Source organism: Alligator mississippiensis, chromosome 4 (assembly GCF_030867095.1).
Source record: "Alligator mississippiensis isolate rAllMis1 chromosome 4, rAllMis1, whole genome shotgun sequence".
Taxonomy (NCBI): Eukaryota; Metazoa; Chordata; order Crocodylia; family Alligatoridae; genus Alligator; species Alligator mississippiensis.
The window spans coordinates 9,733,523-9,877,701 of NC_081827.1; the positions used below are offsets into that span (position 1 = coordinate 9,733,523).

The following is a 144,179-nucleotide window of genomic DNA, read 5'->3' on the forward strand; positions in this document are numbered from 1 at the left end:
GGAATTTGATTTGCCAACTCAACAAACTCTAGGTGAAACTCAGGAACCCCTGAAGGGACCATAATGAAAAGACAACAATGAAAAAAAAATTTGGGAAGGATATTAAATACTAAGTTTTGCACAACTCTAATGGAGTGTTACTTTAATGCTGGTGGCTTGCAAGTGAGGAGCTGGGAATCAGACTTAGTCTCTGCAATTCTTTTAGTGCATACTAGGATTACTGGGAATCATATTCATGAAGTTCCCCTGGACACAAACTAGCTGAAGATTCATTCACTCGCTTGAAGTCTCTTAAGGTCTTTTTGGCAGACAAGTCACAGCAAAACTTCCAATCTTTTGATCATGCTGTTTCCAGGAGATCGATGTTCAACAACCCTTCTACAACCGAGCGGTGTATTTCAGTTCTGTCGGTTGCCAGAGACATGTAAATTACTTGCGTCTTTCGTTGAACCTGCATTCATCTTCACCGAGGGCCGATAATGCAGCGTTAGATTGCTTTTATGTAAGTGATTGATAACACGCACAAAATGAGAGCTGTTGTGTCTGGTGCAGTTTAGGACGTGAGTCAGCCTTCTGCTGTCCCAGTGACTCGCTTTCAAGGAGCAACTGTTTTAGCAATGGACAAAGAAGCAAAAAAAAAAATAACTAACCAAGATAAAATAAGAGTCAGCTGGTTGGTTTATGAGATGGCGTCCTCAAAAAAAAAAAAATAAAAAAAAATCACAGCTCCTTTTTAGCACAGCAAAAAAATGAAAGGGGTGATTTTAATTGTTTGCATGCCTGCCAACTCCTTAGAGAGAGAAAGGAGGTTACTGAAGACATCCCACATGGACTGCGAGGAGGGCCAGATGACATCAATTCTGCCTTCCAAAAATGCTTTTGGAGGAGCGTTTTTAGATAGCTCATTGCCGTGGTAGTGCCCGTGGTCTCAACCAAGTTCTGAATCATGTTGTGCCAGGCATTGATGGAAGAACATTAAAATGCCTCCCAGCTTAAGTACATAGGATGGGAATTAGCTTGTCTTATCACCCCTCTTTTAGAAGGGCAGAAGGTTGGAGATAAAAGGAGAGGCTAAAGACCCAAGTCTTCAGGAGTGCATAAGTGCCACTGATTTTCTCAAAACCCACACTAATCTACCACCCCATAACCACATCGGGGGCTAAGAGATTGTAGGCTCCATGTTTCTGCTGATGGGCATGTGCAAGTTAGCCCAGCCCAATCTTCAGCGTCCTAGCTCACGTGGAAGCCCTGAAGTGGGACCTCCCCCCCTCCCTGAAGTCATTCTTCAGGCTTATTTTGCCAAGACCCAATCCTTTGAAGATGCTCAGAGCAGGCACTTGAGCCTCATTTCTCCCAAACAGCAGGAGCCTAGCTCACCTACTGGACTACAGAGCTCATCTCTCCCTCAGTGAATATTAGTTATCTCTAGTGGAGCAGCTCTGGCAGAAGGGATGGAGCTAGGCAATCACTGAAAATGGGCTGAGGTCCTTAGGGTCTTGAAGGCAGATGGATTCCCAGGTATCCAGATTGTAGCTGTATTGGTTGGGAGAGGCAGAAGGAATCACAACTCATGGAAGAGGTGATGTCTTTTATTAGACCAACTAGATTTTTGCAAAAAAGTTTAAATTGCAAGCTTTTGGGCACAAACACCCTTCATCAGGCGTAGGAGAAGAGGTTGTCAAAATTTCTCCTAGGTAGAAATGAAAGTTCATATTTCATAGGGGAGTTCAAGATGTGGTAAAGCACACAGGGAGCTCCCTGAAGCCAGTCAGTGGCATGGGCTATTAAACATGGCCCCTTTCCTTCTTCTTTCACTCCTGGCTAGCCAGGCTGCTCCCTTCACAGCTGGTTTCTAGGAACCCCTTTCTGAGGTATCCCTCTTTCCTCAGGCATTTAATAAAGACAAGTGCTGCTCATAGGGCTGCCAATTCCACGGGGTGGGCAGAAGTCCAGACTGCGGTGCGTAATTCCTAAATACCTTGCAGGCTCTGGGCCTAAGGGATTTGCTTACGGTCACCCAGGGAGATTAGATCTTCTGCCACTTCTGGAGCCCACAGTATAGGAAAAAGAAGGTAGCAATCCTGCAGACAAGTCACAGCATAGCCACAGAAGTGGCCTGGGGGCTAGAAAGCAAACCTTACTCTAAGCACTTTAAAGAGCAAGCTATTTGGTTTCCCATGAAGTTTGGAGACACAGCTATCGTTGTGCACAAGCATTCAACACATAGGGAAGGGATGCTGGGGCTGGGTGAGAGTGGAGCTGAGATTAGACAAAAAAAAAAACAACTCATCTCCTATAAGATGCTACTTTGCTGATGACTTGTTGGTGGCAGTTTAAACAGGGTGGAGGTGGTAAATTTGCCAGCACTTTGGACTCTTTAAGAAGCATTTACCCAATCAATTGATCTACAGGACATGTTTTAGCCCACCTGCTGGGAGAGCTATGTGGGCAAGAGGTTGGGGTAATGGGCTGGTAGGGTCTCTTCTTGCCTTAGACTGCAAATCCCCCAATTGTTGCCCTTTGCTCATGGGTTTTGCAAGTGTTACTCACTTGACCAACAACATGCTCTTATTATTTGCAGCTCTGGATGAAGACAGCTATTGTCCACCAGCTCTTGTATACGGCAGGGCTCATCTGTTCAGGTCAAAGTGGCAGCTCTCAATTAATTTGATCTCTTTGGAGAAACCTCTGCCCATGCCAAACAGCAGTTTGGTAACTTGAGAAGTGAAGTGCTCTGGTTTTATGGAAGCACCTGGGCTCAATATAGGAGAGTCTCAGTGACCATTGGTGACCTCTGTTACACAGGGGACAAAAGTAAATGATCTAATAACTTTTTCTGACTCACCTCTTAAATGCTAGGAGGTACCCCGAGTGCTAGCCCAATGCCTTAATATTAAGACTGGTTTTCCTCTCAAGATGCTGGTGGCATTTAGGAACTACACCTTGTCTTAGATTCATAATAAAAAAAAAAGTGTTGTAAAAAGAAACTTCTCTGCATAATCATAACCACATATACATCCCTTCTTTCTCCCCCTCTTCCCCCCCCCCCCCTCTTCTATTTTGTACCCTGTAGGTTGGTGCTGTTTTTCTTTAGCTTAATTTCTTTTGAGGTTTGCTGTATTCTCTATAAGTGTTTCATCACATTTTCTCCATGTATTCTGCCTTTTATCTCCATCCTTATTTTGGCATCAGCATGTCCCCTAGCTCCTCCTTTCTTTGCTGTAGGCTAATGGGTAGAAACTTGGGTATATTCTCCTATATTTTCTACCCTAGCCTCAGTCCTGCTTCCTACCTTAGCCCAAAAGGGTAGGAGATTGGGGTGTGAGCAACATGCAGGTGAGAAGAGAGCATTTGAGGTGGGTGAACTAGGAGGTATGAATGTATTAACCCAGCCTAGGTTTCAGGACCCCTTTGCTTGATGGGTTTGGGTTTTTTTTCCCCCCTGGCTTTATACTGAAAAGTGTTTCCTTAAGTGGAGATCACTGAAATCATCCACTCTCAATTTAATTAGCACCTCACTTATAGGTAGGTAAAGAAAGCAAAGCAGTTTATCTAGTTAGCACCTGGCCAGGGTTAATAGGTAAAACCCCAGAGAGTGGCTAGGTAATGAGCAACAGCTGAGAGACAAAGAATGCTTTTGAGTCTGCTCTAAGTACAGGAAGCAAAGAGCAATGCTGCTCTCCATCCTGCTCGAGGGTATGTGTTTCAGGTCTTCTGCTGTGTGCAAATGCATGAGAGAGAACAAGTCTTTTTCTCTTTTGTTTTATCCCTGATTTTCTTGCTTAGCAGTAAGCAGCCACCATCTGGTGCCAGGCAGGAGAAAAACGTGCTCTGCTAGGTGCTGTAAAGGCAGGTTGTGCTCAGTGAGGAGAAGGGAAATTCTAGGAGAAAATAAAAAGTTTCATGGAAACATCAGGTCAGGCTGGAAGCCCCAGTGTTAGCTCCTTACACTATAGCCATTTGCTGCAAAGCAATCAGAAATACTGAATTCTTACAGGCCACACAGTTATGGTAAGTGTACACATATACTCATTATCTCTGAAAACCCTATTCCTGCATGGAAAGGAAATTTCCAGCATGCTATCACATTCAGGACAATTTTTAAAGAAGCAAATAGGCTTGGAAAACCTAAAAAGACAAATGCTCTCCTGCATCAAACTGCCTTATTAGAGCCTCCCCCCAAGAACCACTATAGTCTTGAAAGGAGGGCCAGCTGGATGTCCTTTAAAGAGCCTGTGATCCCACCTCTCACCACCTCCACCAATCACAGCCCATAGTCTGCTTTCCTTGGGCTCTGGGGAAGGTGGTCTGGGCTTTCTCCAGGTGTCCCACATAAGACTCTCAGAGGAGGAGCATAAAAGGAGCAAGCAAACACTTGTCTGGTTGCTTTGAAGGGATGATGCTGATATGATTTAAGAGAGGATGGGGAGACTTCTCCTTAACTCTGTTTCAGGGGTTTCTAAAGTGCCCAGCAGCTTGGGATGTGTGCACTGGCTTTCACATTGACTTATTTCAGGGATTATCCAATGCATTCCTGGGTAATTGGCTGAAATTAGGCAGCAGATTTAAAGCTATTCCTTCCTCCCCATGTTGTTTGAAGAGGCTAAAGGGCCATCTTTCCCAAATGGTTTTGCCACCTCTGGGTGCATTTCATCTCCAATACCATTGTAATAGTGTAAAAAAGGACAGAGGCTTGGCAATGTATCCTTGAGCCTGCTATGATGTGGTGGTTAGTATAAATGCAAGAGGATGTGGGTCCTATCTTTACCAGCCTCTCCCTTGCTGTGAAACACCTTAATCTTATGGAAGCACTTGCATCTGGCCAGACTGCAAACCTCCTTCCCCTTTTTCACACTGTGAGAAAATACTCCCACAAGCAGTCCCATTGACATAAATGGGGTACTTCCACAAGGAACTGCTTTCTCTTTTGTGAATAGAAGCCACATTATACTGTGAGCAAGGGGGACAGGATTTGATCCTGGGGGGGCATTGTTCTTGCTTGGAGTTCTTGCTTTTCTAATTTCCTGCTCAGAGGCCAGCTGTAGAGGTTATGAAATGTAACCTGATAATGCAGTAGGTGAATGGGATGTTTTATTATATTGAGTACCAACAGGACAATGCTAGAACTCCATTATTTGAGATGCGTTAACAGACACACATGCACGTAGGCACAAAATGCTCATGTTGCCAGAATGAAGGTGATGAGCCATGAAATGATGATGTAGGAGGAAAGGTAGGGGAGGAGATAGCAAAGAGACTGGTAGGGGGGTGTGTGTATTGGGGTTGGGGGAGGTAGGTTTAGGAGGAATCTCACCAGAAGTTGAGAGGGGAGGTTTTGCATATTGGGAATGACAAAATAGGTCTGTGTGGAAGTCCAGGCTAGTTCTGACCCATTTCTAGAACTCGTATTCCTAGAATCGTCGAAAATGAGGGTTGGAAGGGACTTGAGGTCATCTAGTCCAATCCCCTGCTCTAACCAGGACCAGCCCCAACTACATCATCCCAACCATGGGTTTGTCTAGCCGGGTCTTGAAAAACTCCAAGGATGGAGAGCCCACAACTTCTTTGGGTAACCTGTTGCAATGCTTTACTACCCTCCTAGTGAGAGAATTTTTCCTAATATCCAACCTCAACTTCCCCTGCTGCAACTTGAGACCGCTGCTTCTTATGCTGTCATCTGCCACCACTGAGAACAGTCCAGCTCCATCCTCTTTCGAACCCCCCTTCAGATAGTTGAAGGCTGCTATTAAATCCCCTTTCAATCTTCTCTTCCCTAGACTAAATAAGCCCAGTCCCCTCAGCCGCTCCTCATCAGTCATATGCCCCCACCCCAACCATTTTCATGGTCCTCTGCTGGACTCTCTCCAATTTATCCACATCCATTTTGCCGTGGGGGGCCCAAAACTGGACACAGGACTCCAAATGTAGCTCACCAAAGGATCATGTCATGAGAAATGGAGCAAGAGGAAGGGGCTCTTTGCTCATGTGAGCTGATCTGCCGGAGTCAGCCAACATGGTGACAGCTAGACTCTCTCCCTAGCCCAGCTTTAGGTTTTCTGATCAAATGCATGGAGCTGTCATTACTGTGTCAGGGTGGCCATTAATAAGTATTGTAATGCTGCTACCTAATGTATAGTTAGTGTCATGTTAGTGTTTCAGAGCATTCATTTAAAGCAACTAACTGCTATTGGCCTTCGGATTTAATAAGGGTATTTGGGCTGAATTGCTGGTCATTCAAATTCCAACATTGTGATCCAATGGAGGATGTAAAAACAGGACTTGCATTGACCCCTGAACCCTAGGCAGTCATTTTTTGGCCTATGCACCCTATGCATAGGGTATGCACCCTATGCACAGGGTATGTATAGGAATCCAGAGCACTATTTGACCCTGAATGAATCGCCAAACTTTGCAGGAGCTGGATGAAACCGCTTGCAGTAAAGCACGTCCCTCTCTAGAGGACATTTTGACAATGGTTTGGAGAGTTTTACTTTAGTGAAACCAAAGGGAAATGTCTGTGAGTGCCTGAGTTTGTCAGCTGCAGCACGGCTGTTTAACATTCAGCCCTCAGCAGTTCCTATCGCTTTATAGATGTTACCACAGGAAAGAGCTCGTCGCCTACCACGTCACTCACGGCACACCACAGCCCCATCCTAGCAGGGAAGATACCAGAATTTCAGGCCATCACGCTGGTGAGACACGTGGCGTTTGACACTCTTGCAAGATTCGTTTTCACGCTGTTGGAGCCTTTTCACGTTTGAAAATGATGACTTCTCTTCGAATGAGGCAGACACCTCTTCTTGTGGTTTCAGCCGAAAGCATTACAGCAAGCTGAACGACTTGGCACTGGTTCAGACGTGTTCCCCGTACACTCGCTCTGACAGTCTGCAGCTCGGCTCCTCAGGGTTGTTTGAGGGGGCATTTCGGAGCACCATTTCCCAGGCCACAGAGGGGTCAACACCTTCCGCTCGTTGTCTGCCAAACCACAGAAGCTACTCATTTAGGTTCTGCCTTAATGAGAAACATAGGCCCCATGCCCTGGTATACCCGGCTGGAGAAGGTTAATAGATACTTAAAGCTTAGCCTGCACTTGGGGGATGCATCCCGAGCGAATGTCTCATTGGAGTAGTTGGGTTGGATATTAAGCATCCCTATGGGGATCTTGTAGCCTTCGCTCTACAGACATGAGCTGAAGTTCCTTGTGCCCAGATGGCTGGGCTTGGGCTGCATTGTCAGAAAAATGGACTAGGTCGGCTATGAGACCTTTCTATTTCTTAACTGCTGTTGGCTTGATGCTGACCTCGCTTGGACCACTGTAGCACAACCGGGAATCAAGGCCATCAGGGCTAGATTCACAAGAGGTCTTAGGTGGGTTAGATGCTTCTCTAGGTGCTTAGGGGCAACACTTGGTGGTATTCATACAGCTCCCACTTACACTGACATGCCCCAAAAGTCCCTTGGCCACCTGGGCACTGGGCACACAAAACAGCTTAAGTGCTGATGGCACTGAACAGTGCAGCGTGCAGCTCGTGTTTAAACACTGGCAGGTTTGGGGAAAAAAAAAAAATCGGCCTTTCCTCATCTCTCACCTTTGGGGCCTGATTTGGTGGCCATGTCACAAAAAAGGCAGCAAAGCAAGAGGACAAGATGGTTGTAGTGCCCTTTCTGTCCAAAAGCCCCGTGGTTTTGGCACTCCTCTGAGAGAGGGAAGACCTGGGTTTGAATCTGTACCCCAATGCATGTTGAAATATTTCATATCCTACGGGAGGTCAAGCAGAACAGCTTCAAGAAGAAAGGATGATGGGAGCCTCTTGTTCTGGAATACCTTGCAGCCTGGTGGTTAGAGCAGTCATGTGGGGGACATGCCCTGAAGGTTAGCAAAGACTGGAAGCCCACAGCATCCATATGCAGGATGTGGGTTTAAGCTTTTCCACAGGGGTAGGTGGCGGGGGAGCTAGGAGGGGCTTGATCCTTGTTGTGGCAGCGCAGCCCAGGCCCCTTCCCCACCATCTGCCCTAAGGTATGCATCCACCTGCCACCGGCAATGGCAGGGGCCTGGGGTCACCCGCCATAGAGCCTGGGCTGCCAGCAGCTGCACCAAGGTCCATAGAGGCTCAACCTGGCTCATTGCCGGTGGCAGGTGAATCCCAGGCCGGCTATGGCAGGTGTGCATCCACCAGGCCGGCAATGGCAGGCAACCAGGAAGCTGCAAACAGCTGCACTGGGGCTCCCGGAGCCCTGGCCTGGTTTAATGCTGGCGGCGTGCCTTGGGGCAGATGATGGGAAAAGGGCTGGGGCTGCACTGCCACAACAAGGATCAGCTTTTTCAGGCTCTGGGCAGGCTCCTGCTGCCCACCATGGAGCGGGCACCTGCAAGTCACTGTACTGAGATCTGCAGAGCCCCAGCATTGCTCGTAGCTGGTGGCAGGTGCATGCACATCTCTGGGCAGACTGTGGCAATGGGTCTGATCCTTGTTGTGGTAGCACAGCCCCAGCCCCTTCCTCGCCGTCCACCCCAATGCACGCATGCTTTGCGTGCCATGCTCTAGCATGTGTACCGGGATTGTTGACCCCTTCCCTAACCCATACGTGGAAGGGAGAAGGGCACTGTCTTTACCTCTCCAAGCCGTCCTTCATCAGAAAGGACAGACTTCTTGGTTTTTTAAAGAATGGGCCTGGATATTTAAGTCCAAGAGCGTGTTCATGGCTGTGAATCCTAGGCAAAGAGCTAGGTACTTAAGTGTAGCTATCTCCTGCTGCAGAAGTGCGCTTTAGTCCTTACAATAGTTTTTAACATCTTGAATGCTTCCTTGTTGAAATTCCATGAGGGAGCACACAGCAGAGTGCACATAATGTTTGAATGGGTTTGAATGAGTCCTCTTTCTTTGTCTCCTTTTAATCACATTAACATACATTCTCCAGTCATACACAACATTTTATTAAACTGTACAAACACCACTGACATTTTAAAAATTCATGTTAACGCTCCTAATTAAACATGACGACCAGCTGCAAAATGGTACGCACAAATTTCTCCTACATTTCATACAGCACAGACGACGACTTCTCAAGAGCCATTACACTAACATTACTGGCATATTTTTTTTTAACAACAGGATGCTTTTCTTTTCTATCTCAGACTTGTATGCTGCTGTTCATTCCTGTGCTATCTGAGTACCTATTTTACACATTGCAAGGACCATAATCACTACTAATGATACCCAGAAAGTAGTTCCACGTATAGAAAGTCTAAATTTCAAATGGAATGAGTCACTAAGATTACCCTGTACTTCAAAACGCTAAATACGGAACAAGAGCTTCAGTTGGCATAAACGAATGTAGCTCCATCGAAGTCAACAGAACTACATGTAGCAGAGTATGTGGCTCCTTGTTTCTGCTTGGACATGATAACCAGACTAAATATTTCCATTAGACTGTCAGTGAAAAGCAGTAACTTAATGGCATTAGATCTTCTTCCTAACTTTCCATTTCTATCTCTTGAACAGCAAGTGATTAAATAGGACAAATGGTTTTGCAAATCTTAGAAGACAGAATAAATGTGTTTTGTTTTGTTTTTTCTAAAGGGTTCCCACTAAAATCTCATTACTGTGAAGATGTGTTTTTTTTTTTGCCCAGCTACATTTTGACAAACACTAAAATAGAATAAAATAGGTCAGCAACTTGTTGTTGCCACTGGGGAAGACAATAATGTGCTGTATTGTACAAGGTAGAGGCTCATCTTGAGATGTGGTGTGCAGTTTTGTACCTGGATTGAGAGCTGTGCTGAATATCAAAGAGCAGGGACATAATTTACAGCTGTATAAATTTGGTGCAGGTTTTGAAAGTACTGAACACTTTCCTTCAAGTAAATAACTACTGTGCAGTGAGCAGAGGCTCAATCTTGTAATCCGTAAATCACCGTTCAGGAAGATTATTATAGAAAATGAGGGAGGGAAGGGATCTCAGGAGGTCACATCTAGCCCAACCCCCAGCTCACAGCAAGGGCCATCCCCAACTAGATCATCCCAGTCAAGGCTTTGTGTAGTTGGGTCTTAAAAACCTCCAAGGAAAAGATTTCCTTGCTATCCCTGACTGTATTGTAAAATGAAAAGTCTCACCCCAGAGGAAACAGGCCACATTTTACACTGAACACGGCACATGCTACAACAGAAATTTAAGATTTAGATTTGAAGTCTAAGATGTATTTCGATACAAGTGTTGGAGTCTGCCCCTGCAAAGCTTTCCTATCCCAAAGGGTTGTTTTTGTATATACAAATATTAATGTTTGCACTCGGGCACATTTTCTGGTTCAAAGTGAGTGGGCAGGTATTTTCTCATCACAAAAGTGCGTGGATGTGTGCGTACATCTTTGCACGTGCGCACGCGGAAGCTGCAAAGGAGCCCAGTTGAAACGGTAGTTTGCCGAGATATCTCAGTCCTGCCACTCTCAACCCTCTTGCTGAGAGTTTTGCCTGAATATGAACTGCAGGACTGGGCACCAAAGTGGCAAATTTGAACAGTACAGCAAGGGCTGAAATGTGCTCGCCTTGCATGGGGAATTTTGCTGGCTACATGCATCAGTAATGGGAGCAGGATTGGCTACCTACTCTTTTTCTAATGCCCTCAAATTCATGAATATTGAGAAAAGAGAGATAGAGAGAGAGAGAGAGAGAGAGAGAGAGACCAAGATAGCTCACAAGAGACATGGTCATTAGTGAAATTTGGCTGGCATGTACTACAGTTGTAGAAGCAAGTGAACACCGACAAATGCTGTCTAAGCTGTCTCCGGTGGGCTTTTCTCTCCTGGTTCTTGATCAAATCAGTCATGTTCTCAGCTGGCAAAAGTGTTGCTCGAACCAGCTCACAGAATTCCTTTAACGAGGAAAGTGCTGGGTGAGGCAAACCTCAGGAAAGTATCCTCTCCATTTTAGGGTTCACAAATGAGAAGTTGCTGAACATATTTTGGTCCATGCTGTTAATCAGCGCTCTGTCGGCACACGACAGTCTAGGCTTTTCGTTCAGAAATTCCTTGTCGAAGTTGCTACAGTCACTGGGTGATTTCTTCAAGAAAGAATAAAGGAGTAAAAATAAAGTCATCTGTTGCGTTTTGGAGCATTTACTGTGAATCTAATCAAATCTAATGATATATGGGGTAAATGATATAACCTTGGTAATCCATGTATCTATTGCTATGGTATCAGTCGCCTCTATATCGCCATCCTAACTTATTCTCCCACACTGTGGTGCTAATCACCTGAATATCATTGTGATACCCAGGCGTGCAGGCATACCAATTATACGGGAGACTTTGCAGCTCTGACCCCATAAATTCTATGACAGGGGAATATTAGAACCAGGGTTACCTCTTCCATAAAACAAGGCTGATTACATAAATGTGCCAATCAAATGTGCCAATTTAAAGAGTGTTTGCAAAAGACTCTGAAGTTTAAAAGCTCTTTATAGCTGCGGTTGTTATTATCAACAGCACGCGGTTCTCCCGAGTTCACAGCAGAGCTGGCAGATTGTCAGTGGTGCTGAGACGCAGAATCCCATGGAGCAGCAGAAGTTAGGGGTGACTTTTGAACACGGACACCTAATGCAAGGCCTTCACAGGGCTTTCATTTTCCTAACTGAGCTTTCAAATCGAAGGACCTCTGTCCAAGGTTTGGCTTGGTTTGCAGAACAGCTCAATGGGAAATGCATGCAAGAAATCGGCACAATGAACACCCATATTCTTAAAGGGCTTAGAAGCCAAACTCCTACTGATCTGAATGTGGGGAAGGCACCTAAAATATCATGCCTAGGTATGGATCAAAGACCATTAGACATCAGATTAAAGTCCACAGGTCTAGACACCCAGCTGTTAACATTTTTGCCAGAGTGCCTGGCTAGTATTCTTGGAAATACTACTCTAAATGCCACAGGTGGTTTGCATACAGGCTCTTCTTGTCTGCTCCTGGCACTTGCTTTTGTGTCTGTGCTTTGGGAATAATGGAGCAAAAGGAAGGATCTGGCTTGGGGAATCAAAGGAGATTTGTCCTTACCACTCTGGGTTTGAAAGGTGGCTCCATCGCTCTGTCTTCTAGAGCTTCCCAGTTTATCTCCTGGAAGAAAGCATGCTGACGGATGTTCCCCTTCGTCCCCAATCTCCTCTCAGGTTCTCTCACAAAAAGCTGGAGATCGACAGGGAGAATACGTCACTCTTCTGATAATAACACTGTACCCTGGCACATTTCTGTGTGGGTGACCTAGTGCTGTCTAACACACGTAGGGTTAGGCAGAAATCTGAGTCCAGACTTGAATCTTGTTGCTAGTGGCGCTGATTCCATCATGTCAGGTTGGAACAACTTTGCTCCCTCTTTCTTTCAGGGTGAGACCAAACTCTGCGTCAGCACCTAAGTGGTGCCTTCAAAATGGGCACAGGCAAAAGTAAATGGACAATGATGTACTTAAAGCGCACAATCATTTTGTATTGATTTTCAGAGATGCCTGTTTTGCAAATGTGTGCTTACTTGTGTGCTGGGGTGCAGTGACGGAGTGGTTAAGTGTCTTGCTGTAGCACCAGGCATGTCTTGCTGTGGACTTATTCTGTGGACTGATCCTAGCTGACCCAGCTATAAATGGGTACTTGTGGTCTGCAAACTCACAGGTGGTCAATTGTAGTGCCTACTAAGTCACTTCCTTGTGTGCTACTAGCTGTGGAAACTCATGCCCCTAACCACACTAACCTGATGGGCCCGTTGGCTTGGGTGGCCATTTGATTTTTTGGATTCTCTATGTTAGGACAGATAAAGCGTAAGGCATACTGTTGGACAATGTAGCACTGAAGAACTGGCCTGCTCAGAAGGCAGGTAGCTTAGAGCATTCTTACACATGTTTTTGGCATGGTGCCAGGTGCTTTAATTAGTGAGCCGCCGTGCTAATTAAAAGCACCTGTGCATCATGTGCACATGTGTAGGAGCCCTTAGTTTTGTATTTTGCAGAGTTCCTTGGCTAATAAAAAAATGCAGAGCCTTAAATAAGTCTGATAAAGACACAGCAACGCTCCTTAGAGATCAGTCATTGCACATTGCATGCTGTCTTCCTTCCTCTCTTCTGTTGGCCTTCTTATTGTGATGCCCTGGGCCTGGCTTCCTTCCTTTCTCAAACTCATCTGTAAACACACCAGGCTCTTTTAGCTCAGATAAAGAGGTATTTCTGCACTGACCATGGCAGTGGTTCCCAAGTGTTTTTTTTGGAAACCATGATACAACTTTATCATTACGCTTCTGGCTGTAGGGTGGCAAGACGCTTAAAAGCACACGGCACCCGCCCTCTCCCATTGGCCTCCACAAAAGGCAGAGTAGGAGACCTGGCCCCACGTGTGGATGCTGAAAATCTGGCCTTAAACCTGACATAGGCTTTCTGCACATTGGGCAGGACAGTGCCTTGTACATGCATGCTCTGTAACACGTAAGTACACGGCTGCTGCTCAACAAATAATATATATCAGTAAGTAGCAGCTGGGTGAAATGATGGGATGACGCAGCCCGATGACTTCTTTTTGAAAAGAAATGAGAGCTAGGTTATGATTGGTGTTCTGAGCAAGCCAGCCTAGCCCCTTCCCGGTGTTGAAAGGGAGACGGATGATATCCCTGTAATTCAGCAAGTCGACTCCCCTTTCCTAAATGATGGGTTTTCTACTAATGGTGCTAAAGAGCACAGAGTATTTAATGAAACATAGTCAGTGGTACTGAGAATGGCCAACAACTGGGTCGACTGTCTCTTCCCCCTAAACAGAAGTTCAGTGTTTGGCAATAATGAAGGTTGCCTTTCTGACATGACTGAATATAAGTCTTGCAAAGGCTCCAGCTGTTTGTGCAGAAAGATGGTGTTTCATGCACAGAGAGAAACTTATTCAGGCCTTTGTAATCTCTACTGAGGTGCTATGCACTACTTGGGTAAGCATGTTCATTCTTCATTATTGATGTTCACTGTTTTCCAGGGACATGGGGAGAGCGGAGAAGTTGGGTGGCAGTGTTGAGGGTGTGGGGCTATTGCTCCACATGGATGAGTTCAGGTTCACACTAAAGACCATTTCCTGTTATCTCAACCACATCGGGTCATTCAGGTTAAGGAGACCAGCTATAAGCATTAAAGAGCCACAGCTCAGCTGGTGTCTACTTATGTCACATCACTGACCGCAGAGGATTATGCTCATTTATACCGCTGGGATATCCAGACCAAGGCTCTTGACACTTCCTGTGTTGTAGTTTTGGGCAAAGTAGCAAATAACTCGTGACTCAACAGTCAATCAAGGCACTTTTGATAATGAATCCTGTCTGTCATCTCACTGTGTGTGTGATATGACAGGCACTTTGCAGCAGAAAAACTGCCTTCAGATACGTTTTCAAGAAAATCACCCTGCCTTTCAACTTAAAGGCTGGCAGAGCAGTGGTTTCCATTTGCAGGAAGTGGTTTATGGTTTGAGTTGCCTGCTAAAGTGGGGGTAAACTGGCCCAAGAATGACAGGTGTGTATCCAAGAGTTTCTCCCCTCTGGCAACATCTCTGCAACAGGAGGGTACCTCCTATTATTTCAGAGCACTGTGGCCCAAGGCCTTGGATGTGAGAAGCACTAAGCACTACTCAGGAGAGGGTGGATAGAAACATCAGCAATCAGGACTCGTGGTAGAAGAGAGATCTTTTATTAGACCAACTAGATTTTTGCAAAAAAAAATTATTTTTGCAAATATCTAGTTGGTCTAATAAAAGATATCTCCTGTACCACACGTCCTGATTGCTTTTGCCTCTAGACCAACATGGCTACAACCCGGATACCACAACAGGAACATGGCTTTGGAGCAGGCCATTGCATTTTGAGTTCCTCAGACAAAACTCTCTCTCTCCGCAGTACGAAAGATGTTTTTCTTCATATCGTTTAGAAGACACAGAAGTCAAGGGAGACATTAAGGGTGTGGTGTCATGATACCCATCCTGTAAGACCAGAAGTTCAGTTCCTTCTTACCTTCACTAAAATCTCTTTTGCATTCTTGTCGAGCCAGCGAGGGTAGTATGGATTATCCATGCGGATGGACTGGAAAAGCTCCTCTTCATCTTGGCCGTGAAAAGGAGACTGACCAATCAACATCTCGTAAAGAAGGACGCCGAAGGACCACCAGTCAGCGGAATTGTTGTATTTCTGCCCGAGCAAAATCTGTTTTGGATGGAGATTGGGAAGAAGTGAGAAAGGCAGTGACTTGAATATTCAAACCTCAACGTAAGGAACAGTCCCACTGCTCTGTTTTGCACTGCTTCAGGACAGCTGTAATGCTGGTTTTCCCACTAATGGATGGCTTTTCCGAAGCTATCTGTGGATGACACACAATCACCATAATGGTTCTTGCACTACCCTTCTTCACAGCTACCGATGCCGGGAATGTGGTCAGGACAACTCTTAGTTGCAGCCATCCCAGGTTGCCCGAATAATCCTTTTGGGCTATACACAACTAATTGTAAATCAGAGCCCTCTCAAGACAACCTTAACTAGTTATTGGCCAATAATGGGATCAAGAGCATAAAGGATACATAAAGCAACTTGGCCTTGCCCCTTATGCTCAACCCGCACCAAGTCCAGCCTGGACATAGCTCAAGATTTGGGTTCAGAAGCAGCTGTGTCATTGTGGGTAAATCTCTCTGCTCCTCAATTTCCGCACCTACAAAAAAAGATCCCTACTAACCTTTGAAATCTAGGCACAAAAACAGCTCAGTGAAAGTGCTGAGTCTTATTTTACTCTGAAGTTTACTTTCCTGAAACAGCAGAATACCACTACAGTGAAATTTATTGCAGAAGAGGTGTTCACATGGATAGCAGTTAAAGACGTGCCAAAGTTACCTTATAAACCCTGCTGTTTACTGTGTTAGAAGTAATAAAAATGGCTTTGAACTGCTGAGCTGAAACCATATCAGCCCTTAATTCCTTTGCAAAATTCACAGGAAGAAAGAAAAATCAACCCAGGCTTGTGAAGTCTGCACTGCTTAAAGAAAACCCTAGTTTACTGCTTAGCATTTGGGGACATATTTAAGTCATCAGGGTCGCATGAATTTGGTAACCAGAACAGTGGTCCTCCAGCTGTACTCTGTGGACTTCCTGCGGGGAGTTCACAGACAGCATGTCAGATAATGCTGCTATCTCCATCCCTTCACCTGCTAATGCTGTAGGTTTGTTTTTCGTCATAAATAAAAGTTGGAAGGCCAGTAGGAACCACAGGAGGGAAGAAGGAAGGAACAAGTGTCACCGCCTGTGATGTGACTCTCGCAATTCCCATAGCGATTTTGTGCAATTGCAAGTGGGATCTTTACCGGGATCTTTAATCACACGAAAGCAGGAGAGGAAACCATTAGATTATGGGCCTGATGCTCCACGCTGGTTGTGGATTCCTCTCTGCTAGAATATATGCCCAGTAGAGGGGAGTTTTCTGCAACATGATCAATATAAAGGTGTCGGTAGTGGACAGACTGGTCTCAAGTGAGACATGCTGGAAATTGTGAAAAAAAATGAGATTCCAGATCTTCAACGCCAGCTGCTAGCATCTGACATCCCGAGAGATCAAAATCAAATCGGCTAAAAGGTTCAAGCTTAAAAATGAAAGGATGTGAACAGTGTCCATAAGCCTCTATTATTGTCTGCTGGGTTTTAGCATGTTCATTTGTTGTTTTGATGTTGCTCTGATTACATTGATATACAACTGATGGGAAAGCTGCCTGTCCACTGAAAGTACAAGTCAGCCTGTAGCCTCTATCTGTCACAACCCCATCACCGAGTCACTCCATTTCAACCTGCTCCTTACTGCTTCCAAAGGTATTCTTGCTTCACAGCTGACAGTGTATCTAATAGCCTGTTTGCAATGATGATTCAGAGGCTTTCTGGTCCAAACAGTACTTATGCAAACAGGACTCCATTTCCAAAGGAGGAGGAGGTAAAAAAAATACCACGTGCTAAGTCATTTTAATGGTTTAGCTGTGTTTGAAGCAGCAGGATGGAAGTGAAACTTTTTCTAAGCTCCACATATACTTGTACAAGTTGTTCTCTGGTGTAGTGGAAGCCCTCTCAGTCAGTGTTTCCCAACCCGTGGGTTGCAAGAATATATGAAAGGGTGGCGAACAAACTTAAAAAATGGATTTTCCTTTTAAACATGGGAAACTGTGAATTCCCCTTGCAGGCTGGCAGAGCTCCAGTCTGCAAGGGCCCGCTTGGGGCTCCCCCTGCCCCACACACTGGGGGGGTTGAGGCCTGGGGGGCAGTGGATCGCGAGTGAGGGGCACTGGGTCGGGACTGGCCATCGATGTTTACAAATGGGTCCTGGAATGAAAAAAGGTTGAGAATTGCTGCTCTAAGTTGCACGGTACAACAGGGATTTCACTCGACTATAAATAGTGCATTCATTGAGCTTTTCATTGCTGGAAACTGCATGGAGTCGGGGATGTAGCTGAGAATGAAATGATCCTTTCCTTGAGATCAGTCTGAGCATTAAAAAGAAAGCCCCATCCCCACCAACTCTGGCTAGAACAACGATTGTTGTAAGTCGATCAGAAGGTTAAATAGGGCTGAAGTTAAATGTTGCATGGAGACCACATTCGATCTGTGGAACATTAAGTGGTGGTAAAGTTAGAGCATGCTGTGAGCAGTCGCATGTTAAGGGTTAATACTGCTTCTAGGCTATACTGCTCTGACTGGCGCTAGGGCTAGAGACAGGAATTACACACAAACTGATATAAAGTGATCTGAAACTGGTTCAAATCTGTAACATGATAGAAGTTCAGTGCACATAAACCACTTTCAGAATGGCCAACACTGGTTTAAAATAAACCTGGATGGGTGTAGTATCAGACTTAACTGATTTACATTAAATTGCTCTATTGAACTTCTGTCCCAGATCTAGAGGGCGGGGGAACAGGGGAATTGGGTAGGAGCCAGGATATTTGGGCTCTATCCCTGATCTAGGTGGTGGGGGTAGTGGTGGAGGGGTCTGGCAGCAATGTATCTTGGGATGTGGGAGGACTGTAAATTGCTCATTTTATCTCCATGGAGCAGGCTGAAGTTACTCTAACACAAGCTAGGGAGCAAAGCCCAGAGTTAACCCTTGCTCAAAGTGGCATAACTTTTAGATGTGCACAGGTCTCTTAGGATGAATTAATGAGCTTTAACATGCAGATGCTCATGTTTTAAGTGCTATTAGTACGGTCTAAATCAGGGATGGGCAAAATATGGCCCATGAGTCAGATCTGGCTTGCAGGGCCTCTCCGTGAGCCCTCTGTAAGCCCTGGCCCTCACTACTCCTCTGCAAACCAATACCTCCATGCAGAAAGTGCAGCTCCGGTTGCTACCACCCCCACCCGCCAGGCCTGGCCTGACCCACCCCAGCCCCAAGCTAGAGGTGCCGGAGATAAGAAGCTTCTACCTGGCAGAGTTTGTGCCTGGTCCCCTGAGGCTGTTCCCAGCCTCCAAGCCTGTGAGAGTGGGAAATCGGGTATGGCCTCACCAGGTTGGGAGCCAGGGACTCCCGCTGGGGGAATGGGGCCAGGAACATGGGAAGTCCCATGCTGAGGGGTTGAGAAGGGCTGGCCCCACACGCTGCAGGAGCTGTATGCTATGGGGTCCAGTAGGGCTGGCTCTGCATGCTGCTACCACATGTGGCTGGGGATTGGGGCGGGAGCATGGCAGCTGGAGCTACGGAGTTGGATGGGGCTGGCCCCACTCGCTGCTGCCACATGTGGCCAGGGACTTGGCGGGGAGCGCTATTGGGACAGGTGGGGCTGGCCCTACATGCTACTGCTATGTGCAGCCAAGGACTGGGGCAGGAGCTGTGTGTTATGGCGCTGGGTGGGGCTGGCCCTGCATGCTGCCACCACCTGTGGCCAGGGACTGTGGTGGGAATACAGGGAGCTGTGCGCTATGGGGCCACATACAGGTCCAGGGACTCATATACTTTGGGGACTCCAAGGGCCCCCCTGCCACACACCCCTCATACACCCCACTCACCACCATACCCCCAAACACACCCACAGCCCCCACACATACTCCACCTCCCCATCCCCCACCATACCAACACATACCCCTACACTCTCCCACACACCCTCAGCCCACCACATTCCCCACACCCATACCCCTCCATACTCACCCTTCCTCACATGACCCACCCACCATACCAGTACCCTACACCCCACCATGCTCATTCCCCAAACACCTCCCCCACATACACCCTTTCACCCTCCCCCCCAATATACAAGAGTAAGGCTGTATTTTGAGCAATTATGCAATCGCTTCTAGATACACTACGCAAACACACAAATCAAAACAAAAACCTTTTTTTTACAAAAAATTAAAATATGTTATAGCAGATTTTTTTTTTTTTTTTAAAGTATATGATTTGTTTTTTTTCTGGTTTCAAGATGACAATCCCTGACTCCTTCCAAAAGGAGCACTTCCAGAGCAAGGAGAGGAACATTTAGTGGCAAATATCAGGGGTTAATGGGAGGGACTTCTGGTCCCAAGATGGTGACCAGGGGGACGGGGCACCTGTCTAGGGGTGGGGCTACCCTTGTGGCCCTCGATAGCTGAAGAAAACTCATTAAGCAGCCCTTCAGCTTCAATAATTGCTCACCCATGGTCTAAGTGTTATGTGTAACTTCACCCTTAGAATGGCCATGAATGGGAACACTCATTAAGGTGGCAAAGTCGAGCCTGAGGGCTCACTGGCATTTCTCAGATGGATTGTAATGGCTCCATCCTGCAGACCTTAAGGCATATTTATTATTGTGGTCAATGAAATGAGAGAACATAAGACTCAAAGACCAACTTTGATATCTGGATCTGACACATCTCTGGGAATTTTGCCTGAGTCAGACTGCTGAGCTGGGCTAGGTTCAACATGTACTGGCCAAGCCGGTAGGCGAAATCCCTAAGAGGAACATTGGGGGTGATCCAGAACTCCTCTGGGGCTTCTGTGCCAACTGTATCATTGCTGTCATGGGCCAACATGCTTTTCTAGAGGAGCCTGGCCAGGTCAGCTGTCTGCCATGTTAATACTGGCTTCTGTTGCCAGCTTTGGCCATTGTCAAGGGGCCAAAGCCAAGCTGCAGAAGTGTGGCTAACCAGAAGGCCCCCAAGCCTGTTTCTGAGTGACCACAGCATGAACTTTTGCAGACGTGATCACTAGCTTGGTCAGCAAAGTAAAGGGAGCCATTCACATGTCTAAGTAATTCAGTAATGAGATACAATTAAACAAATTAAATAATGAAAGGAGACTTTCTAAGGGAAGCACCTTCATTAAGTCATCCAAATACACTATAGTATAGTTTTATCTTAAAATATTAGTGGCAATGATTGAGGTAACCAAATGTATTGGATGCTATTTTGCTATAATGGATATGTTTTTGATAAGATGCTTAATTTGTAAAAAATAAAACTGCCTTGCAGAGAAGACCATGAACTAAGATAAAGAAGGAACAGGACAGTGTTGAACAGCATTCTACAATGGGGAAGGAAAGGACATAAGAAACCCTCCTTTTTACTTTCCTATGGATATAAATCCCAATGAACTGACACCTTCCAAGTCCACAAGAGATCTGGTTCAGTCCAGTTCTGAAAGTTTCAGTGAAACAAAAATTTAAATAAAACTAATCAGAAATAATTTATTAGACTATTAGATCCAGCCATCTATAAATATGGGATATATAGACTGGAGGGAAATGTAGACAATTCCACAAATTCAAGACCTGCTGCCAATTTGTGCTGCCCTCCACCCACCTCTTGAGTCTCCTCAGCCAGTACAGGGGAGAATCTAGGTTGTGCAGTCATGGGTAGCTACACAGACTTTGAGATAAATGTTTGGTTTTGTATTTTGAAGTGCGAGCAAATAAAAGGTCAGGCTGTAGGCCTGTTTCTGCCTCTTTTAGACTGGACATAAGGAAAAACTTCTTTACTGTCCAAGCCCCCAAGGCCTGGAAGGGACTTCCCACAGAGGTGATGCAAGCCCCTACTCTGGACACTTTTAAGAAACATTTGGACACTTATCTGGCTGGGACCCTTTGACCCCAGCTGACTTCCTGCCATTTGGGCAGGGGGCTGGACCCGATGATCTCCCGAGGTCCCTTCCACCCCTAATGTCTATGAAATCTATGACATCTTTTATCAGCAGCCCCTGCTTATAAGGGTAACTATATAAGGGTAACTTATATAGTTAAGGGTAACTATAATCTATATACCCTTACATAGTTAAGGGTACCTTATATAGTAAAAGGTAACCTATATAAGTATACCCTTGTATAGTTAAGGGTAACTATAATCAGGATAATACTTCCCACCTTTGCTTTTCAGAGCAGAGGCTGGTTATTATCTGACCCTTTCCACTAGTTACTTCCTTTGCAGTCATAGACATTAATGGCTGACACAGAAGGCAGCTACACAAACTGCTGCAAACGTAGTTGCTGGCGGCTGAAGCAATGTGATCTAAAATTGCAGTCTGCTGGATGGGCGGTCAGGAGATGTGGCTTCTAGTCCCGACTCTACCATGTGATCTGGGGTGAGCCACCTCCTCTCTGTATGCCTGTATAGCTCTTCTTTCTCTGAATTTGACTTGACTGCTTTGACTGTAAGGCCTTTGGGACGTAGAGTATAATGCATGCAAAACAGCAACATTGGGCCTGGCGTTTAGCTAGGCTAGAGCAGGGTCAATTATTTTAGCAAATTATAAATGAAACGGAAAAATGTGGTTTTGATGGGAATGAAGCCATTTGTGAAGTGGGGTCAAATTCAGCCATTAATTTCAACCCCCCAAATTTAAAAAAATTAATAAAAAAAGCAGGATGGTCAGGAAGTTTAACACTAAGGTCTTTGAAACGACATGCTCAGGCTTTTCGTTTTGAAATAACGTTTCAGTTTCGTTCCATTTTAAATGAGGGTAAAAAGGATCATTATCACCTTAAATTGAAAAAAGAATGTTTTGTGCCACCCTAGTATGAATTTTTCTGCTTTTTTGCTTCACTGAAACAAACAAACAGAAGACATTTATTTCAGGTTGGTCAAAAATGAAACTGTTTTGGGGGGTTTTGGGGGGTTTTTTTTGGTTTGGCCACAGAACCAAAACCATCCATTATTTGAACAGTTGTCCCCTAGATGCTATTACAATACATATAATAACAGCAGGAAGAAGCAGCTGCACTGAAAGGCAGGAAGAAAGTCGCCTGCTACTGCACATGGTTTGAGAAATGATCCATAAATTGTAACCGTACTTTCAATTTGTAAGTAAAATGTTTTTATATGCATGGGTTGAATTTCTAGAATAAATGATGGGGCAGAGATAAAACCTCAATGCTATTTTAAACTCTCCCTCTTGCATTAAGTAAAGTCACAGATAATGGATTATCTCTTGGAAGCTGTAGCTCAGTTTTAGTTATCAGAAAAAAAAGATATTTTATTTTTTTTAGGAAGAAAAGAAAATTGAAGCTGAATAAAAGACACTTGGGGCACGATTGTGATCTCTCTTACACCAGCTTTCATACTGAGTATTTCCAATGACTTCAAAAGGCCTCTTCCTCCATTATACAGGTGTAAATGAGATGGGGATTTGGCCAGTGGAGTGCAGTGAGAGATCAATGAAATACAGTCTGGGGGAGAAACAAAGGCTTTGAAGCCATCGGTAAGGACCGATATCCATCACAAAAACACCCAGATCAGGAAATTGAATCTTGAAATGCAAACAAATGGATTTCAGAGCGGTGTCAGACATGATGCATCGAGGTTCTCTTGTGTTCTCTTCCAAGCTGAGAAATGCTTTTTCTGGCCCTGGTTTGCTGCCAAATTAGTCAAACTCCCTCCACAGTAAGAACTGTCTTTTTTTGGGTGTCTTGGTGTGTTAAAGCAGTTTGCTCCTTTCTCGAGAAAACCCTTGTCAGAAATAGCTATACTTAATTGAAAATGAAAATGTGAACGCTATACATTACAGCGCAAGTGAATGGAACGGATGTCAGCTCTTCGGTGGGGGGGCTTGGAGACTGCCCACGCTGGCTGCTTGGGGAGCTCCTGTACGCCCAACCCGAACCCACCCCAGCCAAGCATAGGGTTGGAAGAGACCTCGGGTCACATCTAGTCCAACCCCCTGCTCAAAGCAGGACCAGCCCCAGCTACATCCTCCCAGCCAAGGTTTTGTCGAGCCAGGTCTTAAAAACCTCCAAGGATGGAGAGTCCACAACTTCTCTGGGTGGCCTGTTGCAGTGCTTTACTGCCCTCCTAGTTGGAAAATTGTTCCTAATATCCCCCTTCTCCAGGTAAGTCTGTGGGGGAAGCACAGTGGCGGAAGCCCCCCTACGTCCCTGGATGAGCCGCCCAGGCTCAGTTTGTCCCACCACCCAGCCCGGCTGGGGCCTCATTTACCATTGCCCCTGCTCCCACCCTCACCGCGGGGGCCTCGATCTGCCCCTGCCTCCCCCCCAGCTCCTTCCCTTTCACAGAATGGATTGGTACTTGCCTGCCGTGCTGGGCACCCAGGGATGTACACTCTGGGCTGGGATCCTGCCTGCATGCACGCCTCTCCCCACCTTTGCTGCAGCCACCTGGAGCCCACGGCCGGGCTCCCTTGCAGCCCTATCCTCTGCCCTGCATTTGGGGGGGCTGAGCCCCATTAGGCCCTGCCTTCCACCCCTTATGCTAATACCTAACCTAAACTTCCCTTGCTGCAAATTAAGACCATTGCTTCTTGTTCTGTCATCTGCCACCACTGAGAACAGTCTTATTCTATTTTCTTTTGAACCCCCCTTCAGGTACTTGAAGGTTGCTATTAAATCCCCCTCAGTCTTCTCTTCTCCAGACTAAATCAGCCCAGTTCCCTCAGCCTCTCCTCGCAAGTCATGTCCCCCAGCTCCTGAACCATGTTCATTGTCCTCCGCTGGATTCTCTCCAATTTGCCCACATCCTTTCTGTAGTGGGGGACCCAAAACTAGACACTACTCCAGATGTGACCTCACCAGTGCAGAATAGAAGGGAATAATCGCTTCCCTTTATCTGCTGGCAACACTCTTCCCAATGCAGCCCAGTATGCCATTAGCCTTCATGGCAACAAGGGCACACTGTTGGCTCATATTCAGCTTATAGTCCACTGTCACCCCCAGGTCCTTCTCTGCAGAGCTGCTGCCCAGCCAGTCAGCCCCCAGCCCATATCAGTGCATGGCATTGTTTTCTCCTATGTGCAGGACTTTGCACTTGTCCTTGTTGACCCTCATGAGATTTGTTTTGGCTCAATTCTCCAATTTGTTGAGGTCACTCTGATTCCTAGCCCTACCCTCCAGTGTATCTACTACTCCCCCCCCCAGCTTAGTGTCACCTGCAAACTTGCTGAAGGTGTACTCAGTGCCATCTTCCAGGTTGCTGATGAAGACATTGAACAAAACCAGCCCCAGGACCAAGCCCTGGGGCACTCCGCATGATACCGGCTACCACCTAGACATCAAGCCATTGATTACTACCCTCTGAGCCCAACACTCCAGCCAGTTTTCTATCCACCTTACAGTCTATTCATCCAGCCCGTACTTCCTTAGCTAGCCTGCAAGAATGTTGTGTGAGCCTGTATCAAAAGCCTTGCTAACTAAAAGCAGTGCATTGCTGCATGGCCCAGGCTGCTGCAGGTGGATAGACCCCAGAGTCTTTCCACCACAGCTCCCCTGGCTGGGCTGATGCGCAATGCAGGGCCGCCTGCAGGGACCGAAACCCCTTCTCTTCCTTCCCCACCTCCCTGGCAAGGCTGCGCACCAGGCTGGAATCACAGGCTGACTAGGGTCAGTGACAGTCGAGGGGGCGGCTCTGGCCTGGCACATGGGCAGACCAAACAAGCTCTGCTTGAGGCTAGAGCATGTGCAATGTCACCTGGGATGGCAGCGATCACCCTCAAAGTTACTCTTTGATGGGATCTGGCACACAAGTTTGATACAGCGCTCTACAGAAAGCGCTTTAGGTTAGTAGCCATCCATCGAGGGCTAATCCAGAGCATGATCCACCATTTTTTAAAAGCTGTGAATGTCTTTGCAGTTATAGCTTTAGAGCCCTTACTGCCAGCTTAATGTGCAATATGTGTAATGTCTGTACCTGGCTAGGCTCTCCATCTTGGGTAGGCTTATGGGCCCCTACCTGGCACTCCTCTAATGGTATCCGTTTTACGTTTTTGGGGAGCCTCTGGTGCATTCAGAGCAGAAGTAAATGCACAGTGCTTGTTTTCACGGTCTTGGTATGGCCCGAGTGGGTAGAGACATGCCCACATGGGCCAGATTTTGCTCTGTCTTGAGCTGATGCAAACCGAAGAACCGGCAGGAATAAAAGAAAGCATACTTGACTGAACTGAGGTTGTGGCCACCTTGGTGTCTCTGGGCAGAAATGAGAGCAGCTTTAGGCTAATGAATCTTCAGCTCTGTGGGCAACAAGGAACAGGCGAAGTGCAGCGAGCTCTAGCTACTCCCATCTCTGCCCTGTTGTGTTCCCTGCATGGCCCAAGGTGGCTCTGCATTTGGGGGACCTGGGGGGCTGGCTCTACTCTCTCAATGGGAGCTGAAGACTAGTTTGGGCCCACTGATGCCAGTTATTTATACTAAAGTACGTGAAAGTACAGCTGCTATTCACGTACGTTTGGACTGACTGGCCGGAGATGTATTTAGCACCCAGGTATCTAATGACTGGATGTAAGCCCCACTTCACTAAGCACTTACAAAAGTTGTAGCCCATTCTGAGTCTAAAAATACTTTCCAGCACACTTTTAATGATAAGTGCATGCTTCTCTTATTGAAGACAGCGTTGTGCTGGATGGATTCTGCCAAGTATCTCAGGTTCTCTGAGTTTTGTGATGCTCCCAGACATGGTGTCATTTCAGTCCCCTGATTGGGTGGCCTTTATAAACTGCTCTTGCTTCTGCTTGAAACGAGTTTCATCTAATCACAGCATAAATTGCATTTGTCGCTTAACCCCCTGCTGAGCGCAAGCGGTGCCTTCTACAAACATGATTAACACTGCAGCTATACTAATGACCAAATACAGACAACCACAGGGCATGAACAAACCAAACCAAGATCTAATTTCTAACCCGAGCAGCTGTTTGTAAACAGGAGTTTGTATTTTTCACACCGCTCATCAATCGATCAATAATGGTTTTATTTCCTTAAAAAGGATGCAAACATTGGATCAAATGACACTTGCAGCAACCTCGGGGAGGTCAGGAGGCTGAAGTCACACTTACCTCGGGCGCAATATAATCAGGGGTTCCACAAAAAGTGCTCGTCTTGGAGTCTCCAAACATGTTCTCTTTACACATCCCGAAGTCAGCAATTTTGATGTGTCCTTCCTTGTCCAAGAGAACATTATCCAGCTTCAGGTCTCTGCAAAATCAGAACCAAGTCAAGCTCTCCTTTGTAAGTGTTCTCCAGCTGCATAAACTAACACATAACAGTGTACTTCTCTGTGCGTCTGCCTTCATAATGTTTCCAGGGAAAGAGTGGTCAGGCTTGGTGGTCTGAGAAGCCGATGGAGAGAGCCAGGACCTCTTGAATATTAATCTGTACTCTGATTGCAGCAATGACTGTGGCCAGCTCAGTCAATTATATTGTCTACTCCCATTTCCTTGTGTACCATATGGGGTAATCAGAATTATGACACCTACCATATGCTATGACGTTAACTGGGATTAACTGCTTTGCTGCTCACAGGAAGCTCCAGGAAGCGAACTACTTCAAAGAAGCACGATCCCTCCCCCGGTTCTTTGCTACACCAAAGACGCATTCTCCTGCTATATCTATTTAAGGTGTGTAGGATACTGCCTTACACATACCCAGGTCTCATCCCTTCCCTGGCTCTCTCCCCGTTCCCCTGGGCTATCCTGGACATCAGGGGAGTGTAGGAAGACATGTCTTTTGCTCTTAGAGAAGCACAGTAGCTGCAATATTCTGGCTGCCCTGGAGCACTCGGTGCTGGTAGGATGAAGACTGACATCCACGCTACATAGTAATACGGGCATCTCTGCCCCAACGCTGGCATCGGGATACAGTTGTGATTGGGACAAAAAGTGCCAGATACACTTGCATACAACCAGTTCTCTCCCAACTCCTTTCCAATATTTAATTCCCGAGTTAGCCTCAATGTAGAACTCCAGATGCCAAAAGTGCCATCGCCCTAGACCAGGAGCAGGCAATTATTTTGGGCAGAGGGCCGCTTCCTGAGTTTTGGCAAGCCATCAAGAGCCACATGACAGGCAGCCCAGGGCAGATTAATATTAATTTTCTAATTTTTTAGGGGCCCTGCGGGCTGGATAGAATGGCTTGGCAGGCCACATCTGGCCCGCGGGTGCATTTTGCCCACCCCTGCCCTAGACACTGTAAATCTATAAGAAGGAAACACAGGCCCATTTTGCAAAGGCTGGGAGCATTCCTGATTACGAACATCCCTTCAGGCTGCATTAGCTTTACATATTTACATACTACTGCAAAGATCTTGTCAGGGGTTTCGGGCTCTAAAGGCTGCTGTGGGAAGAAGCCACCCCGGAGAGAGAGACGTATATACAGGGAAATAAAAAAGCAAGCAAACCAAGGAATCATGCACATCAGCACAGAACAGAGGTCCCCCCCCTCCGTGGGAATAATTGCTGAATGGGGAGAGAAAGAGGGAGGATGATGGCCTGTTTGAAAGGTGACCAGGACCATAAGCATGGCTCACCCACCCGCGTCTGCATGCATGCTTCGGTCCTGGAAATACACTGGAAATACATTGGGGAAGCTGCTCCAGGCTTGTCCCCAGGGGTTTGTCTCAAGCACTTTGGAGATTGAGATCTCAAGAATGACCACAGAGGGCCACTCTTTGCTGGCATATTTTCAGGTCTTGGGTGTTCGTGTGGGCAGCATGTGAAAAGGGCATGCTCCAGTTTGCATACGTGTGTTAGCTTCTACCTCTGATCGAAAGCACAGCTACCTCCTGTAAAAAAGCACCGGGTTTTGCACCTCCATGCTCAAACCAGCCCTTGAGCAGGTCTGCTGGACACACCCAATGGGGCTATATTTTCAAAACTGACCACTGATTTTTGCCTAGGGTTATGAGGCATCTTAACGGGAGTCTGATTTTCAAAGGAGAGCTCTCAAGGTTTCTTGCATTGAACGCCTAAAATTTAGGAGAACCCACCTCAAATCATTTTAGGTAATTTTTACAATTCTTGGCAACTTTGTCTACTCGAGTAGCCAAATGTGAGCCTCTCTGCACCTGCTGGTAAAGGATGGGAACTTTTCAAGAAGACATAATGGAAGCAAGTGTTCACATCCCACTGAATTTAGGTGTTTAACTCCCTTAAACTACACAGAAAATCCCAGTCAAAGCACCTGAGCTGGACCCATGCTATTCCAAAGAATAAAGTGTTGCCACAGGATAGTGGTCTCTTGATGCTAGATTATTGCTGTGATAAAAGACTGATCAAAAAAAAATATATAGTGGCAACAGAGCCATTTACTCTCCAAGTGGCAGACAGTCATGGTATCACAACCCCTGAACTCCTGTGACTTACTTCTGCTACATAAAAAAGATTCATCTCATAGTTCTGGCACTGGGGGATTTTGTATCTGACAGATCAAGGAGAAGAAGAATATAATTTGCCCTCAACTCCATTGTTGAAGAGCCAATCAGTCTTTTCCCTGGAAAGACTTTATACATGGTTTAGCCAATCAGAATCAAGTTATGTATTAAAAATGAGGTTTTCAAAAGTAGGTGTGTAGTTGTATGATTCATACTTTAGGCCTTAAATATGTAGCATGATTTTCACAGATATTTTATTTTCCACTGGCTTCAGCAAACCCTTTCTTGAGTTGCTGATCACTTATTAACTCCTGAAGTCGTTACGAGTTGTCCGTTCTCACCAGCTCGCTGAGCAGGACGATAAGACTTGTGAGTAGTGCATAAAAATGTTGCATATTTAGTGCATAAAAATTATGAGATGACAGAAAAAAACTGTCCACTGGAGCTATCTGCCCAATCACCAAAATATTTTGATTTCTCATGGCATTGTCATTTGGCTGCTTCTTGTTATCATTCCTTGCTTCGGTATCTCAAAATGCACCATGGCCGTGGGCTCTCAAGGTGCACTGCTTCCCTTCTCTATGAAAGGAGGGCATCTTGGGAAAGCAATTGTGAACGGGGAGCTGAAGTGATTGAGGAACACGGCTGCAAAAAGCATCTGAACTACACCCCACATGAGACCCCGAGTTACCACCCAGATCAAAATATTTTGGTTATGGTCATAATTTTAGGGGGTTCAGATTTTTACCCAACATTTTAAATTCCCCCAGGGAAAAAAAAAAATAAAATCAAATGCCCTCTCATCCACTGTTAATGTCTTTAGATAATACCCAATTGCTTTGTGCACTTTTCACAATTTTACCCATCAGGAACAATCATTAGAGCCAAAAATTCGGATACCAGAGAGCACCAGACACCAGAGAGCACCTGCCTTCTTTAATGCTATTGAGATTGATTTTGTGTTTATATAATCACCTTCATTAGTCGGTAAAGATTAAAACCTGCTCTCCCGGGAGTACTAATAGCAAATAACAAGAGTTATGAGTCAAAGCTTGGGTTTTAATGGGAGACTTGATTATAAACAAGCCATTCACTCCTAGTTTTCTTTCCAATGTACACGCTGCATGAGTAATACTAAAATAATCTCATTTTGGTTGCAGGCAATACAGTTACGTGTTGTTCCAGAGAACTCCCTAATTTGCTTTCGACGAGCTGCCTGCTTCCCGATTGTACAAAAGGCAATAAAGTACTAGCTAGGCTGCATTGTGATGCCGAGGGAGAGGTGGTTTTGTAAAGATCCAGGGATTCACATCAGTTCACTCTGCAAGCCAGCTGCCAGCAGCAATCAGAACATGAGACATAGGTCTGGGGTGTCAGGAGCCCCTCTCATCCCTAATCTTGTCTGAGCCCTTTTATTTAGGAGTGACATGTGAAGAGTGATTGTGTTCAGACCCAGCACTGTCATAAAGTGTCACTGCTATGCTCTGTACCTGTGTAAAGTGTGCACAGCGTGGAGAAAAATCAGAATGGCAACACTTAAGGTCCACCTGGATAAATGCACGCAACTTCACAAGATATCAGGTAATAAGAAATCAAGTGCCGCGTATTTACTGATTGCTACCTGTAGAATAATAGAGATTAACAAAACCCATGTTGGGTCTCATTCTCTAGCACTGTATTATACTGCTTTAGCCATATAAAGAAGCCTTAAAACTAGTGAAAATTGGGACCCATTAAGGCTATGGGTAAACAGGTTGGGCCTAAAGTTTGTTTCACAGCGCAGGCTTTTGCGTTAGTCTCAAAAAGTAAAGTGGCTCAAAGTAGCCCATTGGTCTGAAATCAAGGGTTCACTGCATAACAGGCTCAGAGTCTTAAGAGTAAAGCTGAATGAAACCTCCAGAGGCCATCTAGGCCAACCCAAAGCAGAATCATCCCCATCCAGACTATCTCATACAACAGCTTGCCTCATTCAGTTTTAGGTTGTATCACATACCCCACCAACATAGATCCCAGGCTGTGACCTCCCTCAGTGTTTACATCCCAGTATTCCCTTACAACATGCCATATTTTGGAAATTAAGAGCAATGGGATCAAAGCAAAGTTCAGAGTAACATCACAAAAAATTCAGACTAATGATGAAATTGCTTGCTCATTATTGGCTTTTGGAAAGTCATGGGGAAAATCCCCAGCTATAACCTCAAAATACTTACACACATCATGAACTCTTTTGGTTTGGCATCCTAGGCTATTCTCATGGTGGTGTTTCCACCAATAACATTGGAGACTATAAGGTTAGTACCACGGTGTGCATTTACATGTTATGTTTACTGGAGAGCTGCCTGATTAGCTCTGCAGTATAGTCTCAGTGTCTACATGTGTGACCCTATTAGGCTGCAGGAAAATAATCAACTCCACTGTAGGTTAGTACTTGTAAATACCCAGCTCAACATGCTTTGGTCCTGAGTGCATGTGAAACCGCAAAGCCTAGGAGCAATAAATGTGCCGGAGTTTATTAACTTGCATTGCTTTCAAGTTTAGATGTACCCATTGGGGAGGAGATACTTATCCTACAGATACAGAAGACATAACAGTTAGCTGGGCTTCAAAATCTTTGCCTAAGGACGGTTGAATAGCTGATGCTGGACTAAATGACCCTTGAGACCTCTTCCAACCCTAAGACTTGGATGATACTTTTTGGTATCTCTGGTTTACTGCACACTATAAATATCATAACATCCAAGGCTTGAAATAAACTCTGGTGTGTCTACACATGCATATTTAATGCACATTAGCCTGATTTAAGGCACATTAAGGATGTGGGTCTACACGTGTGCGCCCTTAATGCGCCTTAAAAATGGCGATTTAAGATTATTCAAGCCTAAATTTGATACCTACATAAAGCAGGTATCAAATTTACGCGCGACTAGCTAGATCGCTTTAGTGAATGTATTGTTGCGCTAATGCACATTTAACATGGTATGTGTCCACTGACTTGGGACTAAGTTTAGTTTGGGGATGTGTCCATTGACTTGGGACTAAGTTTAGGCTGGGGGAGCAGGGGTGGGCTGCGGAGGGATGAACCTGGCTGATTCGGAGATTCAGCCGAATTGATTTGGGACAGTGATTCGAATCACCAAATCAAATCACTGCACCACGAATCGGCCAAATCCGAAGCGAATACTAGCCGCTTTGCACAGTCCTAGCAAACGTGCTTGCTGGGTTTTGTCATTAATGTGAGTAAGACTAGGCTGTAAGTCAAAGCTTGGGGAATAGCACAAGTGTGGCAAAGGTGGCCTTGCGGGTTCGAAAGCGGATATCTACAACCACGCTCCTTTTTAGCATGTTCCAGGGGTGCTGTCAGCCGGAGCACAGTATCTGTACAGCAGTACTGGGTGGAGCAACGTGGATGAAGGTTTTGAGTGGGGTTTGGACTAGATGATGTTTGAGGTCCCTTACAATTCTAGGACATCTTCTTTCCCTGTGATCTTGCTAACATAAAATATGTGGACAGGATGAAAAACCAATCTGGATATAAATCTAACTACTGAGTGCAGTCAACACTGTAATGAAAAATATTGATTGCAGTATTTGATTCCAAAGTATAAAACTACCTGTATATTATTCCCTTGGAATGAAGAAACTGTAGGCCACATATGATTTCAGCAGCATAGAACCTGCAAAATAAAAGCACACGGGTCAGAGCGGAGGTATCCAAACAGTAAGTCTTTGTCTTGTGCCAGCTCCACAGGTACTGTAAACTAACTTCAGGCCCATCAAATCAAAGAAGCATAGGCAGTATTTTCAAAGCCAACTATGGGTAAGTCTGCAGAGCACAGTGCATGCCTGCACAGGGATTCCCTGAGCTAGGTGTAAATAGGGTAGCTTATATATCAGCGTACCGGGTGCAAGGTAGTGACATGGAGCGATCCCTGACCTGGGCCTGCATGTGCTAGTTCTGAAACTGGAAGCAGAGCTTATCAACCTGGGTGTAGTGCGGTGCTAATGCTGCTATTCTGCTCCTGGTTTTGGAGCTCACATGCATAGAGCTAGCTTGGGACTCCCTGCATGGCACTGTACTCATAGGTCCTTACCTGGCACCTTAAGAAGACCATTCTCAAAATTTTTTAGACCTTGTTCCAACACATTTTTGTATTTAGATGAAAAAATCCTCCCGGTCCAAAGCACCGACACACAAATGCACCACTGCAAAATGGAGCTTCTTTGCCGAGGGGTGAATTCAACCAGAGGACCCTGTCCCCAGAGGGATACACAGCATCCTTTCACCAGATCGCCAACATGCTGCTCTTGAGTCTCAGTAATCAATGCTCACATTTTTTTTTTTTTTAACTCCAACAAATTAAACATTTGTTTAATTCCTTTTACTTAAATAAAAATGAATTCCTAAGGCCAATTCAATATTGACTTTTAAAATAGCTCTTGTTGGCACAGGGACTTAGAGAAACTTTCCTTTATTCTAATTCCCCCATTGATCCTAATCACGGCTAAATTCATTTCTAATTCTCACTAGGTATATTTACTTTTTATTTAAATTTGCCTTTCTTGCATTTGCTAGGATCAGATTTGCCTTTGTTTTGGGGGCTCAGTGAGGAAAATGAGATGCCTATGGCTTTCTTCAAACAATATTATTGCCCTGTGCGTGTCCTCCCAGGGTCTTAGTGTAAAGGAGCTTGGCTATCATGTACACAAGCATGGTAGAGCTAGAGCACTTTGACTGGAGTATGGCTGAGACCCCTCCGAAGAGACTTCTTTTGCAGCCTGGTATCTAAGGATCTGTCTGCAAGGATATGTCCACATGGCATGATGTAGCACAGGATAGCAATACCAGGGCTACCTCGGGTATCGTCACCTTGCCTTGGCCTATCTACCTCTCTCAGGACAGCAAATTAGCCTTGGTAATAAAACCCTTTGGTTTTATATAGCATTCTACATCTGTAACGCTCACAGAGCTAAATCCTTTTTTAATTTACATATGTAGCTATGTAGCCATGTCACTGCAGGTTACACCATACAATTTCATGGCATTTACTGAGCAGAAAGAATGATTTTCCCATGGCTTTTGTGGTTACGAATATGCAAACCATTAATGTGGTAAGCATGCATGTCATTTAGACTGGCTGCTTGTTTCCTTTTGTTATCCCAGCAAACTCATGATATTCAAGAATCAAGTTTGGGATACCAGTTTTTCCCGTGGTGAAATGGAATTGCTTTGTGCATGTGCCTGTCTGAAATAAAAACCTTCCCACTCTACAGCCTAATGGCAGGAGACCCTCGTTTTAGGTCCTTGGTTTCATATTCACTGGATAAAATGCAAGGAGAGCAGTAGGAACGTTTCCGTCCCATTGGGCTCTTTCCTTCCAGGGCAGCAGCCACATCACTGAGCCACACGACCTTGTATTTTATTCTTTTCCTCTTAGCCCCACATTTCTTGAATGCCCAGTGAGCCAGCTTCTGGAGGAGAGCTGGAGCGACTTCTGGGTAAAGCATAGATTGGGATCTGATGGTTAGAGCGCTTTGTTGGGAAGCCTGTATAGGGGGGCCTAGCACCCAGATCTACTCCACCCTGGAAAAGTGCCCCAGCTACTAAGCTACTGGGCTCAGGACGTGTCAGCACTCTCCTCTTCTGGTGTCCACTGCACACCAGTCATGGAAAAAAGTTGGCCAACCAAAAATCTGGGCTTGGCTTGGCCTGGCCTTACATGTAGGCCATATGCCTATTTCCTCCGGTAGCCCAGCAAGGCAACGCTGAATCTTCAACGGTGTGTCAGAGCCTAGATCTGCAGTTGTACAACTCCCAGTGCACCATGTGGGCAAGTAAAGTGAAACTGGCTTTGGCCCTCAGGGCTTTACAAAGAAAGGCAGTATATCCTCATCCCCATATTAGAGAGAAGGAAGCTGAAACTCAGGGAAGGAAAAGTGGGGTTTTTTTTTTCTCAAAGAGGAGAGACCAGTAGCAAGGAGAGGAATACATCCCACATCCTCTGAGACTCAAAAATTTCTATAGGAAGGTCAAATGACCCCGATCTTCCCATATGCATGTGACCATAAACAGAGGCACTGTCATTCTCTTACGTTGCTCTTGGGAGGTCAAACTTGTGACAGCTTTGGATGTGGAACATGAGGTCTCCTCCGTTCAGGTACTCCATTACAAAGAAGAGGTTTTCCTAGAAAATGATAAAGGACTAGCATTAGGGATGGGGAGGAAAAATGATCCAGAAGGAAAAGTAACAACAGAAAAGAAAAGAAAGCAGGAGATGGCACGAGGTTAGTTGTTTTGAAGAAAATTCTTCCATGTTCTTCACCTTTTGTCTTGACCTCAGCCTTGACTCTAACTGCCTTGATTTACTTGGTTAATAGTAGCTCAACACATAATCAGAGGAAAATCTACTTCTTTATAAAGTCTTTTTCATCATGAGGTCTCAAAGTATTTTAAATGAGATTAGCTTCCTTTTCTTTCTATTGTATATATGTGGAAACTAAAACACGGAGAGGTAAAATGACTTGCAAATGCTTCGCAGCACGCTAGAGCAGGAAATAGAGACCCAAATCTCCCGAGTGCCAGTGCACTGGACCTGGACAGTCTTGTGGGCACTTGTGCATGTTATTTCATCTGTGTCCAACACAAAAGACTGCCTGGTACTGCAAGGAGCTAAATGCAATGATGCCAATCAAGCAGAACACTTAGGCAGGTGCTTTATTTTATGCATATGAGCATTCCCATCGATGCAGCCATATTTAGGCCACTATAGGGAAGACATTATTATTATGATAATTATTATAATGATGATGACAATGATAATTAGTATACACCCAAACTGCTCACACTTCAGGGGGCCCACTGCTCAAATCCTGCCATTGAACCCCACAGGAAGAGAACAAAATCATCTGATACAAAGTTTGACACTTCCCACCACATCATGGCCTGCTAATACGAGGAAGGATCCTGCAGTTACCAGGATGTATCTACAACTAAAAACTAGGAAATTAATATTAGGTCCTAGCAGTAGCAGATCTGGGAATGGGGAAAGGAGAATGCGTCTCCTCCCCTCCCCACTTTGGCTGTATGGTACATGCAGCGAACCCCGAGCTCACTAGTGGATCAGGTCAGGGTCTGGCGGGAGCCCCTGCATTCACGTGGCTCTGGAGCCCAGAGGCGATTTCCTCTCCTTCCCCCTCCCCACTCACCCCTGGGCTCTGGTACTGTGTGAAAGCAGGGGATCCACCCAGACCCCGGGCAGTGAGCTCACATACAGCACAGACAAATGGGGTGCCACAGTCTTTCTGCATCTGCCCAAGGGAAATAATGAAATAATTACCAGGAGGGTAAAGGGGGCACGGATTTACTGGGCATCAGCTGCCCTGAGATATCCCAAGATACATAACAGTTAATCCATGGCAGCTCACCTCTCTTTCCCAAAGGACTAACTATCACGGTTGAACTTGCATGCATTGCAAAGGGAGCGTCTGCACATGAGCAACTACCATGAAGCTCTTGTCATGCACAAAGCCCCACCTCCTCTTACTGCCCATATTTTTTAGCGCTCCTCTTCACCGCTAGCATGTGTCAAGGTCTGACTGCAGCTCATGCAGATGGACCCAAGCCGGCTTTAAACTCGCCAGATCTAGGAGCCACGTCATTACCTAAAAGCTGGGTAAATCACATTGACCCAGGCAGCTACCCACTAAGCTCTGTGCAACCACCACTATGCTTTTATCCCTGTGGATAATAATTTGTGGTTGTGGGACAGGGTTACTTGTGCAGTTCTAGTAATAGGTTCAACAAGGATTTGCTTGGGATGGTTTGGATAAGGACGATCCTGTGTCAGATAGGGTCTCCAGAGGTCCCTGCCAGCCCCGCTTTTCTACGATACCACAGCTGAGCTGGCACATCTAAATCCAGCTCGGCTACATCCAGACTTGAGCTGCAGCATGTCTATCTCTTTAGACATGAGTTTGACTCTCAAACACGCTGTGCTCTCGGCATCTCCCATATATCCCAGAATCCGTGTACAGTAATTTATAGGACAGTGGCACATGAAGCCCTCCATTATGATCAAGGCCCAGTCTGTGCTAGGTTCAGAGATGAGAAACACTGTGACCCGCACAGGTTACTATCTAAAGAGACAAAAGGGAGGAGGGGAAATGCAGGTGCACTGATTTACCCGGCGGCACTATTGGTGGCACAGCCAGGAATATGGCACAGATCTCCGAGTGCGCAGCACTTTTAAAGGTTATGCTTGCTGAAAATCAGGAAGGTACCTAAGGGATAGTTTTCATAGGAACTTGAGTAACACAGAAGCACAAATCCCATTGAAAAATGAGTGGTATTTTGGCTCCTAAATCACCTAGGTGCTTTTTAAAATAACACCCTAACAGCTTGTCTGTGTAGGAAGCTTGAGATTAGACAAAGTGTAAATGCAATGCTGCGTTCCCGAATAATTCTGCGTGCAGATCTGCTTCTTCGGGAGCGCGAGTGTTTTCTGCTTTAGTTTGATCTGCTTCCAAACAAGATTGAGTTAATTTTGAGAGAGATGAATTCTTATTCCAAGATAAGAGTGTCCACGTGTGGAGGAGTATGATATGCTTGGGCTTCTATATTTAAAAATCTCAGCTCCACACATCAAGCTGTGCATAAAGCAAATGGCACGCAGAATTCTTCAGTGGAAACATCCCTCCATTCTTTACCTCCCTCAGATTATTCATCTCCTGGGTACGCAAGAGTTTAGGAATTATCTTCCTTCTGTCTCGGTTACTGCCCATAATAATTTTGTTGGAGAAGATGCTCCTTTAATTTGGGCTTTGTTTTTCATAGTTTTCAACGGTTAAAGCTTTTTTACCCAGACCCTTTAATACAAGCCTCTCTGGCAGCCAGCCAAGAGCTGATGAGAAAAAAAAAATGGTGTTTATTCTTTTCAAATAACAGCTGTTCTGCACTAATTTGTGCAATTTCTATAGCCAGATCCTTTTAATTACAGCGCTCTTATTTAATTGAAAATCTGGCTGGAAACCACACCTGTCATCTTGACAAGCACTGGGCCAGATCCTGCGCTCTGTGAAGTTCATAAAACTTCTGCAGCTGATGCCGAGTGACTGAAGCAGTGAGTCCTAAGTGCCTGAGCCTGGTGGTGCTTACCCTCTGAACGTCTGTACGGTCTGTGCTTCTGAACCGCCTGCCTAAATACATGGCGTTGGCTCCTGCAGTCCTAATTCAGACAAGAATTACTACAGCAACATGGGTGCTGGGAGGTTTGCTTAGGCCAGATCTGTGAGACGATTATACGAGCTATAGCAACCACTTAGATGTACTGTGTTTGGCAAATCTAAGCATCGTATGTAGCACCACCCTGAGGAGTCCATTCTGGGATCCCTATAGCTTCCTATGGGCGAGCAATCGCAGTAGCATCAACAACACAGCATGGCCCACAGAGAGGGGTTACTTAAGATGACCCCCTAAGATGAGCAGCTGGATGACATCAAGCAAAGGAAAATACCACTGATGATCTGAGAGAGCTTCCTAAGCGAGGTCCATCAAGCTGTAGACCAGCCTCAAAAGGGAAGTGGAGTAAACCCGGACAATTGAATCCTTTTAAAATGCAACTGGTTGCCTTGGTCCAAGTGGTGAATATTTAAATGGAGAATTGTGCTTTCAGGGTTCCTGGCTCTGACACAAGCCTCCTCTCGTGGCCTGGGAGGGCTGGTTGACTTCCCCCAAAGTCTCAACCAATGTGAGGGTCTCGGGGATAGCTGGTGGCTCCCATCATACTTGATGGAAGTTAAAGGACCTGTTGGGAGGTGAAGCTGACAGTAGTATATGTACAGCTAGAAGAAGAATAACTACATTATAATGCTCTGGTAAAAAGCAAATAAAGGAGCGGTGCTACCTACGCTGAGCCCTGCCAGGAAGCACCAGGCTTCGTTTCGAGGGCCAGTAATCTGCTGCTGGCCTCTATCAGCAGGGAAATGGCTCCTCCACCTCGACAGCTTCTTTGTCTAAGTAGTATTGGATGTGAGCTGAGATGCATGTGGTCTGGACAGGGAGTAAGCCATCAGACACCCCTGCTTACTCCTACGTCCCCTGACCTGGATTATTCAAGTAGGATTACAAAGCAATTCTTTCTCCTTCCCTTTGGCATGCCCTCAAAATTGAGTCCAATGTTTGCAGTGTCCTAGGAACGTGGAAACTGGGAACCATTCAAGCCTGCACATCCCCCTGTTTACTGCCGTTTATTTTCCAGTAGCTTTTTCCCATTCCCAGCATAGGGAATACCCCAATTACCCCCAATACCCTAATTACCCCAATGCCGTCAGTCATTTTTAACCGGGCCCACTATTACTATCCCAGGACAGAGAACTGTGCCACTCGGTGCTAGACATCATTTGCGACATATTGAGCCTTAAGGACCTCAGCACTGAGAAGACAGATAACATTCATCATAGTATCATAGTAGCCAGGGTCAGGAGGGACCTGAACAGGTCATCTAGCCTGACCCCCTGCCACAGGCAGGAATGGATGCTGGGTTCACAAGACCCCAGACAGGTGATCATCCACCTCCTCTTGAATTTGCCCAAGGTAGGGGCGAGGACCACCTCCCTGAGTAGTTGGTTCCAGATTTTGGCCACCCTAACTGTAAAATATTGCCTTCTGATCTCTAACCTAAACTTATTCTCCATCACACACAGGACATAATGGCAAACATGTATTAATTCGCATGTTGGCTTTCTATTTGGGTTTGATCTTGTGAAGTGCTGCAGGACTGATTTCAGCAGGAGCCAGGGGCACGCGTGATCTGGCACAATCGACCCCAAATGCTTTGAGCAACATGACACCAACTCTGTGGTGCCACATGCTACTCTGCCCACCTTCTCTGGGGACGGCAGACAAGGAGTTAAGCCAACCTGCTCCAGTTTTGCATGCAACTGCAGTGAGAATGAATAGTTGCTATCAGCGAGGCTTCTGCCTTTACAAACAGTAAGTATAAAGCAGGGTAGCATTTAAATGGGCCTCTTGAAGGTGCATCCTAGCTAATAGGCTCTTAAATCCTGTAACCAGCTGGAAACACTCCAAAGTACTTTCCATGGGTTCATTTTTCCTTTCCATTTTATAAGTGTTGCATACGTACAAATGTACAATTTCATGGCATTTACTGAGCAGAAAGAATGCTTTTTCCCCTGGCTTTTGTTGTTGCAAATATCCAAGCCATTAATGTGGTAGGCATGCATGTCATTTAGACTGCCTGCTTGTTTCCTTTGTTATCTCAGCAAACTCATGGTAGTCAAGGGTTAGATATTTAGGGTCAGATCCCAAGTTAATATTAACGAATGCATCTTAACAATTGAACTGGGGAGATTATTAGCAGAAGGCTATCTGGCCTTCCACCTAATCGAATATTTATAGGCCATATATCTGGGATGGTGAGACTGAGCTTATAAATCCTTTACTCGTGTAAGGAGGAGTGCGTGAATCTCATGGACTTCATTAGGCCTGCTCATAGGATTAAAGGTTTGTATAGGAATGTGCCCCCGTGCCCCTTTTACTGGGCCGTTACACAAGGATAAGAGGATACCATTTGCATTTGAAGCATCGTTGCTAAAGATAAAAACGACTGACAGTTTAATTTTGTTCTTCACTCCTAAAGAATGTTTTCCCTTGTGTAATATCTACCTATTCTCTAGAGATGGCAGCATTTCCTACAGCTGCCGGCCAATTCAATTCAGTCCTGATTTCACAATTAGCTTGCTATTCTCATTCTTGCACTTCCAGCATCTTTTACTGCATATTGAACAACCTGATTCTGGATGCTTTGGCTTTTTTGCAAGCCCATCTGCTTGATTTAAAGCCTTGAAAACTGTGTACAAAGGTGCAGATGCAGAGTACTGTATCTCTATGCAGTAACAAACTCCAGAGATACTGAAACTCAGCAAAGGACTGCAAAAAGCTTATTGCATCGCTGAAATCTCACTTAGGACTTCAAAGCAGGGCTCTGTGTGGCGTCGCTGACCCGCCCCATGCTCCAAGGTGAGGGATCTGTTCTGGCTGCTACATATCAAGCTGCAGTTTTTAAGAGACTAAGTGTCTTAGGGTTGGTTGAAAACGTTGTCAACATTTTCTGGATGGAAACTTGCTTTTTTGATCAAACAAAAATGTTCTTTTGCTCAAAAAAATTCCATTTTTTGTTTGGAAATTCTTAAAAAAAAAAAAAAAAAATTAGTTTCTCCGGAGCTGCAGAATATTTTTTGACTGAAAACAAACACTAAATTGGTTTTGGTTCTTTTTTTTTTTTTTATTTTTTGGACCAAAAAACTCAACATTTCCTGCAAGAGAGATGTTTTGATCAGCTCCCATCAGATATGCGGCCCTTTTTAAAAATCCCAGAGCTAGTTTTTCAGCTGTGTAAATACAATTGTTTTTGAATAGAGTTGGACCATGGATAGTCCACAGGGTGAGGCACATTTACACAAAGACTATTTTTCTATGTTGCTCTAATTCAGGGGTTCTCAATCAGGGTGCTGTAGCACCCACGGGTGCCTTGAGATCCTTTCAAGGGTGCTGCAAGAGTACCACATAATGTTAGCACTGTTAGACGTGCAAACGAGATTCACGAGATAAACTCAGACATTTCAGGGAGGAATCCCCAGTGTTAAAAACACTCTGCCCTGCTGTGGTCCTTTGCAACAGAAGAATTGCTCTATTATTTTCTTTAGTCAAAGAAACTGCGGGCACGTTTACATATTCATTAATGTGCTGTAGTTACTACACATTTAGTTTAGTACTTGGATAACCAAATATTAAATCAATGTACAGTAACTTGTGCTATTGTGCAGTAGCACTGGTGCACGGGTTTTTAGTGATGCTTACTGTGCAGTAGCCTAATACTACTGTGCAGTAACATATTAGCACGATTTTTGCCCGGCATGCTACTGCCCAGTGTTATTAGGCTACGGCGCAGTTAGCATCTTCTGCACACGTGCCCTGTTTAAACTAAAAGCTGGCATTTCTCAAGGGGTGCTTCAAATCGAACAAGTGGTGCCTCAAGTCTGAAAAGGTTGAGAACCGCTGCTCTAATAACTCCTGACACAAACGAGCCTGCTCATTTCCTCCCTTGCTTCTCTTACCCCACGGAGGGAGAACTGTGCCTACTGCATGTACTGACATCGTGTGAGTAATGACTTTTTAATAAGGACTATATATTATTGATACTATAATGAGAGGTTGAAGCTTCTCTGAGAGAAGCTTTGTCCATCAAAGAGTCCTTGGGAACACTTTGCAGATGTCTTTATTTCGACAAAGCTAGGCCCTAGGAGCAGTGGCTCCCAACTTCTGGCTCAGCTGGGAAGTTCAGCATCAAAGCTCCACACAGAAAAATGGGGAGCTGGTAATCTGGAGGACCTCCAAGCACCGAATGTCATGCTTACACTGCTCAGAAGCCTGGGCTCCAGGGCATCCAGTCTGTGCCAAAGAGGCATCACTCCCAGGTGAGGCTCGGTAAGGAATAGTCAACAGTTTTGATGGTCATTTCCAACACACATGCAACCGCATTTGGGACTCCTGAAATCCCCTGTGGACCAGAATGACCCTTGTGCACCAAACACAAATTAAGCTAGTCTCCTGAACAAGTTACTGCAGCTACTGATTTGCCCCTAACCTGCACATTTTACAGGCCCATATGCTATTCTATCCCAATTTTAAAGTCCTTTCCAAAACCTCAAAGTCAACATTTTTCAAATTTCTAAATGTAGAAATTAGGAATTAAAATTAAGAAGCCAAAATCAGAACACACTATGAAAAATAACATAAAAGGGGTGTAGGTTGTAGCCGTGTTGGTCTAAGGACGTGGGCAGACAAGGATCTTTGGGTCAATCCGGATTGACCCGAAGAACCTCGTCTGCCCACTCTTTTCAGCCACTTCTGGAGTGGTCAGAGATACTATTTTTTTCAAAGTGTTCAAAATGTTGACTTATTAAAAGGCTAGGTTTTTTTTAAAAACGATTTTTAAATTTGGAAAAAGAGGGAAAATTAATTGTGTGAAGTTGCTCCCTCTCTTTTCCATTAAGTTGATCACTGGAACCGGCCTGTTTCTTAGCTGGAATTGTAGTTTCTCTAACCACTGAACTGACAATAGCTTAGCAAGACCTAGGAAAAACATTCGCAAATCATTGGAAAGACTTTCACTGATTTCAGTGGTTTTCACATACATATTGTTTGTGGCTGATCCTGCACGCCCATACTTGTTTATCTTTCCTCATATGAGCAATCAGAAAGACTACTCATGTGAGTAATATTAAGCATTTGGGGCTTGATTCTGTACTTTTCAAGACAACAGGCATTAGTTTTTCCATTACATATCCCAGCCGAAAGATCAATCCCCTGTTTACAGGACTGGACGAAAGTGTACAGTGCAGTGACAAAAAAATCTAGCCTACTACTGTCAGTAAAACTGGTGGAAAATATGAATCTCCAATACAATTGTTCAATGTGTGTGTCTGGGGGTGGGGTTGTCCTGAATCAGGATGAAAGTAGGTATATCAAAATTGTCTGTGGATCACTATATTCCAAAAAAAGTCTGATTTAGCAGTGGTGAAACATTCCTGTTAGGTATTTTCAATATAAATGAAATATTTCAACATCCTCAAATTACAGTGCTCCATTTCAGAGGACTAAGCTAACCTAAGACATTGCATTTGGAGGCAGTTCGACATTACCGAGCATTTCCTGAAAGTGTCACATTGCCTTCTGGATGCTGTCATTTGGAAGCTTGAATTTTTTGTCCTATATGTACAAAGATTTCTGGGTAGCTTAGGGTTACCATGTCTGTGTTTGCCTGGACGTCCTCTATTTTGGCCCTCTTTCCTCGTGTCCTGTGGGTCAGCAGTGAGGGGCACCGGCAGGATTGGGGGGCAGGGGGCTGTGGGTTGGCAGTGAGGGGCAATGGTAGGGTTGGGGGGGCAGAGGGCTGCGGGTTGGGAGTGAGGGGCAATGGCAGGGTCGAGGGGCAGGGGGCTGTGGGTTGGGAGCAAGGGGCAATTGCAGGGTTGGAGGGACAGGGGGCTGTGGCTTGGGAGTTGAGGGGCAATGGCAGGGTTGTGGGGCATGGGGCTGTGGGTTGGGAGTGAGGAGCAATAGCAGGGTTGAGGGGCAGAGGGCTGTGGGTTGGGAGCAAGGGGCAATGGCAGGGTTGGGGGGCAGGGGCAATGGCAGGGTTTGGGGGGCAGGGGGCTGCAGGTTGGGAGCAAGGGGAAATGGCAGGGTTGGGAGGGCAGAGGGCTGTGGGTTGGCAGCGAGGGGCAATGCCAGGGTTGGGGGGCAGGGGCAATGGCAGGGTTTGGGGGGCAGGGGGCTGCGGGTTGAGAGCAAGGGGCAATGGCAGGGTTGGGAGGGCAGGGGGCTGGGGTTGGGAGTGAGGGGCAATGGCAGGGTTGGGGTAGGAGGCTGCGGGTTGGGAGTGAGGGGCAATGGCAGGGTTGCAGGGCAGGGGCTGTGGGTTGGGAGTGAGGGGCAATGACAGGGTTGTGGGGCAGGGGGCTCTGGGTTGGGAATGAAGCGCAATGGCAGGGTTGGGGGGCATGGGGCTGCGGGTTGGGAGTGAGGGGCAATGGCAGGGTTGTGGGGCAGGGGGCTCTGGGTTGGGAGTGAGGGGCAATGGCAGGGTTGGGGGGGCAGGGGGCTGCAGCTTGGGAGCGAGGGGCAATGGCAGGGTTGGGTGTCGGGGCTGTGGGTTGGGAGTAATGGGCAATGGCAGGGTTGGGGGGCAGGGGGCTGTGGGTTGGGAGTTATGGGGCAATGGCAGGGTTGGGGGACAGGGGGCTGTGGGTTGGGAGTTATGGGGCAATGGCAGGGTTGGGGGACAGGAGGCTGAGGGTTGGGAGTGAGCAGCAATGGCAGGGTTGGGGGGCAGGGGGCTGTGGGTTGGGAGTAAGGGGCAATGGCAGGGTTGCGGGGCAGGGGGCTGCGGGTTGGGAGTGAGGGGCAATGGCAGGGTTGGGGGGCAGGGGCCTGCGGGTTGGGAGTGAGTGGCAATGGCAGGGTTGGGGGGCAGGGGGCTCTGGGTTGGGAGTGAGGGGCAATGGCAGGGTTCCGGGGCAGGGGCTGTGGGTTGGGAGTGAGGGGCAATGGCAGGGTTGGGGGGGCAGGAGGCTGCGGGTTGGGAGTGAGGGGCAATGGCAGGGTTGGGGGGGCAGGAGGCTGCGGGTTGGGAGTGAGGGGCAATGGCAGGGTTGCGGGGCAGGGGGCTGTGGGTTGGGAGTGAGGGGCAATGGCAGGGTTGGGGGCAGGGGGTTGTGGGTTGGCAGTGAGGGGCACTGGCAGGGCTTGAGGGCAGGGGGCTGTGGGTCGGGAGTGAGGGGCACCTGTAGGGCTGGGGGGGAAGGGGGCTACATGTCAGGAGTGAGGGGCACTGGCAGGGCTGGGGGGGGCGGGGGCTGTGGGTTGGGAATGAGGGGCACTGGGAAGACCAGGGGGCAGGAGGCTGTGGGTTGGGAGTGAGGGCACCAGCAGAGGTGGGGACTTAGGAGTGAGGCAGAAGCACGGCACAGGCATATCACTCCCCCCCACCGCCTGTCATATACCCCTCCGCCCCCACCTCCCCCAACAGGTGTCCTCTTTTTTGATACTGGAAGCATGGTAACTTGGTAATTGTCTCATGATGAAGCAGCTGCAGTCACATGACTCACCCGTGATGAATGCAGTCACATGACTCTCCCTTGGTTACAGGAGAACACAGGGCACTGTGTTGTCCACAGGAGGACGTGTTGGCATGAGCCACAGCTCCCATTTAACATTGAGACACAACAGAGAAACACAGTTGAAAGCCAAACTAACTTGAAAGCCTGCAATAGTTCACTACGGCTTTCCAAAAGGAACTGAAAATAAAAAAGTCAATAAAATAGGTATTTTCCCACCAAAAATTCTGATTTTAGCATTTTCTCTCTAAAGCATTTAAGTCAGAATTTCTGACTTGTCATTAGTAAGCTTGTGTGATTACATTAATATAATCATTACGGGAGTGTTTTGACTGCTGAGTGCTTCCCTGTGGGATTAGGGCAGACAAGGATCTTTCGGTAAATCCGGTATATTTTATTAGACGATCTCAAATAGTTGGAAAAATTCTTCGTTGCAAGCTCTCGGGTACAAACACCCTTCGTCAGGATTAGCATTTTAAAAAACCTTCAAACCTGTGCAAGTGACGTGAAGCTTTTCAGCTGGTCACTGCATTGGGCCCTCCTTTTTTTTTAAATGAGCAAAAACAGCTCATTAAAATGCCTGCATCTCTCGGCCGCCCCCTTTTTGACCACGTTAATAATGTAAAACACTCTTCAAGCTGCTATAAAGTATGTTAAAGAGACACAACTCCCGAAACCACGTGCAAGGATGTTCCTAGCAGTCGTTCCTCAGCTCAGCTCAGGAATGGTCTCCCCCGAAGCCTGCCAGACCCCGAACCTGGACATCTTTCCAACATAGTGCAAGACCTTCCTATTTAGGCCGGAGTTTAGCGAAGAAAACTGGGCGGGGATATTGTTTAGGGGGGTGCTGTTTTATGTCGATATTCTGGTTGCCTTTTAAGTTGTTTTGTGCTCTTGCACATTCTCCATTTTTAGATGTTATTTATAAGTTATTCTGCTCTTTTATTGCCAACAATTCTGTGCTTTTGTTAAATCAAATAAATAAATATCATGGCTAATGTGGCTTCATGTGTGGAGTCCTGCACAAAGAAGCTTTTATACAAGAGAAGTCTAACAAGAAGAGAGAGTTTCACATAACAGTGAAAATGCTTTCTATTTTAGGATAAAACAGTGTTCTGGGTTGCGGTATTGTGCTTTCAAAAAAAGCCCAAGGGCTTGATTTGCATTTACATAAAGGCTCCTTACCTCGGAAGGGCCTTATTGTAAATAAGAATGGTAAACAGAAGTGACTTGCTAAATTGGAAAGTCTATTTTTATTGTTCATAATCAGTAAAATGTAACCCCCCTTCCACAAAACCCCCAAACCCAGAAAAAATTGTAAAAAGTTAATTCAGTAATGAACACTATGTTGGATTTAACAGCTCTAGGACTAGCAGCAGGGGAATTATGAAACGGTTTTTCTGAACTAGTTGAACTTGACAGTGTCCCTTTAAAACCCATAAAACAAATGACTTTTCTTTTTTTTTTTTAAACACACAAAATTATGGGTCCCTCGAATTCCCGGCTGCGGGGCATTTGTCTTGCTAATAAAAAGGTACGTTTGAAGAATGCCAGCTCTTAAAAAAAAGACACCTACATTTATTCAAACAAAGTTCCCCATGCTGAGTGGCCCATCAGAAGTGGTGGGTGGCTACAGCTTCCAGAGAAGTCAACAGGAGCTATAGACGGGGGCAGATCCAAGACAGTACAGCAGCAGCAGGAGGGCCCAGAGGTGTAAGCAGAGACTGCTCTGGAGCTCCCCCCACCCTTGGGCAGCCAGGGACAGTGGCAGCGGTGGGTGGGGGACAGGGAGACTGGGAGGGGAGAGATCCTGAGCTGTGCATGGAGGAGTAGGGAGGTGGCAATTCGTACTAGCTTCGAACGCATAAGAAAAGTAGGTAGACCTGCAGCATGGTCTACCCACCCACCCCGGCAGGGGAGTGCAGTCACCCCTGAAGTGCCGGTTCCTGCTCCCACTCTCCCCCTTTGTAAAATCCTGGGTCCACCTCTGGCTGTGGATGCTCAGCATCTTGGAAGAGCAAGGCAAAGGCTTCTCATTCCTTAAACTTCAGAGCATTTGGTGATCACCTAGTTTTCCATGATCATGCCCCCCCCACCCCCCCAAAAAATTCTCTGATTTAAAAAAAAAACACACAAAATTTACATTTTTCTGCAACCAGCCCTACCCCCCATGCTGACTGGCTCAGGGGGTCCCAGCAGCAGCCCCGACGCTTGATGCCGGTTGGCCAAGAGTGATGACATTCATGTAGCAGATCGGTGGAGGAGACCAGGGCTACACAGTGGGCATCTCTCTTGGCTGATTAGTGAAGGAGGGGGGAAGGGGCAGCCACCATCGTGGCTGCTTCCCTTTGTGCCAGCAGCTTCTCCCCCCACCCCGGAGGGCTGCCACAGCAGCCACAACAACTCCTGGCTCTCACTGGGGAGCCACGTTTTATTTTTCAGAAAGTTTTTATTTTTTCCCCAGTGATTCAAATGATTCTCTATAAAAATGCAAATTCTGCATTTTTCCATGGCCAAGGGATTTCTAGGACCCCTGGTGATGACCACTGGCCAGGAGCAGGAAGAAACTTCTCCTATAATACTGCAGCTAGGTGAATAGGGGGACTTTTATGTCTCTGTAGACCTGGGGCACTCGTGCCGCAGATCTAACGCAATGTTTCAGTATAGAGATTGCTATTTTTCTATTGTTCCTTCTGTTCTTTGCAGATGCGTTCGGTACGGTAAGTAGTTCAGAAACCTTGCGTGACCAAAGCATCAATGTTTAGGAAAGGGTTTTGACATGTGCTTTTCCGTTTGAAGCCACCTATCAAAAGCCATTCCAGTGAAGCCTTCAAAAACAACATTTCCAATAATAACTCCCAGGCTTGGATGCTACATGCTGGCGCATCTGCTCTGAAATGCTCACTCGGAGGATATTATGATTAAAACATGCCTGCACCGCGCAGTGAAAAAACGTCTGTGGCTTGTTACAGCTCTCTCATTCTGAATGGCTTTCATGAGCTGAATGATCACCACTCGATTCAGAAAGGTCAGCAGAGAAAAACATATGCCAGAAATCAATCACAGTCGACAGATCATCTGAACTGGAAAGACATGTGTTGACTCTTATAATGTCGAAGTACAGTGTAAAATGAAGCAGCCACACTGTTTTAGCGTGGCAGAGTTGATTTACACAAGGCAGAGGGAGATGCTTAACATATCAAAAGGACAATATTGTAACAGCACACAGTAGGGAGGGGAGCTGGAAAAGAGGGTTTGTCTCATTTGATCACGATCCACCATGCAGTGATAGAAACCCTCCTGCTTCAGGGCATATAAGCCAACCTCTATTTCTGGAGGACTAGGAGGAGCTTCCTTTGTGGACAAGGCACCCCAGAATTACCAACTACAGGATTTTTTGTACTTTCCTCTGGTGTCAACCATTGCTTCAAGACAGGCTACATATGCTGTGCAATGCATATGTTCCTGCATATTCCTAGTGGTGCCCCAACCAATGTACCTTTGAATACCTACTGTCATGGGCAAGTCAGGTCCCATACCCCTGTGGACATTATGTTGCTTCCAGTTGCTATTAGTATTACGAAGCGCATGTTACCTATTATCTAGCCTCTATCTTCCTCCCCTAAATTCAAGTAATTTCTGCCTAACATCTGCTGCAAATGATAATAACTCCATTCTTTTATTTTGCAAGCACTGCTTTGCAGATTTACCCCCTTGCTGATGGGCTTCAGGCCCAGGGCTCAGAATGTCATGATCTACCATCCGAGGTTCTTACACTTTTCCTTAATATAAATTTCGTCCCCTGTCCTTCAATAAGCATATGCTTTGAAGAGCTATCTGTAATATACAGCACAGGTAATATTAGTTTCCTAAAACACCAGCTGGGAATTAGTCTCTTTTGCTAAGTAGGTCCTAGTCAAGCACTATAGCGGCGTGCAGTGTTACTAAATCATACCATATGAATGATTGCAGAGGCTTCTGAGATGGATCCAGCCTTTCCAGGCCTACCTGAAGGGACTAGTAATGGGGTACATGCCCCACAGCCGATAGCTAATTTGAACTGGAAAGACGTGTTATTCTTACAGCGTCAAATGACAGTGTAAAATGAAGAAGCCAAACTGTTTTAATGTAGCAGAATTGACTTGGACAAGACAGGAAGAGATGCTTTATCAAAACAGCAATATCACATTTCACATTCTCCTAGATCAGGGGATGTCAGCTAGGGGTACCCTAGGGGTACTTGAAAAGATGATAGGGGGTATGTATGGACAGGAGGGGACAGAGCAGGGCAGGAGGGGCGAGAGCAGTGGTGCCCCTCTGTGGACAGACATGGGGCGGGGAGGCTCGCACATGGTGGCCGCCACTGAGACCCGCCACCCTGCATTGCCACTTCCCAGGAACAGGGCTGGGGAAGAGGCAAGGGCAGCGGTTGCCCCTCTGTGGGCCACACAGGTACCACCCGGCTGGTGTGTGAGTGGCTAGGTGTGAGGCCCGTCACCAGCCTGCGGAGCTGCACATGCAACTGGCTGCATGAGAGCGGATGCAGCGGTGGTGGCGCGGGGTGATGGGTAGCAGTGGAGGCAGGGTGGTGTGCAAGCCCCCCTCCCCCCTGAAGTGCAAAAGCCCCTCCCCTCCACCACATCTGGCCACTGCCACCAAAAGAGGTACACTTGGTAAAAAAGGTTGAAGACCCCTGTTCTAGATTTTACCTCCACCATTTTCTTTGCCTGCCCTGGTGCTTGAAAGGCTAGCCCTTAAAGTAGAAAAACTTCGAGAAGGTACTCTCCATGCTATTTTTATGGTTTAAGATAAAATATGCCCAATGAAGGACAGAACATAAAGCTTGTGAACTACCATACTTAAATACAAGATGAGGATTATTTCCACAATCAGTGTAGGAGAAAAAGACCCTTGTCTTATATTTGCATACAAGGAAACCTCATTAAATACAGTGCTGTTAAAAGCAGAACACGCTTATTAATGGAAGCCAACAATGAAGCTGAATAAATGCAGATGCACATGACTACAGAACCCATGGTCTATATTGGGCAAACATACTAACAGTAACCTCAGCTCCTCTGAGTAAGACGTATGGTATCACCCACTGTACTCAGTCCCTGACAATGCCAACTGTTTTGCATGCAAGTCATGGTGAGCCACTACACTGAATATATTTCAACTTCCTCTTCACTCTCACGGCTGAACTGTGCCTTTCTTCCCCATTTCCAATGATTTTTGTTTCTTCACCAGCCTTACGTGTCTGGCAAACACCACTGAACAGGGCCCCAAACAATTCACCCAGAATCCCTCTGCTGCCCCTAGTCTCAGCCTATTTTATATGAATATTGTGGTCTTGTCCTCTGTGAGGCGGAGCCAGACTAGATTGCCGTGTGCCTCATCTGCATTTAGAGGATCCCAATATTTGTGACAAGAACATGGAGTCATGAGTAGGGGGCTAATTAGCACGTGGATCCTTTATGGGGGATATCTGGAGTACATACACGTACTGAGCAGTGCTGGGCTATGGGGTCACAGCGGCTTGAAATGCTGTTGCCTCTGCTGGAGCTCAGCTCAAAGAACTATCTCATAAATAATTAGCCTCTTGGATCTGGACTAATATCATGCATAGTTTGTACTATATGTAAAAGGTACAAAAGTGCTGCTTAAAAGTGTGTTTATGGAGAACCTGTGCTGAAACTTGCAGCCGTTTTGAAAAAGGTAAAATGTATCAGTCCTGGGTAAACTAAGTCTACGGGTATGCAAATTATTACAGGCATTTTTAAGTGTTTTCAAATTTACCCCTCACTTCCACGTACTCAGGGAGAACAGGGTTTGACAGTAACGAGTGAGGAATGGGGCTGCAGGGAGAAGAAGTTGGTGGGAAGGGACAGAGGACAAGGGGGGCTACCTGACCCTCCAGATTTATTTTCCCTGCCACAGCAGTGGGAGGGGGATACATTCAAGGCAACTGTCCAATAATTAGATTCTATACCTGGAAAATTATAACAATTATAAATTTTCCATATACAGAATCTAATTATTGGGGGGGTCATCTTATATTCAGGGCCATCTTATATTTGAGTAAATATGGTAATTAACTTCCATCTGAGCTTTGATTACAAGGCTTGAATGGTGGATATGCCTTGTGCTGTCCTTTTTCACAGGGCTAAAAATCAACCTATTACATACGGAGCTTGACTTCATCCTGTAGGAGCATCTATGTCCACCATGTTCCAACTCTAATGTTGGGAGCAAAAAACATGAATGTAGTACCTGTGCAACCCTCCAGGGCAGCATAGGGGAGACCTAACTAACGGTGGCTCTAAGTGGCCATGCTTAATTGAAGGAAGACAAAAGCCCAGGTGTGTTCCCTAGACAGGATCAGTAGGCAATGTATTCCACCCTCCCCATAGTCACTGAATGAAGACTGGGGAGGCAGCTGAAGTTTAAGGAACATAGAGACTGAAGATTTCTTTCCTTAGCTCTATTTTGCTTTCTGAGAACCGAACTCAGAATAAACCATCTGAGACCCTTGCTGGACGAAACAATGAAAGCGAGACCTGTTCGGCGAGGACACTGGGCTCATGGCTTACCTTGGTTTGGAATGTACAAAACACATGGGTTAGGAACGGGTGGTCCCAAGCTAAGGAGAGGACTCTCTTTTCCACCATGGTGCACTCCACGTCATCGTCCATCAAGACCACGTCTTTTTTCAGTGCTTTCACGGCAAAAAACTGATCAGTGTTCTTTAACTCGGCAAGGAAGACCTGGAATGGAAAGGGGACCTCGTCAAAAGATGAGCGTCTTCTCAAACCATCTTCAGAACCACTTTAAGATGCAAGTTGAAAATACCCAGCTCAGCTCCAAAGCTGACCAGAAAACTGAGCAAGGAAAGTTAGCCCAGAGATTCATTTACCAAAAGAGGATCCAGGCCTGATTCTACCTCGAGCCTGTCTGGCCATGGGAGAGTCACTTGCTCTCCCATGCATTTCCATTTCCCATTTGTAAAATGGGAACTATGCTTCCAAACTTGGAAGGATGTGGTGAGCTTCAAAGCTGACGGATGCTCAGCAATGATGCCAATAGGAGCCAGAATAGAAGAGACAACGTTTTGGAAAGCTGAAATTTTTGGCGGTAGAAACCACTTTTATGCTATTTGTTTTCCTGGGCAAGATGTAAAGGTGACAGCTTGGGGTCAGATCCTCAGCTGAGATGAATTCTTGCAGGTCTGTTAACATCAGTGGAGCTAGGCTGGTTCATACTGGTTGAGCCTCTGGCTCTCTATCCAATCTTATAATGTAGCATGAATAGACGGGATGGCTGCACTGCGCTTCTACAGCCTCTTTTATCTGAGAGTATCAAAGCACATGAGAAATGCTAACAAACAAGAGTCCCAAAGCCTGATTGTACCTATTTATACAGCCAGAGAAACTATAGCATTGAGAAGCACTTAGAGGCCACATGGTGAGTCAGTACCAGTGTTGGCTGCAGACCGACTCCAAGGCCCATGCTCAAATTACTGGATGACGTGCTTTCCCTTAGGGTAGCTCAATGGAAGAGACTGAGCTAAGAGGCCTCTAGATACTCTTAACAGGACAGCAGTTTTAAACAAGGCCAAGAGATTTGCAACTCCATTGCAAGTTTTATGTTCCCCTTTGGCTATTTATACATTCAGGTTCATATCAATGGATTGCGCCTTGTCCTCTCCCAGGCCCCACAGCTACATTAATACAGGCTGAAGTTATAATAACCCTTTCACTGCCTCCATGTCTCCGTGCTATTCAATACCCGCTAAGAAAGGGGATAGGAGACAGTGCATCAGCAGAACTGTCCGGCTCCGGGGGGGGTTGCAACTGGGTTGGGGCATATTTGGTGGAGAGACACAAGTGTCCCAGTGCCATCGATATCCATGCAGTGCTTGGGAGATCCAGCGAGTTCCCTGTGTCCATGGGGAGTCAAAGCCCATTCAACCAATGGGCAAATTGGACTCTCCAGAGGAAGCCTGCAAGCAAGATTTTCTGCAGAAAGGCATGACTTATCCCATCTTTACTATGGAAAGCACAGTAAAAAAAGTAAATGTTTCATTAACAGCTTAGAAGCTGGCTACAGCAATTGCTTTGGTCCATTGAGCATATCAGAATAAGCCAAAAACTGGGGGGGAGGGCAGCTTCCATCCTGGATGCATTTGGGATGTGGGCACTGTATTACATACTGAGCTCATGCTTGTTAATTGGTGCTGAATCACAATGAAGAGTTTGTTTCAGGACTGCCTCTCCTGGATGCATTAGCTCCAAATGAGTTCATCAAGGTGAATATCATTACAGGGGGTGCCTGAAAGGATGAATAATGATCAGTCACTGGTTGTAACGTGCGACTGCTGCTCCACAGTAGCTGTGAAGCGGGGGCTAGTGAATGCACTGAAGGTAGAATACACCCAGGGCCCTGATCCCCAGCTGGTGCAAATTAGGGCAACTTTCACTGATTTCCAAGTGGTCAGTTTGATTTAAACATCCGTCAAAGATCTGGCTCCAAAGAGCTCAGGGTTGGACTGGGGCGTTACACCAGGAACAAGGGGAAGTGCCGAGCTCCCATGGCTCAAGAGCAGGGAGACAACTCAGAGCCAGAGTCTCCAGGTCTTCTCTGCCCTAGATGTAGGAGGGAGTCATCAGCATCAGTCTCTGTTGCTGGGGCAGGGCACTTCCTCCAGTGAGCTAGCTTAGCTGTGATGGCTGGACGGTCAGGAGGATGGCCAGATGCAACACTCTGCCCAGGCCTTTCCTTTTTCTGTTCGCACGCCGCCCACCTGCCCAGAAGGGGAAGTGGTAGGTTAGCAGCTGCTTCCCTCTCTTGCAGGAGCAGATGCAGGGGTGTAAAAGGACTCCTTGCAACCTAGCACTCTCCAAGGCAGACATGGGCCCAGCTTCTGACCAAGCCCTCTGAGAATTGGGTTTCTCTGAGATGTCACAGGTGGCTGTCTTCAGTGAAGCTGAAAATGTGTTTACTAGTAAGTATTTTTTTTCTCCAGTCAGAGCTTCTGCTTCAGTTTGGAAGTGCGGAGTAAGGTGTTTTGAAGCTGGCAGTGAAATTTTGACAAGCAAGTTCACAGTCTCAGGCTTCAAAATGCAGAGATCTGTGTCTAGCCTCGTTGAGCCCCCCTATTGCTCACCTTGCCGAAGCTGCCCTTCCCCAGCATTTTGTGCAAGACAAAATCATCGATCGTTAGCTTCAGATGCGCACACGGCTGCTCTTTCTCAGGTTCTGACTCTATGAGAGAGCGGGGTCTGGTTGTTTCCTCCACAGGCGATTCCCAGGAGATCCCTTGTGGCTCTGAAACACAAATTAAACCACTAACATAGACCTCTGACCCAAGGAGAAACATCCCCATCCTAAGCATCCATTCTCACTGAGATTTTGGAAGTCACCCAATTCCCATGATTGTGAATGGAAATGGTGTCCACATCTACTAGGGAAATCGATATTCTCAGGCTCTGGACCTTAATTGCTTTCTACTTCCAGTAGTTTCCTGCTGGTGTCACTTCACAGCCTTCAGTGGAATTACTCCCAATTTACACACATACAAATCCTGTTATTTCAAGGCAGAAGAGTATGGCCTTGCCCTCAGACTCGGCACGGTTTCTGCTCCCCATTCCTCATTGCAAGCTGTCCTACCATGCTGTGACATGTTACGCTTGAGCCTGCTCAAATCCACAGCCGAAGCAACGGCGTGAAACAGATATGACATTGTTCCCACTTCATGCCCCGGTCCCAGCAGTTAAGATCAGGTTGGATGTCTTTGCTGTCACCTGGAGTGAAATTCTCAGGAGGGGCCTTAATATTATATTTCCTTAGGTTTATAAAAAACCTTTCTGGGAATCCAGCCCTTACTGAACCTATCCCACAAACTCAGATACAAAATTCAACACAGTGGACTGATCAGGCATGTTTGATGGATGAAATAAGTGACCTCTAGGGGACAAGATGGTCCCTCAGATCACCAGGCACCAAATCATCTAAGGCTTTATAGATTAGCATCCACCTTTTGAATTTCACTCATTAGAAACCAGGACCGCTGTCATCTACTTGTCAGGGTCTGTTAAGCATCCCCTCCGCACCTCATTCACAAAGACTGCTTGCCTGCCTGGTTCCTAACTCAAGCTAGGAAACCCTGGTGCTAACCAGGATGGGATTCATTGCACAAAGTCCAAAGCATCCCTGTAACGTGCTTCGCTTGTGAAACTCAGCTTTTACGAGTGCCCTGCAGCATTTTGCACTAGCACGGGCACTGGCACAGGGCAGTGTAGCTCCAAAGTGACAAAGGCAAGGATGATTAGAGCAAAGCAAGTGTTGGGAAAGAAAAGTCGTGCTCTTCTTTCCTTGGTTTCCTGCTGAACCTGGCCCTTGTTGGAGTTTGGATCATTTTTGCTCTTGTTTCTTGATAATGCATTTTATAGCTTGCAAGTGAGGTTGGGGTTACTGGGCTGCCCACTACATTTTTACTAGCTGGAGGTCAACTGATTGGTGACCATTAACCAAGTGATACTCTCCCATGCTCGACAACCTGTCTCATCATCAGTTTGATCTATGCCAGTGGTTCTTAGTCTTTAGTCTCAAGGGACCCTCCCTTGGTAGATCCCTCTGAAAATGGCAACTCTTCGTTTTGACTTGTTTCTCGAGTACAGAAAAATAATAGAGCAATTCTTCTGTTACAAAGAACTTAAACTGCAATAGGTCTGAATGCTCTTGACACTATGGATTCCTATCTGAAATCTTTGGGGTTATCTTGTGAGCCATTAGCACCTAACAGTGCTAATATTAAGTGGAGTCTCATGGCACCCTTGAAAGAATCTCAAGGATCCCCAGGGTGTCGTGGCACCCTGGCTGAGAATCACTGATCTATGCTTTGTGTTGCAGCACTCGGAGAGGCACTGTGGACCAGAAGTGGGATTGTCTCATGTGCCTGGGCAAGTCAGGAGCACAGTCCAAATGAAAGTCAATGCAATATTTGACCCTAATTCCTGTTGTGCTCTAGACCCCTTAAGAAACAGATGTGCAAGGGTTTTTCACAAAGGCGATCTGGGGAGGGGAGTCACATCCTCTCTGAAGGCCACTCAACACCTTCCAGCTTGGTCTCAGGTCTGCTGGTCCCTTGTCCTTCCTATTGCCTCACCCTCCTGCTGCTGCCTTTTGAAACACAAGCTGCTTATACATGAGCTGAGGAGTTGGTGGGATACATTTTAATTAGAGTGGTTCCTAGACAGCCACTCTAATTAAAACAGTTCACCATAACATGTGTTAAACCTCCAAAATGTATTAAGCCTTTCAAAATGACCATTGGATGCTTTATCTGAAGCTCATTCCACGAGGATCAAGATCATGGTCCCATTATTTTAAGCACTGTCCATACACACAATATGAGATGGTCAGTACCCTGCAAGGTCCTCAAGCTAAACCAGACAATAGATGAAACACAGAAGCAACTCTGCAACCATTTTGAAACATGCGGGGGCTTAATACAAGTGATGATGAGACAACCCTGGAGCAAAGCCCCTGAAGAGAAGCTCTCTCCAGATCCAGCTCTTCAACCTCAAGGAGCACATTAATAGCCCAAAGATACACCCAAGCTAGGACTCCCTCATCATCACCCAGTTACAGTGATACTTGAATTGGGTGCTCACGGGACATATGGTAGCTATGAAGCCTTTTTGCAGTAACAGTGGGGCAGGCACTGTGCTCTGGCTTCTTTTTGTTAACCATAATTGAATTTTAAATCATCTTTCTTCAGGGTGAAAGTAATATGGGCTCCTGTGCTCTTAGGGAAGGTTGTTTTGAAATGGGGGAGCTGAAACTTTCCTTTTTAGTACCACACTTTGATGCTTAGATCAGCCTCTAGGCAAGTCAAGTGGAGATTTTCCATTTATTTTCTATGGAGATTAGGCACCTTATTGGCTTCTATGCTTTTGAACATCTTCTTCCCTTCCTCTCCTGCAATGGTTATTTCATGTGTATGAGTACCAATGCTGTTCTATGTAAGATTAGGACAGACTATTGAAGTGCCCACAGCAACCAAGCTCACAGTGTCAACAATCATTATCTGCAGAGACTGTCATAAAGCTGCATACAAATAAAATTAAAGAGAGGAAAGGAAAAAAGCAAAGGTTAGCTCCTAGGGAAGCAGAAGTATTAAGCTAATTCTCCGAGCTAGTACCCAGGTGGATATCAGAGTGGAGACTGCCAGCAGTAATATGTGTACATAGGTAAGAGAATGAAAGCACTTAAAGCCTCATGTTGAGGGTAACCTTCTGTAATCAGCATAATCAGTTAAGGATTTAATGACAGGCTTGTGGCTGTCATTAAAAAAAAGCACATTGTTGTAAAGCCACTAATAATGAAGACCTTGCAATTTCATTAGCTGTAAACCACAGCATAGGGAGAACAATAGCATCAGGAAACGGATTGATGGGAGTGGGCAGGGAGCTCAAAGTAAACGCTGGGCGGCATTTCTCCAGCCGATCACCATACATAGGGTTGGTAGAGTGTCACTGAGGGATAGGGACATTTTTGGCAACTGGGGAGAGGTGCATTGAGGTTCTTGGTCGATGGGAAGCTTTAGTACAGAGGATGGTTTGTGACTGAAGTCACTGGTGGAAAGAACAGGAGTGATGAGAGGCCATGCCTATGAAGAGCAATGGGTTGGGCCTAAACAGCTGGATTATCTCTGGGTGAAGTAGCTGGGAATGTCTTGGGGCATGCATATCAGACTGTATGAGAGGGACAGGTTTTGACAAAGGCATGGGACTCCGGAAATGAAAGATGCTGTCTTGTATCGATGAATGAATACATGACCTGGAGTGAGATATTTTGTGAAAACTACATAGTTGGGATCATTCACTGGGATTGCTGGACACGGAGGTGCTCTCTATCCCAGTATAATAATGCCCCCTCCCCAAAATATAGGACAAAGAGCAGCTTTGCTGACATCCCTGCATTGATACCAGTGGCTTCTCACAGCAGTCCCTGATCCCAGTTGTTTTTGCCTCCCTGGCTTGCCTAGCTACATGCTGCAGATCTGGCTTAGATCTAAATGAATCATTTCCTTGCAGCTGTATCTACCAGCACACTACCATGCAAAGTGAGGAAGCAGCAACCTGCTGTGAGTAACAGTGGGAATCCACACCCTGCAACACTGCGGTTGGCTTGATCCCATTATCACCCCCTCGGGCTAACTGTGCAACTAAACTGGCCCCACCCATGCACATCGTTGGAAAGGTACCTTTCTTCCCTGCGGAAGATGCTGGCACAGACTGAAGCACTGTTACTTCTTTCATGGGAACTGGAAGGCCGATTTCAATAGGTCCTTCTCTCCAGATGTGTTCGGAGTCCCGCAGGCAGCGAGCCTAGGTCAAGAGCAACAACAAGTGAGGTGTGGGATGAAAACGTTATTCAGCTCAGGTCTCAGGGGTGTACTTGGTAGCTGTGTTCGTCTGAGACAAAAAGACATACAAAAAACTAGAACTCGTGGTTCCAAAATGATACCTTTTATTAGACTAACTGGAAAATGGCAAGAAAACTGTCCTTTTCTGCAAGCTTTCGGGATCAAAGTCCCTTTGTCAGGCTCTGGGAAAAGTGTAGATGGTACAAGATGGTAAAAAGTCCCCATAGGTAGGAAATAACCTTCAGTTTTCTTGCCGTTTTCCAGTTGGTCTAATAAAAGGTATCATTTTGGAACCACGAATTCTAGTTTTTTGTATATCAGCTCAGGTGTCTTCTGAGGTCTTAATCCTATAGGCATGATTGTCGAGAGAGAAAGAGGTTGATCATCACTCAGGCTCAGACTGACCAAGGGATCTACACGCCATGATAAACAAGGTGGCAATGTCTCGCTAAACATGGCTCAAGAGTTTGATCTTTCATGTAAGCGCACTATTATTTATACTGCAGTAGTGCCCAAGATCAAGATCATGGTCCCATTATTTTAAGCGCTGCCCATACACACAATATGAGAGGGTCAGTACCCCGCAAGATCCCCAAGCTAAACCAGACAATAGATGAAACACAGAAGCGAAGTGACCTGCCCGAGATCACACAGCACATCAGGAGCAGAGCTAAGCTCCCCATAAGCTTCCACTGGTGGTCTACCCATAAGACCCTCTGGTTTCAGCTCTGCATGGAGCGTACCTGTTGGGTGCTCTCTATCATTGCCAGGGCTTCAGCCATTAGTTTCTGGTTAACTCCACAAAGGTTGGCCACTTTTGTCTGGCACTTGTGATGGACATTCATGCCACATGCTGAAAAGAAGCAGTTAATAAAGGATGAGAGATATGGCAGGGGGAAGGGTGGGATTGCATCACAAATTGCCTTTGTCTGACATGAGGCAGGGCAGTGACGTGCACTTCTACTGGCACGACTGACTGTCCTGTTTGCCCCTGCCCAACCCCAAACAGCTCAAGGCCTGTCGGCCCTGGTTGGCGCAGTTGTTGATGGCATACCGTGGATTAGCAATGAACAACAAAGTCTTCCGATGCCCACGTATAAGCACAGTCCCATTTAGCAGCCATCAGCTTTCAGATAACTGACATAGTTATGTAGCTAAAAAACTGCTTCCTACTCATGGGGAACGACCCCCTTGGTTGTGACAGCATAAAGGCAAAATTGTGCCCTGAGTCTGTGCATAATCAACAAAGGCTGCAAAGGAGGAATTCAGCAATGACCCTGGGATCTGGGGAGATGCATCAGGGGAAAAGGTGCAGCCCTGTCACACCTGTGGATCAACTCTATGGGCTACGTATCCTTGTGTGACCCCAAACTTCTCCTGCAGTAGGAGGGGGGTATTCTCCAGTTCTGCCTTTAGAGTGACCCCATCACCCAACTCCCCTGTAGTCGGCATCTAGACTGCAGCTCTTCAGGAGTAGCCCTGCAAAGACCCGATGCACCTACCCTCGGTGCTCTCTAAATATTCATCAGTAACGGGACTCACCGTCGCACTTCAAGCCCTGCCGTGCCAGGCCCCAGAGCAGCGTGCCACAGTGCTCGCAAAACGTTGGGCTCTTGTAGTTGTAGACTTTAAACCGGTGAGGCATATCTATCTTGAACCGCTCCTTGTGGAACTGCAAGAGAGAGACTGCTCTGAAAATCCCTTCCCCGCTGTGCCAGGGCTGCATTAAAACCTACTGCTCATTGTTCATGTTATCCTCTTTGTTTTAGGATTGATGCTGCTACCCGTGGGTGTAGCCTTTGCGTGCACGGTGATCATTTTTTGATAGCTTTCTTATCGTGACTGGGAAAACAATCCTTAGCAATGAAGAATAGGTTGCACATGGAAACCAGGGTAGGAAAGAAAGTGGCACCAGTGCTATCACTGCAACTTTGTTCTTGAGGCTGACAAACAGGAGGACATTCTCTGTAAAGTTAAAGTTTGCAAAGGCAACTGGGGGATTTCAGCTTTGTTTGCTGGATCAAGTTCTGCTGGCATCGCTGTGTCAGCCAGAGGTGTGTAGCCAGTGCAGGTAAAACCCCTGATGTGGACACAGCTGTGCAAGCAGAAGGCTTCTGTCAGCAGAGTTTCTGCTGCTTGGAGGACCTAGTGTAATACTGATGACAGATCTCCTTCTGCACCATGGGGCCCAGCCAACACAGTGCTGCCATGGAGTTACAGGGCGCAAAATCAATAGGAAATAAACAGGGACTTGTCAAAATATAGATCTCCTCCAGCACTGCAAATCTGGGACAAGATATGTACTCTTGCAATGGCAAATCAACAGACAGTAAAACCAAGCAGGGCCATTAAAAAGAAATCTAATCTGACTTCACAGGCCAGAGAGCCTTGCCCAACAACTGCTGCAGCAGGGCTTATCTCCATGGGGAAGTTGGCATGTTGCAAAGCAACGAGTGAATTTCCAGATCACGGGCTACTCTACAATAAATCCCTGTGTGTACACTCTCTGGGTTTGTTGAGGCACCAACAGGAAAGCTAATCTGAATTAAGTAAAGGTAGCAATCTCAAACAGGAGGCAGTTAGATTGCATTGAACCCCTGTGTGGACACTCTCTTTCAGCCTTACTTCTATTTCACTTCACTTCCAAACACGGTGTGTATCCATGCAGGGGTTTAATGCAGTTTAACTGCCCCATATTAAAAGTGAATTCATATTAAGTTTCCCTGCAGACAATGCACAGTGCATAAAAGGATTGTTCTGAGAGAGAATTACGGTGGGAGAGACAATGCACAGCGGTTTCCTGAGCACCTACACCCTTGTACAAGCCAGCTCTATTTGAGCTCGAGCACACACATTAAAAAGAGATTTAATCTTGGCATAAAGACTGCAGATTGAGCTATCAAATTAGAGCACATTGCAAATAGGAGCCTGTGATTGATTAGGAATGTGAGAGCAGGGACACAAATCTGACCTTGCTAGCATGCATTTGACATCAGTGATGCTAGTGGCTTTTGTGGAGCTACTTCTGATTTACACCCACATCGCAGGGATCAGAAAGAGGCCCCCATTCTTTTGAAAAAGTGCTACATACCATCGTTTCTCTGCTATTGATTGCTGACCCTGTGCACTTTGCTATGACTTTATCAATGCACTTCTTATGGATGGCAGCGTTGCACTCTGAAAGAACAAACAAGTCATCGTCTCAGTAAAAACACCATTTAAAAACCTGGCTGAATGAATAATGCTAGTAAGATAATAAAGCTGCTTACGCCTGCATTGATAGCCTTGCTTGTTAAGACCCCTGAAAGAGAAACAAAGTGAGTGAGTTTTGAATTTTCAGAGCCTGCCTACACAGCTGAGGTCAGCAGCACTTATGAACTGAAAATGGGGTGAAACAACTTGGAACATCATTAACTCTGGGAAGGTGTAGCTAAGTTGTTCTAATTTAATTTACCTAGTAGCTAACTACTGTGTGTGGCCCTTACAGCCTGTCCAGCACTTCCGACACCTTTTAATTTTGCAGCAATTAATAGGTTTATTAGAAATGCATGTGTATTGAGTCACCAATGAATAAGTAAAAAATAAGTGCATTTCTGTGCAAATGCAGTTAGAAGCACAACTGTGTGTCGTCGTGTCCCCAACAATGAAACAGCAACTCCTACATGTAACAAATAATTGGGTTGTTCCTGCAACCTCGTGCTCACACAGTATAGCTAAAAGGGAGTGAAAAATAGCAAGGCACCATCACCGCTCAAGGTGCAAACTGTCCCATTACACCTCTGCACACACGTCTTTACTCCAGTGGTCCCTAACCTTTTGTTAGATTCAAGGCATCCCCCAAAGTTTGGTGAATTTACTGGCACCTCATTTAAAAAAACATATTTCTTTATTATAGCGCTTACCTCCTTGCAGAGGAGTGAGGAAGCAGCCCAGCAAGGAGCAGCTTGAGCCTGTACTTATTGCCTCACATCTGCTTATTTCCTCACACCTTGTGGCACCCTTGAAAGGATCTGGTGGCATCCCACAGTGTTAGGGCACCCTCATTGAGGATCACTGCCTTACTCATTCAAATAGCCCCAGCGGTCCATGCCCTATGGGTCTTTTTTTTCCATGTCCAGTCCCATGACCCTCATCAGATCCCAACTCAAACCAATGGAAAGACTGCGATTGGCTTACACTGGCCTGTTTGCATGCCTGATTAGGCAAATTCTCATTGAAAGGTCCCACTGGATCAAATATACAGGGCCAGGCTTTTTAATTGTGACCAAGCTCAGAACCACAATGTTTCTGTATTGATTCTGGCAGTGCAATGAGTATTATTATTGGCAGAAGCTGATCTCAGTGGAGGCACCAGCTTCTGTCTAACAGAAGTGCTTGGGCAAATTTGCTTGCACACAGACATCCAGATTTGCACTGAGGCCTGACTGGCAAATACTTTCCTTGAACCCACTCTCACGAATTAGCAACCACCGAGTGCTTTGTACACCGGAGGGCAGCTGCCGAACCGCACGGACAAAGGCTTTTTGGAATTAGAGCACTGAATTGTTGCATGTACCAGACAAACTCATGGCAGACGGAGCAGAACGTAGGCTGCGGGAAGAAGGTGGCAGTGAACTCGTGACACTTGACGTTGTGAATTTTGGCTTGCTTGATAGCTCCCCTCCGCTGGTGCAGAGAGAAAAACCCTTCTGTCTCGCAGTCAGCTAGCATTTTGGCATCTGGGGAGAAGCAGAGACATACGCTTTCATTAGAACATGCAGAGATCACGTACAGAAATATTAAGATATAAATATAAAGGTGCAGTCTGGGTTTCCATGGTGTTTTCTAAAAAGTGCTTTGCAAAAAAGTCAGACACTGCAACTATGGGGTGAATATGATGCTATCTTGATAGAGGGGGGCACTGAGATATGCAAGTTATGACTTGCACAAGAACACGGGTGGGATAGTTGTGAATTGAACCCAGGAATCCTCTGCTCCAACTTCCTAGAACTGGGTTGAAGGAAGCAAATTATATGGGTCTGAAGTGGCCTAAAAATACTTATTATAAGACTTTTAAGTGTTACATTGGTATCCTCTAGTTAAAAAGGCAGCAGGCAGAGTGGCTTTGCCTGTTCCATGAGGGCTCCCATTGCACCACATCAAAGCAGAAAGGGAAAGTGCTTCTATTAAGCAATTAACCTGATGAAATGCCAGTTGGCTTCTCTGAACCCGCTGGTAGAGAAGCTTTCAGCATTGATGATGTGAATTTATGACAGGGGCCATGATCTAAGGAGAAGAAAAGGGACGGAAATAATAAAAGGAGCCGTGCAGAGAAAGGCAATGAAGTTTCAAAGAGGATTTGCTATTCAGAAATTTGGGGTGCTGCTTTGATTAAGAACCACACCTCCGCATTTACAAAAAATCACAGCCAAAGACATGGAGCCCCAGAATCAGAGAGCAGGCAGCCCCAGCATCAGGGTGGATTTTAATCATGATTTACATCACCGGGCAGGAAGCCTCGATTGAATCCTTGTTTTCTACAAAAAAATGCATTCTTGTTGTTTGATATAACCTGAATACATCTTATTCACAACTCAGCGATTAGATACAGGTTTCATTTTTGGAAGGTATACACTATACGTTTTAAAGCAGTGATTTATTTTGATATTTTAGCAGTGATTTATTTTGATACTTTTTCAGATTAATTTTGCAAGCTACATTGGAAAACAGAATTATGATTCGGTTATTTTATTAACCAAAGCTCATTGAAGCAGATCCTTGTGAAGCCATTGGGAGGTGAATTATCTCCAATTCACTAGATCAATCACGGATACTTGGGGGATATTTTTGCCATGCTGTGTTAGGAGGGCAACAACAACCATCACCAAAAGCAAGAGATACTTAAATTGTTTTATTTCACTAAAACAACAAGATTATGTGTTTTGGGATAGTTTTCTTCAACAAACATGCGTTATTTTAACAAAACAAGCATATGTATTTTTGCATTTTTAACTGGTTTAGTTAAAAATGTGAAATGTGTTTTTAACAAAAAAATAAATTGATTATTTCAGCCAGGTCAACATGAGAAACTTAAAATACTGGATTATGCAGCAAACTCAGTCTTCACAGTCCTCTTTCAGTTTATTCATGGACTGGAAAAGAAAGGCAAGCTCAGTTCACAGAGATACTTAATGGGATCTTCTAGTCTGAGCAATGAGTCCCACTGGGTAGAGCAGGTTCTTTTACTCTTTATTAATCTACAGAGGAGCCTATGGGAACCTCATAAAATTGGGCCCTTAATATAATCCATGGTTTGTTGTGACCTATTTATAACACTTTTCTAAAAAGGTTACATGAGTATACTGTCTCAAATAGTATATAATTAGAAGTTATAATCCTTATTCCATGATATCTTTGAGCTTTAACATATCTTAAATGAAAACTATCTTTACATAGGTTTTTTTAAACAAAAAAAAATAAAAATACAATTAAATCAACAAAATCTGATTTGATTTTAAAAAGTGTTGCTTTTTATTCACCCTTAAAAAAATAAAAACCTGATTTTATTTGATTTTAAAAAATTGTTGCTTTTTATTCACCCTGATAAAAAAAAAAAATCGGATTTGATTTGATTTTTAAAAAGTGTTGCTTTTTATTCACCTTGATAAAAAAAAAAAATTGGATTTGATTTTAAAAAAGTGTTGCTTTTTATTCACCCTGCCTGGGGCATTGGACTCTGAGACAGGGGGCAAATCTACACCAGACATTTACTGTAGAGCTGCCAAATTAGCTCCTCAGTAAATGTCTCGGCGTCTACACATGTGACCCTATTAGGCTGCAGTCAACTAATGAACTCCGTAGCAGGTTAATACTTGTAAATACAAGTACTAGCCTGCTGCAGAGCTTTTTCATGCGCAGAAATGCATGTGTAGATGCTGATGGGGCTGGCTGGGGCACAAGGGCGCTTCAGTGCGGGGGCTGCCTGCCAGCTAGCCCTGCATCGGAGCACCCTCGTGCCCCAGCCAGCCCCTTTGCAACGTGCTGAGCCCTGGGCTGGCAGGTTGATCCCCCGGGCCTCCTGCCAGCTGGGACTGCACCTACTCAGCTCAACATGCTGCAGTCGGGTGCACGTTCAAACGGTGCACCTGGGGGCAATAAACTCCAGCGTGATATGCATTGGAGTTTATTGCTTTGAAGCAATTGCATGTGTAGACGCACACGGTGTATCCGAGTTGCACTCAGTTACAGACTGGGAAATGTATGGGAGTGGGGGTAAGCCACTTACCCTGGAATCAAGTGTTCCCAGCTAGGGAGGCTACTGAGGAGGCCAAGGGGAAAAGCCTGAAGGAAACCACAGAAGCCCCTGATGGAGGCTTGCTTCCCAAGCAGATGTTGTCTGGTAGGCAGGACCCAATTCAGACACTGCCTGAGTTTTGCTGCAGCTCCGGCAAAACCGAAGCAATTTTGCGGGATGTTTCCACTGCTGGATCAGCCAAAATGGTTTGATTCCTGATTTCCACATCCCACCTCTTTTAAAGCAACACCAGCTCTACGTGTTAATGCAGAGAAGACCTTATCATGGTGCTGGCTCTCACAGTGTTGATTCTGGCTGGTATCTGGAAGGGTGATTTTCAAAGAAAACCTTAGTCTTGAAGGAAGTGGTTAGTTTGGTTTAGTAACCAGAATACTTCCTCCTAAAGCAGAACTGAGCTGATGTCCCAGGATGGGGTTCAAGTGTAGCAAAAAGGTGCTCAGCCTAGATTTCCATGTAAAATTTGCGACTGCGGACAGGGGGCCGTGAAGACTCAAAGATCATCTCAACAGCTAAATCCCCTGTGAGCCATGCCTTGGTGGGGCACTGCTGTCCATGTGGGTACCACCTTGATCTTAACAGAGCCCTCAAAAGAAACAAACTGATGAATATTAAGTGCGGGACAGAGCTGTATAAATGGCAGCCACATTTTTAAAGTATGGCGCTTTTGGAAATGCATGTGATGCTGCTTCAGATACTCCTTTGTCTATGGTGCTAACTACAATACTGACGTGAAGTATGGCCCGATCCAACTGTGGAGCGCGTCACCATGAATATTCACAACGTGTTTTTTTGCAAATAAAGACCTTTACATTTTTAACAACGAGGTGTGCAGGTGTAAGGATTGCATTGTCCACAAAGCCACATGAATGCAGTTTACAGTTGGGAGGTCTGTACAGGTGCAGCCCAAACTTGTGAAGTAAGCAGGATCCTTTCCAGCAACTGCAGGAGGACCTGAAGCTGGAATTAGGTCCTTCTTTCTTGTCCAATTGGGCTTAAGGGAATGCATTTATATGGCCAGCAGTTAAAGGATCCGCTTTTTTTTTCCCCTGGCAAACCAAGCAAATTTGATTTGCAAACCAATGAGGGGCAGCGAACGTGGAACGTCATGGTACTATATGCATTGTTTTCACAGTAAAACTGCATTTAACTCATGGCAATAAACACGTCACAAGTCTCGCCATGAACGGTCAGTAAGAAAATGTGCACTGTTTTCAATAGTAGGCACTTCTTTGGAGACAGCACGTCTGCCCCAGGTAACTGAAAATCACCCCGATCAATTAAAAGAAAGAAGTCACTTGCCACTTATTTCCAGGAAGTATCTTGCATTCATTAGCATTCTCCCTTGAGGTTTTAGTTCTAGCTGATTGAGATAAGGAAATAAAAAAAACACACAAAACAGAGCCATTATTACACAATAAAACTACCCAATCGTAATGATTTCAGATGGTTTGAGCTAATGCAAAGCAAAAGTGCAGCAACAATCTCAGGGGGGAAAAATTATGTCCAGGTGGACTTCATAGATTTGAGGGTCGGAAGGGACTTCAGTAGGTCACTGAGTCCGACCCCCTGCCTTGGGCAGGAAACAGCGCTGGGGTCAGATGACCCCAGCCAGGTGTTTGTCCAATAAACTTTTATCTCTGGTTTGCTTGCTATTACATGAAATAACCACCCAAGAGAGAAGGGTGTTGTTGGAGAAATCACACAATTAGCTTCAATTAGGAGATTGTGTGGCTTCTCCCCAAAGCTTAGAAACGGCATGAAAGAAAATAGAGCTCAGCAACGAAATAATGGTTAGGCTTTCCAAAGAAGCTCACCGTACAACAAGCTCAAGGCAAGAACTTGCCATTTGCATACCTGCTCCTGACAGCTGGGCATTTTTTAACCCTATCCACTTCTTTGAGGTGCCTTTTAAATCCCTGAACCCAGATTCCCAACCTCCAAGACTTCAGGGAGAGTTAGGGGCTTAACTTACTCATTTTTCCTGCATCCCGCTTTCTTACCCATCTCCCTCCTTCGAACTTTAACTATCTATAAATCCGGCCCCAAAACAGATGCTCTTCAAAATATTACACTTATACACTTAGAGCAGAGTCTGAAATCTGAAAGGAAAAACGGCACAGGATTCCAGTCAATTAACAGCTCTCCTAATTGCGTGCCGCTCAGCACTTATTAAAAATGTTGCTGTCACAAAAATGCTGTGTGCTACATAGCGTTACCAACCACCTGCTTGCTAGGATTATCGTGATGTGTAATTAATATCTGAGCCCTGATCTGGGACTGCGTTACTGCAGATTTAGACTGCTATGTCTCCGTTGATTTGAGTAACATGGAAATAATACAATAGGGCTGCTTCCCCTTGATAGTAAAACGATTACATCTGAAAGCATTTCCCCCAGGACACATGAAATAATTTACATTTAATCACTGAGATTACTGTGTGTCCCCAAGGATTTTTCTATAAAAAAAAAAAAGGTTAATATGCCTGCATGACTCGCATGAACCGGCATATTTTGCTAATGGAGGGCGCATGTTTTAATACAGCAATGGCACCCAATTGAAATGTGTTGTGCTGTTCCTTTTTTTTTGATGTTCACGGACATCCTTCCACAAGGCAATGCCCAAGTAGACTCAAAATGTGTCCCTGGGCTCGCAGCCAGTTTTTGTTGGCCTATTGGTTATATTCATAGAGTGAACTTTGAACACAGTGCATTCTTCTATTCCAGAGCAGCTATCTGCAGCAAACTGCAAGTGGAGGCAAGTATTCAAAGCACATACCCATATTTCGGTCTTCCCGTTGCTCTTCTTGCACCTGTCTGCCAGCAACTTGAGTTCTACGGTGGTTTCTGAAACCATTTCTGCACTTTTGTCCTTCACAACAATGTGCATGACTCTCCCGTTGTTGATGTGGGCATCGAAAGTGCTGTTCCAAGGTGGGTACATGGTGGGCTTCTTTTGGACGTACACTTGGCCATTCTCTGTTGATAAAGGGATATTTCGACTTAATGAGATTCTTACCTGAGATGATGAAACACAGTCGGTCCAATTCTGTTTTATGGTAAGGCCGCTGTATTCCATGTTGATGGTATAAAAAGGCCTCAACAAAGAAGATATAAATGTGATGTATGACTACTTTAAGGTCCCCTTATACAATCATGACGACACAGAGCAGCTTTTGAGTTGATAAGGAATCAAGCCTTGTATGTGGTTTAGGTCCAAATGCTTTTGGTACCATGAAATCCTGCTTCTCAAATTCTTTGTCTTCCTTGAGGACACCGAAAAGATTCAAGCAAGTGCATGAACCCATGCAAACAAACCAACAGCTAGACCATGTCTATGGAGGAAATAAGAGTGGCATTAGAGAAGATAGGCTTTGGGGAGGATAATGATAACTCTTTCCCCTACCATCAAGGCTTGACGCCCTGAAGAAGGGCAGCACAATACAGTAACAAAGAAATACAGGACTGGGAAGGGGCTCCTGGGTCATCAAGTCCAGTCCACTGCTACTGCAGGTAATTATATCATATCTTACTATTCATAAACCAATCAAGCTTCATCTTAAAAAAAGTCAGGCGGGTTTTTTTTGCCCTGCTACTCCTGATGGGCCCTTTTGAAACCTTCTTCCTCCTACAACTAGTAAAGCTGCTTCTGATTCTCCTTCGCCTGATCATCGTAGCAGCACCTCCCTGCACCTTTGTCTGTACAAATTCACCTTTCTTCAGTATGACATGAGGGACATCTTAATTGACAAGAGATACCTTTAAGGCCTACTACTGGTAAAGAAATGTCTATTTGTCACTACTGGGACATGACAGATGGATTTTTCTTTGTATTGCATAGTTGCTTTATATAACAGGTAAGCACTTTGAATTTGTTGCTCAAGGTGAACTCTGTTTCCCAATCTCCCTTTGGAAATCTTCTACTCGCAGTATGGGAAAACTAATGGAATTAGAAAATAATAATAAATGATACAGAGTCTGTTTAAGTGCACTGTGGGACAATAATAATAGAGCTATCTGTCTGCAAAGTGGTAGCAGGTTTTTACACCCTTCATATTGGTTTCCCATCGGAGGAGAAATCATTGGTGCAGCAGCAGGACATCATTTAAATTAAATTGGTCTATTTATATGAACCAAACCAGTCCATGAACAGAAGCAGTTGCACAAACAGCACGGAAGAAAAAAATCCACTTCCTGAAATCATTGCCTCAAATCCAATGCCTGTTTCCCATGAAACATCTTTACCCCAAAGAAGTGATCCAAATTAGAGATACAAAGCTGAAGAGCAAGCTCTCTGGCTATTTGCAACAGTAACCCGTCCCCCCCCTCCAAAAAAAACCTGCATAAAATTAAAGACAATACAGCTTTACTTCAAAGACTGCATCCCACTTGCCTCCTAAGACAAAGAATTTGTAGGATCATTTCTAAAATCGCGAGCTGGTCACTTCTACCGCAGGAACAGAAATAAAAATTTGCTTTTCCACAGCATTTTCCTTTAGACAGTTGAAAAATAATTTAAAATATCACTGCAATGATTTCAGGCCTTTCTAGATAACACACACACACACAAAAGGAACAGCGATCACAGCTTCTATCTGCCTCCTTCTGTAGGTCACCTTTAAATACTTAGGTCTCCATGCAAATTTCACCTGATTTAACTAAAATCAATTGGGTTAAACCGGGATGAATTTCTGCGGAGCTACTTATTTGGGGTTAAGAGCAGCTCAGTTTGATTTTGCCTTATCTGATGATTAAAAAAAAAAAGTAAGCACTCTTTAAATGAAGTGTGGCCATACACAAACTTGCCTCGGTTTAACCAAGTCACTTTGCAATCCCATTTAAGTGAAACCACTGCGATCTCTATGGGCAGACCAGGCTTAGGAGAGGCAGCATTTGAAAAGAGACTGATCTATGTTGCATCCATGACATACAATCTCTCCCTCCTGCCTTTCCTCTAAGGGTCCGTCCGTGGAGAGGCAAAGCAAAGAGACAGAGACGCACTGCTGGCGGAGGGCTGGGGGACAAGGCACTCGGGATTGCCCCCCGCTGCTGCTGGGAGAGAGAATTAGAAAGGAGAGTGCAGGGACGGGGGAGTGTGGAGATGACTTTTGATCCCCCGAGCGCTGGCAGAAGGCAACGCTATTCCTGGCCTGGCTTGTCCAGTGACAGCAGCAAGCTCTCGTCCCTGCTCCTTTCCACCTCCCTCGCCCAGCAGTAAGTTAGACTCCCGCCCTCACCCGGAGGAGTCGGTCCCCTCCCCTCGCTTCCAGCAGCTGGACCATTAGAGGAAGAAGCAGGGTCGACGTATCTCTTACTGTACCTGGTGCCGTTCTCAGCTAGGTGGCTGCCTCTCAGCGCCCTGGGTCTGTCCTGCTTGCAGATCTCCAGAGCAGTGACCCCATCCCCTGTCTTCAAAAAGGAAGTGGAGACAGGGGCTGGGGAAAGAAAAATATGATCTTAAAGGAAGGATCAGAGATCCGATCCCAGCTCCTTTTTTTTTTTTCCTGTGTCAGTGTTTTATACAGCAATCAAGGCCAGACTGTAAACCCTTCACTCGCCAAGGAGAGTATGCTCATTGTACCTGGTGTATCTATATAGCAAGGGCCAGTCCTTGACCAAATGATAGGCAGGAAATCCCCCCCTTGTTGGAAACTCAACTTAATGCTAGGTTTCGGGGAGTAGCTCTGCACAAGGAGCGGGCTTGCATTACAAAATCAAAGGCAGAGACCAAACTCTCTTACTACGGCTTCCACCAAAAGAGCCCGCATCACAAAATTAACAACGCATCATTGCCTCATCTTCAGTGGGACTTGCCATCCGTGCATTCACTGGCGCGAGATGAGATTGTGCAACTGAGACTGACATTTAGTGGTATACGTAGACTTTCCTAGTTCAGGACCCGGCTGTAAACCCATTACTCACACTGCTGAGTTTACGTTGCATAGCTGGTCTTTCGCAGGTCAAGCCCATCTCTGCTCTATAAGACCCCAAATATTTACATGAGTGAGGGAGGGTACACTTTGCTTGCAGTTCAACGCGGCATTTATGTCAATTTTGGGGATTAATGTGCAATAGGCCTGTGCGAGTAGGCAGCTATTTGATCCAGCTTCGGATCCAGCCACTTTGGATGCCAGGGATGTGATCCGGAGCTCCGGACCAGGTTCCCGCTTTGATCCGGCCGAAGCGGCTCCGAAGCTTCGGAACTGCCTCGGAGATCCGGCCATAGGGTATAATGGGGAATCAATGAAATATCTATAACTTTGTTGTTTTCTGTCTGATTTGGAAGACACGTGCAGGGGCGGTAGCCTCTGCTGAGAGCATGAAGCCTGCCCAAGTTTTAAGATCGATACAGGGATTTTGGGGGAACTGCACCTCAAGCTGCTGACAGGCAAAACTTGTGACATAGGTGACAATGTGTGTGTTAAGGTACAGTGGGCTAAAAACCACAGGGATGGTGGCCCCTGCTCAGGCCACGAAGCCTGCCAGGTTTCAAGGAGATAAGTGCAGGGGTTTGGGGGGAGCTGTACCTCAAACTGCGGACAAGCAAAACTTGTGCCAATCTCCTCGACAAAACCAATCTCCTCGACAGCTGGCAGGCATCGTGGCCTCAGCAGGGGCCACCGTCCCTGCAGCTGTCACCCTGCGGCGCCTTAACACGCAGTGTCACCCGTGTCACGAGTTTTGCCTGTCGGCAGCTTGAGGTGCAGTTCCCCCCAAACCCCTGCACCCATCTTCTTGAAACTTGGCAGGCTTTGTGGCCTCACCAGGGGCTACCACCCCGGCAGTTTTCACCCCCCTGTGGTGTAACACATACATGTGACATGAGTTTCGCTTTCAAGAATTTGGGGTGCAGTTCCCCCCAAAACCCCTGCACTGATTGTCTTGAATATTGGCCAACGTCATGCTCGCAGCAGAGGCGAACCCCTGAAAATTTCATCCAAATCAGACAAAGTAACAAAATTATAGATATTTAATTGTTTCCCCATTATACCCTATGGCCAGATCTCCGAAGCTGCTCTGAAGCTTTTCCGAAGGGCTTCAGGAGCTCTGAACTTCTTCGGAAAGCTGAACAAAGCCAGCGTTTCGATCCAGACGTGCTGCTTCAGATGCCAAAGCATCCGAAGCTTCTCCAGATCCGAAGCACGGCCCGAAGCCTCGCACAGCCCTAATGTGCAAGTCAGGGATTAACGTGCATCGGGGATGAACTAGGCTGGCAAATAACTCATTGCAAAGAACTCAGTTGCTTATCTGCAAACCTAATTCATCCCTGATGCAAATCTGCCACCTTCCCTGGAACTCCTCCGGGGATGGATATAGCGCGCTAAGACAGACAACTGAGGCTGGCACCAAGACACGAGCTCATAAATAGACAGTCAATAGATTTCAACAAAATGCTGTACTACACACAATATAAACTTCCAAGCATTTCACAATATAAACTTCCAAGCATTTCTGTGAAAAACCATCTAAGGAAAAAAGAGCCATGACTTCCTTTCAGCACTGGCCCTGCTTTCTGCAGACATAAAGAAATCAGTTTATCCAAGAGTTAGCATCGCCTGAAAAATTACCCAGTGCTCTGGAAAATATATGGATTAAACAAAATATGGGAATGTATTGACCAATGCACGTAGGCCAAATTCATTCCTGGTGCAACTCCACTGAAGTCCAGCTGTTAATTTACCCCTGAAAGATAAGACAGTGCCTGGTATTTCTGCACAGCGGAGTTTTCTCTGTGGCCGACAGTGCCCCTGGATCTCTTGGACACATACTGAGCGCTAACACAGCACAGTCTCTCTCATGTAGCAAATGTCACGGGGACAGGTGCTAAAAGGGCACTGGTCCAGGTGGCCCATTCGTTCAGAAACAGCTTTTAAAGGGCAGAATTATTTTTTAAACTTCAAACAGGCCCTATGCCGGGTAGCACCCCACCACAGCATTGCCACCCATTTCCAGAATGGCTGCGCACACACCGCCTTTGGTAAAATACTGCGGTGCTTTTGTTAAAGTGCCTTTAAAAAAGAAAAGAACCTCACCAAAATATATAAGGCAGAGAAACAGGGCTCAATAGACATGACTCGGCCGTACATTGCAAAAAACAGAACAAAATATGGTATCACGATGGCTCCAGAAGTGAGCGTCTGATCAATGGGAATTTCAAGAGAATTTGAATCAAACCCAATGTGGAGTTGTATCTCCTTCTACCCTGACATATTCCTGGAGTCATCTAACAAAGCAAACATAGTTAGATACTTCTAGTTTAAAATGAATAAATCAAAATGTATGAAAAAGTTTATAGATCACTCCCTGTTCTACAGCAATCATTTAATTTTGCCCCTGGAGAGAGATTGTTGTCTCATGATCAGAGCAGCAGGCTGGGAGCCAGGATTCCTGGTTTCTATTACCAGCTTCTATTACCAACCGGTTAATCCTGCCTCCTCGGACACGTGACTTAGGCCACGATTTTCACACTTGGATGCTACCTGTTGGACAGAGAAACACAAACTTTCTGGTTTTCAGAGGTACTGAGGTTCCACGACACCTTCAGGAGAGAACTGAGACTAAACTGTATCAGAAGGGATCCAAGACTCGCCAGCATACCAGACGGCGGGAAAAGGGCAAGTTTTCCCACCCCCAAAAGCATATTGGTGAAAGTACCGCACACTTCACTCCTGTATACTTAGGCCTTGCCTTTCCCAGCCTCTTTCACTCTGCCATGGATGTTACTTCTCTTCCTTGTGCTCTTTAATTTCCCTCTGTAATTCCTTGCTTCATCCCTTCCCCCATGCTACTAGATCAGAGTATAGCAAACGCCTGCTGCCTTCCCAGTCTCGTATCTCTGAGTGACCCGTAGCCTCTGCAAAGCTCAGAAACACTAACCAATCCTAATCTAATGTCCTAAAACATTTGAAACAGAGGAGTAAAAAGAATGCACAGCCTAACATTTTCAAATGCACTCAAGGGAGCTGTTATACCTAAATTGCACTGGAATTTAGTGGGAGCTGGGTGTCTTAATTCTTTTAATTACTGTATTCTAAAGTAACCCCTCGCACTGTCTCCCCCAGTGCATTTGCCCTATTGGGGCATGTCCATGGGAGCATGCATGTGCACTCTGCAGTGCCTCAAAATGCACCCCGTGCACGTGACTTCCACGCTGAGTCAAAATTAGATCCTGGGAAATCCTGGTACCAAAAAACAGCATGCTGAAATAAAGCAGGGTGGCGTACATGGCAACAGCGTGCACCACCTGCAACTAGAGCCTGGCTAGCAGCCAGAGCATGAATTGCCACAGCTGTAGCCCTGGGAGGCCCCCCAGGTAAGTCTAAGGTGCTGGTCCCAGCCTCCCCTATGCCACCCGGGGCAATTTGCCCCACACCAGAGTGTGGGTGCAGGGGTGTTCCCCAGGGACAACCAGTAATGGCACAAAGGGACCTGGGGGTAATAAAAGACCACAGTATGAACATGAGCTGGCAGTGCCATGCTGTATGCACTCTGGCATGCATCAATCAGTGCATCTCCCGCAAAACCAAGGAGGTGATTCTTCCGCTCTGCTCAGCACTGCTGAGACCACAGCTGGAGTACTGCGTCCAATTCTGGGCACTGCACTTAACAAGGACGCGGACAAGCTTGAGAGAGTCCAAAGAAGAGCCACCCGTATGATCAGAGTCCTAAAAGGCAAGCCATGCGAGGAAAGGCTGAGGGATCTGGGACTCTTCAGTCTGAAGAAAAAAAGGCTGAGAGGGGACCTGGCAGCAGCTTACTGCTACACTAGAGGAGTACAGCGAGGGCTCGATGAGCAACTGTTCATCAAGGCATCCGAGGGGAAAACCAGAAGTAATGGCCACAAGCCCCTGGAAGACCAATTCAGGCTCAACATTAGGCAAAACTTCACAACCAGGGTGTCCAAACTGGGGAATAAGCTCCTTCCAGAGGTGGTGCAATCGCCTACCCTGGAGATCTTCAAGAGGAGACTGGACGGTCACCTTGCTGGGGTCCCCTGACCCCCACTTATCTTTCCTGCTTGGTGCAGGGGGCTGGACCCAGTGATCTCCCGAGGTCCCTTCTGACCCCTTCCAATGTATGGATCTATGAGTATGTTCTGCTGCTAGTTGGCCCTGGGGAAGCACATGTGCGCGCTCGTCTGGATGTGCCCCTTGTATCTATTCTTGACATTTCTGGGAAGGGCCTCGTTTTAGCTGAATAGGGTTTAGGAGATTTTTAAGGGCTTCCTAAACCAAGGGAATAAATGTTCAAAATGTTTAAAAAAATATTTTACCTACTGGCTTTTTCTTAGCCCCATTAGAGAAGACTCTAAATGGAAGAAAAGTTACGTTCCTTAGTTAATAAATTAACCCCTACCATGTTCTCATCCCTACGCAAGGCGCACACAAACTGATCCTGCCCAAACTGATTTTATTCACTTCTGAATGGACAAGCCCTCACTCTTAAGTTATGGCTCCTTCAAAGATTTCACTGAAAGCAGGAAGCCTGGCTTGAAGTTAAACTGAAATTGAAAGCACCGTTTTCAGTAAACACTGTAAATTTGAGATCCTAAAAATGTCACGTGATCGTGTTTTTTTCTCTACATGGATGGAGTTCACTACAGCTTTCCAAAATCAGTTAAAATGTTCACTCTGTATACTCATCGTTTTATTTTAAATTGGCAGCCAAAGATTGAAGTAGTTAAAACTGTCTTTCTCAAACTGTTACTTTCCACTCCAGGCTTGATTCCCTGAGAGATGTGGATTTCTGAGACAAGTGCACGGATGAGATTAAACTTATTATCTGAGGTTTAAGATAAATCATAATCATACACTACAATAAATACAAGCAGTCTACGATAATTTTATGGACCCAACCCTAAACATACTTATGGAGGGAAATGACTTTGCACATGTAAGTAATCCCAAGGAAAGGTGTCTTTATTCTCATGCATAAATGTATGCGTGGTTTGCATGACATGGGGCTATATTTGTTGTTAAAGCTAATAAAATGATCCACACGTTTAGAGCTAGGAATAGGCTAATCTAGTATTACCATCACGCTGAAGTATCGAATCACCCCAGAAAACACATTGCAGTCGTTGCAAGGAAAAGCTAGCTCTGGTTTGTAATATTCTGCCTCATTCAAAAGCTTTCCTGTGATACTTAGAACAGGGAAATTACTGGACTGGGTAAAATCTCAAAAAATGGAATAAACATTTTAAGGACCATCACCAAACACCAGAAACACCAAACTCTGGTGGTCAGGGGGCCCTGCTGGCAAGCTGCACATCAGCTGAAGACAATGAACCAGGGATACGGCTCTGTTCGGTTTTCTGCAGCCAGGCATGCAAGGACCTGTATTACAGGTGAGGGCTTGTCTGGAGCTGCAACTTGAAAACTCCCTGGTTTTGCAGATCCCGCATTGAACCCAGCCGTTAGGTGCAGTCGTCTGCAGAACGATGTGATTTATGCAATTCCTTCTATTTATAATATTCCACGACATTGCTTTTCCACCCATACTCTATATAGGTTCAACACTACAACTAGACACAGACTAATTAGAAGAGAGACCGAACTTCACCTGTCCTCATATGTAGGTGCTTACCTGACTCCACTGCTTCTTTGACCATCACGGCACAGTAAGGGTTAATCACCTCCCCTTGCGATGGCAGGTAGGGGCCACTGTCATAGTTTGATAAACCAATCCGGAGAAAGGGTGACATATCAGATCCTGTATCAAGGAAAAAACAACGGTATTTGAGAGAGTCCAAAAACGGTCGCTGTTTTAAGCAGTCTCTTATCACCGTCAGCCAGGGGTAAATTGGAAGCTAGTCATCCATCCACAGAAAGGCTCTGGGACTTCCTCTTCTGTCCAGCAAGATGATGGACTACCAAAAGCCTGCAAGCAAGTGAAGTTAGGAAGCTTCACTTATTGGCTTCATTGCCTAGTTTTAACCCACCACGATGTGTTTGCTGGAAATAAACCTAATGGGCACCAGCGCACTGCCGGCTCAGCACCAGCCCACACAGACCCTGCTATCGGTACTACAAGGACCCCGCGCCAAGGAATAACTTTCCTGGGATAACCTCTTCCACAGCTTATGTGAAGTCAAATGCTCAGGAAACAGACCTCTGTGAGACTGCGCTGGGTTTCGGGAATACTGCTCTGTTGCAAGCCTGCAAGCTAAACACGACACTGTGAAATAATTAAGCGCTATTTATACACAGCATGGCAATGATCCCAGGCATTCAGATCGCTGGTTAGCTGACCCGTAATTACTTTAAGGAGAAAATTCAGCTCGTCTGAATGAGCTTATTAGGGTGTGGGTGGGGAATTTTCACAGAGTAATTGGAAACTAAAAAAAAGTACTTAGAAAATGGGCCGTCAAGGAATAATATGAAAGCCGCGAGTAACATTTTTGCCCTCCTGTTGCAGGTACTCTGCAATTTGCAGTGAAAAGATGTAGGGAAATAATCCTTCGTGCCAACAGAACAGGTATTTATTTACAGAGTGATTGGGTGCCTACCGGCATAATATTTGGACATAGTACATAGTGTGAAAAGTTTAGATCTCTGATTTGGGCCCTACAATGGCTTTCATTACACTGCAGCCACTAGTTGTAAACTAGTTTTCTTGTCATCGGAGCCATTAATCCTTCAGGTCCCAGCATCATAAGACAACCCAGCTCCAGTGATCAGCTGCCTAAAACAGTGGTTCCCAATCCACAGTACGTGTACCACCAGTGGTACGCAGAAAACTTGGCAGTGGCACAAGTTAACAGATTTATTATAATTACCTGATATGACAAAATTTTCTGGTGGTACTTAACACTGAACTGAAAAACTTGCTGGTGGTACTTAAGGTTGTATCGTTTTAAATTGGTGGTGCGCCATCTGTCAGAGTTGGGGGATCCCTGTCCTAAAACATTGCACTCTTCTGGATCACAAATGATCACAAAGCCCAGAACCAAGTCTATGAGACATTTACAGTGGTGAGGAATCAGTTGTGCAATCACCCTCCAGAAGAGATGAGATGAACTGAGCGTCTAATTAACTTTAGGCAGGCTGCAAAACCTTTCTTCTGACATGATAAAGCCTTGCCAACCTACTGATATCACCACCCAGTCGCTGGTGACCGCAAGATGACCCAAGTCTACACTTGGGTAGAGAGAGACTTTTTTTCTTACCTGTAAATTGAATTATACCCAAGGACAAGATCAGCCTTGAATGAGATGGGTTTTCCTTTGCATCACACTTGCAGAAAACATGGAACAATTTCTCTCATCTGAAAGAATGGGCGTCACTCCTCCTTTGGCCGGGCTGGTTTTAAAACTCTGGCTCTCTGTTCAAGGAGATGGGAGAGAGGTATGTGAATGGGCCACGGTAACCTGGGGTGCTGGAGCAAAGACATGTAGCAACCACTTGCTGGAATGGCTATGGTCATACTTAGTAACTTGGAGAGATGAGATTCCATCAGCCCTTGCAACAAGGAAATTCAGGGTGACTGCAGTAGCCAGAAGGATTTTCGGTAAGTGAGCAACACTGTCCTTTCTTCTTTAAATACGGCAGGATATTTTTTCTGCCTGGAAAACATTAAAACAAACATCTGGACTTGAAACCAAATTGGATGCAAAAGCCTTCCCAGGGACTCACGGTTCAGCATCTTTGCAAACTGGATCATCTGTTTTGCTCCTGCATCATCACACGGTGGATTTAGTTTCTGACACATCTTTAAATAATTGTTCAAGGGGTTCTCCAAAGAAGTGTCACCAACATCGGGATGAGCTACAAACTTGGCTTTATGGGACAGTCTCCTTCTAGTTTTGGCTGAAGTGACTTGAGGGATATAGCGATGGGATCTGGTAATCAGGGAATCATGCAGGTATTCAGATGCTAGCAGAAAGTTTTTGGTATTTTGGTAGGGATGTTGGGCAAAGACAGAAAGATCCCTGAACCACTGCATATAATCCCCCTCAGCAGTGCACAGATAGCACCAAGTTATAATAGAAAAGCTCCTAAGATTGCTCAAAAGACTTCCCAAAGAGCTCAGTGTGCGCTGCCGTCCCCAACGGGGAGACAGGACTTTCAACAGCATCGCCGCTTTTTAGATGGTACAGGAAAAATTAGGGAGAGTCAATATTAGCGGTTATGATGTGCACAGAAGGACAGTAGGTGTTAGCATAACCCATCTTCTTCTCTGCAGGGTTTGGGTGAGACACCTCTGGATGTATCAGTGCATTCAGTGTATCAGTGATGCTTCCACATTAGACAAATACATCCTTTATGGGAAACAGTGAGAAACTTCCTCTAGGAAATGACATGTATTATATATCCAGGCTTGGATAGGTGTGCAGGGACACACATGAAAGTCCAGCTGAGCAGCAGCAAACAAATCCCTCCAAAGACGCTTATCAGTAGAGAGGTCTGTGCTGCTGAAGAAGGTGGGGTGAAGAGAAGCAGTATGACATTAGCCCAAATGGGCTGAGGCAGAATAACCCAATCCAAATAGCTTATGTGGTTTCACTGCAAGAAATCAAGGTATTGCTTTTGCTTCTTTTTCTTCAACTATTGAGGCATGCCCTTCGTATCGACAAATAAAAGGAAAAAACTAACCTAAAGATTTCTGGCAGCAAGAGTGAAATGCCCATGATAGTAACGTTCGCTCTGTGCAATGTGAGAAGCTCATAAGAGTCTCAAATATATCCCCATTAGTGATCCAGAGACCACTGTGTGAGTAACTCTGGCTTACAAAATCACTGTTTTACTAATAAATATTATTCATCATTTGGAGGATGAAGTTTATTACAGCAAACCAAATACAGCTCTGTATTTCTTTGGCAGAGAAATAGCCCGTGTGTTACATTATTGTCTCAAATATTTAGGAAAACGTGATAACAGCTAAAAATAATGGTTTGTATTTATCGTTTGTATAATGCCATTTAGTTAATGCAGTTATTACAGCAATGAACATGATCCATTGGGTTAGAAATGAAAGCCAGTGTTTCAAAAAAAGACTATTTTGGACTAGTTACAAGATCCCAAGCTATTAACAGATATATGATTCCCTTCTCTCATGACCTATCAGACCCAGGAAATGAAGTCTAATATGATCACTCAGTAACAATAATCCTACCTCACAAATGTGACCTCATATCATAAGAGCATGTACACCAGCAAGTTGGAAACCCTTTTCCCCAGTGGGATACACATCTGGTTCGTTGCACATTAACTGACTTCAAGATGATATATCGTTATAACTTATAAAAAATCTATTTAAGAGATTCATCAATGCATTAATGATGAAAGACTGAACTTCTGGATGAGGAATGTGTAAGGAACTTCTTACAAACCGATCTATCACCATTAGGTCCTATAGAATTTGAAAGGTCCTGACAATCAGTCATCGACAAATGAGGCTATTTTAGGTGGCTGTGCGGGCTCATTACAGACGAAGGAATTGGACTGTATCCAAAGGAGATTTCATTGAATATCCATGCCACCTATTTGGACTGCCGGCATGAGCCTTCAATTGCATTTCTTCACAAAAAACGAAAAATTGAAACTCCTTGTCCCCACCCCCAACCCCAATTAGATGGCTACAAATGCATGAGGTTTCCCCAGAAGACTATCTGTACTAGGGCTGTGCGAAATGGCACCGTTCCGTTTCAACTTGCATTTCGACAGAACAGCGTTTTGTTTCGAATTTTGTTTCGATTCAAAACCGCTAATCCGTTTCTGAGTTTTGCTGTTTCAACGCTGTTTTGACGTTTCGCCCATAGGCTATAATGGGGAAGCTTGAAACAGCCTATAACTTTGTCATTTCTGGCCTCATTTGGATGAGACTTGCAGGAATAGTAGCCCCTTCTGCAGGCATGAAGCCTGCCAAGTTTCAGAGAGCTGCAGGGGTTTTGGAAAAACTGCACCTCAAAGTCTTGAAAGCAAAATAATCATGTCACGTGTATGTGTTAAGCCACAGCGGAGTCAAAACTGCAGGCGTGATAGCCCCTGTGGAGGCCACAAAGCATGCCAAGTTTCAAGAAAATCAGGGCAGGGGTTTGGGGGGAACTGCACCTCAAGCTGCTGACAGGCAAAACTCATGACATAGATGATCCTGTGTGTGTTAAGGTGCAGTAGGCTGAAAACTGCAGGGATGGTAGCCCCTGCTCAGGCCACGAAGCCTGCCAAGTTTCAAGGAGATAAGTGCAGGGGTTTGGGGGGAACTGCACCTCAAGCTGCTGACAGGCAAAACTCGTGACATAGATGATCCTGTGTATGTTAAGGTGCAGTAGGATGAAAACTGCAGGGATGGTAGCCCCTGCTCAGGCCACGAAGCCTGCCAAGCTTCAAGGAGATAAGTGCAGGGGTTTGGGGGGAACTGCACCTCAAGCTGCTGACAGGCAAAACTCGTGACATAGATGATCCTGTGTGTGTTAAGGCGCAGCAGGCTGAAAACTGCAGGGATGGCAGCCCCTGCTCAGGCCACGAAGCCTGCCAAGTTTCAAGGAGATAAGTGCAGGGGTTTGGGGGGAACTGCACCTCAAGCTGCAGACAAGCAAAACTGGTGCCATGGGTGACACTGTGTGTGTTAAAGCGCAGCAGGGTGACAGCTGCAAGGATGGTGGCCCCTGCTGAGGCCATGAAGCCTGCCTGCTGTCGAGGAGATAGGTGCAGGGGGAGCCTGCACCTCTGGCTGCTGACAGGCAACACTCATGACAGGGGGGGGTGACACCGTGTGTGTTAAGGTGCGCCCTCACTCAACTGACCCCAAGGCAGACAGCAGGGCAGTTCAAACAATGCTGCCTTTTATGCAGTTTTTCCATCCCTCCCCCAGAGCACTGGGATTGGAGAGACCTCAGGGAAGGATGACAGTCACTGGCCAGCTACACAGTTCATAATGAGAGCAGTCCTTCCCCACCTTCCCTCTCCCCCTCCTTCCTTTAGTTTCTGTTTCCCTGCAAGCAAGCCCAGCTTGAGCTTCGAAACTCAATGTTTCGAGAGTTTCGAAACGTTTCGACTTGCCTTGTTTCGTTTCGAAGCTGTTTCAAAGCCCCTCTCCGTTCCATGTCGGTTTTGCTGTCTCGAGCTCGAAACGGCGTCGAAACGAAATTTCACGTGGCCCTAATCTGTACACTCAGCGCATCAGAGGCATGCACGCGATTGCTGGATGAAAGCTGCCAGTCTGCACACCAGGCAAAGCCCGGCTGATTTAACAACTCATTCTAATACAATGGTTCTCAACCTTTTTAGACTCAAGACACCTCTCGTCAGACTCAAAGCCCCTCTCAGACAGTGCCGGCTCTTCGTTTTCTTTTCTTTTTTTTAAACTATGAAAATATAAAAAGGCAATTCCTTTGCTGCAAAGAATTCAGAAAGACTGCAATAGGCCTGAATGCTTCTGATGCCTTGGGTTATTTGAAGTTTATCTTGTGAATGATATGTAGGTGTCTGTGCTAATACTGCGTGGCACCCTGCGGCACCCTAGGTGAGGACCTTGCTGCACCCCAGGGCTCTGCAACACCCTGCTTGAGAACCAGGATGCAGCAAGGCACATACCCCATGAGCTCCCAACCAAGATCCTAAGACACAGTCTCTGTCTCTGAAGAGTTAGCAATGTAAATATTACAAGTAAGCTGGACAAGACACAGGCTGGGAATTGCAATCATCTCCAATTCTGGGGACCTAGAGTACAGAGAAATTAAAAGCCTTGCCCATCATTGTACAGACAGTCTGTGGCTGAACTGGGAATTAAACTCAGGCCCCCTAAATTCCAATTCATTTCTTTAAACACATGATGATCCTTCCTTTCCCTACAGACATTTGCTGATTAACCATGTTACCCTTCCTACCTATTTCCAGGTGCTGACCACAAGTAGCGGCCAGTAGCTTGGCAAAGCCCTTAGGAGTTTGCGGTAGAATTAATGTCACTCATAAGAGACGTATGGGATATAAGAACTCTTGTTGGCATGTTCAGTATCTGTCACATCTCATTTTAATATTACCCTATGGAGAAGCAATGGTTTAATGCAAAAAAAGGAAGGAGAATAGTCCTCTCTATCACAGCAACACCTATATTTCAGTGCTGTATGCCACAAAATAGGGCCACATAGGGTTTAGAGTTCAGTAACTGTGTTTAAGTCCTAAATACATTGCCTTGAAAGTTGCACATAGCTGCCATGTATCCTGTACCTACACAAGATATCATGGTCACAAAAGACGAGCAAGCATGGGATGATTTTGAAAGTAAACATGTCCCTAAGGACTGTATCTACATGGCTCATTCAGCCACTTCCCAGTGATTAAGAGGAATGGATGAAAACCCTTGTGTGGGGGGGAAAAGAGGTGCAGGAGTCTTATAAATATTTCCATATGTATTTATGGAAATAAATAATAAGTTTATGTACTCATTCACGGAGCTTAGCAAGAAACAACATGCAATATCCTTGCTCCAGAAAGCTTAAAATAAAAAGCCTCAATATAGCCAATATTTACTATGGGCATCACGGTTACTCGGAGAGCTCTTCTACTGCTAACGGCATCTCCCACGTGGCGTTTGCAGAAAGCACTGTGCCTATTCCTTCCTCTTACATGCTTCCATGGCTCTCATGACTAATTTTTGAGAATCCCATACTTTTAATCCCCTCTGTGCGGTAGGGCAATGTCATCCCCATTTTACAGGTGGGGAACCAAGCTACAAAGAGACTAAGGCCCAGAACTTTAAATTACATAGACACCTAAGTCGCGTCCACGCAAGTGCGGACATTTGTTTCCCCAAAAACAAGAAGCAGCGGCTGTTTCTTGTCCCCGAGGAATGCCCATGCCGCACACCCCAGGTGGGATAGGGGAGACTGAGGCCAGCAACTGTGCTGCCCCAGCAGCCTTACCTGGGGGCCTGGGGGAGCTGCAGCTGCATTGCTCCTGAAGCTGGGAGCCTGGCCGGTCGCTGGAGCATGGCTCTGGTTTTAGACAGTGCACACTGCTGCTACACGCACCACCCCACTTTTTATCTGGGATCTCCTGGGATCAACCCCCCAGCACTGCAAGGTAGGAGCACGGGAACACCTGACGGACAACCGCTTGTCTGAACGTGGCCCTAGGAGCCAAATTCTCTTCCCCCTATTAGGTGCCTAAGTGCAACTTTATTCTCCCCTATTCAAGTCCCTGAAAAACAGCGAATGCAAAAGATGGATAGATCTTTCTTCTACTTGCCACCCTTTTGTGATTCTTCAAGCTTAAAGTTCAGGCGATGGCGTGCTACAGAAGTAGACGTGTTAACAGACTTTCAGGGACTTGAACAGGGTGGAATCACACTTAGGCACCAGAAACGGTATCTTTAAGGCTCAGGGCTAAGGGACTTGCCCAAGGTCAATCAGAAAATGTGTGGCAGAGCAAGCGTTTGAATTTGTATCTCCCAAACGCTAAGCTCGTGCCATAGCACCCAGACCATTCCCCCTCCCTCTCAAGTGCCCTCTTTGTGACAAGATCTCTGAAAGACTATGCCAAAGGCATAGGGTAAGATTGTGGCGGCGTACAGGGACATAAAGGCACGGGCCACAGGGATGAGATCATGCATCTGCTCACAGGATGCACAAATACTGAGAGGTAGTTTCGATCACCTTGATGTGGCTGATCAGGGGGTCACCTGAAAAAGAGGACTGGAAATTATTAGACACAGGGTCTCTCACTGGCACCTTTCGGGGCACCAGCTTCCCGCGGAGGAGCAAGAGCGACTTCAGGATTCAGAAGAAAACCACCTGCGGGATGGGAGCTCCTGGACACCCTTTGGGTGTTTCTTTATTTATTCATGCCCTGCTTTCATTCTGCGTTCCTCCCTTCTGCCTTTCCTCACCTGCATGTGTGTGTGTGCAGACATGCACGGGCATAAGATAATGAGGATTTATAGGTCACATTAAAGTGCCTCTGGAGGAGAAACTTGAGGGAAAACTGGGTTCAGTGGATTTAGCTCAGCTTCAGCTGTTGCACTCAGTAACACCTGACAGTGGCCAAGTCTGCCCCTCAAAAAAGGGTTGAAATGGGACTTTAATGGTGCATAGGTCTTTTGCAGACAATCGCACCCTCGTGAATAATTCATACAGAAAGCAGGCATCTAGCATCTCTTTCTTAATCTTCCCTGCAAATCTATCGGCTCCTGCTCAAACATCTGCTTAGCAGGTCACACTGACTACATTGCAATTACAGGACTGCTGCTTGGCTGGAAGCCCTTAACCATAAAGAATTACAGCACAACCCCAGCCTGCCGCAGCAGTGGTTCGCTTTAATGGGGGAGGTTTCATTTAACATTAGAGACAGCTGCACCGCATTTGGGGAATGGCTTCTTAATTTCCCAATGGAAAGAAGAAATGATATATACGGCATGTGAAACCCGAGGGTCAAGTTCTCCATTCTGTAAAAGGCCAGCTTATAACTTGTGCTCTGCTGTGCCTTCCAAATACAACTTCATTGGGGTTGAAACTAAGCCTGGCCTTTGTTTCCATACACAAAGCTGGATGCAACCTCTTGAGAGTTATGCAATGTATGGAAACCCTTCCTTGAGTGGGAACTCCTTATGGTACTTAATCAACTGAACCTGAACAGAGGAGAACCACCAAACCAAAGCTGCTAGTCAGCAAAATGCAGCTGACTCCAATGACATTTAATTACGTGGATACATTTTCTGCAGAATGGGACTTAAAGTTAAGCCTGTGCTCGAGCGCATTGTTGAACCAGGGCCCCATGAGGGGGAGAAACACTGAGCTTTTGAGAAGCAGCTGCTTGTCTTAGCCTTTAAACTCACATTTTACATAGAGATATTTCCACGGCGTATATCTATTTCTCTTTTGCTGGCAACGCTTCAAACTGCAAAATGAACGGTAGTCGCGAATCTGAATGCTTTTGCCTGTAGCTTTCTGATGCGTACCCACAAGCAAGTAGAGGAGCCCGTGCTTTGCTGCAACGAGGGGCAAAACTTCAGCTCCTCCCTCCCTGCTAACGAGAAGCCACACACATTAAAAAAAAAAAAAGCCTGGATCTTCCAGAGAGGTTTTTGCACACCTCTTGTCTCTTAAGTTGACTTCGGCAGGATCACACCCAGGGAGCTAAGCTGAGCACTCAAGTTTTTTGCAGGATATTGGCCTTATTTTTCTTTCTCTATGTTTTTCAGTTCAGTAGATGTTAGGACTTAGTGGGCATGTCTACATGAGACACTTAATGCACAGAAGACTAATTCTAGTGCGCGTTAGCGTGGTGAGCAAAAGCCATGCTAATGCCCTAATGCACAGTCGATTTAGTCTAGTGCGTATTAACATCACTAAAAAAGCATTCATCTGCGCTAATGCACAGTAGCGCCGATTACGGTGCATTAAATTAGTACCTGTTAGTACAGGTACTAAACATAATAAGCCATAATTACAGCACATTAATGAACGTGTAGATGTGCCCAGTGTTGGACATAGGTAAATAATCCCTCTTCTGATTTTCATTTGGAGCATAAACAGTGGTTATTCCTTCTAAAGAGGGAAAAATGAATTTTGAAAGCCTTTTGGATGGTTCAGTCCCTATGTCACAGTTTCTTACAGAGGCTGCCTGGGGCAGCAAGAAGGAGGACGAGCGGAGGACTTTCAATAGCTATTTAATTTGCCATTTCTCCATAGTCAGCCACAGAACGTGCAGGTAGTGGCTGAGAGAGGGTGGAAGAGGAGGGAGAGGAGTGATAGGAAACCAGCTGTCACTAATGGGATTGTTACAGTGCAAGACTCCAGGATGTTAAAAACCTCCAAGAAGTTCACAAGCAAATTTGATTTCCAAACCTAGGGGATGCCTGCCCAACCCACTGCCCAGCAAGCACCTCCACTAGCCTACCTGGAGCCCAGAGCCAGGAAGCACATTTCTTCCTTCTGCCTCGTGGAAATGCTGGCACCGAATTTCCAGTAGCCAGCTGCAGCGTGCAGAAATCAGGGGGTTTCTTTTTCAAGCATTTGCTGGCCATCTAGTAACACTCTCTGCGTTCTGTGTTTAGAGATGCAGCAATGCATGGAGGAAGCTTGGCTTGCAGGTTATATATACTAGTAAGCGCGGCCATTTGGATCCACTGGCCTCAGGGAGTTCGTTCTTTATTGCACTTCCTGTGTGACCAGTAGCATTTGCATATTGGGCCAAAGCTTCTGGTCATGTAAACTGGTTTCACTGTATTATATTACTTAAACTCTGCAGATGAACAGCAGCAGAGGACTGGACCTTCAGACCACTCAGGTCCTCACTACTAATAAGGAGATATACAGACTTTTGAGGTGAAATAATGGCATCGTGGCATCACTGCAGAAACATGGATACCCAGGAGGATGGGATAGAGCTGTCAGTCAAAACGGATGCTGGGTGCTTGTTCCCCAGTAGAGCAGCTAATCTGTCTGTGCTGACCAGTGATTGCAACAAGCTACCACCCTTGCAAGGGCCAAGAGCTGCAGACCAGAGCCACAGGCTGGACGGCGACATGGACCTTCTGTGAGCAACTCCTGTGGCATCAAGACAGTTGCCATGTCTCATAGATTCATAGATGTTAGGGTCGGAAGGGACCCTGCTACTCAATGAACATCTCCTTCTCCCTCTGACAAGGCAAAACCAAATGAATACACCGCTACCCTACTCAGACAGAAAGAAGTACAAACACGGGGTTTACTTTCCTCTGTTTCTCTTGCTAGTTTGCTCTTTCTCAGTCCCTGATCATTAAAACTGACCGCTCAATTCCATTTTTGGTTCCAATCAGTAACTCGTTCGACTTCCTTCTTGAGCCCAATTCTTCAAAACGTGAGCAGCAAAAAATAAAACAGCAAAAACCCAGAGGCTTATGTAAGAAAAATGAGCTCTCTGCATTTGATTTTTGTCTTAACTTTTGGGACTATTTCTCATGGCCTTTTAATTTCTTTTTAAACTTCTCACCACGTTGGCCCAAACTGGATCTCGCAGTGTCACATGAAAGGCTTTTTCCACCGCTGCTGCATTCCTTGGGCAGATGAGAGGACCCAAAAGAAAACTTGACTTGAGATACGACAGCGCTGTCTCTCTCCTCTTTGTTGTCTTGTTCGTTAGCCCAGCAGTTCCTGTATTTCTATAAGACTGGCATTGGTTAACAGACTTCCTGTTGTGTTTATTTTTTGAAAAATATGACACAGGTGGAGTTTTGTCTCAACCAATGCATAGCCAGCGTAACGCAGTGTGGCATCTCCTTCAGAGAACTTCCTGCCTGAGACAGCTTCTGTGCTGTTTTTCACTGCCTCTCTCTTTAAAAAAGCAAGGGGTAAAAAACACAAAGGGCTCGATGTTTCAAACATCCTTCGTTTTGACACCTCCCCTTCATTCTGGCTAGAAATATAAATCCTTGCCAACTTAATCTCGTCTGGAAATCAGCTACAGGACCACGGGCTGGAGGGGAACCAGGAGTTCCTCAAAACGGGGTCCAAGACTAGCACACCTAGGAGCCTAAAATTAGGAGCTTTATCTGTAGCAATCAAAGATGCTTATTTAGAGACTGCAAGGACTAAGGAGACTAATTTAGGCCCCCATTCAGAAAATCTTGGTCAGGGGGATGTCCCTGTCATAATGGGAGTATCTAGTGTTTTGTCCCTTTTTTGGTAGGGATGCTTCCTGATCGGCAAGCGGAAGAAACAGAAGAAGGCAGCCTGACAGACGCACCAGCACACATCAGGACAACAGTTGGGTTTGTCACCTGACACCTCTGATTTCCCATTGTGGATCCTCCAATGCATCTGTATCCATTCAGCATTTGCTTTTCCTTTACTTCAGACTCCTGCACTGCCAATACGCCATTATACATATAATTGGATTCCTTTGATAACTCACCCTTGTCTGCTTTCTTCGTAACCAAGTATCTTGTAGTCTTCCCTCTACTCTCTTTAGCTCAGTATATTAAAGGCAGAAACATTTCTCTCGGGTAAGATCATAGGAAAGTAGGGTAGGAAGGGACCTTTTGAGGTCATGTAGTCCAACCCCCCAACTAAACCATCCCAGCCAATTGTTTGTCCAACCTAGTCCTCAACAGGCTGGAGTAGGCTGGAGATCCCACAGCTTCTCTAGGTAGCCTGTTCTAGTGCTTGATCACCCTTATAATCCAGGAAACACCCCCCACCCCCCTTATCTCCATCCTAAATTTCCGCTTCTCCATCTTGAGGCCATTGTTCCTACGGCCACAGAGAAAAGGTTATCTCCATCCTTTGTACAATCGCCCCTTAGGTACTGGAAGACTGTTATCAAAAGTTCCCCTCAGTCTTCTCTTCTTCAGACTATATAACCCTAGCTCTTTCAGCCTTTCCCCATGCTTCCCAAGCCTCTAATCATTTTTGTTGCTCTGAGTAGACTCTTTCCAATCTCTCCGCATCCTTCTTGAAGTGTGGGGTCCACTCCTGCTAACACGCCCCAGTCTACTGCTGTCCTTTTGTGCAACAAGAGCATGTTGTTAGCTCATATTCAGCTTAAATCTATTGTAACCCCCAGCCTAGCCAATCGTTCCCTACTCTGCATTTGTGCGTGCAATTATTTTGTCCCAAGTGTAGGACTTGTACTTGTCCTTGTTGAATTTCATCTAGTGGATTAGGGACCATTTTTCCACATCATTCTGGTTCTAGCCCTGCCCTCCGGCGTCTGCAACTCCATCCAGCTTGATGTCATCCACAAGTTGCTAAAAGTGCACTCAATCCCATCATTTTAATCATCTCGATCCCATCATCTTAATCATTAAGGATGTTGTCCCATTGATGACTTCTCATTAAGCATGATGAACCAACCAGCTGTGTAACTTAATATACTTAGTGCCTTAGAGCACTTTCATCTGGTCTATATTTCCTTAGCCTATTAATGAGAAGAGGCGCATCCTTTCCAAAAATACTATGCCCACCATCTCCACCCTCAGTTAAGGTTTCCCAATGGTCTGTGCTGTTTATAGCCATGACTGTGAGTTCTCCTTCTTTGTCTATGAACCACATCCATAGACTCATGGCTACACTATGGCTCCATTGTTGCTGCGGCCCCCTCTTCATCTACATCCCATCTTGTCTTCATCGTTGCAACACACTTCCTTATGGCTTCCCTAAGACCTCAAGCTCTCCAGACTCTGCCTGTCTTTTATTCTGTGTAAAGTAACACCAGGACATCACCCTCTCCCTCCCCTACCCCAGGAATGATTACTGGCTCCCCATTCATTTCAAGCTTCGATTAAAAACAGCCCTGCCCTCTTTAAAAACTTTTGTTATCACCAGATTCATAGGCTGTAGACCATTTGCCTTCAATTTAGCACTGGCCTCCTTCCTTTCCACACGCCCTGCCACACATGTGATCCTCTCGACACGGTTTCCTTATCTCTCTTTGCTTCACCAGTTCTCCAGCTTACACCAAATTGGCGGTGAAAATATATTTTCCTTTTCCCGAGCCCATTCATGTCTCTCTTTTTCTGTCATTATTTATGTCCTATGACCTGAATTATTGAGCTCCAGAGAGTATTGTAAGAGAGAAACTAAATGAAAGGGTGCAGCACAAAATGAAGAGGTAACTTATTAAATTTAGTACAGTAGAGTGATAGCTAGGCATAAAAACTGTCTTCTAAGATAATACGTTAGGTGAGATTTTGGTGGCTGAACTGCATCCTTGGGGAAGGCTAAATGGTGATAGAGCAGACAGGATCTCCTCCACCCCTCGAGCAGATCCTTTACCTTCAACCCATTCCCTTCAAGCCAGACCAACATCCACTTCCCCCATGCCGAATGGGTTGGGAGGCTGCATCCAGGATGTCTCACTTGTAGCGGCTCCTCTTTCTATCCTGCCCCTTGTACTCTCCTCTGTATTGGCTTTGGATTCACAGAAGTGAACTTCACCGATTATCCATAGACATTAGGGCACGAAGGGACCCCACAAGATCATCGGGTCCAGGCCCCTGCCCAAGGGGCAGGAATTCAGCGAAGCCCAGATCAACTCAGCAAAATAAGCATTCATCTAAATAGCACAAGGCTACTTTGGTTTAGCAGCGCAGCGCACAAGAAATGACCCACTGCATGAAACGCCGAGTAAACTGCATTTTGTTTACTCATTATACCCTATGACAGTAATTACATAGGTAATCGCGAGCAGGCCAGAAGTGGTAATTAGCTTTAGGGTTGTGTTAACATCGCTCTCGGGTCTATAATTTGCATGGGATTTAGACATAATGGGTGTGACTGGTTATGTCAAATCGATCCTAAAGCATAAAAGTCCCAGGATTACAAGCAAAATTCATAACACGTGTTAGCAGAGTTTTGCTCTGCAAGCTACAAAGTTCATAAGCTGCTAAAAAAAATAGAAACCCTAAAAGTCACATTTATGTTACAAAAGTCGCACCTAGACAAGCACAGAGCGGCAGGACCAGATCTTATGATAAGGGCACATGAAGAAGTGCGCTGACTTCAATTGGACTCAAGCAAAGGCTTAAGTGCTTTCCTTCACAGAGATATATTGAACCCCATGCCTGAGCATGTCTCTGAATTGGGGCCTACATGGATTAACATGTGTGTCACTCGGTGAAGTGGCAGGTCAGGCGAGGGGATGACAGCTGCCTGCAAATTTCTAAAGGACAGACTGAGCCGCAGCCCGCCGAAGTCCATGGAAAGGCTTCTACTGATTTCAATGGTTTTAAAAATCAGAGTCATGTAAAATAAGGCTGGAACAAGGCTTCAAAGAGCTCGCTTATTCAATCCTCTGCTGCAAGTAGGAACATCCCTGCCCAGATCATCTCATCCAAATATTTATCTATCTTCCGAATCGGGTCCAAGGCTGAGGAACAGCGGTAGCGGGGGTGATAATAAGGAAAGCAAAAACCGATGCTGATTTGAAGAATGAATATCCTGACAAGATCTGCTAGACTGATGGAAAAACCATCACTTCTCTTTTGTCAGCTGGACAGTCGGGGCCCTAGAAGTTGCACTGTAGTGAACTTGGAAGTGGGGAGAGGGCAGATCTTTATATAAGTCTGCTACCTCCGAGTGTTAATCTAAACGGATGTGCCTTGGGGGTGCTCATACCAATCACTATAGTTTTCACTCCTCTGACAATCACTCTCTCTTCCTGTGAGGAGGAGGAGGAGGGGGCAATGCTAGCTAAAAAAGGAAGCCAGGTGGTAGGTGTTCTCGTCTATTGAACCAGTGGTAAAAAGCTAAATATAAACAGCAATCATTACTGCTTGATTACAGAAAGGGAGGGAAGGGGAAAACCTAGCTAAATTCTAGCTCTGACTGTGTGCTTAGCCCTTTGGGGCAAATAGCGGTGTTTCCCATGTCACTGTTCACGGCTGTATTTGATTTGGTCATGGACAGCTACAGTCTGACCTTGCCTCACTGCCATTCACATGCCAATACAGATCTGCCTAAGCCTCAGCTGTTCTTTTGGCACTGAACCTTTCAGGTCAGTCTGTTTTTGCACACATGCCTTTCTCCCCCACTGACTTTCACAGATTTATTCCTGGTTTACACTGAAGCAAATCAGAAGAAAACCAACCACTGGTGCACAGAATACCCAGAGCAGAATCATGCCAAAATAGCTTGCTAAAAAAAAAAAACAACAAGAAAACAGGACCGAGGTCTAAAAATTTGGGGGTGAAATCCTGCTACCACCGCGAGCAATAGGATTGCTGCCATTGACTTCAGTGGGCTGGAGGTTCATCCTCGGATCTTATTTAAAATACTCATATGAAGCATTTTAAAGCAAGAGACCAAATTCTGCGTTTACTTAAACTAAGGGTAGGCAGCCCTTGGCACGGGTGCCAGAGTGTGGCACGCAAAGGCATTTTGCTTGGCACGTGCACCTTGGGGTGGATGGCAGGGAAGAAGCCAGGCTGTGCTGCCACAACAAGGATTGGGCTCTTTGCAGCTCCCCTGCCATCTGCCCTGGCACACCAACATGTTACATGCTGAGCGTGCAGGTGTTTTTGGCACTCTTTCCAAAAACATCGCCAACCCCTGACTTAGACTAGTATAAATCCAAAGAAATCCAATGTTGGCAGGAGAATTATCCCAGATTCACTCGGTATAGTCATGAGAAGAATCTTGCCTGGGGGAGGGCATACATTAAAAATGAAATATATCCTGCTAGTAGGTTCGATCATTGTTGTATCTGTAACGGTCCAGGAAATCAAAGGTGTCACCTCAAAAAATCACTGCCTCGCAAAGATCTTGCTAGGTAGATTACTGAGTCAAAGGACCAAATTCAATCCCTTGCGGGGCACGTCTTCACGAGATGCTAACTGCACAATAGCCTAATAACAGTGCGCAGCAACATGCCGGGCAAAAACTGTGCTAATATGCTACTGCGCAGTAAGCGTCACTAAAAACCCATGCACCAGTGCTACTGCGCAGTAGTGCAAGTTACTGTGCACTGCTATACTATGTGGTTAAACGAATGCTAAACTTAATGCACCATAACTATGACGCATTAATGAACGTATAGATGAGGCCAGAGAGAGTCCTACAATTCCCACTGATGTCCATGGCTATTGACTGTGCATTTATAAAGACACAGTATTGCATTAGGGCTACAGGGACAAATTTTCCAAAAAGAAATCTCTAAGGTTTAAATCTGATCTCCTTCACATCGGTTCAAGTAAAGATTAATCTTGCTGAAGCCAAGGAGGCATTCGGACATTGGAATTGGGGCCTCTTTTGCTTCATTCACATCAATGCAAATTTGAAGGTATTGCAAATTTGCAAATTTGAAGGTATTGCAAATTTGAAGGTATTGCTAAGATCAGCCAGATCTTAGCAATACCGAAACTGGTGGAGTGCCCCATTGAATACAACAGCAGTGGGTTTGGGATGTGTTTCCCTGATAGTAAAAAGAATAGCAGTATGGAGAGGCAATAATGGGTGCATCTACATGAGATGCTTAACAACGTTGTGATATAGTTTACTGCGAAGTAACCATGTGTCTATATGTGTGCATGCTTACTATGCCATAAACCTCACTAATTGTGAGTAAATTTGCTACCTGCAAATATAAACAGCAAATTGATTTTCGACTAGTAACAACACCGTACCACTCACTTAAACAACTGACCTGGAGCAAATCTGCTCCTGGCCAGCTATCTACCAGGAGTGGGAGATTTCTCCCTGCCCCAAGCTGCCTGCTGCTGCTGTGGGGGGCTCAGCTACTGTAGCCCAGGTAGCAACTATGTCCCCCTGCCCTGGCTGCAAGGAGCTCCAAGCCCCCTGCTCCAAGATCAAGATCAGGGAGCGAGGGCCAGCAGATCTAAGATGTGGGGGGAAGTGGGCACGCTAGAAGGGAGGAATAGGCTGCAATCGGACCTGGACAGGTTACAGGGGTGGGTGGATGGGAACAGGATGGGTTCCAACACTGACAAGTGCAAGGTGGTGCACATGGGGAGGAAGAACCAGCAGCATACCTACAGACTGGGGAACTCCCTCCTCGTCAGTGCAGAGGCTGAAAAGGATCTTGGAGTCATTATTGATGCCAAAATGAACATGGGCCAACAGTGCGGGGACGCGGTCAGGAAGGCCAACCGCACCTCGTCATGCATCCACAGATGCATCTCGAGCAGGTCCAAGGAGGTGATCCTCTCCCTCTATGCGGCACTGGTCAGGCCGCAGTTGGAGTCCTGCGTCCAGTTCTGGACGCCGCACTTCAGGAGGGATGTGGACAGCTTGGAGAGGGTTCAGAGGAGACCACCCACATGATCAGGGGTAACAGGGCAGGCCCTACGAGGAGAGGCTATGGGACCTGAACCTGTTCAGTCTCCACAAGAGAAAGCTGAGGAGGATGTAGTGGCCGTCTACAAACTAGTCAGGGGGACCAGCAGGCATTGGGGGAGTCCCTGTTCCCCCGAGCACTACCAGGAGTGACAAGAAATAACAGTCACAAGCTGGCAGAGGGTAGATTCAGACTAGACATCAGGAGGTGCTACTTCACTGTCAGGGCGGCTAGGATCTGGAACCAACTTCCAAGAGAAGTGGTGCTCACTCCTACCCTTGGGGTCTTTAAGAGGAGGTTAGATGAACACCTTGCCGGGGTCGTTTGACCCCAGTACTCTTTCCTGCCATGGCAGGGGGTCGGACTTGGTGATCTGCTCAGGTCCCTTCTAACCCTACCAACTATGACACTATGAAACAACTATCTTTACCTCCCAGCCCTCGCTCTGCCATGGCAATCAGGGGATCGGGGGGGTTGGGAGATCCTTATCTCCCAGGGCCAGCTCTGCAGTCCAGTTGCGGAGCTGGCACTTGGAGATAAGGGTCTCCCAGCACCGGCCTTGCAGCATGGCACCGGTGCTCTGCCAAGCTCTGCTCTCATATAGCTGAGTGGGGGGAAAGCTCCCCAGCTTGTTCCCCACCCAGCTCCACACTTGTGGAAGCTTGGAAAGAGCTGTAGGCATGGGGCACAGGGCCTGGAAAGAGCTGCACGGATGGGGGTGGGTCCCAGCCTCCTGCCCTGATCTGCCAGTGGGGCAGCTGGCAGCGAGCTAGCTGTCCGACTGGCAGATTAGGGCCGGGGGCTGGGACCTACCCCCATCCCTGCAGCTTTTTCCAGGCCCCTGCCCGATCAGGGAGCCAGGGCCAGGAGCTCCATGCTGCCAGGGCAGGGGGAAATTATCCTCACCCCAACCCCAGGCAGCCCCTGGGGTCAGGAAGTAGTGTCCCAGCCCCAGCCAGGAGACAGCTGTCTCCTGGCACAGTACTCCCTGCCAGCCCCTGGGCTAGCACCTGAGGGGGAGAGGGGCTAGATCTCCCTCTGGGACCAGCAGTGGCCCATTGCAGGACTCCAGGAAGCAGGAGCAGTTTCCTGCTATTAGCAGCAAATCTGCTCCTGCTTCTCTGCATGTGTAGATGCCTGCCCAGGAGCATTTACTTCTAAGTAGTCTACTCATGGTAAACTGAACCTGGATCAAATGCCTAAGTAGATGTGCCCAATATGAACTTAATCATAATAAGAAAAATCCCAAGATGGATAATTATGAATGAAACCGTCAGAAGTGTAGCTAAAAATGAGGTAAGTAAAAATGGAAAGAAAATCTTAGAATCTGACCGAAAATTTACAAAATTTTCTCAACTGAATTATTCTCCCATAAAATCTCAGAATACCTTAGGCTGTGTGTAGATGAAACAAGAGGCATGTGTGCACAGCACATTAAAGCGGGCTAAATGCTTTTGCACCGCTTTAATGGTGTCGGCGTTTGCACGTGTCCATGGCATACCGTGCATTAATTCCAGGCGCTGTAGGAAATTTGGTGGTGTAATGCACCTTAAATGACTTGGGGTGCAGCAAACTAAAACTCCTCTGAGGAGTTTTAGTTTGCTGCCCCTACAGCTGCAGAGTCAAGAACCGGGCCCCGTGCAGCTCAGGGGCTCTGCAGGCAGCCTGGCAGCAGCCTGGGAAGGCAGGCTCCACCCAAGAAAAGTGGCGAGTCTGATTTTCCCGCCCCCCTCCCCGAGCCTGCCTGCCTGAGCTGCACGGGGTCCCAGTGCTTCCCTCCGCGGCTGTGGTGCCCCCCGGGACTGCCTGAGCCAGGAGCCACCTGTGGTGGGGTCACTGCTGCCATGGAGGAAAGCATCAACCCACCCTTCCCCTCTGCAGCCCAGGGACCACTCTGCCATGCATGACACGGAGGTTTAAATGGCCCTAAATTGAAGCGATGGGTTTAAAAACCCACCGCTTCAATTTAGGGCCCCTGTTTCATCAACATACACCCTTATAGCCTGAGTCTTAGGGGGGGGAAAAAGACAAACCCAACGAAGCCTGTTTCTGTGATCAGAATAGTCACATATTCCACTGCCTCTGGCTTCCCATGGAGCAGCATAACTACACTTTCCAGGCCAGTGCGTACACTTACATTGCTACAGAAAGGATTGAAATAAGTAAAAGCTATGCAGGCCTTGCCCTTATTGAGGGAAATGTAGGCATTGACTAGCCTGAGTTTATTTTTGCTTACAGAAAGCATGTGGTGCAATAACACAACTGTAAATGGAAAATCTACTTCCTGCCGCACTTCCCTGTGTTTTGATTCGGGAACAAAAGATTTAGGTGAGTGGCATTAGGGAGACCAACCTATGCCCAGCTTATGGCATCTAGTTTGATTTCACAAACCATCTGTATTCTTGTGTCTTCTTACTGCCTTTTAGAGTGTATTGCCCCAGACTCCTTGCATTATGGAATGGGGCCAGGGCAGGCGGGGAAGGAGGGCTCCAGTCCACATCACCTATCTCCCGCCCAGCACAGGCTCGGCAAACAGAGCTCCCTCCTCTACCTTCTCGCCCTCCCATCCCGATGAGAGCACCAGGGTCAGGGCTAGGCTGCATCAGCCCAGCCCAGCCCTGCCCCAATACAGGGACAAACAGAAGTTAATGAAGGCGCTCCACTTTGGAGTGCTATCATTTGAACACTCATTAAATGAGGATTAATTTGTCGTGCGATTAGGCACTTTTAAAGCGTTCTGCAGCTGTGCATTTCTGTTAGGGCACAGCTGTAAAGCACTTTCAAGGGGTTGATCATGTGACAAATATCCCTTCTGTCAGAGCCTTAAAGGTCAGCCTTTGGAAAAGTGACTTGTTGAGGGTTTATTCAACCAATGAATAAATGTGGAACCAGACAAAACAGCATGGATGGATGAGGGCTGAAGAAAGTGGGTCTTCTCCAGCTTCTCTATAAGGGGTTAGGGTTTCCATCACATGGAAATCCTCCACCAAGAGAATGAACAAATCAGGTGTTAACACTGGGCCCTAAAAGCCAGAGAGCTTGAGGGACATTATGGAGGACAAAGAGGTAAATTGCAAAACCAGGCCGTCTGTACAGTTGGAAATAATGGAAAGGGTGTGCTTACACTACAGGGGAGTCTGGGGAGAGAGGTGGGTTAGCTCTGGTCCTAAGACTTAAGGCAGTTGGTCCACAAGTAGACAAGGAAGTCAAGGAAAAAAACAGTGCTGTCGCCTACTGATACCTAAAGGAGCCCTGAGCCCTGTGTGGTTGGACCCAAATGAAGTAGCTTGGGGCATTTTTACAGGTGCTCCGAGGGTGGCGTACTTTAATTAGAGCAGTTCTAATTAAACCACCTGTAGTGTCTCGTGTATCAGTGTCCCCATGCTTCAAAATGGAAGTGGAGGGCGCTTTAACTAAAGCTTGAATGAGATTTAAAGCATCCCCACCGCCATTTCGAAGCACGGGGATGCTATTACGCGAGACATGGAGGCCGGCTGGAATGTGCTAATTAGCATGCTCCAGCAGATTCAACTGAGTCTGCTCTAACGTGCTGTAATTACAGCATCTCCGAGGCAGCCTCCCTGCATGTGTACAGGCATCGTTGGTGCGTATCTAGCCAGGGAGAGTGCTACCAGGGTTAGCTATGCTTGGTCATTTGTTGTATATGAGGATGTTTGTGAAGCCAAGCGTAAGAATTTGTAGGGTTTTGGCTTTAGCTAAAAATATATGCAACCTGGCGGTCCTATTTTTTTTACTCCTCTTTTATCCCTATTTTGTTCTTGATGCCTCTGCTGCACCTTGCCCTTCTTTGAATTGTCTAGTGAATTATCTTTTACTGCACATTTGTGCAGGTCTTCTTCTGCTTCTGATTATTGCTACTGCTAGTGAAGATGATGATAAAAAATACATGTAATTGTCCTGGTTGAAAATATTTACAGCTGGGTGAGCAATGAAGGGCTGTTCCGGTCAATTAGGGAGCATTTGCTAAGTGGTGTTATTGAGAAGTAAATGTATTTTTATTAAGCATGAAAAAGCTGATATGAGAAACATTCATTTTCAGACTAAATAAACTGTGGGAAAAGAGGCCATTGGTCTTTTAAAAGCAGTTGTACACACTGTGCAAGGAGGTCACCTTGCAATAGAATTGTGTTAAATGACACGTCAACAGGTTTCTCCTTTAGGGTATTTCTTCTCCTTACTGTCCACTACCCTGATTTAAGAGCTTAAACCAACAAGAGGGCTCTGGTCCCACCCAAGAAAACAATTAACTGCATATTTAACTTAAAGCTCATCAAAAGAGGATGCCTTGTAAAGGTCATTCTCAGATAACCTATGGTCCCTTTATACCTCCCTTTTGTATCACATGGCTTTCCTTTACCACCTCATTGTGTGAGCATCTCAGTTAGCACTGTTAGCCTCAAGTCAGGCAGAAGGAAGGGTAAATACGTGCCTTCATCGACTAGCTAAATAAGATGCATATATGGTGTGTTTGCATGTGCATTTAAGTGCACTTAAATTTAATGCGCATTAGCTTAATGCACATTAAGTGGGTTTAGGCAGGCATCTACACGTACAGGCTTTTTAAAACACATTACCGCTGTGTGTGGACTGACTTGGGCCTAAGTTTAGTCCCAAGTCAGTCCACATGCGCAGCCTTAATGTGCTTTAATGTGTCTACACGTGTGTTAATGCACTTTAGCTATCTGCACCTAAATTTGATACCTGCAAGTGCAGGTATCGAATTTGCAGTTATCAAATTTGCAGGTATCAAATTTAGGTGTGAATAGCCTAAGTTCACCATTTTTAATATGCATTAAGGGAATGCACGTGTAGACACGCACACCCTTAATGCATATTAAAGTAGGCTAATGCGCATTAAAGTGTCACATGTAGACATGCCCATAGAGAGCACAAGCTTTCATGAACCCAAGCTGAGTTCATCGTATACTGTGAAAGGACATGCAGAAAGCAGAGTACTGGAGCGGAGTATGAGAGGGAGAGAGTAGCAGGGAAGGGGTCAGAGCTAGGAGCCATCTCAGTCATGCACAGCTTTTATTTCTTTTAAGCAGGGAGATACTAGCCTATTTTATAGATGGGGGAGCTAACACGTGTCAGATTAAATGTCTTTACCACACAGAACAGCTGAGTAGAATAACTAAACCCAGAGCTCTAGACTCTAACGCCAGTGTCCTACATCCACCAGACCATCATTATTTCTTTGCTCCGGCATGGAAAGATGCTTCATGGCAGGTAGAAATGCTAAGATCCTTTAACTTCACCGTCATATTGGTGCCTTAGCATAAACGAAAATCAAGGCAAAGAAGTGCTAAATATAGATGCAGCAGCCGCAACTGCTAAGGTTAAGGATTAATAATGGTTTCCATTCTGACCCTCTCTCTGTTCGTTCATGACTTTTGGAAACTTTTGACTTCGGGGCTGAAATGTTCCACCCTTGGGCTCTCCCCAGCAATATCTGTCTAAGGTTTGGAGAGGTCAGATGATTTCAAGCACATGGAGACTGAAAAAGGAGACCCCTTCCCTATTTTTAATAAAAATCATGCATTCGTTTATGCATGATTTATTTAACTGCATATTTAACTTAAAGGTCATCAAAAGAGGATGCCTTGTAAAGGTCATTCTCAGAAAACCTACGGTCCCTTTATACCTCCCTTTTGTATCACATGGCTTTCCTTTACCACCTCATTGTGCGAGCGGCTCCAAGAGGCAGTTGGCACTGTTTGTCTGAAGTCAGCCAGAAGGAAGGGTAAATTTGTACAGACTCAAAATGACTGGAAATGTGACTTGGAAACAAGCTCTTCCTTAAAATAATAAAACTGCTACCTGGTTCTTACTCCCTGTAGATCTTGGAGCACTTTACAAAGCACATAAACAGCATTATTTTCATTCTACAGGCACACACACAACAACAACAAAAAAGATTTGCATACTGTAACCCAGAAGGTTAGAGGCAGAAGTAGGAATAAAACCCACATCTCCTAAGCATGCAACATGCACTGGACAACTCCAGTTGAACATCCTAGAGAACAGGCTGCAGCTCCATGATATACACAAGTACTTCTTTCACCTTGGGCCAGCACAGGTTTTCCAGAGTCCTAAATGGTCCATAGACCATCCAGGAGCCCTGAAAAATAGCGGGCAGGATACAAGCTAAAAATATATATGACTGTTAATTTGCATGCATATGGCACTAACAGAGTCAAGTAACAGGACAACATAATTCTGGCCTGACACACGGCTTAAATTCAACGATGGGACTACCCAACAACATATCACCTGGAGAGGTGATCTGCTTGCTAGGACAGCTGTAATTTCAAAAGCACTCTGGTCTCATGCCAAATGTACCATCCAAGTTAATAAAATTAATTTATTTTTTGCAACTGCTGCTGGATGCAACAAGGTTGATGCTAGCAAAATTTTAAAACCTCCCACGAGCCGGATCAAGTATAAAAATTAACCCGAGCGGGCAATGATACGGCTATCGCTTGAAATCAGCTGTTGATAAGAATCTGCAGCTTATGCCACCTTTGCTAATGTTTTCTTTCCCCTAGGAACAGAAGTTCAGACGTTCTGGTTAGGATGGTGTGTAGGCAACTGAGGAGCAGTCCTCGAGAATGGAAACAAGCCGTCACGACTTCTGCTCAGTTCAAGCCGCCCGCCTGCCGACTTGAAATCAAGGACGCAAATCCTGCAAACATTTTACACACCTAAATTACAGCCTGCTGAGTACTCAGGCTCACATGTGCATGGGGCTGCTCACATGTCAGAAGTTGCTCATACATGTGACTGCAGGATCAAAGCCCCACTTACTACTAGGCAACACCCCCCGCCCGGTGCCGTCTTCAGTGGTTCCTGCCAGTGAGTTCATTTTCTTTTTATTGTGCAGAATGATGTTCAAAGCCCACAGAAAGAGCTCCGTTTTGCTTTCATGAATTCTGGCTTTGAAAGGCTTGCACGAATGTAAAGGGAAGGAGAATCTGGAGCAAAAGCTTTCAAACCAATGTAAATGCTGTTCTACTAAAGCTCACATGACAAGCAGAGAGGGACCACAAGGAAATAAAACCCTGGACAAAGTGAGAGGGGGCTGTTAGACTATCTCATAAATCTGGAGCAAGTACATACAGCTTCTTGCAGTCAAAACCGAACCAACAAGAGAAAAATGGAAAGACCGACGACATGATAAAATCTACATGTTTTCTTTCTTCAAACAAGGAAATCTGGAAAGCATATCAAAACCCAAATGTGAGAGGCTTGGGACATTAAAAGCGTCAAATAATGGGGACAGCATGTAGCAAAGACCCAAATGAGGAAAATGAATACTATATCATATTGGGAAATGAAAATATTGTGAACTTCCTTCCTTACTGTAAGTGGATCCTACGCGCCTCCCTTTATGGTTTTGTATTTCTGATTTAAATATTTGCAATTTTGTGGCGAAAGGGACACCGTTAGGATGCAGCACTGTCAGTACGGCAACACCGAGGATAAAATGAATGAGTTTCCTTGAAAGGAAGTACAGTGGAGATAGAAAATACAAGCAACCTATGATCCTATGAGGAATCTGCTCACAAAATGCAACAAACCTCATGCTGATCATATGAGGAATTTGCTCATGCACCATGCCTCGTTTTGCCTGGGGTTACCGTCACCGTCTATATTTATGACAGTCACTCCGTGTGGTTGTTTCTGTTCGTCATACTTTTTTTTTTTTGGTTTATTATATTTCTGGTGCTAAGCAGACGAGAGACACCTGGTGTCTACCTCTAAATGGGACAGTCACCACCACCAACTCACCACCTGGCCTCAAAACAGCAATGGTGACGGCTGTAGCCGTAGTAAGACTAGTTCTGTCCAGGTTGTCTGCAGAGAAGGGAAAATGCCCCCAAAGGGAATATAACAGCAGAAGTGTTAATGCAGGCCTAGAGAAAGACAAAGGGGCATGATTTTTGAAGAGAGGACATGTGTTAACAGCTCCTGCCTCGCTTCTCCTATCATGGGCAAGAGCTGCTGTAATTAAAGCACCCGGAGCATCATGTATATCAGCATCCCTGCGCTGCAAAATGCCAGCGGGGGCACTTGAACTATAGCTCATCAAACCGGCTTTAGTTCAAGCACCCCTGCTGCCGCAGGGACACCGGTACACGTGATGCTGGAGTTGCTCCAGGAGAATCAATTAATCGAGTCTGCTCCGACACATTGGAGCAGCCTTGCCACATGTCTATAGGCACCGGCTGAGTCTATGCCCAAACAGTAAGACTGCCTGACCCCTGTCCAGCATCTTAAAAGTATGTGGATCCACTGTGCGGCTCCCAGCTCAGCAGCCTCATGAATACTCCACAAAGCGGAGCCTGCCTAGGCCTCTGGCACCATTCAAAGTACTGTCAAATTTACTGAGTACCCCCTGCAACGGATTAGGGAGAAACCAGCATTGAGGCACTGAAGAATTATTTTTTTGTTGTTAGCCCTTTGACTGGTCTCCTAGGACACATCCCACCGTGAAAGAGCAGTGCACAAACACCCTGTAGTCTTGGAGGCATTTCGGCACAAGAAGAAATATCGTGACCCTGATCCAAGAACCTGAATGGTTGGTTATTCAAGACTATGGAGCCCAAAATACAGCACTCCTAAACTTCAAAAGTCTCTACTTTTTTTTTATTTCTCTCTCTCTCTCTCCCCCACCCCCTTTCCTTTTTAAATAGCAGTTCAGTGAAACTTCATCTCTTCCTGGCCTAGTAACTTTACTAAATAATCTTCTATTAGCATGACTCAATTGCCTGGGTGTCAGCTGCTCAAGTCCGTTTCTTTGCTGCTACTGTTTCACTGGCAGAAAAAAAAAAAGAACATGAAATGCTCTCTGCACAGCATATGCCAACTAGTCTCAGCTGTGAAGGAAAGGCACTCTGAAAAGTTAGCTGTGCTTTAGCCACCATCAAAAGCTATTGCCCAAAGAATCCAAGAGTTTAACTTCATTATGGTTCAGCCCCAGGAGCCTGCAACCCAGCCCGGGTCCCATGACTGTACGGACAACCTGATCTTTCAAATCCCCTCCTATGGGAGGAAATGCAGCTTATTTGCACTAAGTCATGCAGGAGAGATTTGCATTCCTTAACTTCTCGTCTCTCAAACCCAACGCGGCACTTTTCTAGGGAGGGTCTTTCATTACATATTGACTCCCAAAAATACTTCCCGCGAAGAGATGCACCATCAGCTTTGCACCCCGAGATGAGAAGCTCCTCATCTACCACTACCACAAGGGATCCCCACAAACAGCAAAACATCAAATAAACGAGAAAAGCATTTCCTTTGCTGCTTTTCCAGTTCGTGTCCCGGATCCTGCAAGCCGGGTGCACTATTTCCCGTGGATGCTCGGTCACGCTCTCCCGTGCTCTGCATGGCTCACAGAGCTAGGGGAGAGAAAAACAATTTTTGAAAGAGAGGAAAATGTGATTGTGAAACCACAACAACTTGCAAGATGCCTCAGGTGTAGGACCCGAAAGTAATTTCAACTCTTTAAAAAAAAAAAACAACAAAAAAAAAGCTGGCTGGAGCTCAAGTGGAGAGGGCTTTTAGGAGAATAATAGGAGAGAGAGAGATGCAAGGGCAGAAACCAAATGCTTTCAGCGCCGAGCGAGCGAGCAACGTGAAATAAGAACCCCCGAGATTTCCAAAACTTTCTTTCACTTTCTTTCCTCTTAATTGAAACATAAAAAACTTCCTGGAACCTCGTGTCTCCGAACTGAGGTTCCTCCTGTGCTGGGCGCTGGGAGGCAGAAACACCCCAGCACACACTCAGCTCCCATGCCTTCCCCCTGCGTGTGCACACACTGACACTTCTGCACACACACTCCACCCCCATCAGGACATGCAATCCCACAAGCGCCTTTATTTAGTATATGTCAGGGCACGGTCTCCTCTGGGTGGTGCTCACAGACACACTTGTGCCCAAACACGTTCTCTGGCAGACTCCCTTGTACACACACGTGCTCTCGTGCACACACTTGCAGAGCTCCTCCCGCCTCTTTCCTGGCTACTTACCAATGCACAGCACTCACACTCACACCCATCTTACAGTTGTGTGCATCCTCTCATAGCCATGCACACCCAGCTCTGTGTTGTGCGCACACATCCCTCACTCAGATCTGTTAGATGCACATCCCCGCTCACACCCACCTCCATGTGTTTCACCCCCACATCCTCTCTCATCTTCAGCTTTCACATGCACAAACCCTCTCACCCAGCTGTTTCACACACATCCTTCTCGCACTCAGCCATTGCACATGCACATCCCCTCTCACACCCAGCCTCATGTTCCACTCACATCCCCTCTCCCACCCAGGTCCATGTCACACACATCCCGCACACCCAACTCCATGTTGCACTTGCCCAACTCCTCTCACACCCAGCCTCATGTTGCACTTGCCCAACTCCTCTCACACCCAGCCTCATGTTGCACTTGCACAACTCCTCTCACACCCAGCTGTTTCACATGCACATCCCCTCACATCCAGCCCCATGTTGCACACACCCCGCACACCCAGCTCCATCTTGCACTTGCACATCCCTTCTCATACCCAGCTCCATGCTTCACACACATCCTTCGCACACCCAGCTCCATCTTGCACTTGCCCATCCCCTCTCCCACCCAGCTCCATGTCACCCCCACACACACACCCAGCTCCGTGTTACACATGCGCATCCACTCTCACGCCCAGCTCCATGCTTCACACACATCCTTCTCACACTCAACTCTGTTGCACACACACACATCCCCTCTCACACTCACATCCGTCACCCCCCCAGCCCCACTGGTTGCACACACATCCCTCTCACACTCCAACTAGTGAGTTGCACGAGCACCCCTCTAGCCCGATGTATTGCATGCACACAACCCTTCAGCCCCATGCATTGCATGCGCACCCCTCCAACCCCGTGCACTGCACGCGCACCCCTCCAGCCCCATGCATTGCACACGCACACCCTACCCCACGTATTGCATGCGCACCCCTCCAACCCCGTGCATTGCACGCGCACACCCTGCCCCACGTATTGCATGCGCACCCCTCCAACCCCGTGCATTGCACGCGCACCCCTCCAGCCCCGCGCATTGCACGCGCACCCCTCCAACCCCGTGCATTGCACGCGCACCCCCCTGCCCCGCGCATTGCACGCGCAGCCCGGCGGGCTCCTACCTGCTGCCGCTGCCCGGCGCCTGCTCCGCGCTTGCCCCGGCTCGGAGCCGGCTGCAGCCTCCACCCCCCGCCTGCGCCTCCGCCTCCGCTGCCGGGAGAGGGGAAGCGAGCGGCCGCCTGGCACCGGGGCTGCCCTCGCTCCCCGCCTCGAGCCTCCGCCTGCTCCCTCCTCCCCCGAGAGCCTTCCTGTGCCTCGCCTCCAGCCCTGCCTCCCTGCTCCTCCCGCCTCGGGGCAGGGGGGCAGCTCTTGCCACCCTGGCACCTTGCCCTCCTCGGCCCCTTGGCTCTGGGCGGCTCCAGCCCCCTCGGGAGGTTGCTCTGCAGAGGGAAATTCCCCCCAGGGCTGAGCCGTCCCTGCATCCTTCCCAATGAATCCTATGGGAGGCAGGTGCATGCAGGTCCAGAGGTCATCTAGTCCCTAGCTTCTCAACCTGTGGTACGTGTACCCCTGGGGGTACATGAGACACAGGCAGGGGGTATGTGTGGACCCCAAAACTCTCTCGCTTGCCCTCTTTTCCTCCCCCTCTTGCCCCTGCTTCCTCTCAAAACTATGGCAAAAAAACTTCAGTGCGCGGCGCTTTAAATTCCCCAGTAATAATTTGGTGCGTGGCACTGGGTTCAGCCCTCCTAGCTTTGGCCAACATCCCCTCTAGCTCAGGTACATACTTGAGTTGTGCACCCCCCCGTAAAAGGTGGCACCCCTACCCACACCAGATCAGACATCTGTCATATCACGGCCTTATCTACACCGCCCTTCTTCCAAAATAAGGCACACATTAGTCTGAGAATATAAAATCCCCTGGAAAATTGAGTGTTGGGGTACTTATTGAAATTTTCAGAAGTTAGGGGGTACTTGCTACTTAAAAGGTTGAGAAACACTGATCTAGTCCAAGCCCCTGCCTGAGGCCAGATCAGCCCTACCCAAACCATCCCATGCAAAGCATCGTCTCTATGGGGCAACCCAGGCATGCGGACCTGACGCAGGGAAAGAGTGGGGGAACCATGTCCTGCTTCTGTGAAACATCGATTCAATCAATGCTCAAGAGATCCGGGGTAGAGGGTCATGCCCCCCGCTGCAGAAGAAGGCAAACCTCCACAGCTGGTACCAATGTGACCGTGGGGTCGAATTCCTTCCTGACCCCAAACACGGTGGACCGGTCTGACCCTGGGGGGAAAGGAAAAGACCCTCTAGCCGGGAACCTCTGGCTTTGGTCCCAGCAAGAGCATTGGCACACCCCAGTCAAAGTCGCCAGTGTGGGCTGTAGCCATACCCAGGGCATTTCTATACGTACTTTGGGAGTGGCGGCGGGTCGTGGGGCGCTTTAATTAGAGCAGTTCTGGGGGATGCTTTAATTAGAGCATCTCCCAGAGCTACTCTAATTAAAGCACCCGGAGGCATCTTGTGTATCAGCATCCCTGCGCTTAAAAATGGCAGCAGGGGCACTTCATCTAAAGCTTATCAGGGATGCTGATATTTAAGACGCCAGAGTCTGCTGGAGCGCTGTAATTACCACGTTCTGGCAGACTCAATTAATTGAGTCAGCTCCGACACGTAATTACAGCACGTCAGAGCTGCTCATGTGTTGTAAGCACCCCCAATGCCTCTGAGGCTTCAAAACACCCTGTCCCATGTAGCAGAAAGGAGGGGTGGGGGCAGAAGCAGCATCCCCCTGCTGTTGTGCAGGTTAGCTGGACAATAGCTTTCTCCTGCGTCCAAGTACTGAGCTCTTACATAGGATATCACATGGTCAAAGCAGACTGGTGCCATTTTACAGGTGGAGAAACTGAGAGACAGAGAGGATATGGTGGTGTAAAAGTGATGTAGCTGCAATGGTCCAGAAATTATGCAAGGGGCAAGGATTTCGTAGGGCGATATCATTTATTGGATCAACTGTGTAACCGATAAATTGTTAGACAAGCTTTCGGATGTAAGATATTCTTCCTTGGGTCTCTTTTGCGACTGAGATTGACTCAGTGTAGAGCAGAGATTCTCAGCAAGGGTGCCAGCGCAGCCTGGGGCACCTTGAGGTCCTTCCAGGGGTGCAGCAGAGCGCCACACAATGTTAGCACTGTTAGGTGTGCAGACATGACTCCCAGGATAAACCCAGACATTTCCTATTGGAATCCAGTGTGTTAAAAACCGCCTGAACTGTTGTGATCTTTCTGAGCCTTTTGCAACAGAAGAATTGCTCTATTATTTTTTCTGCAGCCAAAAATCAAGTGACAACTAAAAGCTAGCATTATCCGAGGAGAGCCTCAAGTCTATCAAGGGGAGCCTCGGGTCTAAAAAGGTTGAGAACCCCTAGTGTAGAGCAAGAATCGGGAGCAGATTTCAAGGTTCAGTACTTATCTCACTGGACCTCATAGATTGGCATGTGTGTGTAGACAACAAACTACTTTCTCCCTATGCAGGTGCTTAAGGCCTGGAACAGATTATCTAGACAGGTTGTGGACTATCCAGCAGTTGCAGTTTTAAAGAGGAGGGTAGACAAACACTTCATTGGGATGTTTTAGACAGGGACTATCCTGCCTCGAGTAGGGAGCTGGACTGGGTGCCTCCGGAGGCCCCTTCCAGCCCCATTTTTCTATAGAATCATAGAAAATTAGGATTGGAAGGGATCTCAGGAGGTCTCCTCCATCGTTTCTCAACCCGTAGGTCACAACCCAGAAGTTGGTTGCAAAAATATATTAAAAGGATGTGAAGAAACTTTACAAATGGATTCTTCTTTAAAGGAGAAAAATGTGGAAAACTGTAGGGTTTCCCTTGCAGGATGGCAGAGCTCCAGCCTGAAAGAGGCTGCTTGGGGCCCTCCATGCCCCACAACTGGGGGGGCTGGGGCCTGGAGGCCAGGGGCAGCAGGTTGGGAGTGCAAGGCACTGGCTCAGGACTGGCCATTGACGTGTACACATGGGTCCTGGTACAAAAAAGGTTGATAACCACTGGGCTAATCCAGCCCCCAGCTCAAAGCAGCACGAGCCCCAACTAGATCATCCCATCCAAGGATTTGTCTAGCCGCGTCTTAAAAATCTCCAAGGATGGAGAGTCCACCACTGCTCTGGGTAACCTGTTCCAATGCTTTACTATCCTCCTTGTGAGAACATTTTTTCCTAATATCCAACCTCAACTGCCCTTGCTGCAACGTGAGCCCATTGCTCCTTATTCTGTCATCTGCTACCACTGAGAACAGTCCAGCTCCATCCTCTTTCAAACCCCCCCTTTAGGTAGCTGAAGGTTGCTATTAAATCCTCTCTGTCTTCTCTTCTTCAGATTAAATCAACATCCTTGCTGTAGTAGAGGCCCCAAAACTAGACACAGGACTCCAGATGTGGCCTCACTAGTGCTGAATAGAGGAGAAGAATCACCTCACTCAATCTGCTTGCAACACTTCTACTAGTGAGCCCAGTATACTATTAGCCTTCTTGGCAACAAATTCACGCTCTTGACTCATATTCAGCTCATTGTCCACTGTAACCTCCAGGTCGTTTTCTGAAGAGCTGCTACCCAGCCAGTCAGTCCCCAGCCTGTACCGGTGCATGGGATTGCTCTGTCCTAAGTGCAGGACTGCACTTCTCTTTATTAAAACTCAAGAGATTTCTTTTGGCTCAATCATTCAATTTGTTGAGGTCTCTCTGAATCCTAGCCCTACCCTCCAGCATATCTGCTACTTCCCTCAGCTCAGTGTCATCTGCAAACTTGCTGAGGGTGCGCTCTATGCCATCTTCCAGGTCACTGATGAAAATAATGAACAAAACTGGCCCGAGGATCGACGCCTGGGGCACGCTGGCTGCCAACTAGACATAGAGCCATTGACTACTACCCTCTGAACGTGATGATCCAGCCAGTTTTATATGCAACTTACAGTCCATTCATCCAACCAGTACTTCCTTAGCTTGCTGGCAAAAGTGTTGTGGGTGATGGTATCAAAACCCTTCCTAAAGCCAAGGTATAGCATGACCATTGCTTTCCCCACATCCACAGAGCCACTTAAGTCGTCATAGAAGACAACCAGGTTGGCATGACTTGCCCTTGGTGAATCCACACTGACTGCTCTAAATCATCTTTTTCTCCTCCAAATGCTTAGAAATGGATTCCCTGAGGATCTGCTCCATGATTTTTTCCAGGGAATGAGCTGAACCTGACAAGTCTGTAGTTCCCTGGATCCTCCTTCTTCCCTTTCTTAATTATGGATACTATATTTGTCCTTTTCCAATCATCTGGGACCTCTCCTAACTACCATGACTTTTCAAAGCTAATGACCAGTTGTTCTGCAGTCACATCAACCAACTCTCTCAGCACCCTTGGGTGCATCCCATTCAGCCCCATGGACATGTATATGTCCAGCTTTTCTAAATAGCCCCTAACCTGTTCTTTCACCACTGAGGGCTGCTCACCTCCTCCCCAAACTGTGCTGCCAGGAGCAGTAATCTGGGAGCTGACCTTGCCTGTGAAGACTGAGTTAAAGAAGGCATTGAGCACTTCAGCCTTTTCTGCATCCTCTGTCACAAGGCTGCCTCCTCCATTCAGTGTGGGACCCACACTTTTCCTCATCTTCCTCTTGTTGATGACACACTTGTAGCAACCCTTCTTGGCACCCTTTATGTCCCTTGCTAGCTGCATCTCCAGTTGCACTTTGACCTTCCTGACTTCATCCCTGCATGCCCATGCAATGCTCCTATCCTCCTCCTTAGACATTTCTCCAAATTCCCACTTCTTGTAAGCCTCCTTTTTTGTGTTTTAGCTCATTGAAGATATCCCTCCTAACCCAAGCTGGTCTTCTGCCATGTTTGCTAGTCTCCCCGCACATCAGGGTGGTTCATTTCTGAGCCGTCAGTAAGGTTTCTTTAAAATACAACTAGCTCTCCTGAACTCCTTTCCCCCACAGACTGGTCTCCCATGGGATGCTGCCCATGAGTTCCCTGAGCAAATCAGTTGGTTTTCTGAAGTCCAGGGTGCTTACTCTGCTGCTCTCCTTCCTTTCCTTCCTCAGGATCCTGAACTCAATCATCTCATGGTTGTCGCTGCCCATGTTGCCATCCACTACTGCATTCCCCACCAATTCTTGCCTGTTTGCAAGCAGCAGGTCAAGAAGAGCAGGTCAAGAAGACCCCTAATTGGCCTCTTCAACACTTGCATCAGGAAGTTGTCCCCAACACTCCCCAAAACTTTCCAGATTGCCTGCACACTGCTATATTTCCCTCCCAGATGTCTGGGTGATTGAAGTCCCCCATGAGAGCCAGGGCCTGTGATCTGGAAACCTCTGCTCCCTGTCAGAAGAAAGCCGCATCCTCCTCATCCTCCTGGTCTGGTGGTCTGTAGCAAACACCCACCACCTGGTTGCTCTTCCCTCTGGCCCTAACCCAGAGACTTTCAAGAGGTCTATTGCCATTTTCATACACGAGCTCTGAGCAATCTCGTGGCTCTTTTACATAAAGTGTAACTCCTTCTCTTCTTCTCCCCTGCCTGTCCTGCCTGAACAATTTATACCCATCCATGACAGTGCTCCAGTCATGCGAGCTCGCACCAAGTCTCTGCTATTCCAATCACGTCACAGTTCCCGCACTGTACAAGGACTTCCAATTCCTCCTCCTTGTTTTCCGGGGTCCGTGCATTTTTGTTCGGGCCCCTGAAGTAATTAGCCAATTGCTTTACTTTCTCAGAAAGAATGAAAAGGCCTCCCTGGTTGCCTCCTCCTGCTTGTGCTGCTTCCAGATCACCCACTTCTCCGCTTATCTCAGGGCTTTGGTCTCCATCCTCCAGCAGACCTAGTTTAAAGCCTTCCTCACCGGGTTAGCAAGCCTGTCTGCAAAGATGCTCTTCCTTCTCTTCATCAGGTGGATAGCAATCCTCTTCCTAGCAATTCTTCTTGGAACAACACCACATGGTTGCAGAAGCTAATGCTCCGTGGGTGAAACCACCTGCACAGCCATGCATTGAGCTGCAGGATGCATCTGCTCCTCCCTGGGTCCATCCCTTTGGCCAGAAGAATAGAGGAGAAACACCACTGGAGCCCCTGTGCCCTTCATCCTTGCACCCAGAGCTGTACGGTCACTTTTGATCTGCTCAGGTTCACCCCTGGCAGTATCATGGGTGCCCAGATGGACGAGCAGCATGGGGTAGCAGTCAGAGGGTCAGATGAGTCTGGGTAATCCCTCCATGACATCTCAGATACGGGATCCGAGCAGCAGATCTCCTGAGACAGCAGGTCAAGCGGGCATATACATATGGACATTAGGTTTTATATCTACTGGCAAGGGGAGGAAAGAGAAAATGTTTGTATAGAGCTTAAAACTGGGAAGAGTGAGTGTGCTCTTTGGACGCAGATCCCGTCCTCATGACAGATAGTAGAAATATACTTGCAAATTACCCAGACCTCAGAAAAACACTATTTATTATTTCTGACATATCACCGGTGATCTCAGATCCAGCCCCCAAGTCCCCTAGCAGGATATTTAAATTGTATTCATGCTGGCCAAACCATTGGCATCCTCCGCCTCATCGCCATCACATCCCATACTCGATGCTCGTCAGGCCAGATCTTTTTATTGTCAATAATAATTTGTCTTGTGGTAACCAATAGAGGCCCTGATTGAGAATAGGGGCAATGATTCTGGGATGTGGCATATCCACAGTAAAAGGCAGTTCTTTCCCTACTAAGTTTACAGTCAAGAGAGACAGCTAGCCATGTTAGTCTGAAGTCAGGCAGACAGCAGGGGAGCGTTACACTTCATAGATTGAATAAATCAGAGATGTATATGGTCTCACAAGCAACAGCTTACCTCACCTGAAATTACTGATGGATTTGATACCACCAATAGCATTGAATGAAGTAAGCTGTTGCCAGGGGTGTAACAACATAGCCGGACACCTGGGTCACTGTGACAGTGGTGCCAACATAATTGTGGAGTTGCATCTGCTTCTATGTGCTGAGGATCTGGTCCAGTATCACCCCTAAGAGACAGATTCTGTCTCCCATGATCACACTGAATACACTTTATTGCGTGATTGCCCTTGCTCATTTTATCATGGAGCAATGTTGTATTCTATGCAAAGGTGGTGGCATCTGGTCCTACCACAGCAGGCCCCCACTTAGATGCAGAGGTTTTACAGTGTGCTAATAAAAGTTTTGATAAAGAATCTTGCCAGCCCCCATAGGTGCATGATTTTTTTATTTCTTAAATTAACAAAGCTTTTAATTTTCCTGGTGCACAAGGCAAATGAGTCGTGACTTTTTGAGTTTGCCTCATGGCCTTCCTGTGAGATGCTTTGGGATTGTTCAAGTGGAAATTTGCTATAGGCATGCGAGAGATGATTATGCTTTCATCAGTATGGACACCTTGGGCTGTGTTCTCATCCGATCTCTCGCACAAAGTGATTTGGCAGGGAAGGGAAACTGCTCATGCACCAGTTGGTGGTTTGGGTGATTTCTGCGTCAGTATTGAACCTTTGCCCCAGCAGGCATGGGGCACTGGGCTAATGGAGATGACACTTGCCAGATGGTATGGGACAGTGAGGTTGGGCCCCAGACTGATTTTCCTCACCTTCTGCCTTCACCTCTCTTGGCTGCCAGATTTGGCTGAATATGGCAGAGAGGTGTGTTATGCTTCACCGTCTGAGACTTTGAAAAGACCAGATAGCTCTCCCTACCCTCTCCACCACATGCACACACACACCACCCTTTCTCTTTTGCTCCTGGGATCATGAAGGGGAACCCCTCCTCTGGGACAAGGCAGCTCTGTATTATCTCCAACACGAGGGTATGAGTGAAGCAGGATCTGTTCTAGGGCTGAGGATGCTTTATGGACACCGACAGCAAGGGAAAATCCAATAATGGTGTGATGGCAAATGGGTTTAAGAGCAAACAAGAAGGTTTAGCTAGGAATTTACAACAACATCAGCTGTGGGGAAGGCTCCGCAGGGCCCTAAACTTTGGAGGAAGTGGCTTAGAAATACCAGGAACATTTCCACTGAACCAATGCACCAAGGAACAGAATCGTCTGTGGTCCAGAAAGTATTTCTGAAGATCGATGGGTGCTGACAGACACACAGCTCCCGGCTCTAACTCACGGCCCATCACAGAAAGCGCCATGAGATACAGCGACCCCCACACCTAACCCAACAGATGTTCATTATTGGGTCGGGGGGGGAGTAGGAGATGGAGCTCCACTTTGGAGCCCATCTTTGGGGCATTGGGCTGCATCATCCCAGCCCAAGCCAGCTCAGGGACAGACAAGGAGAATAAAACTTGCTTCGGGACTCTGGAGTTGGCCATCTGGTTGACCTGGCCTGCCCAGTGAAGTCGGTATTAGATGATCATTGCCTCAGTCCTCATGGTGTTTGCTTGCAGGAGGCTTCTAGTGTCAGTGTATCTGTCATGCCATTGGATTCAATGGATTTTCTGCAGGCCATGCTGATGGTACTTTCCAGTGACTTGAGGTGTCTCCCGTACATTGTCCATGTCTCCGCTCCATACAGTAAAGTAGGGCTCATCATAAATACTTAATAAACCACGAGCTTGGTTTCGAATCTGATGTCGTGACCTTCAAACACGCATTTCCCCAGGCTTGCACATTTGCGTTTGTCCATGTCAGCTTTCTGCGAGAGATGGCTTCTGAGGTACGGGAAATAACGTTCTCCGGTATCGCACCATAAATCTGAATGACCAGAGCTGGGGATTGCTCATTAAAAATTTGTTGATGGAGGACCCTAGTCTTCTGAACGTTAAGCTTCAGTCCCATTTTCTTGCATGCCTTGGTAAATACATTGACATTTGCCTGACGGCCTGCTTCCAAGTGAGCACACGCTACAGCAACATCGGCATACTAGAACTCGATGATCGAGGTCAGGGTGGCCTTGGTTTTGGCTCACCGTCAGCTGAGATTAAACAGCTTACCATCCATTCAGTAGTTTAACTTCGCTCTGTATGGAAGCTTGTTAGTGTTCAGATGTAGGACCGCAGTAAGGAATATCAAGAAAAGTGTTGGATCAGCAGTGAACTCCAGTGTAGCCATACCCACAAAAGGAGACATGATCTTTAATCTAAAGAGTTTGCAGTCTATCAGCACAGATCATTTTCAACTTAAAACAATAAAATAAAAGCAGAACATATAGTGGCACTGCCTGACCCAAATCTCAGCACCTGCTGTGGTCAGCTTTGCCATGCTGGGATGTCTCAGCAACATCTCTCTGACATAAAAACTGGGCTTTATCATCACTCGCTAGGTACTTTTTACAAAATACCCTACCATTAGGCAACCAGGAACATTCCTTAATTGTTTCCATGCTGATGGGAACTGGTACACTGCAAGCAGACCAGGCACACACATGTGTTTCGAGAGGATCTGAGTGATGGATATAACCAGGTGCAGACTGACTTGCATCACTGATGGCTGTTACCTTACCACAGATCTGGGTCTAAGTGTGCTGGACTCTGTTACGGAGAATGCTGTCTTGGCATGGCCAGATGTGCACACAATACCAGCACAACAACAATGATCATAATGTTTCCTTTGCCGTGCCAAGGCAGCATTCTTGGTAACACACGGAGACCCAGGTCCAAAATGGTATGATAACAGTCATCTAGATTGTCACAGCACACTTATTGACATCAACCTAAATGATACATGCAGAATTATAATAGGCTGCCTAAAACCCACCCCTGTTCCCTGCCGATAGGTACTATCTGGCCTAGTGCCTCCTTACATCAGGAGGAAAGTAGTAGGCAACATTGACTGGCAGATACAAGAGTCAGACAACCGCCATATGGACATCAACCAGCGGACTGTCATCAAAATAGCTTTTTGCCCTCTACCATAGCATTGACTATATCACCAGAATCAGCCAGAACTACCCTCTGGCATGAAGAATGGGAGAAACTAAGCAGGTGACAAAGCTGCTGAATGGAGCCAGCAAAGAATTAGCCCCAGTAAGAAGTTAGCATCCAGCTCCAGCTACAACTTGCATACATGGCAGAGCTTGAACAGACTGGGAGTGGGTTTCAGAAAATGCATCTTTCTCATTAAATCATGGGGCACTATGCAACCAACCAATGTGTTTGTCAGGAGAAGCATACCACTGATCATCTCCTGAGATGTCCTGTAGCACCACAATGCACCCCACGAGAACTGGCCATACCAACACCAGAAGCAGTGGTCTGTGCAGACTATTGGGAACAGACACAGCAGAATATTGAAGACACGACAAAGAAGATGACATTCATAATATGCATCATCATAAGATGCCTTCAAGGGCAAGAGGAGTCAAAAAGAGGAGAGCCAAGCAGAGGAATCTGTCTGGCTTTTGGAAATTCATGGGGATAAATGCACTGCCTTCACATGACACTCCTCTGATACTTGTTAGAATGGTTGCAACTGAATATAATGCATATTCTTGTTGCTGAAAAAATGATCTGAAAGAAAGAAAATGGCATTTCAGGAGACAAACCATCTTGCATTTTAATTGCACCCACTCCATTAAGTTCCATACCCAGCCTGGTTGTCTATATCCGCATATATTACATTCGCTTCTGGCACTGTAAGGAGACATTAAAGGTTTTTTGACTTTACAAACTGAAGGTGAGCTGTAGAAAAAGTAAATCTTGTCTTTCTAATAGCACTTGAAATGGGCTTGGTTGTTTATGGAACGCAGAAGACAATGCGATTTCTTGACCTGAGGAGTTTGCAGTTGATATTGCTCCTTTTTTCAATTATACTCCAGCATCAATACTTTTTCCCGTCAATAGACATAGAATAAGCTAAGGGTAGGAGTTCAGCCCTTTACTCCTGCAGATGATGTTTGACCTAGAAATGGAGAGGGCTAATGGGGCCTCCACATGTTAACAGAAAGCAAAGGCCTTAAAGGGATTTGCAGAAACACAGCTGCTTGGGACATCACTGTATGGAGGTAGGAGCAGGGAAGAGGTTTCCTCAGGCCCACATTTTTTTAGACTTTTATTAGGACAAAAACTTAATGGAAGTTTTCAATGTGCAAGTCAAGTTTGTCTGCACATGGCCCTTTTAAGTGGGATTAACCTAAAACCACCATTTTTAAGGCTTATTAAGGGTGAATGTCCATATACATGCCCTTAATGTGGCTTAAAAATGGCGATTTTAGGCTAACCCTGCCTAAATTTGTACCTGCTTAAATTTAAACTGACATAGTTAAGTCGCATGTAGACACGTAATGTGCATTACCATGGTGTGTGTCAATGTGTATCAGCGCAGCTACAAGTGCACTAATGTGACTTAGTTATGCCAGCCTAAATTTAATGCACCTTAATACGTATCTATGTGGAGATCCATGCCTAAACTGCCTAATGTGCCTGGGGCAAAGTGCCAAAAACTCTTGCAAACTCTACTTGGAAGACATTGGCGTGCCATGGGCAAATGGCGAGGGAGCCACAAGGGGCCCAAGCCTTGTTGTGGCAGTGCAGCCTGGGCTCCTTCCCTGCCTGGGCCCCTCCCCAAGGTGCTCACATACCCACTGCTGGCAACAAACTGGGCTGGGGCTCCACAGATCCCGGTGCAGATGCTTGCAGCCTCCCCGGTGCCTGCTGTGAGCAGCCCAGGCTCTGTGGTGGGCGCCTGCCCAGCAGCACCAGGGTCGGTGGAGCCTCAGACCAGTGTGTCACCAGCAGTGGGTGCACACGTGCCTCTGGGCGGATAGCAGGGGAGCTGTGAGTGGCCCGATCCTTGTTGTGGCAGCACAAATTGGGCCCATTCCCCCCTTCTGCCCTGAGGCATGCATGTCAAGCAAAATGCCTTAGCGTGCCACACTCCTGGCACAGGGGGTTGCCAACCTCTCATCTAGAGATTCCCCTAATTCAGTCATGACCATGGGCCCAAAGAAACCCCATGGGTCATCACATCCTGTCCTTTACTATTGCAAACAACCGTGTCACATCATCTTTCTCATAAGCTGTTCAGTTTGGTGGCAAAGAGCAGATGTCATAACCGTAAAGGTGGACCAGGCCTTTTGCCTTTGACCTGGAGGCAGAAGAAGCATCTACTATTTTCCAGCAAAACCCATTCGCGTTCAGCTGCCCAAGGCTACAGCTGCTGAAGCTGCTGCCATTCAAATTGCCCAGCTGACACAGAGCTTCCACTGAATCACACATGACCGTGGGCTATTATTACCATTTAATTTTACACATCATTTTACAGCCAGACATCACCTTCTACAGTAGAGGAGGCCCCTAAAGTGGGTGTAGGTATCTGGAAACCAAAAGATCTTAAAACTGCATCTATCTGGTGGAAAATGTCACCACAAGCTATCATGTTTTCTTTCCTGTATTTGAAAACCACCCACATTTTTAGTAAAAAATTATCCTGATTGAGCATTTTTACCCAGGGAAGGGACCTGTTTGGAGAGTCTCACCTCAAAATATTTGCCGGTGTCATTTTTTATCTTGCGGACTGTTGTTTGCAGTCATTCATTAAAGTTAAGCAGATAAAAATGTACCAAATTCAGCAGTCACCATAGATGACAGCAGAAAATTGCTCTTACTGCTTTCAGCAAATTGTATTCAGACAGCAAGGTGTCAGTGCGCTTGTCATATAAAAAGGGAGCAAGGGTCACTCGTTTTAGTTATTTCTGATGTTAAAATAACCCTAACAAAAAGTCTTTCTTCCCCTTTCCTCTATTACGGCTTTACTTCCTGCTGTAAGAACATGAAACATGATTAGATGTTTACACTTTGATTTCTTCTAATACGAGCAGAGGAAATGCAATAACAGATCATGCCACTTAAACAGGATTGGGTGACCATACACAACAACAGATGCTTCAAAAGAGTGAGGAGAAAACCCCTGGTGAGTAATTATGGAATCATCTTTCTGCAGAGTAAGGGTTTTGCATGTGTGTAATTTCCATGAGTTAGAGCTTTGTGGCTCCTTCAAACATTAAATATATATACTATTAAATAAAGCTGTTTTTCCTGCTTATTACTGCTATTATTACTAGCACTACTACTGACTGAACCGGGAAGAGCTGCATCAGAAATGGCGTGCTTGCCTATATAATGCAATAGAGGCAGGCACACCTTTGTGCTGCATCCATTTATCAGTTTGGCTCTAACATGCCTCCTGAAAATAGAAGTACACAGGACAGTTCCCTCTGTCCGGCGCTCTTCTGTTTTGGGAGGACACTCTTGCAAGGTCAGGCCAGAAAGGGCTGCTGCAAAAGCATCTGCTCCTGCCACAGCCGCCTCCTAACCTAACTCTGCAGGAGGAGCACGGTGCAGTTCCCCCCGGCCACAGCAGTGGGTAGAATATAATTGCAAGGATCAAATCAATGAATCGCTAAGTCATAGTTAACCAGGAAATTATTTTCCACTATAATATTCATAATATATTTATATTAGTTTTGGAAATGGGGTGAGCCAAACGATTGGGAAAAGATCAAAGATCTTGGAATAAGTCTATGAAGCGTGGAAAGAAGACTTGTGAGGAATGAAGAGGGAAGAAGAAACCTCAGGCAGAGCCCAGCACTGCATTCAGGACTGTTAGATATGAACTTCACATGTAATCGGTACAGAAGGGACTGTCACTCGAGAGCCGGCCACATCCACAGATGTTCAACGAGCTGATGTCTCTCTCAGTGCAAATCTGTTGTCTCGTGAGATAGAGGCCTGTCTGTCCATCTTTTTAAATAGGGTGCCAAGACATTTTGAAAAGTTGTGAAGAAGTCCTTTTATTCTAAATAGGTTGGGATCCGCTGATGTATATACGCAGGAGTGCTGAGAGGTCCCAGCCAAAATGTACATCCATTGTGCCAGATGCTGTGCAAATACATGAGTCCTTCCAAGCAGCAAAGAGTGTATTCAAATAGACAACACTGGCATGGGCTTGGAGAGGACAGCAAATATCTTGCTAGGTTCATAGGCATAAAGCACCTCCCTGGACTCCCACTGCAAACTGGTGCACACTGGGTGGGAATTAAGAGTCAACCTCCAGTTGGCTGTCACTTAAGAACTGGTGCAGCCCATCTCACGACAGGCATTACTAGGGCAACTTAGTACCTCTGGGCCCCAGCCCATATCTATCTTAGCCACACCACATCATGTGGGGAAGTGCTGTTTTATAAAAGAGGAACTGAAGCACAGGGAGATACGGGGCCAAACCAGCCACAGGACTTAGGCATTACAGGGCCTGGCTCTGGAGCACCCTGTCACCTACTGACGTTCACAGACCAAGTTAGATGGCCAAGTGAATAGGGATAAGAACAGGTTTTGTCCCTCAAAAGGAAGTACAGAGACTCACTTGTTCACGCCTAGGATTTTCAGCCACAAGCCCTCTCGTGGAACTGGGAGCTTAAACAATGTTAGTCCTTTCTCACAAAGGACCATCGAGAGCCCCGCTCCCCTAAATTCACAGAAGATTCACAGAAGTTTAGGGCTGGAAGGGACCTCATGAGATCATCGCATCCAGACCCCCTGCTATAGTCAGGAAAGACTGCTGGGGACAAATAACCCCTGCAAGGTGTGCGTCCAGTTTCCTTTTGAAGATCTCCAGGGTAGATGCCTACATCACCGACGCTGGGAGTCTATTCCAGAGCCTGGTCACACAAATTGTAAAGTTTTTCCTTATATCCAGTCTGAAACCTCCTTCTAGGAGTTTATGATCATTGCTCCTGGTTTTCCCCTGGGCCGCTTCGGGGAAGTGTTGTTCACCAAACCCCTGATGCTCTCCCTGATATATTTGTAAGCTGCCACCAAATCCCTGCTAAGTCTTCTCTTTTCTAGGCTGAACAGTCCCATATCTGTCAGCCTTTCCTCATATGGCTTGCTCTTCAAGCCTCTAGTCATATGAATGGCTCTTCTCTGGACTCTCCACATCCTTCTTGAAGTGCAGAACCCAGAACTGGATGCAGTTCTCCAGCTGCGGCTTCGCCGATGCCGAGTAGAGCAGGAGAATCACTTCCTTCTTTTTGCTCGAGATGCATCAGTTGGTGCATGCCAGTGTAGTGTTTGCTCTGCTAACAGTAGCATCACACTGGTTGCTCATATTCATTTAATGGTCAATTATGACCTCTGGGTCCCTTTCGGATGTGGTGCTCACTAACGTAGTATCACCAAACCTGTACATTTGTTGAGGATTTTTCCACCCTGGATGGAGCACTTGGCACTTCTCAATGTTGAACAGCATCTGGTTCTGGTCTGCCCATCTAACTCATCTGTCTAGGTTCACCTGGATTGTCAGCCTACCCTGAGACATGGCTGCACTTCCCCATGTTTCATTATGTCCAATATCCCAATGGTTAAAGTGGTTAGGCTCAGGAAGACCTAGTATTGGGAATGCTGTTTTCCAATTCCCACCCTTTTTAACTTAGAGAAAGGACAGAATCATGGAATCATAGAAAATGAGGGTTGGAAGGGACCTCAGGAGGTCACATCTAGTGCAACCCCCTGCTCAAAGCAGGACCAGCCCCAACTAGATCATCCCAGCCAAAGCTTTATCTAGTTGGGTCTTGAAAACCTCTAAGGATGGAGCTTCTACCACCTCTCTGGGGAGCCTATTCCAGTGCTTTACTACCCTCCTAATGAGACAGTTTTTTTCTAATATGTAACCTAAACTTCCCCTGCTGCAACTTGAGCCCATTGCTCCTTGTTCTGTCGTCTGCCCCCATCGAGAAAGGTCCAGCTCCGTCCTCTTTACAACCCTGCTGCAGGCAGTTGAAGGCTGCTATTAAATCCCCCTCTGTCTTCTCTTCTCTGGACTAAATAAGCCCAGTTCCCTCAGCCTCTCTTCAAAAGTCATGTCCCCCAACCAGCTCACCATTTTTGTTGCCCTCTGCTGGACGTTTTCCAATTTGTCCACATCCTTTCTGTAGTGGGGGACCCAAAACTGAACACAGTACTCCAGATGTGGCTGTACCAGTGCTGAATAGAGGGGATGAATCACTTCCCTTGACCTGCTGGCAACACTCCTACCAGTGCAGCCCAGTATGCTCTTAGCCTTCTCAACAAGGGCACGCTGCTGACTCATATTCAGCTTATTGGCCACTGTAACCTCCAGGTCCTTTTTGCAGAGTTGCTGCCCAGCCCGTCAGCCCCCAGCCTGCACTGGTGCATGGGATTGCTCTGTCCTAAGTGCAGGACTTTGTACTTGTCCTTGTTGAACCTCAAGAGATGTCTTTTGGTCCAATCTTCCAGTTTGTCTAGGTCACTCTGAATCATAGCCCTGTCCTCCACTGTATCTGCTATTCCTCCAGCTTGGTGTCATCTGCAAACTTGCTGAGGGTGCACTCTGCGCCATCTTCCAGGTCATTGATGAAGACGTTGAACAAATATTGTTCTTCTACATGCCAAGAGAGTACCCTAACCACCTAGGTTTTCAGGGTGGAACGAGGGAAAAGGCCTACTCAGTCTTTTCTATTGAAGTTGAATCTGAGAGAGAAGGACAAAGAAAGAGAGAAAAGTAAGAGGTTAATTCTTTGGCCTGTGGTTCATAAGCTCACTTGGGATGAAGGAGAACCCGTTTCAAAGCCCTCAGGCAGAGTTGGGGGCTTGAAAACACCTCCCCACAAGACCATTTTCTGTAATGGGACATTTGCATACCCTGCCATTCCCCCAAAATGTTGCCCTTGGCTTTCTTTGATACAAAGCCCAATCTGAAGACCTGCTCTGAGAACACCTACTGGATAGGGCCCTGCAGGTGCAATATGATGGGGAATGGCCAGTTTGAGCATCTTTCCCAGACAGAGGTGTGAGCTGGGGCTACCAGGACTTGGGGAGCTCTGCTTGGGCAAGTAGAAACTTAGTCACTAAAGAGAATTTACCAGCAAAAATTTAGGGGCCACCTGATCATGAGGTTAGAGGTTCTCAGCGGTAGATATGTCCACATCTTGGTAGCAGAGTGTGCCAGCAGCGGCATTACCCAGCATACCCCATCCGCCCATTCCCAAATCCACGTACAGGCAGTCCTCAGACTTACTATGCAATTGGTTCCTGAAAACCGCATCTTAAGTTGAAAAGTTGTAACTTGGAACTGATTTTCCCATAGGAAACAATGTTATAAATGGGGGATTGGTTCCTGAACCCAGGCCCAATGCCCTATTTTCACCAAAAATAACCCAGAATTTTGTACTGAATCAATTATAGATGAGTAATATAGCTACATTAATGCATTTATATTGTAAGTAACAATCATGTTAATTTGGAAAGACTTTTTTGAGGTGACTTTGCTGGACTTTTTGAAGGGCTCTTGGTTGGACTTTTTGAAGGGTTCTTTGCTGGAGTCTTCTCAGAAGTCTTGGTTGTAGGTTTTTCTGGAGTCTCGTCTACTTTCTTAAAGAAAGCATCCAAGGAAGTTTGGACAGATGTTCTCCAGGGAGATGGGCAACGTGGCGAACTTATTCACTGGCATGGCATCGTGTCAGGTCAAGTGTTGTGAAGTGGGAACTAATGTCAGAAAGTTGAAACAGGCTGTCAATTTATAAACCTTGTAAGGGCAAGACATTGTAACTCGAAACGTTGTAAGTCAAGGACTTCCTGTATACCTCCTTGAGGTCACACTATGATTGTTCCCAGCAGATGCTCTCAAGAGTGCTAGAGATCAAGGTCTTGAAAGCTTAATTTTGGGTATGCAGCATGTTAGTAAGAGTGGGTGGGCAGAGCATGGTCAGGCTGATGAGCCCTGAATGACTCATCAAAGGTCACAGAGGCAGTCTGTATATTGGTCAGGGAAGAGAGATGTGCTGTCTTGAGCTATGGGCTGATATTCTTGCTAAAGGTCCGTCCTTCCCCTCTCCAGTCAATGGAGAGGTAGATGTCTCTGTATTTCTCTATCAATCCTCTAATTTCCTGATTCTCTCTCCTTTTCCTGCTGTTACAAGTGCTTTATTTTTAAAAATGACCTGAACAACATTCAAAAGTATTAATATTTCCATGAACTGGTGGGAAACAACAACTTCAAAGGCATATTGATAGGAGGCCTCTGTTTTCAGACCCCCACCCTACTAATAAACCGAGGAGGATGCATGACTGAGGTGACAATGAGGACCACATCAAAGAGTGACGGGACACTTTGACATTAAGAAAAGCTGTGTCATGGGGAAAAGAAAAGACCAAACCAACATCTTATTGCATAGGTTTCCTTTTAGGGACTTGAAGAGATTTTTCTTGATATGGAGTGTCAGTGGGTATGACATGAAAAGCAATGCTTCCTCAAAGCTACTATATTCTCATCTCAGAAACTTGCAGTTCTTTTTATAATGATCTATCAAGTTAATTGGTACACAGCTATGCAATCTCTTTGTAATTAGAAATAATGATTTTTAATGCCATGGGCAGGAGTAGTTCATTTTTATCAATATTTTTTCCCGATGTTCAAACAAAAGCAGGGCTGGTTCTGGACCACACTTTGATGGAGGACATAAAGGAAGAACTTAGGATACTGCAGAAAGAAATAGGTGGTGGCACTACCAAACACCAAACGTCCATATACACTGCCTGCATAGTCTGAAAGCGTCCTCTGGGGTCATACAGCTGCCTGAGCACCTCCTACTCCACCTTTCATCTGTCCTTCTGCCTAAGTGATTCCCAGATGTTGGATCAGCCATGTGATAACATTGAGTATTATGTAAATATAGCCACCTTTGGTGATATTTCTATCTATCTTCAGCTGAAGAGCGAGTTGGCCAACCTCTGAGTTCTGCAAAGGTAACAGGAGAAAGGAGGTGTAGGAGGTCATCTATCTCCTGCCGTAGACTTGTGTCAAGAGCACAGCTCAGCCAGCCAGGATGAATAACACATACTGATGAATAACACGGCCAGGATGAATAACACATACTGATGTTGTTTAAAAAATCTCTTTCTTTGTATTTTGCTGTCTTCATTAGCATTGTAACACTTCCGCTCCATGGATAACCTTGAGGTGGTGATAGACTCTGAAAGTCTGTTGATGTAACAGAGCTTATTGTCTTTTTAAAACTGCCTGAATACTTTTCCACCATTAGCAGCTTGTCTTAAGGGAAGGCAGCATGGCAGCAGATGGCTTTCTGTTTCCAGATGAAAATTACTGGCGTGATGAGCTATCCAGAGAAAATTGGATAGCTGCGAGAGCTCCTGCACATAGGCCTTCAAGTTCAAGACATTTGTCGTCTCAACTTTGCTGTCAGCTTGCCAGGTATCCCTGTGGCCCACAGGAAGGGATATTTCATTCCTGACCAACCTGTGTTATACGGTCCTTAATCATTCTGATGAGGGACAAAAGTGGTGGCTTGGTTTCTCTTGGAAGTTAGAGAGAAAGGTCAAGCTATCTTTCAATACTGCAAAGTTGTTTGTTAAAAACACATTTACCCATGCATTTACCATCATTTCTAACCATGGAAACATGCTGACCTGCAGTGGAGGCAATCAGAGATGTCACATCCTTTCCGCAAAAGCCACAAAATGATGACTTTCGGATTTGCCTTTTCTCACAGCATCCACCGTGAACAGTCTGAGGAGAGACATCAAAGCCACTGTTTCCATAAGTTGCCTCCAATTAAGTGTGCCATAGTTTTGGAGAGACCAACATAACACACTTTGACCATCATTTTCAGTGTGACACCTCAAACTGAAGCCTGTCAGAGCTGGTAACTTATGCAAATTAAGCCCAATATACTTCAAATCAGGCAGCCAACAGTTTTGACCTTCAAAAGCTGAAGATGCTTTTGAAAATCATGGTTCTGGTTACTAGTAAGGGAATGAATAAGCTAATGTGATGACATAATATGGCTAAAACTTTGCTATGAACTCTGCTAAGCCTTGGCGATGGCTTAGTGTGAGGTAGGCATTTCCAAACGCCCAAGCAGATACAGTCTTGTGAAGATAATAAAAAGACTGAGTGAGAGTCTAACTTTTATTACTAGCTCTTTTGTGCTGGTCTCGAGCAAGGTAAAGAGCTCAAAGAACTGTGGAAAGGAATTGGTTTGCACCTGGGGAAAAAGAGCTGAAGCTGGGGCTGCCTTGTAAGGACTCAATCAAAGACCTGGCATGATGGGCTTGGGGCCTGGAAGAGCATGCTGGAGCACCACAGAGATGCTGGGTTGACAGGAGCTATGCTGCAACTCAGCTTAGGGTGTGTCTACACAGCACAGATAAGGTTGTTGGAGTGATATCTTTTATTAGACCAACTTAAATGGTTGGAAAAAAACATTTTTTTAGCAAGCTTTAGACCAACACAGCTACAGTCTACACCCCTCTACACAGCACATTCATAGCTGAGTTTGTCTTGTGCTTGAAACAAATACACCCTGGCAAGGGTAACGCATGCTGTCAGCTGGATTGCACGTGCTCCAGGGACCCTGGGTACAGACTGGTTTCATGTGCATGGCAAAACCTGTGCTACCACATCTTGACTGCTTTTATCGCTCATGCTCACTAGACAAAACTAGCCCTCACGTGGAAACACGTGCCTTGGTCATACCTTCATTTTGCTGTACAGATTTACCTGGGAACGCAGGAGAGCCTCGATCAGAAGTGCACACAAACGGCTGAAAGTCACCCTCTCTCTCTCTTGGCTACAAGTCTGTTCCCTTTGAAGGCCTTTGTGTATACCATGCCAGCAGTGTGTACCAGGGAGCACAGGGACTGTGTATACGCTGCCCACCAAGTCCACTAACAAGCTCCAGAGCTGAAAGTTTGCCAGTGAGGCTATTCCCATCTTATCCAGAGCCCCTGCTCTCCAGCCATCAGTGTCCTGCGGGTCTGTGGGGGACAAGCAATGAGCTCCGTCCTCTCCAGGACCGGTGACTGAGATGATATAGATAGGCCTTAAGCAATGTTCTCAACCACTGTCCCTTCGTCCTAGCCCCTTGACTCCTGAGTGGTCTCTGATATTAAAAGTGGGTCACTGAAATCAAAGCTGGCATTCCTTTGACTCTGGCATTAGCAGCTTGAGCATTCAACTTTCTGGATGACCTGTATAAATGCCCCAGTTACTTTATTTGCTTTTGTGTTCATTTGAAGAGAGCTCTTGCAGAGGTCTGGATAACTGGGATTCAGACTGGACCAAGCTTGAAGCGATTCTCTGCTGTCTGATCCACGCGGGTTAACCCAGGCCTGTGTTTTCTCTAGGCCTTATGAGGAAGAGCTTGAAGATATTCTGAAAATGAATAAGCATATTACAGTAGATCCGTGTACAGAAAGCCAGTGTACCATGTAGCACCCCCTTAAACTGAATTGCAAAGGCTTAAGCAGGATGTTCATAGTCAGTAGGCTTCACACTTCATCTTTAAATAAATACTTGCAGAGTCAGGTACTTACTTATAAGCCACTGGTGTTCAACCTATGGCCTGCCAGCCAGATCTAGCCCACAGAGCCATGCCATCCAGCCCATGGGGCTCTCCACAAGTCCAGTAACTTGGCAACTGTGGAAATACTACTTTCCATGGCTCTTACTCCGGCAATTCATGCTGCCACCATTCCCCCATGAGAAGCCCTATGGGCCAGATGACATGCCCCCACATACCAGATGGGACCAGCACACGGGCTTGGTCCATGACCAGATCTGGTGCATGGCACAAGGCTGGTGTGTGGTGTCAGTCCACATTCAGATCTGGTGTGTGGGGTCTACCTAGCTCATGGGGTCGGCCCAAGCCTTTGAAATTAGGCGTATGGGGGAGTTATCAAAAACCAGGTACTGCCCAGTCTTTACAGAGACAAGGCTACTGTCTTTTTGCAGGGCCTCTTTGCAAGCTTAGACACAAAATTAAGGGACAGTTAAAAATTCCTTAATGATTACCCCTTTTTATACCAAATCAAGACACAATCATATTTCCCAAGGATCCTCCATTCCCTCCTAACAGGTAAAGTATTACTACCACCCAAGCCAGATAAAGAGACAAGAGAGAGGTCTATAACCTGACCTTTTATTTGATTACACCAAAAACACACAAGAATAAGCACTTGTCTGTACGCCTACCTGCAACAACACAGATTCTCATCTATACTATCTGGGGAGATGCAGGTGGACGGAGGATGGTATCATGCAGGCTAACAGCAGGTTGTCTTGAATTTGCTGAAGTCTCCCAAAATCCTCCCCTGCTTTTACCCCAAATTTATATGCAGCTTATTTAAATAAATACTCTGATTGGTATTATTCAAATGTCTTCGTTTCACACTGAGACTTTGGGAACTGGACTGAACCAGTTTTTCTGTGGGCTTGGAAGATGCCAATTAGCTGGGGTCTATGTCCCAGTAAAAAGTGTTATTTTGGAAGAGACTTCTTTCTCTCACCATCTGGGAATACCATGTTTCTCTTGCTTTGCAGACTAGGCTAGTTTTAATGTACAATAGGTTAACAAAAACTCATTTTTTCAATAGAAATTTAGCTGACAACATCAATTACTATCAAACGGCAAAACATCAATTGTTACTTTTGGCTGCTGTTACTTTCCCAAACAGCAATTATTCATTCTTGGCCTAGTTTAATATTTGTGGCTTGATGAACAAATTCCTTTTCTAATTTCCCAGGCTGCTGCTTATGATTTAAATGCAACCTTATTGCTTATTGGCTGTACACCACGTAAAGCACGTATCAGTCATAACTTAGGCTGTTGCTAGGTCTGCAGTGTGGATCCATAGACTGACCCTGTAGGTTAACTTAGTGCTGGATCAGGCTGATAGACCAACCCCACCCGCCAGATCCAAACTGTGGATCAGGCCTGTGCCACTCATTGGGCTTGTGGAGTCAAATGGATTGAGCACCACTGTTGTAGGCATGACATGATAACAACCGGGGCCAGATTCTGTTCCACCTATTGGGTGTTAAGGCAATGTTTCTCAACTAGGGTGCCACGAAACCCTTTCAGAGATGCCATGGCATGGGTGCTCTGCCATCGCTGCCACTGGGTAAAAGTGCCCCATGCACTAGGTGTACAGTCGGACCAGGAAGGGTTGTGGCATGCGCATGCTCCCGCTTGCATTAGGGCTCTCTGATAAGCCTGAAGCAGGCAGAAATGAGTGCTTTTTCTGCAGCCCTTTCCATTCAAAACCTGTATCTCCTGGAAATGGAGTCACATGGAGCAGATGGTTAGCGCACCTAGATAAATTCCAGTGCAATTTGTGCCAGAGTTTATTGCTCCTGAGTGCAGTGTCTTCACATGCTCCCAGGACCGCAGCACATTGAGCCGAGGAAGCACAATCCCTCCTAGCAGGGGGGTCAGCCTGCCAACCTGGGGTTGCTCTGCCCCAGCTCAACCTGCTGTAGAGGGCTGGCTGGGGAATGAGAGTGCAACAATGTGGGGCTAGCCAGCAAGCAGCCACTGCACTGTAGCACCCTTGTGCCCCAACCAGCTGGGTCATCATCTACATGTGCACTGTGGCGGCGTAAAGTACGCTGCCACAAGATAGTACTTGTGTCTGGCAACTTGTAGGGGAGGCACCGGTTGGGGGGGGGGGGGCACATGCCCCCCCTGACAGAGCTGTCTCCACCGCTGACACCTGCGGTGACTTCTACAGGTGCCCTCCCAGACACAGGAGGCACCAGTCGCCCATGGGCAGTACTATCCTGTAGCAGAGCCAATTAGTTTACTGTGGCCTAATAGCGCAAAACGTGTAGATGGTGGCAATTTACTGCAAAGCTAATTAGGCAACTCAGCAGTAAAGTGCATGTGTAGATGCACCCAGTGGTTCTCAGCTTGGATCAGAAGAGTTATGAAGGTTGCCTTGAACCTCAAAGGACTGATAGCCACTGGTCGAAGTGGACTTGGTGCCTAGTAAACACCATCCTGTTCCATCCCCTTCAAGTCCTGAAAATCCATTAGGGCATCTCTTTGTGTAGCACACCATCCTGTTAACCTGAAGACTGACAACAAATGTACAGGTTTGGTGGTACTAAAAGGCAGCAAGGAGGAGGAGGAGGCATCTGCTTTTTGGTATGAACTGTCTTTTCAGGGACGCAGGCAAAGCAGAAGAAAACCCCATGTAGGTGCCTAATAGGTGGACTAGCATCTAGCCCTATATTTTCCCTCGATCATTGCTAACCTGGCTTCCTTAGTCACAAGTTCCTTTTCAGGTGAGGAAACCCAGGGTTTCATGTATCAGCAGCAAAATGATGTGAATTAAAGACTCCGGTGCTGATGAAGCCTCGGTGCGAGGAACGCTCCATAAACAGAGGAGTCATGCGGTGCCTAGAATGATTTTTCAAAGGCTGCTGCACAGCACCAAGAAGGAAATGCTTGTCTGTCTGCAGCTACCCCAGGAACTTCCAGGGCTCAGTTAATATGCAGTTTTGTTCCCCTTAAAAGCCAGCACCTGTTTTACAAATGCCATTGCTCAGGCAATGTGCAATAGTGCAGCAGCCACTCAACATTGCAACAAGCAGGTCACACGATGCGCCGTGCCCTGCTTTCTGTAATGTCAGCGCACTGATTATTGAAGCCTACTCAGCTGGTTGCAAAGTCCCCTGGTATTTGCTTCTTTCCTCTCCCTCACCCTGATGATTTAGATTACAAGCTCCTCCTGGCACGGGCTGTCACTTCTATGGCTAGGTACAGACATTCAAAAAGCCCAAGGCAGGATCAAAGCTACGTGGTTTTCTGTAAGCGATGTGGTTTAGATTAGTAGGGAACAAAACATGGGTTCGTCTTTTGGTGTGTGTTGTGGGGGGCAAATCTCAGACCAAGTTCTGCTATTTATAAACCAGTCTGTGTGTGCTGAACTCAGATTCACAAATTTACAGCAGTTTCAGGCTGGAAGGGATCTTGTGAGCTCGTCGGGTGCAGCCCCCTTGCTCTGGGCAGGAAAGGGTCAAATAACCCCAGCAAGGTGTTTGTACAGTTTCCTTTCAAAGATCTCCAGGGCACACCCCAGCCGGGAGTCTATTCCAGAGTTTGCTCATGTGAAAGGGGTGCAAACTAGGGGACTATGGACTCAACAATTCAACGGTCAGATGGGTGGCAAACTGGCTGCGGGGTTGGACCCAGACAGTGCTAATTCATGGATTTGTGTCAACCTGGTGGAAAGTTGCCAGAGAGGCCTCCCCAGTGTTTGGAGACCAGTGCTTTTCAACATCTTCAGCATTGATTTGGAAGTGGGGGTGAAAAGCACACTGGCAAAGTTTGCCAATGACACTAAGCTGTGGGGAAGGGCAGCCACGCATCAGGGTAGGGTGATGATCCAGAAGGACCTAGACACATTAGTTAGATGGGCGGACCAGACCCAGATGCTGTTCAACACCGAGAAGCGTCAAGTGCTCCATCTGGGGAGGAAAAATCTGCAACAAATGCACAGGCTCGGTGGTGCTGCACTAGCTAGCACCACATCTGAAAGGAACTTGGGGGTCATAATTGACCATAAAACGAATATGAGCCACCAGTGTGATGCTACAGTCAGCAGAGCAAACACTACGCTGGCATGCACCAACTGATGCATCTCAAATAAAAATAAGAAAGTTATCTTTCCACTCTACTTGGCATTGGTGAGACGGCAGCTGGAGTCCTGCATCCAGTTCTGGGCACCGCACTTCAAGAAGGATGCGGAGAGGTTTGAGAGAGTCCAGAGAAGAGACACTCATCAGGTAGCTGGGAAGGGGATGCTGGCAGCTAGGCCCAGTGGCCTAATGGATAAGGCATCAGCCTCTGGAGCTGGGGATTGTGGGTTCAAGTCCCACCTGGGTCAATCAGCTGCTTTATTAGGGACTGGACCTGTTGATCTCATGTGGTCCCTTCAGGTGCCTGAAAAATAAGCCATATGGGGCTGCAAAGGGAAGGATTTGGTGTCAGCTTATAAATATATCAGGGCCTAGACTATGAGCTCTTAGGTGCCCCAGGAGGAAACTAGGAGTGATGGTCACTCCTTGCTTCCCACCCTGAGTCTTGTGCCAGCTGCAATCCTTCCTCCTCTGCTTACAACACTAGACTTGGCAGCTGTGTCCAGCACGGTAAGGACTGCTGTCTGTTTAGTCTATGGCAGAATATCCAAATCAGCAAAATCTTTTCAACCAAACCATTGCACTCCTACGGATGATGACAGTTGCTTGAAAGCTTCTTTCTTCATGATCAAGAGGTGCGGCTTGGCTATATACGGTCCATCATGTTCTTGATATGCACTATTAGCACATGCTGTGAACCTCAAAAACAACATATTTCAAGGATTATTTTCTTAAATTTTTCATCACAATCTCCTTTGCCTCCCACGTACTTTAGCTACTACTTTGCTTTGAAGAGGAGCTGATAGTTTGCTTTGGACCCAAAATGGTTGTGTAGCAAAATCCAGGGAACCTATCATCTGCTGGTATTAATCAGCATGTCCTCCTTGACTTCCTCAAAACTCTGCTTCTTTCAACCAATTCAGGCTCTGGCCCAATTTTTTTTCAGAAAACCAATGATCAGTTGAAATACTCCCATGATTTTTTTCCAGTTCAAGGAACTTGGGGAAGGAGCAAGAGGTTGTTCCTTTTGGGTATGTGATTCCATTGTCATGTGTGCAACTCCACAAGAGTGTATTTGCTTTGCTCATATGCAATCGCCCTTCCTCTCTGTGACCATTTTGTCTATTTAAACTACAAATGCTTTGAGCAGTGTCTATCGAGATGACGATGTCTTCAGGCAGGGTCTCTTATTCTGGGACAACCATCTCTATTGGCCCTTAGGCACTGTCACAAATGATAAGTGATGATAAGTGATGGTTGATAAGAAGGTAAGATGCTAAGATGATAAGAAGGTTGCCAACAAATACCGTTGGTGATAATAATACAGCATTTATCCTAAATCATGCGGCACGTGACAGATATCAGTTGTAAGTTTTAATGCACTATATCAATGCCGTTACCGCAGTGATAAGCACTTGACTAGAACAGAACAATTAGCAAGTGTAACAATCAACCTTTTAGAAAAATCCCACCGTCAAGCAGGTGGAAGAGACAATTAAGTCACTGAGTTAATTTGCATATGCATGTTGGTTTGAATTTGTATCCTTCATTACTTAATTTTACACTAAAAGATTAACTGAGCTGCTTAACACACTGCAGGTAAATACAGGAACCAAGAGCAAATCTCATCATTTGCAAATGCAAATTCAATTAATATAGCATTATTAAGCCATCTAATAAGACACTTGCTGGGCAGTTAATAAATCAGCTTTTTCATGTCTAGTTATTGAATATCAGAGGACAACAGAATCATTAGGTCCATTTGCATGTGCAAGTCATTACAGATTTTAATAATTTCCTAGATCATGAGGTAAGATCCATCTTATTTGAATCTGAATCTTTGCTATCAGATATCACTGTGGCCCTAAATCTTCCGGCATGGAGAAGACTCTGCTATCCTCGTCGTGTTTAAATAACTTGTTTATGAAGATAGGTCCTGGCTACTTTTGCCTGACCCTCCTATTTGATTCACCAGCTGTGAGTGGCCTTATCCTGCCAATATAAAATCCGGGGTAATACAAGCCTTGCCCCAAGAAGGAGCTGTTCAATAGCTCTCTGTGAACCCTGCAATAGCTTTTGGATAGGTTAATGGATATAAGAGTCCAGTCTTCAATGATATAAGTCAGCAGAGCTCCATTGGAGGTACACTGATTTTTTCCCGTGCAAATTTAGCCTGAAGAAAAAAAGAGCAGAGCTGAATGGAGGGTATTTGTTTCCACCTGCCCCATGCTTCTTCTTGCAAGCATCTTGCCTCTCTGTGTGGGGTCTGACCAATTTGCTGGCAGCCCCAGGGCGTGGAAAGAAGTTTTTTCTGCCCCTATTGCTGCAGGTACCGGGGGTCCTTAGAAGCATTGGGTGTCGGCTGCAGCCAAGGCTGGGGATTTTGACTGGGGTACAGCAGTGCTCCTGTTGGGACTAAACCCCAGAGGTTTCTGGTGAGAGCAGTGGTTTTCCAGTTCCCTTAAGTCACAGACTGTTTTCATATCACTTCTGCTGCTGCAGATCTCCTACCTCATCCTAAAGACTGACTTGGAGTTGTTTTGAGGCAATGGGCCTCGTGCAACAGGGTTGCTTGTATAGTTTAGACAAACACTTGTATGGGATAGCTTGGACAGCAATCATCCTGCCTTAAGCAGGGATCCTGAGGCCCTTTCCAATCCTTCTGTTGTATGATCCTGTGATTCTAAGAACTATTATTATTATTTGGTTGTTGCGTAGATGTTCACTTGGGATTGGGACCTCACTGCAGTTGGCACTGTGCAAATGCATAGGAATAGACAGTGCCAGGCCTGGAAAACTTCCTTTCTACCTGGAGAAGGCAGGTACTTAGTACGAGGAGGAAGAAACAGAGAGCCAAAGGGATTTGCCTGAGTTCCCACAGAAGGAAAACCAGGAATAAGGCCTGAAGCCTGGTTGACTGCTCTGCTCAGTAGAGGAGTGTAAGAGATCTTGAGTTCTGGAGCACCATCTAGCATCGAGGATTAGACGCATGGTAGACTGATCAACAAAGGAGCGATCCACTTGTCCGAGCCCCCAAAGCCTGGGATAGACTCCCTCCAGAGGTCGTGCAACCACCTACTCTGGACTCTTTTAAGAAACATCTGGACACTTATCTTGCTGCGATCCTTTGACCCTAGCTGACTTCCTGCCCCTGGGGCAAGAGGCTGGACTCGATCTCCCAAGGTCCCTTCCAGCCCTAATGTCTATGAAATATAACCAAAAGCCTTGAGATGGATTTGGCGGCGGGTGGGAGGGTTAAAACAACCCACTTTGCCTCGTAGAAATTCTTCAGAGTTTCTACCCAGTATTCCCAATGATAGTATTTAAAGCACCCTAGGCCTCATGTTAGTTTATTGTATACCTCAGCTTAGTACCTGAAAACCCTGCTTCATTTTTCTCCAAGCCAGCTCACAAGATTTTTGACACCTTCCAATCTGAAGCCAAAGCTCAGGCCCGTTTCAATCCATACATTTGTTTGAACTTCATCCAGACTCGAATACTGTATTCTAGTCTCTTTTACTTTGATATACATGACTCTTTTGCAGATTTTTATATAATCCCCAGAGGCAAAGCTGAGCATCGGTACAAAATACTGGCATCCAAAAGCAAGTAGAACATGCAACACAATGCATGCCAATGGCATTGTAACCTTGTATAGCCAGTGCAGTAGATGTTAGACTAGACTGAATGTCTATGTGTAGAATAGAATTGACTGAATGTCAATGCAATAGGTGTGACTCTTAAAGGATATTTGTCATGGGTGGATCAAGCACAAAGGTGGGCAAAATGTGGCCCGGGGACCAGATATGGCCTGCCAGGCCATTCTATCCGGCCCATGAAGCCCTTAAAAAATTTAGAAAATTAATATTTATCTGCCCTACGCTGCCTGTCATGCGGCCCATGATTGCTAGCCAAAACTCAGTAAGCGGCCCTCTGCCCAAAATAATTGCCTGCCCCTGATCTAGCACTATGAAAAAGGGGGTGCAGATAGTGAGGTGCATCATCATATAGAAACTAACTCATTTTTCTCCAGTTAAAAATAAACTAGAAGCTTTAAGCATTTTTATACGTGCTGTGGGATGCAATGTTGGGTGCTTTAATTAGTGAGCCGTGTTGATTACACGTCACGTGTATCAGCGTCCCCATGCTGAAAATATGGTGGCGGTGCACTTTGTAACAGAGCTCATCAAACACATTTCATTTCAAAGTGCCCCGCTGCCATTTTATTCAGCGCAGAAATGCGCAGTGATGCTGATAGACGTGATGCAGAAGGCTGCTGGAGAGCATCCATTTTTGTGCTCCAGCAGACTTAATTCATCAAGTCTGCTCCGATGCGTGGGATTTCCAAGGCATCAGAGAAGGCTCCGTGCACGTGTATAGGGGGGGTTTAGGGCTCTATTATGCAGTTTTAGATGGAAGCAGAAATGAATAGGACTTTACTGGAGTGAGTTAAAAATAATCTGCAGGGCTATGAAATAGGAACTTCATTACCAGGAGCACCTACCGGACAGCAGAATTGCAGAACAAAGGATAGTATATTGGTGGCCCATCAAGACCATTAAAAAGAAGAGAGAGTCACTAATACTGTAGACTGAAGAGTTTAGAAGGGATCAGGCAGATGATCATGAGTCATGAAGTCAAATGCTGCTGTCACTGCCAGGAGGTTGGCTGCAAACGATGGGTGGACCACGAATCCAAGGACCAGCAACCCCCTCCCACCCCTCCAAATCCACCTCTGGGTATTTCCTCCTTTATTTCAGTTATCTCATGATTTTCATTCCCGATGAATTTACAGCTGGGAGTTAAGCAGCTCCTGGCCCCAAATTAATTTGCTGCAAAACGTTAAATAATGAAATGACGCTCATGTTATTTATTACAGCTGAGGATGATCTTTTCCCTCCATTATGGCCTTTCTATGGACTGATGGGTCACAGTTTATGGAGTAGGGACTGAGCAGCGGTAGCGTAACAGCAGTCAGAGGGGTGGTTGGACTGGTTTAGCTTCAGAGGCAGGAAGTCTGGCAAGAAGCACACGTTCTGTTAAGAAGAGATGGTTTCAATCAGTCACTAATTAAAATTAACCCTGTTAAGCACTTTGGGACCAAAGTGATTAGTGGGCATGTAGTATAAACTAAGCATTCACTTCCCCAGCACTGGATGGGGCCAGCCTCAGCATTTATTTCCTGGAGCAAGGTAGCATCAAGCAAACTCTCTCCAGAGCCAATTGCTAAATCTAACTCATAGAGATGAGCTTAAGCCATAAATTAACATACATGAGTTGGGCAGTTTTATTTTTTTATAAATCATTTGATTGTGTTGGTCTGATCCAGGAAACGATGTTGACTGCTGTGAGGGTTTCAGGTGATGTATGGGCTCCAGGCCTATTGTACATACAGCTCTTAGGGCTTCTGAGCCTGGTATCCTTCGTTGCTGCAGCTCTGCCAGGGATGCAGGGAGAAGCTCAGCACCGAGTGCAGTTCTCAGGCAGCAGAATTTACAAGCCTGTTTGAATGGGAAATTGCGGAATAAGAAATCATCCCTAGATTGGGTTGTGTTAAGTATAGTTTAAACACAGACTGTGGATTCTTATCCCATGACCTGGATGAGCTTTTGTGATCCCTTTATTCCTATGGGCTTTTTGCTCGTTTGCATTTCCACTTGCTGTCGCCCTCCCCCCTGCCCTCTCCTCCCTTCCTCTCCCTCTTCTTTCCCCACCTTTTGTATTCAGATCACTCACACCACTTGATGCACTGCCCCATGCCATCCTTTCACAGCAGCTGATGAAGGGAACTTGAGTTCACAAAGGCTTGTGGTTTCTATATCCCTTATTTAGTTAGTCTATAAGGTCACTATCTACTCTGCCTTCTTCCTCTATCCATGCCATTTGTAATACAACTACCCAAATGTAAGGAGCAAATTTGGGTATTCCCTTCCACTGATTAAACTAGAGTTAGGCAAAAGATCTTTATTCTGGTCTCTAGCCGGAAAGATTCCCAGTCTGCCGGGTGCAGGTGAAAATCAGTTGGTCATTTTTGCTTCTGAGCTCCACAAGGTTTGTGATTTGCAATCATTTTCCAGATTCCCCCTAAGTGGTTTAAAAGCAGATGCAAACATGTGGAGAACAAATGCAAGCAATGGCTGCAGCTCAGCACCTTGTTTCTTCAATTAAAGTAACATCAAAGTTCTCTGTGATAATCCAGTAGCTGTTTTCACAGCAACATGCCCAAGGTATGCCCAACAGGAGATGACTACCCTGCTATTCCTCATGTGCCTGAGTGCTGGCAATGCTGCTCACAAGCCATCAGTCTTCTTGGCGTGGGCTCAAGGCAGCTTTAAGGCATCTGCATGGTTGGTGGTGTTGACATGCCCCTGGAGTCTAAGTTTTGCAGAAGATGCAAACAGGTCTTTCTCCTCGCACTATGAGCTGGGTACAATTTTTCTCATCTGTATAATGAGCCTCAAGTCAACCGCAGATGTAACCAAACCCAACAAACCCACATATTCCATTGAAACCCACATACTTATCATACTATTTCCCTTATAGTCCAAAACATTGGGGGCCAATCCTTTTGACACGTGTGCCACAAGTTAATCCCCATGCCCTCCCCAAGTGCTACTCTGATCACTTTAAGTACCAGGCATAGTTATTGATAAGAGCAAACCATAGCCCCATGCCTCTTCCTCCTGAAATTAATGGGGCCTTCCTGGTTTCAATAGGAGCAGGGTAGAGCTGTCTGAATGCAAGTGTGAATATCCCAGTCATTAATTAGGTGGAACTGAGTCCTTAAGGGGCTGATGAAAGTATATAATTATGGTTTTTTGATGCCATGGTAGTGTTCAGGCTTTACTGCAAAATCAGAGTACAGAGCAGCCTCTCACATGTCTGAGCTATTTCATTCCTGTCCCGAGAAAAAGCACAATTAGTCATCCATCCAATAACGATTAATCATCTATCCGTCGTACTTTTCCTCTCCTCCCACCCAGTCAATGTGGGAAAAAAGAGAACTATTGACTTTTTTAAGTAATCCTTTTTGTCAATAAAGGACAAACACGCTCTGACTTAAAGCAATTTATAAGGAGATCTGTACACCTCATCTTGCATGTCATGCCAGAGTCTTGATTCCAGGCTGCAGGTTGTTTAATTAGTGGCATTAATCCACTAAATGATGGCAAAATGCTTAGTAATGATGTCTAACCAGGCCATTTCAAGGAAGCCTTGTTGTTTAATTAGGAGATAAGTAATGACAGCATATAGAGTACAAGGTTATAAAAGGCTCTTGCATGTCAATTGCTCTTGGGCAGAGCTCGATACAATAGCTTTTAAATGGGCTGTTCAAATTAATTGCCATTATTATGGTACATGAATTTAAGAGGGGTCATTATTCACCATAAATTCTATCTGAGCATTTATTTGGTAGCAGCCAATTAGGGGTATAGATAATGAAAGGTGCCCAGGAAGCGAAGAGAGAGAGATGGTGGGTAAACTGGATGATGATGACTGACATGGAATAAAGAGACTGAATTAGGCAAGTCATATGCACTAAAATCCCCAATATATTTTGGATGCTGAAAACAATTTGCTGCTGAGGCCAATCCTTCCACAGTTAAAGCTCTCATGGAAGCCACTTCCATAGGCATTCAAAAAGGGATTAGCCAAATTCATGGGGGAGAGGTCAGCTGGGAGCTATTATGGTAGGCAGAACAATCAGGAATGTATCCTGACATCCCTGAACCAATTCTGGTTGATGCCAGGGAGAGGATGGATCACTAGATATGCCCTGTCCATATACTCTCGCTCTGAAGCACCTGCTGTTTGCAATTGTTGGAGGCGGACTACTGAGCTAGATAGACTACAGAGCTGACACAATAGGGCACGTCTTATATTGTGATGTTCACTGACTTAGTAGTATCCAGTCCCGAGGAAGGCCTAATGGCCAGATTCTTATACCCTTAATTGGTGCTGAGAAAATCCCCACAGGAAAGGAGCGTTGGACAGGACCTCTATGGTCAAAGGAGGGCAAGGTGATGAGATAAGTGATCTGTTTAGTGCCAAAATCAGCTGAGAGGCCAAGGGGATGGAGGTGGAAGCTGGTGTTAGATCAGGAAGCAGTCTCAATGGCCCCAGCAGCCGAGTCTGCGCTTTTTGGGGCAGAAAGATATGAGTTCTAGTCTTACAGCCTCTGCATGGGTTTTCATGCACACGGTGTGCAGTGTAGCAATACCCATGAAATCATAGGTGGCTGTGGCTTTGAAGCAAAAAGAGAATAATGCATGGATTACTGACAGCTTTCTGTAGTTTTATTCTGTGGGGTTTTTTGTATATATCTGAAGCATATATGAAGACTGTAGTGGTTCAAAACGTATTGTTATGTAAGTCTTTAATGGAGTGTAACTGGGAAAGGAGGCGTTTGACGGCAGTGGCTTGAAGCATAGTAGCAGCTTTTCAGCAGCTTACAATAGTAGTGAGACAGAGCTGGGCTAAGTGTGTGAGATCAGCAGTCTGGCTTTGAAAGCCCAAGCACAAATTAGCTTTCCGGTTTCTCCAGAGGCCCGTTTGCAACTCCTGAGTTTTGGGTGGAAACCTGAATGCATGGAAAGTGTAATACAGAGAGATCTGCTTCTGTTTCTTCTCCCCATGTGAGCTGCCTTTCCGTAAGAAAAAATGCCTTGCATACGCTGTGCAGACAGAGAAAGGCTAGTAATGTGCTTAATGTACTGGACCAAAAAGCAGATCTACATTCATTCCTGGATCCTGCCACCAACTATTATAGGACCTTGAGTAATACTATACAAAGATACTCATGTTAGCTCCTGAGTCAGTAGTAGCATAGCCACCGTGTATGGTGCAGTTCTCAAGCTAATTAACTCTGCTTCCAATTAGCACTGGGCCAAAGTAGTTCTACTGTTTCTAGTTCAACAAGTAGCCTGGTGGTTATCTCTGTGCCAGTACTACCTTGCAAAAGGAAGCTATCTGTTCCACAGCTATACAGGGAAAATAATAATGCTTCCTTGCAGAGCCGCTAGTCATTATCTTTGCTGGGGACTGACTGGCTGGGCAGCAGCTCTGCAGAAAAGGACGTGGGGGTTACAGTGGACAAAAAGCTGAATAGGAGCCAACAGTGTGCCCTTGTTGTAAAGAAGGATAATGGCATACTGGGCTCATTAGTAGGAGCGTTGCCAGCAGATCGTGATTCTTCCCCTCTATTTGGCACCAGTGGTACCGCATCTGGAGTCCTGTGTGCAGTTTTGCCCCCGCCCCCCCAGAAATGATGTGGACAAATTGGAAAGAGTCCATTGAAGGGCAACAAAAATGGTTAGGGGTGGAGCACATGACTTCTGAGAGGCTGAGAGAATTGGGCTTATTTAGTCTGGAGAAGAGAAGACTGAGGAGGGTTTAACTCCCTGCAGGGGGTTGCAAAGAGGATGGAGCTGGACTGTCCTCAGTGGGGGCAGACGACAGGACAAGGAGCAATGGGCTCATGTTGCAGCAAGGGAGGTTTAGGTTAGATATTTAAAAAAACCTTCTCATGAGGAGGGTACTAACGCACTGGAACAGGCTACCCAGAAAGGTTGGAGGATCTCCTTGGAGGTTTTTACCTCCCTGGCTAGACAAAGCTTTGGCTGGGATGATGTAGCTAGGGCTGGTCCTGCTTTGAGCAGGGGGTCGGTGTAGATGTGACCTCCTGAGATCCCTTCAACCCTCACTTTCTATGATTATATGAACTGTTCTCTCTGTCTGGATAGTACATTCAAGCTCCTCAAGAGAGGGACTCTCTCCTGGTATGGTTATACAGTGCCTGGCCCTCAGAGCCTCCAATATCAGTCACGATCTCCAAATACTACTGCATTACTATTTACAAATAATAAGTTCAACCTGTTACGGTGTTTGCGAGATGCATAACTGCCCCAGTAAAGCTAGGAACCGAACATACTTTGTGAATATTAGATCTCGATCCCAGCCTGTACTTTATGGCTCCAAACCCTTTCTATTTCTGAAATAATATTTTTGCATTTTCTTTTTTACTTCAAAATAATATGATCCTCTCTAAATTAGAGTAAATGAAGCGAGGATCATTTATTCTACGGCACTTCCTAATAATTTCCAAGTGCGTTTATAACAGGTACCCTGTTCCAAAAAACATCTTTCTCATGCTTTGTATAAATTGTCAGTGGGTGGAATAGGATTATGAGAAAAAAGATATAAAATACCCAAAGGTGAAAAGAGACAGTTATTGTGAGGCATATTAGTCTTTTTAAGATCTGAACATCTTGATCTTTGCTGTCACGTGTGTTGGGAGAGAGAGTATTTGCAAAAGCCAAACTTAAAAATACCCGTGATGAAACCATGTTGCTTTGGGGCTAATTCAGATTTGGGGGCAAACAAGGAGCTTTTGATGACCCTTTTTCACAGGGTCACATTTGTGTTCCTCAGGATCAGACCCCTCTATATAGTCCACAGTCTGCAGCAAATTAGACTGAGAAGGACTGGAAACAGGCTTGTAAAGGAGTTACAAGTTTGACCTAAGATCTGGGAAGCATCCCTTATAATGAGAAATGAGAGAAACTCAGTCTGTCTGTTTTATCTAAAACAAGGTAAAGAGAGATGTTGTAATGCTTGCCTACAAGCACCGACACAATGAAAGAATATGCTATAGCCTGGAAATGGTATAAATGATATAAAGAGCCGGGAAATGGTATAAATAGCCTTGCAATGGTCTAAAGAAATGCAATGGTTGGAAGCTGAACCTAGACAAATTCAATCTAGAAATAGGCCACATTTTTTATTAGTTACTACTGGAACAATCTACATCGGGTCTTGATGCATTCTCTATCACTTGTGGTCTTGAAATCAAGTCTTGATTTTTGTCTGGTTGAGATGTGGTAGCTCAAACAGGAGATATGAGCTTGATGAAGACGACTGGATGCTCTATAGGAGATCAGATGAGATGGTTGTAATGACTGTGAAATATATATGTCTACCAACATACAATCAAAGCCGCCTCTGTCCCAACGAGTTTATAGTACAATGTTGTCCAAAATTGGAGTCCATCTTTATCTCAAGACGCCTGGGACCTAGTGTTGTGTGGCTGTCAAAGGGGACAGGTAGAGCAGGGAGTTGGTGGAGCCATGACTGCACTTCTTCACCCAACACACGATACACTCAGTGTGTGTGAGCACCTGGTGATAAATGGGTGACACTTATGGAGTTTTTTTTCCCCAGCAAAAATAGGGCACAGACAAAGTGTCTGCTGTAGTGGCTCTTGGACTGTGCAGCTGTGCACCTTTACTGAATAGGTGGACTGCTAGGAGAATGATGTAGCCTGATGGAAAGGAAAGGGGTTTATAAATGGCACATGGGTGCATGAGGCTGGCTTCTGTTCTCACTTAGATGGGGGAAATTCAGATGAAATCCCTGCAGTAACTTCAGATTCACAGCCATGCATAGGAAAGATGCAGCAGTCTGACAGAATAATTGGGAGACTCAGACTGATTGTTAGTTTGTATATCACACCTCTCCACAAAGGGACTATGTACATTGAACTTTATATATTTGTATATGTATTTAACTATTAAAAAAGAAATAGACATATGGCAAATGCATTTGCTTGTCTCTCCCTTGCTTTTTAGCCTTGGAAAAAATCACCCATGAGAGCACCTCCATCATCATTACCTGGAGGGAGGGCTGAACACAGCACCTTCAGTATGAGCTTCTACATTGTGAGTGGAAGGACAAAGGGATTTCCTTCCATGCAGCCAGTAGCTTCCTCTACCACACGGTAAATCAACACCAGAGCTATACAGAGTGATCTGCTGAGCAGCCCGTGAGTTCTTCTAACTGCAGCTGTTGCATCTCCGCACAGCCAGCTTTCAGTCAAAGCCCCACTTAACTCAAGCTACAGACTTTATAATGTGTGGGCAAGAATTGG

General features: G+C 46.0%; 1 protein-coding gene and 1 non-coding gene across 2 annotated transcripts; one reads left to right on the forward strand and one right to left on the reverse strand.

Moving 5' to 3' along the window:
• Positions 1-8,914: 8,914 nt before the first annotated feature.
• Positions 8,915-107,009, reverse strand: PRKCQ (protein kinase C theta). The gene is made up of 20 exons (XM_019487590.2): positions 106,901-107,009; positions 79,410-79,546; positions 79,151-79,305; positions 77,569-77,694; positions 68,762-68,961; positions 67,286-67,346; positions 63,248-63,410; positions 61,962-61,993; positions 61,784-61,869; positions 60,235-60,364; positions 59,436-59,545; positions 58,531-58,654; positions 54,427-54,587; positions 51,854-52,027; positions 34,656-34,747; positions 32,177-32,239; positions 26,254-26,392; positions 15,006-15,194; positions 12,045-12,173; positions 8,915-11,061 (listed from the first exon to the last, which is right to left on the reverse strand). Exons 4-20 carry the CDS (start codon positions 77,684-77,686, stop codon positions 10,906-10,908), a joined length of 2,127 nt encoding a protein of 708 aa, XP_019343135.1. The 5' UTR covers positions 77,687-77,694; positions 79,151-79,305; positions 79,410-79,546; positions 106,901-107,009; the 3' UTR covers positions 8,915-10,905.
• Positions 107,010-132,428: 25,419 nt separating this feature from the next.
• On the forward strand, positions 132,429-132,501 carry TRNAR-CCG (transfer RNA arginine (anticodon CCG)). Its single transcript has one exon. It is a non-coding gene; the product is annotated as a tRNA-Gln (tRNA).
• The last annotated feature ends 11,678 nt before the right edge of the window (positions 132,502-144,179 follow it).

Coding starts and splice junctions, on each gene's coding strand:
- PRKCQ (XM_019487590.2), bottom strand. CDS start 77,686: ATGTCACCCTTTCTCCGGATTGGTTTATCAAACTATGACAGTGGCCCC. Junction 61,994..63,247: donor GTCTGCCATGAGTTTGTCTG/GTACATGCAACA, acceptor TTTCTCTTTCAG/GGGTCTTAACAAGCAAGGCT. Junction 34,748..51,853: donor TTTGTACATTCCAAACCAAG/GTAAGCCATGAG, acceptor ATCATTTTCTAG/GAAAACCTCTTCTTTGTAAT.